At 41.3% G+C, this 144,179-nt stretch overlaps 2 protein-coding genes across 6 annotated transcripts; one reads left to right on the forward strand and one right to left on the reverse strand.

Annotated features, from left to right (window-relative positions):
• Window positions 1–203: 203 nt before the first annotated feature.
• LOC124124907 (sorting nexin-14-like) lies at window positions 204–105,328 on the reverse strand. 4 transcript variants are annotated; one of them, XM_046488195.2, is made up of 32 exons: window positions 105,152–105,328; window positions 94,421–94,541; window positions 94,041–94,120; window positions 82,540–82,618; window positions 72,249–72,292; window positions 71,798–71,885; window positions 70,874–70,958; window positions 69,864–70,020; window positions 69,331–69,406; window positions 69,100–69,144; window positions 68,646–68,726; window positions 65,416–65,536; window positions 63,465–63,620; window positions 63,208–63,265; window positions 59,871–59,937; window positions 56,360–56,415; window positions 51,355–51,387; window positions 37,083–37,156; window positions 36,829–36,887; window positions 34,376–34,556; window positions 32,541–32,574; window positions 31,725–31,872; window positions 26,121–26,226; window positions 25,922–25,962; window positions 17,663–17,733; window positions 6,652–6,706; window positions 6,105–6,228; window positions 5,649–5,813; window positions 4,779–4,809; window positions 3,735–3,799; window positions 2,391–2,482; window positions 204–2,181 (listed from the first exon to the last, which is right to left on the reverse strand). In XM_046488195.2, exons 1-32 carry the CDS (start codon window positions 105,247–105,249, stop codon window positions 2,104–2,106), a joined length of 2,769 nt encoding a protein of 922 aa, XP_046344151.1. In that variant the 5' UTR covers window positions 105,250–105,328; the 3' UTR covers window positions 204–2,103. The 4 variants fall into 4 exon arrangements, 3 of the variants coding, with proteins under 3 accessions (XP_046344151.1, XP_046344152.1, XP_046344153.1); XM_046488196.2 differs by lacking the exon at window positions 51,355–51,387 and adding an exon at window positions 55,709–55,741; XR_006859569.2 differs by lacking the exon at window positions 204–2,181 and adding an exon at window positions 4,009–4,123 and having other exon boundaries at window positions 2,399–2,482.
• An 11,317-nt stretch (window positions 105,329–116,645) lies between these two features.
• LOC124124908 (cyclin-F-like) lies at window positions 116,646–126,458 on the forward strand. 2 transcript variants are annotated; one of them, XM_046488198.2, is made up of 14 exons: window positions 116,646–116,801; window positions 118,578–118,750; window positions 119,123–119,229; window positions 119,652–119,719; window positions 119,895–120,085; window positions 120,532–120,690; window positions 120,835–121,064; window positions 121,177–121,341; window positions 121,822–122,129; window positions 122,624–122,711; window positions 122,926–123,025; window positions 123,170–123,306; window positions 124,192–124,331; window positions 124,493–126,458. In XM_046488198.2, exons 1-14 carry the CDS (start codon window positions 116,795–116,797, stop codon window positions 124,948–124,950), a joined length of 2,331 nt encoding a protein of 776 aa, XP_046344154.1. In that variant the 5' UTR covers window positions 116,646–116,794; the 3' UTR covers window positions 124,951–126,458. The 2 variants fall into 2 exon arrangements, with proteins under 2 accessions (XP_046344154.1, XP_048243089.1); XM_048387132.1 differs by lacking the exon at window positions 116,646–116,801 and adding an exon at window positions 118,009–118,124.
• Window positions 126,459–144,179: the final 17,721 nt, after the last annotated feature.

The following is a 144,179-nucleotide window of genomic DNA, read 5'->3' on the forward strand; positions in this document are numbered from 1 at the left end:
GAGCATTAGGCAATATTCAAACAACCAAGTCTGGTCTCAAGGTTATTTATATAATGTTGTCGAAACACACCAGTGATGAGAAATATAATAAACTTTGAATTCTAAAAATAATGTCATTCATTTATTTTGGAAACAGGGACTGGTTCCAGTCCAATGTTGTGGATGAGATTCCTAACCACGCAATCTGAGACAACAACCACACATTCACTGTTGATATTTTATTTTCACAATACCGGTACTTACATCATCTGCATATATGGGTACCCCAATCCCAAACAAAAAAACAGACAGCAATAAACAGCTGTGCACTGAAAGTGCATCCAAAACAACAATAAATATATATAGAAGAAGTTTGCAACCAACAAGGCTGCATCAACGTAACACTTTAGCTGGGATATTGACAGATAACACAGACTGCCATCTGACAAGAATTGTACAACCAAATTTCATGCAAGCATTATGAAACTAAAAAGAGATCATCTCGACTCTTCTTTTTATCCCCCTGGATGCCGAGTTATTTTTCTGATGCACATTGTCATAAGACCTGAACAGTGAATGTTTTTGGAAAATTGCAGATGCGCGACACTGGGTTTTCGTCTGACAGTGCTAAGTGTTTTTTTCATGCAAATTTTGCCACTGTTTATTATACACACTGTACTGTAAGTACTGTGCAACAAATCTTATTTTTACATCTATTTGTTCATTATTATGTGGTTATTTCTCTTCATATCATCTCAGAATTATCAGGATCATGGTACAATATTCCATATAATATCAACGGGGTACATGGCACGCTTTACATTTATTTTTTACAATTCTTATGGAAATTAAGTAAACAGAACGGAAACTTTCACAATTTCTTATGAATTTACCAAATATTGTAAGTATTTTGGTGATAGACCATTTGTCATTTGATCATGAAATGTATGAGGAATGCAGGGATGTATGTATCGCAGCTGAGAGTGAAATATATGTTGTGTAATAGGTGGCTCATAAACACCATAGGTGGAACAGGATTTTGTAAACACTATCCAATACGGCTGAAAATTTACTTCAGCATTTGTGTTCACATATTTTCTACAACGTGCAAAAACGATTCTTGGGTTATTGGCAACATTTAAGAATGATTATTAGTGATTTGCTACATGATTTTGTAAACACTATCCATTATAGCAGAAAATTTACTACATATTTTCCACAGCATGCTTTACGATTCTAGGGTTTCACAATCATCACTGGTGTATTGATACATTACAGATAAGGCTGATCACTATTTCACTAATGTTCTATTTTTGTTACTGACTTCAGATATTGAGTAAATATCTGATATCTAAATATTTCAAAACATACACGAAATAACACCATTAATGGTAATGTCAAAACAGATTTATGTTGTATCTAATTTTCAGAGGTCGTTTTCAGCAATTTCCCTTTGCCCAGATGACAGATTACAGCAATTTCACTTAGCCTAGATGACAGAGGATGGTATCACAGAATTCCTGTAGAATTCCAAACTGGGATGTGTATTTGTGTGTGTGATGTAGTTTGAACATTTTGGTTGAAGAGGAGGGGCATATATGTCCCTGTGGCATCCAGGGGGTAAAACTGCACAAAAATAGCATGCTAGTTGCAACAGTTTCTACTGATGCTAATGTAAATACATCTATTTTGAAACCGTTAGAGTTAGAGATATGTGCAGGGAATGAACGACATGATGGGCACTGTACACACTGTCCCTCTGCCATGTGATGGTGTGCAGACACAGTCGGGACATTCAGAAAGTGATGAATAAAGTTTCTTCAATTAGAAAAAACAATGTTGAGGATATTTCCTGTCAGTCAATTGGATAGAATTGTCACAGAGAAAAAAATTGGAAATAGCTGTGTGACATTGATTTCGGCATATTCAAATCCGTCTACTGCTTGTACATATAGACAGCCACACAAACTTGCACTGGGTGAATGTCCACAAGAAGGCAGTCTGTCTGTGTGTTGCATGAGTATTCCAGTGAGGCTGCACACAGCATCAGGTAATGTCAGGGACAGTGAGTGCGTCCAGCAGGCCGCTGCCGCAGACAACACAGAGGAGGCAGGACATGATGGCTCATGTCGGGCTGGGTGTGGTCTCCCGCAGTTCAGGAAACAATTCTTGTACTACGATGTCCAGAAACACAAAAGTCAGCTGAAATGCAATATTCTACAAATAAATATTCCGGAATAAACAGTGAAAAGTTAACACATATGATGAAACTCTAGTCTGAGACTAACTGTTTAATTTGGTCATGTAAATGTACATATTACATTACAGGATAATCTGCATGTATGAAAAATGACAAGTGTGTCAGATGTAACCACTTTGTGAATCTCTGAGACACTGTACAATGTTCTCACCTGCTTGTTGAGCTTGGGTTGTTGGAGACACTCCAGTATAAACTTGGTCCCTTCTACATGGCTCTTGGTGCCAATTACTGCAGCAAATGCTTCTGCAAGTGCATGGAAGAAACACCATTATCATGAATAAAACACAGTAACATAAAGTGACCACCTGGTATACATTCTTCTCAGAACAAACACCTCAACAAACTTCTGTCACTGCTCCAACCCATTGGTAGGGCACCACATTACACTAAGTAAAAGACCACCCATTGGTAGGGCACCACATTACACTAAGTGAAAGACCACCCATTGGTAGGGCACCACAATACACTAAGTGAAAGACCACCCATTGGTAGGGCACCACATTACACTAAGTGAAAGACCACCCATTGGTAGGGCACCACAATACACTAAGTGAAAGACCATCCATTGGTAGGGCACCACAATACACTAAGTGAAAGACCACCCATTGGTAGGGCACCACAATACACTAAGTGAAAGACCACCCATTGGTAGGGCACCACAATACACTAAGTGACAGACCACCCATTGATAGGGCACCACAATACACTAAGTGACAGACCACCCATTGGTAGGGCTCCATGTCACACTTAGTGAAAGACCACCTATTGGTAGGGCACCACTATACACAAAGTGAAAGACCACCCATTGATATGGCACCACAATACACTAAGTGAAAGACCACCCATTGGTAGGGCACCATGTCACTCTAAGTGAAAGACTACCCATTGGTAGGGCACCATGTCACACTAAGTGAAAGACCACCTATTGGTAGGGCACCACTATACACTAAGTGAAAGACCACCTATTGGTAGGGCACCACTATACACTAAGTGAAAGACCACCCATTGGTAGGGCACCATGTCACACTAAGTAAAAGACCACCCATTGGTAGGGCACCATGTCACACTGAGTGAAAGACCACCCATTGGTAGGGCACCACTATACACTAAGTGAAAGACCACCTATTGGTAGGGCACCACTATACACTAAGTGAAAGACCACCTATTGGTAGGGCACCACTATACACTAAGTGAAAGACCACCCATTGGTAGGGCACCACTATACACTAAGTGAAAGACCACCTATTGGTTTGGCACCATTATACACAAAGTGAAAGACCACCCATTGGTAGGGCACCATGTCACACTAAGTGAAAGACCACCCATTGGTAGGGCACCACAATACACTAAGTGAAAGACCACCTATTGGTAGGGCACCACTATACACAAAGTGAAAGACCACCCACTGGTAGGGCACCATGTCACACTAAGTGAAAGACCGCTCATTGGTAGGGCACCACTATACACTCTCTAGCCTGGTTAATGCTCTACTTACTTGGAATGTAGTCAATACTCCCAGCCACTACCTCCTTGTACCGAGCTCGCTTCTGGGCCTCAGTCCTGTACAAACAGTTGAATCATAGGTTTAGCAAGGGACACATCACAGATAAATTAAACAGTAAGCCTTTCTGTAAAGAAATAAAAGATGAATGGGAGTTTATTGTATGATAAACAATGACCATTAGTCATTTATTTCTTATATGAGATATCAACAAAATGTCCAGTCTCTTAGGATGATGATAAAATGTACAACCTTTAAAAATATTTACCTGCATTTTAACAATGATGATTCCCTGAATAGAATCCGACCTTGGCAATGTCAGACAAGTCCAAATCATGAACAAGTGGGTTTGGTATTGGTACTTCCTGCATATGCTCACAATCCTCCAAAAAAACAATTGTTATATCTCTACCACTTTGAGATGTGATCATTTGGCCACTGCGTTTATATGCGTACCCCCGTTAAATCTATGGGGAACAACTCACTGGAAACTAAAGCAAGAAAGAAGTGAGCAAAGCTCACATACCCACGTTATCCCCGCTGGTCAACAACAAATAGTAAATAGTTTGTTAATTAATGAAATATTACATATTTCTAACTGATTTTAACTTCAATGTTTTAAAAACTAAGATTGAGTTCCAGTTACAATTGAAATTAAAAAGTTCAGAATCTTCAAACTAGCAAAAGGCACAAGTACTTATTGTGGTAAATGTGTGTAGCAGGTTTGATGAAGCTAGGGTGCATGGTTAAAAAGTTATGGGCCGTACAAAAGGACGGAATGACGGACGAACGGAACGCTATATATCCTCGATTTACTTCGTAAACGGGGGTATAATAACATCGTCCAATATATGACGTTATCAGGTTGCGAGCGCATATCCAAATCTCCAGAAATGACCAGTCAATCTCCAGTCATGATAGAACAATGTTTTTACGTGAAATAAACCATGCTTCATTCTTCATTGTTCTTTGCGATTTATCGCGTAGCTATCTTATATTACTTGTTACAGCATCTGTCAGACAGTAGGAGTTACGTACCTTGGAGGATCTGTGTCATAGAATAAGGTGTCTGAAAACAAAAGACAAATGAGTCAACACGTTGTACTGAGATAGAACTAAACTGCTTTCATACCAGCATGCACTCCATCAACATCCCACTGGTAATTGGTTGTCAGTCCAACTGATACTATTGTGGGAAGATGTAGTGAAGCCTGCTCATTCACTGCCACTATAGTTCAAATGTATAGAATTATCATAAAACTACAAGAAAGTTATCAGACAAAGTGCAGGCTGAGCAGCGTCCAAATGATGGACCACTATCAATCACATTGCCATGAGGTGTCACAGTTCAGTTATATTATTTGTACACTAATGTAAACAAACACAGCGTCTGACTATATTGGCACAGCTCTGGTGATGATATATATGGGTCTATGATGCACCATGCATACACATTTTGGGGAAACAATACCAACTTAAACGGATAAAAACTTGAAAGATTGCAGATTGAGGTTAAAATGAACACTACAGTGAAGTGCAATGATAAGACAGTATAAGGATACTCTGACTTTTGTTGCAGACTCCCAATCAATTTATTGCACTGCCCATCATTGCAATATCAATTACAATGTCAATGTGCTTTATAATTTGTGCTCAGAAAGCTCACTTGGGAAGACATCGAGTCAATGTAAAACTTGTATTCATAAAAAATGTATGTAAATTTTGGGAGCTATGGGCTTCCACATGCTATAACTGAGTTTGTGCTACATTGAAGGGCGCAATAGTGAGGGAACACTGGATTATCATTTGCAGAAGCAGTTGGTCTCCTCCGTCAGGCAATTACTAGCAGTTATCATGGTCCCGCAAAGGACCAGCCAAGTAGTGTTCCCCCTATAATATCGTTGTTACCTCTGAGCAGGTGTATGAGGCTCACAACGCGATGTTCTTGCTTCAGCTTCTCGATCTTGTTGTCCAGGTACCACTCCATGTAAGACTCAATGGTGTTCTTGCCCACAATTTTTATGGTCATCAAAATATGGTGGAACCATGCTGGCACCTTGTACACATGACGTGCTGAAACTCAGGGGATATATCCTCACTATGACAATAATACTTTTAGAAAGTAATTCTTGTAAAATCCTACATATTTTTTATATTTGTATTCTTATCCTACATTACTCCTTAAAGCATTTACTGCTTGTTTTTGACAGGGAGAAAGAGCTTGAGAGAGGTCTTGCTGAAGAAGAAGTTGTTCCAACTGGTTGTGTGGCTAATGAGACTTCTAGTAAGTCTGATGATATGTATCTAAAAAGTGAAGCAATCAAGACCCAAGCATAGAGAATGTGCACAAAAAGTGAAACTGACCCACATAGATGAGGGAATCAAATACACCCTCCACCTCCCTGGTGACAATGGGTGGTGCTGCGGTGGAGGGTGTCATCCCGCTGAAGCCACACCCTGCGTTGTTCTCGTACAGGGAGGAGTACATCTGTAAAGAGACAGCCACATAACTCCATGCTCCATTTTCTTGTACATCTGCTCTGGAGAAGTCCACCTCATGCACACAACATGAGCTTGTTTCATTTGTTTGTTGTTTCATGCTGTACTCAAGCATATTCCACTGACATAAAGATGGTATGTAAACAGCCGAGTGCATGCACAGGAAACCAATAGCTTAACACCATGGAAACCAAGTAACTAAGCCTGACCTACTCACCTCTTCCAACAAATAATAGACCTAGAGTCCTGGGAACCTATTACATCCCATCCATCACGAGGTAAGCTAATGTTATTGGGTAACTTTTGGCAGGAAAGTTTTACACATCTGATATCCAACACAATCAACATTGATTGTCACAACCACCATAGTTTTCTGCAGATTTGTTACAGTTTCATACACCCACACACTCACCTTCTCACTGGATGTGGACCTCTGTGAAGCATCAGATCCTCTCCTTTCCAGTTTACTGAAAGACACAATAGTCACACTCATTCATTACTTACAATAGCAAGAACACAAGCAGTGTGCTACCTACAGGGCTCAAATAACCCTGTAGACTGGAGAAATAAAGGACAACTCAATTATTGAGAGGTGGTGGAAGTGTGAGAGTCTTGTATATAGAGGTATTGGAAGTGTGTGAGTTTTGTACAGACAGGTGGTGGAAGAGTGACAGTCCTGTATAGACAGGTGGTGGAAGAGAGAGAGCCCTGTATTGAGAGGTGGTGGAAGAGTGAGAGTCCTGTATAGACAGTTGGTGGAAGAGTGACAGTCCTGTATAGACAGGTGGTGGAAGAGAGAGAGCCCTGTATAGAGAGGTGGTGGAAGAGTGAGAGTCCTGTATAGACAAGTGGGGGAAGAGTGAGAGTCTTGTATAGAGAGGTGGTGGAAGAGTGAGAGTCCTGTATAGACAGGTGGGGGAAGAGTGAGAGTCTTGTATAGAGAGGTGGTGGAAGAGTGAGAGTCTTGTATAGACAGGTGGTGGAAGAGTGACAGTCCTGTATAGACAGGTGGTGGAAGAGTGAAAGCCCTGTATAGAGAGGTGGTGGAAGAGTGAGAGTCCTGTATAGACAGGTGGGGGAAGAGTGAGAGTCCTGTACATAGAGGTGGTGGAAGAGTGAGAGTCCTGTATAGACAGGTGGGGGAAGAGTGAGAGTCCTGTATAGAGAGGTGGTGGAAGAGTGAGAGTCCTGTATAGACAGGTGGTGGAAGTGTGAGAGTCTTGTATATAGAGGTGGTGGAAGAGTGAGAGTCCTGTATAGACAGGTGGGGGGAGAGTGAGAGTCCTGTATAGAGAGGTGGTGGAAGAGTGACAGTCCTGTATTGAGAGGTGATGGAAGAGTGAGAGTCCTGTATTGAGAGGTGGTGGAAGTGTGAGAGTCTTGTATATAGAGGTGGTGGAAAAGTGATAGTGATGTATAGAGGGGTGGGGGAAGAGTGAGAGTCCTGTATAGAGAGGTGGTGGAAGAGTGACAGTCCTGTATTGAGAGGTGGTAGCAGAGTGACAGTCCTGTATAGAGAGGTGGTGGAAGAGTGAGAGTCCTGTATAGACAGGTGGGGGAAGAGTGAGAGTCCTGTATAGAGAGGTGATGGAAGAGTTAGAGTCCTGTAAAGACAGGTGGTAGCAGAGTGAGAGTCCTGTATTGAGAGGTGGTGGAAGAGTGACAGTCATGTATAGACAGGTGGTAGCAGAGTGAGAGTCCTGTATTCAGAGGTGGTAGAAGAGTGAGAGTCCTGTATTGAGAGGTGGTGGCAGAGTGAGAGTCCTGTATAGACAGGGGGTGGAAGAGTGACAGTCCTGTATAGACAGGTGGTAGCAGAGTGAGAGTCCTGTATTGAGAGGTGGTGGAAGAGTGACAGTCCTGTATAGACAGGTGGTAGCAGAGTGAGAGTCCTGTATAGAGAGGTGGTGGAAAAGTGAGATTCCTGTATAGAGAGGTGGTGGAAGAGTGAGAGTCCTGTATAGACAGGTGGGGGGAGAGTGAGAGTCCTGTATAGAGAGGTGGTGGAAGAGTGACTGTCCTGTATTGAGAGGTGATGGAAGAGTGAGAGTCCTGTATTGAGAGGTGGTGGAAGTGTGAGAGTCTTGTATATAGAGGTGGTGGAAAAGTGATAGTGATGTATAGAGGGGTGGGGGAAGAGTGAGAGTCCTGTATAGAGAGGTGGTGGAAGAGTGACAGTCCTGTATTGAGAGGTGGTAGCAGAGTGACAGTCCTGTATAGAGAGGTGGTGGAAGAGTGAGAGTCCTGTATAGACAGGTGGGGGAAGAGTGAGAGTCCTGTATAGAGAGGTGGTGGAAGAGTGACAGTCATGTATAGACAGGTGGTAGCAGAGTGAGAGTCCTGTATTCAGAGGTGGTAGAAGAGTGAGAGTCCTGTATTGAGAGGTGGTGGCAGAGTGAGAGTCCTGTATAGACAGGGGGTGGAAGAGTGACAGTCCTGTATAGACAGGTGGTAGCAGAGTGAGAGTCCTGTATTGAGAGGTGGTGGAAGAGTGACAGTCCTGTATAGACAGGTGGTAGCAGAGTGGGAGTCCTGTATAGAGAGGTGGTGGAAAAGTGAGATTCCTGTATAGAGAGGTGGTGGAAGAGTGAGAGTCCTGTATAGACAGGGGGTGGAAGAGTGACAGTCCTGTATAGACAGGTGGTAGAAAAGTGAGAGTCCTGTATACAGAGGTGGTGGAAAAGTGAGAGTCCCGTATAGAGAGGTTGTGGAAGAGTGAGAGTCCTGTATTGAGAGGTGGTAGAAGAGTGAGAGTCCTGTATTGAGAGGTGGTGGCAGAGTGAGAGTCCTGTATAGACAGGGGGTGGAAGAGTGACAGTCCTGTATAGACAGGTGGTAGAAAAGTGAGAGTCCTGTATAGAGAGGTGGTGGAAAAGTGAGAGTCCTGTATAGAGAGGTTGTGGAAGAGTGAGAGTCCTGTATAGACAGGTGGTGGAAGAGTGAGAGTCCTGTATACAGAGGTGGTGGAAGAGTGAGAGTCCTGTATACAGAGGTGGTGGAAGAGTGAGAGTCCTGTATAGACAGGTGGTGGAAGAGTGAGAGTCCTGTATAGACATGTGGTGGAAGTGTGAGAGTCCTGTATAGACAGGTGGGGGAAGAGTGACAGTCCTGTATAGACAGGTGGTATAAGAGTGAGAGTCCTGTATAGACAGGGGGTAGAAGAGTGAGAGCCCTGTATAGAGAGGTGGTGGAAGAGTGACAGTCATGTATAGAGAGGTGGTGGAAGAGTGACAGTCCTGTATAGAGAGGTGGTGGAAGAGTGAGAGTCCTGTATTGAGAAGTGCTGGCAGAGTGAGAGTCCTGTATAGAGAGGTGGGGAAAGAGTGAGAGCCCTGTATAGACAGGTGGGGGAAGAATGAGAGCCCTGTATTGAGAGGTGGTGGAAGAGTGAGAGTCCTGTAAAGTAAGTGAGTAAGTATGGTTTTACACCGCTTTTAGCAATATTCCAGCAATATCACGGCGGGGGGACACCAGAAATGGGCTTCACACATTGTACCCATGTCGGGAATCGAACCCGGGTCTTCAGCGTCACGAGCAAACACTTTAACCACTAGGCTACCCGACCGCCCTGAGTCCTGTAAAGAGAGGTGGTGGAAGAGTGAGAGTCCTGTATACAGAGGTGGTGGAAGAGTGAGAGTCCTGTATAGACAGGTGGTGGAAGAGTGAGAGTCCTGTATAGACATGTGGTGGAAGTGTGAGAGTCCTGTATAGACAGGTGGGGGAAGAGTGACAGTCCTGTATAGACAGGTGGTATAAGAGTGAGAGTCCTGTATAGACAGGGGGTAGAAGAGTGAGAGTCCTGTATAGAGAGGTGGTGGAAGAGTGACAGTCATGTATAGAGAGGTGGTGGAAGAGTGACAGTCCTGTATAGAGAGGTGGTGGAAGAGTGAGAGTCCTGTATTGAGAAGTGCTGGCAGAGTGAGAGTCCTGTATAGAGAGGTGGGGAAAGAGTGAGAGCCCTGTATAGACAGGTGGGGGAAGAATGAGAGCCCTGTATTGAGAGGTGGTGGAAGAGTGAGAGTCCTGTAAAGTAAGTGAGTAAGTATGGTTTTACACCGCTTTTAGCAATATTCCAGCAATATCACGGCGGGGGGACACCAGAAATGGGCTTCACACATTGTACCCATGTCGGGAATCGAACCCGGGTCTTCAGCGTCACGAGCAAACACTTTAACCACTAGGCTACCCGACCGCCCTGAGTCCTGTAAAGAGAGGTGGTGGAAGTGTTAGAGTCTTGTATATAGAGGTGATGGAAGTGTCAGGGTCCTGTATTGAGAGGTGGTAGCAGAGTGAGAGTCCTGTATTGACAGGTGGGGGAAGAATGAGAGTCCTGTATTGAGAGGTGGTGGCAGAGTGAGAGTCCGGTATAGGCATGTGGTGGAAGAGTGAGAATCTTGTATAGACAGGGGGTAGAAGAGTGAGAGTCCTGTATAGACAGGTGGTAGAAAAGTGAGAGTCCTGTATAGACATGTGGTGGAAGAGTAAGAGTCCTGTATTGAGAGGTGGTGGCAGAGTGAGAGTCCTGTATAGACAGGGGGTAGAAGAGAGAGAGTCCTGTATTGAGAGGTAGTGGCAGAGTGAGAGTCCTGTATAGAGAGGTGGTGGAAGAGTGAGAGTCCTGTATAGAGAGGTGGTGGAAGAGTGAGAGTCCTGTATTGAGAAGTGCTGGCAGAGTGAGAGTCCTGTATAGAAAGGTGGTGGAAGAGTGAGAGTCCTGTATTGAGAGGTGGTGGCAGAGTGAGAGTCTTGTATATAGGGGTGGTGGAAGAGTAAGAGTCCTGTATAGAGAGGTGGTGGAAGAGTGAGAGTCCTGCATTGAGAAGTGGTGGCAGAGTGGGAGTCCTGTATTGAGAGGTGGTGGAAGAGTGAGAGTCCGGTATAGACAGGTGGGGGAAGGAAGAGTGAGAGTCCTGTATTGAGAGGTGGTGGCAGAGTGAGAGTCCTGTATAGGGAGATGGTGGAAGAGTGACAGTCATGTATAGAGAGGTTGTGGAAGAATGAGAGCCCTGTATTGAGAGGTGGTGGCAGAGTGAGAGTCCTGTATAGACAGGGGGTAGAAGAGAGAGAGTCCTGTATTGAGAGGTAGTGGCAGAGTGAGAGTCCTGTATAGAGAGGTGGTGGAAGAGTGAGAGTCCTGTATAGAGAGGTGGTGGAAGAGTGAGAGTCCTGTATTGAGAAGTGCTGGCAGAGTGAGAGTCCTGTATAGAAAGGTGGTGGAAGAGTGAGAGTCCTGTATTGAGAGGTGGTGGCAGAGTGAGAGTCTTGTATATAGGGGTGGTGGAAAAGGAAGAGTCCTGTATAGAGAGGTGGTGGAAGAGTGAGAGTCCTGCATTGAGAAGTGGTGGCAGAGTGGGAGTCCTGTATTGAGAGGTGGTGGAAGAGTGAGAGTCCGGTATAGACAGGTGGGGGAAGGAAGAGTGAGAGTCCTGTATTGAGAGGTGGTGGCAGAGTGAGAGTCCTGCATAGAAAGGTTGTGGAAGAGTGAGAGTCCTGTATTGAGAGGTGGTGGCAGAGTGAGAGTCCTGTATAGAGAGATGGTGGAAGAGTGACAGTCATGTATAGAGAGGTTGTGGAAGAATGAGAGCCCTGTATTGAGAGGTGGTGGCAGAGTGAGAGTCCTGTATCGAGAGGTGGTGGAAGAGTGAGAGTCCTGTAAAGAAAGGTGGTGGAAGAGTGAGAGTCCTGTATAGAAAGGTGGTGGAAGAGTGAGAGTCCTGTATTGAGAGGTGGTGGCAGAGTGAGAGTCCTGTATTGACAAGTGGTGACAGAGTGAGAGTCTTGTATATAGGGGTGGTGGAAGAGTAAGAGTCCTGTATAGAGAGGTGGTGGAAGAGTGAGAGTCCTGTATTGAGAAGTGCTGGCAGAGTGAGAGTCCTGTATTGAGAGGTGGTGGAAGTGTGAGAGTCATGTATAGAAAGGTGGTGGAAGAGTGAGAGTCCTGTATTGAAAGGTGGTGGCAGAGTGAGAGTCCTGTATTGAGAAGTGGTGACAGAGTGAGAGTCTTGTATATAGGGGTGGTGGAAGAGTAAGAGTCCTGTATAGAGAGGTGGTGGAAGAGTGAGAGTCCTGTATTGAGAAGTGCTGGCAGAGTGAGAGTCCTGTATTGAGAGGTGGTGGAAGAGTGAGAGTCCTGTATAGACAGGTGGTGGAAGAGTGAGAGTCCTGTACAGACAGGTGGTGGAAGAGTGAGAGTCCTGTATTGAGAGGTGGTGGACAAGTGAGAGTCCTGTATTGAGAGGTGGTGGCAGAGTGAGAGTCCTGTATAGACAGGTGGTGGAACGGTGAGAGTCATGTATAGACAGGTGGTGGAAGAGTGAGAGTCCTGTATGGAGAAGTGGTGGCAGAGTGAGAGTCCTGTATAGACAGGTGGTGGAAGAGTGACAGTCCTATATTGAGAGGTGGTGGACAAGTGAGAGTCCTGTATTGAGAGGTGGTGGCAGAGTGAGAGTCCTGTATAGACAGGTGGTGGAAGGGTGAGAGTCATGTATAGACAGGTGGTGGAAGAGTGAGAGTCCTGTATTGAGAAGTGGTGGCAGAGTGAGAGGCCTGTATTGAGAGGTGGTGGAAGTGTGAGAGTCTTGTACAGTGATCCCTCGCTATTGTGCTCTTCGATAAAGCGCTACCTCGGTTACTACGCGCGGTAACGCATGGCTTCCAAAATTTATGTACACTTTTATTACTGAGAGTTTTACACAGACATAATTGTATTGTTGTTCGTTGTTCATTTGCACATAACGCTTCTCATTGCATAATCAACCGTTTATCGCTGATGGAGTTCTAATAATCTGTTTGAAAACATCCGCGGCAAGTCCCGGAAATACGATTGTTTAACTAGTTAACTTTTCACACTATACATCCTTTGATCTTAGAAGCGCATGCATGCAATAAAAGAGAACAACAAGCGAAGTTTATATTCTTAATTAGTTGGCAATCCAATTTGAGGCGACACTGTCACACACATGTAGTTGCTGTCACAACACGGCGGTCATTCATTTCGTAATCGCGCTTTCGTAACATCGCCTGGTTTTTTTCCGTAGTTATAACAAGCGATTTCATTGGATTAAAATTTGTTTCTAATGACGCTTTCTTGCCGAAATCTGCTACAAGTTTCGTGATTGGTCAATTTTCAGCACGTGACCTCAGGCAGCCAATCAAATTATAGCTGTGATACCAAGCTCGTGTTTGATAAATTTCAGAAGTTGGCGAATTTTTTTGTGTTAAATCGTGTTATTCTGAACGTTTTAAGCAGGAAATCACGATATATATTAAAAATATGGAACTTCGCGAATGTATCGTGCTAGGTTACGAGCTGTGACAAAGATTTTTCATGCATATATTTTTGCATTAAACGTTGTGTCCGAGCCGATGATTCAAGGCGACGAAAGCCGAGATGTCATTTGACTTTAATTACACACGATCACACGAAACGATGGAAATAATAACTTAGGTGTAAGTTTGATTACTTTTAGATATATTTTTGTTGATTTTATTTATCACTTTGTATAATATATTTAAAGATTTGCTTAAAAGTCTTTATTTTGCTCTTTGACATGTTCGATGCGGACCCGTTGTCGAAATGTGTGTCCGAGAATTTTATTTTCAATAACATCGCGGGAAATAGTGAATAATTTTTTAATTTATCGATAAAAAATTATAAATTGAAATGGAATACGTATTTCAGACATTGTGAAATGTGACAGATTTAATAAATGAATGATATTCCAGGTAGATCTAGGTCCATAAAAATATATACTATTTTGACGTGACGTGAGATAAACACATATTGATGATTTGAGATTTGCCGAAAGCGCTCCCCCGCCTTGGCCTCGGTTAAACGGCTCATCGTCTATAACGCCCACCAATTATTTGGACCCCATTGGTAGCGTTGTAGCGAGGGACCACTGTATATAGAGGAAGAGGAAGAGTCCTGTATAGAGAGGTGGGGAAAGAGTGAGAGCCCTGTATAGACAGGTGGAGCCAGAGTGAGAGTCCTGTATCGAGAGGTGGTGGAAGAGTGAGAGTCCTGTATTGAGAGGTGTTGGAAGTGTTAGAGTCTTGTATATAGAGGTGGTGGAAGAGTGAGAGTCATGTATAGACAGGTGGTGGAAGAGTGAGAGTCCTGTATAGACAGGTCGGGAAGAGTGACAGTCCTGTAATAGACAGGTGGTGGAAGAGTGAGAGTCCTGTATAGACAGGGGGTAGAAGAGTGACAGTCCTGGATAGACAGGTGGTATAAGAGTGAGAGTCCTGTATAGACAGGGGGTAGAAGAGTGAGAGCCCTGTATAGAGAGGTGGTGGAAGAGTGACAGTCATTTATAGAGAGGTGGTGGAAGAGTGTCAGTCCTGTATAGAGAGGTGGTGGAAGAGTGATAGTCCTGTATTGAGAAGTGCTGGCAGAGTGAGAGTCCTGTATAGAGAGGTGGGGAAAGAGTGAGAGCCCTGTATAGACAGGTGGGGGAAGAATGAGAGCCCTGTATTGAGAGGTGGTGGAAGAGTGAGAGTCCTGTAAAGTAAGTGAGTGAGTATGGTTTTACACCGCTTTTAGCAATATTCCAGCAATATCACGGCGGGGGGACACCAGAAATGGGCTTCAGACATTGTACCCATGTCGGGAATCGAACCCGGGTCTTCAGCGTCACGAGCAAACGCTTTAACCACTAGGCTACCCGACCGCCCTGAGTCCTGTAAAGAGAGGTGGTGGAAGTGTTAGAGTCTTGTGTATAGAGGTGATGGAAGTGTCAGGGTCCTGTATTGAGAGGTGGTAGCAGAGTGAGAGTCCTGTATTGACAGGTGGGGGAAGAATGAGAGTCCTGTATTGAGAGGTGGTGGCAGAGTGAGAGTCCTGTATAGGCATGTGGTGGAAGAGTGAGAATCTTGTATAGACAGGGGGTAGAAGAGTGAGAGTCCTGTATAGACAGGTGGTAGAAAAGTGAGAGTCCTGTATAGACATGTGGTGGAAGAGTAAGAGTCCTGTATTGAGAGGTGGTGGCAGAGTGAGAGTCCTGTATAGAGAGGTGGTGGAAGAGTGAGAGTCCTGTATTGAGAAGTGCTGGAAGAGTGAGAGTCCTGTATAGAGAGGTGGTGGAAGAGTGAGAGTCCTGTATAGAGAGGTGGTGGAAGAGTGAGAGTCCTGTATTGAGAAGTGCTGGCAGAGTGAGAGTCCTGCATAGACAGGTTGGGAAAGAGTGAGAGCCCTGTATAGACAGGTGGGGGAAGAATGAGAGCCCTGTATTGAGAGGTGGTGGCAGAGTGAGAGTCCTGTATTGAGAGGTGGTGGAAGAGTGAGAGTCCTGTAAAGTGAGTGAGTGAGTATGGTTTTAAACCGCTTTTAGCAAAGAGTGACAGTTCTGTATAGAGAGGTGGTGGAAGAGTGACAGTCCTGTATAGAGAGGTGGTGGAAGAATGAGAGCCCTGTATTGAGAAGTGGTGGCAGAGTGAGAGTCCTGTATTGAGAGGTGGTGGAAGTGTGAGAGTCTTGTATATAGAGTTGGTGGAAGAGTGAGAGTCCTGTGTTGAGAAGTACTGGCAGAGTGAGAGTCCTGTATAGAGAGGTGGTGGAAGAGTGACAGTCCTGTATTGACAGGTGGGGGAAGAATGAGAGTCCTGTATTGAGAGGTGGTGGCAGAGTTAGAGTCCTGTATAGGCAGGTGGTGGAAGAGTGAGAATCCTGTATAGACAGGGGGTAGAAGAGTGAGAGTCCTGTATAGACAGGTGGTAGAAAAGTGAGAGTCCTGTATAGACATGTGGTGGAAGAGTAAGAGTCCTGTATTGAGAGGTGGTGGCAGAGTGAGAGTCCTGTATAGAGAGGTGGTGGAAGAGTGACAGTTCTGTATAGAGAGGTGGTGGAAGAGTGAGAGTCCTGTGTTGAGAAGTACTGGCAGAGTGAGAGTCCTGTATAGAGAGGTGGTGGAAGAGTGACAGTCCTGTATAGAGAGGTGGTGGAAGAATGAGAGCCCTGTATTGAGAAGTGGTGGCAGAGTGAGAGTCCTGTATTGAGAGGTGGTGGAAGTGTGAGAGTCTTGTATATAGAGTTGGTGGAAGAGTGAGAGTCCTGTGTTGAGAAGTACTGGCAGAGTGAGAGTCCTGTATAGAGAGGTGGTGGAAGAGTGACAGTCCTGTATTGACAGGTGGGGGAAGAATGAGAGTCCTGTATTGAGAGGTGGTGGCAGAGTGAGAGTCCTGTATAGGCAGGTGGTGGAAGAGTGAGAATCCTGTATAGACAGGGGGTAGAAGAGTGAGAGTCCTGTATAGACAGGTGGTAGAAAAGTGAGAGTCCTGTATAGACATGTGGTGGAAGAGTAAGAGTCCTGTATTGAGAGGTGGTGGCAGAGTGAGAATCCTGTATAGAGAGGTGGTGGAAGAGTGACAGTCCTGTATAGAGAGGTGGTGGAAGAGTGAGAGTCCTGTGTTGAGGAGTACTGGCAGAGTGAGAGTCCTGTATAAACAGGTTGGGAAAGAGTGAGAGTCCTGTATTGAGAGGTGGTGGAAGAGTGAGAGTCCTGTAAAGTGAGTGAGTGAGTATGGTTTTACACCGCTTTTAGCAATATTCAAGCAATATCACGGCGGGGGGACACCAGAAATGGGCTTCAGACATTGTACCCATGTCGGGAATCGAACCCGGGTCTTCAGCGTCACGAGCAAACGCTTTAACCACTAGGCTACCCGACCGCCCCGAGTCCTGTAAAGAGAGGTGGTGGAAGTGTTAGAGTCTTGTATATAGAGGTAATGAAAGTGTCAGAGTCCTGTATTGAGAGGTGGTGGAAGTGTGAGAGTCCTGTATAGACAGGTGGTGGAAGAGTGAGAATCCTGTATAGACAGGGGGTAGAAGAGTGAGAGTCCTGTATAGACAGGTGGTAGAAAAGTGAGAGTCCTGTATAGACATGTGGTGGAAGAGTAAGAGTCCTGTATAGACAGGTAGGGAAAGAGTGAGAGCCCTGTATAGACAGGTGGGGGAAGAATGAGAGCCCTGTATTTAGAGGTGGTGGCAGAGTGAGAGTCCTGCATCGAGAGGTGGTGGAAGAATGAGAGCCCTGTATTGAGAAGTGGTGGCAGAGTGAGAGTCCTGTATTGAGAGGTGGTGGAAGAGTGAGAGTCCTGTATTGAGAGGTGGTGGAAGTGTGAGAGTCTTGTATATTGAGGTGGTGGAAGAGTGAGAGTCCTGTATAGACAGGTGGTGGAAGAGTGAGAGTCCTGTATAGACAGGTAGGGGAAGAGTGACAGTCCTGTATAGACAGGTGGGGGAAGAGTGAGAGTCTTGTATGAGAAGTGGAGGAAGAGTGAGAGTCCTGTATAGACAGGTAGTGGAAGAATGAGAGTCCTGTACAGACAGGTGGTGGAAGAGTGAGAGTCCTGTATAGACAGGTGGTGGAAGAGTGAGAGTCCTGTATAGACAGGTGGTGGAAGGGTGAGAGTCCTGTACCTACCTGGGCCGAGGACGAGGTGCCTCAGTTGACTGGAAAAATGCCTGGAGGAAAGGGTCAAGGTGCTGACCTCTCTGAAAAATTTACAGATAACTGACATAAATACAAACAGTCCACAATCTTCTCCCAGACCCGCAAGCTGACTTTAACCCTGCTTTTGGTACTGCAGTGATATGGTGGTATGTCAATTAAATAGGAGAAAAGACCATTGTGATGGGAAGACTATTATGATTCCCTGTAGAATCCTTCTGTCTATGACCGTAGATAAGCCAATCACACAAGTCAAGCCAAAGTATTAACTTGGTCCTTAAAATCTGTATCAAAATGTTATGTGTGGTAGATAAGCCGGACCCCCAATCTAAAACTATGTCTCATCATTACCGGTACCCTTCATTGGAAATAGAATATCAACAAATCTGTACTGAATTATGCAAGTTAATCCTGTCGATACACTATCAGTTATAAAAAGTATTCATTGTATATCTGGACACATGTTTGTAATCTATTATATTATTTTGATAAAAAATAATTCAATAATATTTGCATTAAGTTCGGCAAAATCATGTGTCCCTCCGAGACTTTCAACTTCTGTTTTCCCCGTTCCATAAGGTCCACTTTACCACATACCGTGACAGCACCAACTCACCGTAATTTACAGCAACCACGATCATATTACCGCTTTTGACAGCTTGAAACAAACCTTAGTTGACAGAGAATGGATGCATATATCATAACTGCCATACACAAAAGTGCTACAGCATAACCCTGGTTATGGTTATCATTTTTTTAAAGATATATGTAGGTTATCACGCGAGTGTGTTTGGGGATGGTAAATATCCTGTATTAGGAATAAACATTGTATTTAGCGAGCCTTGGTGAGCTAAATACATGTGTTTATTCCTTACTTCTTTATAATATAATGTCATTCTTCAATTCTGTGCTTGAAATCTCTTCCCATCTCTCACAAACATTGTCTAAACATTGCAAGTTTCCTGGAATGTACGCATTAATCAGAAGGAAAGTGATGCGTCAGTTGCACAGTGACAACAGTCAACTGAAACCTGTTTCTTAAATTGCCTTAAATTGTTTCCACTTACCTTTTGAGCAATCTATCGGTCTGTCCGCTAGAGTGAGTGAGTGAGTACGTTTTTACACCGCTTTTAGCAATATTCCAGCAATATCACGGTGGGGGACACCAGAAATGGGCTTCACACATTGTACCCATGTCGGGAATAGAACCCGGGTCTTCGGCGTGACGAGCAAACGCTTTAACCACAAGGCTACCCGACCGCCCCCTGTCCGCTAGAGTAACTGCCCTTTATCAAAGGGAAGCTACTCTCACCCTAGTCTATGAGACGTCATGTTTGTTTAGCTACGTCACAGTTAGTCACTGATTTTCAGTATATTATACTTTTCTTTTGATAATCCCAGTAGTTTCTCCATTGCCGAATGACAAGGGTGACGCCATGTTTGTTTGCAAACACTGAAAGTAGTCCCTACTTGACCTTTGATATTTGCATCTCTATCCAACACCAATGGATATCATATTTATCCGTTTGCTTTATCCTGCCAAGAAACCTATTCATTACATGATAAATAGTACAACCTGCAATTAAAATAACATGATATCAGAATATTGTAAAGAGTAATATAGTAAATAAGCAGTGTTAGATACTATTTTTTTCAATCACTGGATCAAAATTCTTTACCGTTATATATTATTGGGTCATTTTTAACCTAATCACTGGAAGAATGGGAGAAAACGTGTGCAGAGCCGATTGCTATTTCCTCCTTAGTTTACATGACAATACACATGGTAATATCTATTCCTGCATATAAAACAATGCCTAGCATAACAAGAAATACAATCAATTTGGTAAATCATCATGTCTAGTGATGTTTAATCGTAAATTTCACATTTTCATTGACAAAGTTTGTTATAGAGTTGTTCATTCACCTGAAACTATATGATGTAGTTTTTTTACCAACAGAAAAAGAGTTTGATGAAAGTGTACCGTAACCTTCACATAAGCTGACCCTTTTCTACAGAATCTTTTTTCTGGTTCTCAAAATTTGGCTTGTCTACGGTCATATACGGTAACATGCTTGCTTTTTGAGAGAATTTAAGGCCGTAAAGATTGAATTAAGTTAAAATGAGTAAAATCTAAATATTTTGTACATTTGTAAACTTATCCTGCATTTCTCCTTAATGCATCTACTGCTTACCTTACGACAAAGAAAATAGCACCTAGTGATGGTCCTTGATGAAGAAAACATTTTGTTTTCTCTTTCAGTCTGCTTTTGCAAGGACCCATCGCCGCTGTCATGTGACCGTCTGCCATGACGTCACATCTGGTCACATTGCTGCTTGTCACTCGTGCTAAAGAAATTCTGAAGCTATAGTGGGGAGGCAGGTCTGCCATGGGCGGGCGCTCAGATGAAGTTATGCAGGATAAGAATACAAATGTAAAGATTATATAGATTTGACTAAATTTGTTACTTATCCTTCATTACTCCCTAAAGCATCTGTATCAGTCGGTATGGTGGAGGGTATACCTTCAGATGTAAAGCTCAATATAAATACGCTCTTTAAGCGACATGCTTGTCAAATGAACTATATGGCAAGTCAAACGGTTATAATCGTTCATTCTTATCCATCTGAAAGTAACAAGAATTGAGGAAAAGTCCACGTAAACAAACAGTAAAAAGAAATTAGCAAAAGCTAAAATCTAACAAACTTTGTTACCGAGCCAAAGCTAAAAAGCCTGATAATTCCCCCTAACATGCATCTACAAAAAACACTCCTCGAGTTGGGCAAGACTCCGGACTGGAAGAGTTCATTATTTGCGTTGGGGGTGCCAAAGTGCCAAAGCTACAAACACCTTCAACTTCTTCAAGTGTCACATCTCAAAGATTATGGCTGGCGAAGACAGTGTCGGACCTCCAAAAACATCCTTCCATGATTGCTCTAATAGAACAGTTGCTATGTAGAACCATGGTTGAGGTGACCACTCTGATCTCGTAAGGATTATTCGCTCTCAAAGGATCAAGGTTAGCGATGTCATGAGCCTGCAGGACACCATACGACATGGTGTTGTGACCAACTTCGGTTGTGGACATCTGGAATACGGGAATAAACAACTGTGTCCTCTAGCCACACCTAGTTTTGAAGCGGTGGATGAAAACTCGTAGTGCGCATATAGGACACAAGAGGAGTTCACCCTCATCTTCGACCCCCACAATCATAGAGATTGGTGAAGGGCCGGTCAGGTTGTCCTGGAGGCTGATTCTTTGCAATGAAATCCCAGCACAGCCCGAGGTGAACTGCTCACTGCGTACCATGCTCAAATCAGTAATGTTGAGTGCGTGTAACTCACTAACCCACGCCGCAGTGGCTAAGGCCAAGTGAAAATTTGTCTTCTTAGTGAGGTCGAAAAAGGATGATGCGTTGAGGGGCTCAAAGGGGGCCCTCACAATGCTCGAAGTACCACATTCAAATCCCAAGCGACGGCACAGAATTTAGCCTTCTGATCCTCAAGCCTGAAAGAGTGTAGGGGCCTGTAGTTCTGGAACTTTGATCATTTTGCAATTCTCCAGAATGGGCTACACTGAATTAAGTGCTACCAAATATGTTGTAATGGTGCTGCCTTTCAAGTGTTGTTTGGTACACATGTGTAGGAGGTACTCGGCTAAGAATTGAGGGGACGCTGTAGTGAGATCTTGATTCTTTGCCTTACAAAAGGTTTCAAACATTTGCCACATGTCATTGTACGTCAAGTCTCATTAATCGGACACTTGTTAATCCGACAGTCTGCTTTATACAACACTAACAATGGGAACCAATTAAATCAGTGCTATTTAGACCCGTTAATCAAACAGTTCCGCACTCCGACTCCAACACACCTAATTTGCAACGAATTACCGAGATCACTCATTAATCAGTCTTGTTAATCCGACACAGTGATCAGCATACTCCGTGGTCATCTGCCCGCGAGTACACAGCCTGTGTTTTGATGTGAGACGAATCGGCTGGTAGCTGCATATTACAACGGCTGCAGAGATAAACTTGCTTAACAATAAACAATTAATGCTTTAAATAAAGAAAACAGGATAAATCACATGCTTAGATTACCTCAATCTTATTAAAATCAGATACAAGTTCTCGCTATCGATGAGGACATCCCATTACAGGTCACGTCAGAACAACCTTTCGCGAACTATTCATTATCAATGAAATGACCAACAGGAAGTCGACGTCAGCCACTTAGAAAGCAGCTTTCTTAAGCTTTGCAGAACCAGTTTCAAAGTTGCGACTTCCATTCCAGACTATGCTTTTTAAAGTATTTTGAACAAGTATTTGTCACAGAAGTGACGAAATGTCCCCCGCCTGTATATACACCATAGTACCAAATATGAAGACAATCCAGCGATTACTTCTTGAGATATCGCGGCAACACCGTTTTCTAACTGCAAAAGCAGATTTACCTGCTGTGACCTTGAAAATGGGGTCAAGGTCACCAAAACCAACTGGTGTCTGGGGTGTCTGTATATACACCATAGTTCCAAATATGAAGACAATCCAGCGATTACTTCTTGAGATATCGCGGCAACACCGTTTTCCAACTCCAAAAGCAGATTTACCTGCTGTGACCTTGAAAATGGGGTCAAGGTCACCAAAACCGACTGGTGTCTGCGGAGTCTGTATATACACCATAGTTCCAAATATGAAAACAATCCAGTGTTTAGTTCTTGAGATATCGCGGCAACACCGTTTTCAAACTCAAAAAGCAGATTTGCCTGCTGTGACCTTGAAAATGGGGTCAAGGTCACCAAAACCGACTGGTGTCTGCGGTGTCTGTATATACACCATAGTTCCAAACATGAAGACAATCCAGTGTTTAGTTCTTGAGATATCGCGGCAACAAACAGGTGGGACGTACGGACGGACAGACGGACGGACGGTCGTGAATACTATATCCCCCGCTTCGCGCTTTCGCGCGGCGGGGGATAATAAGTCATAAACTTAAACTTTAGAGGTTGCATGATTAGAAAACATATTCCACAACAATGTAACATAACAATATGAATATTTATTTTATATTTTTTATTATGTGTTTGAATCCTTATCTATCGTGTAGTTGTCCGATTTTCGATCACGAACGTTGATACAACTTAATTTCGTTTATCCGACATACTCGTTAATCCGACATAATCAAATGCAACCATTATCGGATTAACGGGACTTGACTGTATAAGCCCCAGGTAGAAGGACGATGTGCCAAAGCAATGGCCTTAGCGGCCCATGCTGAATAGCCTTTAGCGCCCTTTTAAGAAGAACCAAGCATGCAGATGAAATCTGCCCAGGCGTTGGGGGGTTCTGATGTGTTGAGAAGAGGTCGATGTTGGTTTGACTGAAGCGTTAATGCACCACTTGAAATGTGGAGTTTTTCCATAGAACTTGTGAACTTGCCAGCATGAGCACCTCCAACTCGAGGGTGTTGATGTTCCAGGTACATTGGACCACCGCCCTGAGGCTATCTGGTTCTGTTGGTGTGCACCCCACCCCTGAAAGGAGGCATCTACTAACAGGTGTAGTTCTGTGGCTAGGTGAGATGGTAGAGTTATGACTGTTGTATTGGGTGTAGGTGTAATCGACCTCTGCTTGTCAAGTCCTGGGCTGATGTGAGATATCCCAGCAACACTTGCCACTGGCAAATGTATAAGTGGCTGTCGAAGAGCGGGTAGCAGATTGTTGTCCACTACTACAGGAGGGCTTCTGGTCAAGTCTGGATAAGACGTGGAAAATGGTGTTTGTAAGCGAACCAAATGCCAGTTCCCATGTAGACTAAATAAGTGCACTCCTCAACCAATTGCCAAGAAACGACGCTGCATAGGTGCTCCCATTCTTATAACGAGTTTGACAATGAAGGGAGGTGCCTTGTTACTTCATGTGTGCTCCGATTCTGTGCATGTTCACATCAGCGGTCTACGGAAGTTAGTGACTCAGTCACATTGATGTACAGCGATAGGCCTCTGAACAAAAGGTTGCAGGATTTCATACCAGTAAGCATTAGTGGTGGGACAATACACCAAAGCATTTTTTACTTCTCAATACAAGTATCGATCACAGTCAAACAATAAGTAAAAATATCAATTCTGACCTTAAATGTTTGATTTAATAACTGTTCCACTAAACACTAATCCATGGTGCAAGCTAATTGTGAAAACATAAATATTTTAATTTGTTGTGCCATACTTCACACTGCCAACTGTAAATGATCAGTGTGCCAGGTATTTGGCTTTGCTGTCAGTGAAAAAGATGGCTTACGCACCACAGATAGAGCACATGCAAGTATTGTGATACATATCAGATTGTGAGTAAGGTATCGTGATATGTATTTGATCGCACAGTTGGTGTATCGTCCCAGCCCTAGTAAGCATGCAAACCAATCTGGTACAATGATCCTGCACGGCTTAGCTGACCGTAGTCGGGATGTCACAGTCAGAGTTCTTGATCCATGATATTTAAATCACCCTCTGCAGTAGCCTCGAATCTCACAGTATGCCAGAGGTGAGATCCAAGCTCCACACACTGACAGTGCATTGTGAACTGTGTGGTGTTTCCGAGTTCTGTGTAGGATGTGTGACTTGGCCGGTAAGCCGCAAATTGATCTCTATGATATTTTTTACGCCTGGCGCTGTCCTGTCACCTGTGTACCCACCTGTTGGGATCATCGTACACAGGACTCCTGTGTACGATGATCCCAACAGGTGGGTACCCAGTAGCATATGATCATTCTGTCAAATGTCTAACCAATTTTGTGTGAAAGTGTGAAGCTTTTTAAGTTTGGTACCAGACATCACATGAATCAAATTCAACAAAAGTACTAACGTCTCTCCGTGGAATCGTTTGGCAAATGCTGAGCGTACACCGCTAGATGGGAGAATTGAACTTTCACAGATCCCTTAGCATGAGGCCAGGCACTGCCAAAGGTTAAGGAAAATCAGACCTCAAGGCCTGGAATGAGGCGAACCTAACATCTTGGATGAGCCAGTCATCTTCTGGGGGTCCTCTTCCAAGATAAGGGTCTGGTCAGCCACTTCAAACTCATGAATAGGAGAGTCATCTTTCCTAAACTCCTGGGAACCTGACATCTTCCTCTCGAAACAAGAGGACTGCTGTAGAATATGATTGTGCATGACCTGTATACTCCTGTAACTTGTGAAACTTGATGGGGCAAAGAGGTGAACAAAAATTACATCTTACATTTGGAGTGCACACCTAAGTGTAAACCAAACAACTTTGATGAGAATCTTTAGATGATTTTGTGCCACGACAATTAATGCACCGCACAAGCATAAGTAACGAAAAACTTGAAGTTGTAGTGAAAGTAGACTTGTGCATACCGATAAATAAACCAATGTTTATATCGGAAAAATTTTGAATTTAATTTGTATTAAAATACAAACGTGAAATCTTTAGATAATGCCAAAAAGGCAAAAGGTATTTCCACATACACCTTGTAATACCTAGCCAAGAATTGTAAACAATAATGACTGCCCTGAATATAGGAGACAAACGTGTAACCCAATTACAAAATGGCGGGAAAATGACAGTCTTTTCACATGGAAAACATACATATTAATACACAAAAAGCGAACATAATATGATAAGGTATATTTCACACGTTGCAGACAAATTTAACGTGGCAGCAGAGCGCTAACCACAAAATTAAGCCAAATGCACATGTCTGTTTGGCATGTGAGGAATGTGATCAGATGTGATGTCGTAACAGACAGTCACATGACAGCGGAGATACGTCCTTGCAAAAGTAGACTGAAAACGGAAACAACATTTTTTCTTCATCAAGGACCATCGCTAGGTGATGTGTTCTTTGTCGTATGGTAAGCAGTAGAGGAGTAATGCAGGATAAGTATATCATATTATAACAAAAAAGGAAACATATAATGTAAGGCCCAACTACTAACTCCACCAAATTTCATTACCTTCTGTTAAATAGTGACCAAGTGGTGGCCATTAACAGCTTGTTATAAAATGTTGGCCATTTTGAAAATTGGAATTAAATCTCTAAAACAAACTCATATGCCATTATTGGCAGGAACAAGTACATGAAGTTTCAGCGTCACTCTCGTGGTTTCTGGGGAGAATATGTTTACAGGTGCCAGACCCTGGACAAGCAGGCTAAAACATAAGTTCATTTCTCCTGCAGTCAGGTGAATTAAAAATTGTTGAATCCATACCTCTTTGACAAGTTTCATTGGCATTGCCTTGACAAGTTTGCCTGCAACAACAAAATAGAGGAGATGCAGCAGTATGTATCTGATGTGCCTGCAGTACATCAATGTAACATGGCCAGCAAGTGAAGGCTCATTTTCACTGAATGGGTTACAAGGAATCCATGATTCCTCCATGAGATCTCAGGTTTCAGTCCATGCTTACCTAAGTTAATGTCAGTGAAGAGGCCTGTGGTAAACTCCTCCTTGTCTGAAGACAGAAATCTCTTCAACAGTTCACTCCCCTTAAGGTGCGGTTTTGTCAGTAGCTTCTGCAAACATATTCAGTTGAACATTTGAGAATACAGCATAAATCTTAACAACTCATTATTACGAACTGTTTGATTGGCATTCTAGAAGATGGCGCACATACAATTAAACCTCCCATCTCACCTGAATATATAATATACCTTTCCATCTCACCTGCTCATACAATATACCTCCCATCTCACCTGAACATAAAATATACCTCCATTCTCAACTGAACATACAATATACCTCCAATCCCACCTGAATATACAATATACCTTTCCATCTCACCTGCACATACAATATACCTCCCATCTCACCTTAACATACAATATACCTCCCATCTCACCTGCACATACAATATACCTCTCATCTCACCTGAACACACAATATACCAACCATCTCACCTGCACATACAATATACCTCCCATCTCACCTGCACATACAATATACTCCCCATCTCACCTGACCATACAATATACCTCCCATCTCACCTGAACACACAATATACCAACCATTTCACCTGCACATACAATATACCTCCAATCTCAACTGCACATACAATATACCTCCCATCTCACCTGCACATACAATATACCTCCAATCTCACCTGAACGTACAATATACCTCCCATCTTCTCCCATCTCACCTGAACATACAATATACTACCCATCTGCTCCCATATCACCTGAACATACAATATACTTCCCATCTGCTCCCATATCACCTGCACATACAATATACTTCCCATCTGCTCCCATATCACCTGAACATACAATATACTTCCCATCTCCTCCCATCTCACCTGCACATACAATATACTTCCCATCTGCTCTCATCTCACCTGAACGAACAATATACCTCCCATCTCACCTGAACATAAAATATACCTCCCATCTCAACTGAACATACAATATACCTCCAATCCCACCTGAATATACAATATACCTTTCCATCTCACCTGAACATACAATATACCTCCCATCTCACCTTAACATAAAATATACCTCCCATCTCAACTGAACATACAATATACCTCCCATCTCACCTGAACACACAATATACCATCTCACCTGCACATACAATATACCTCCCATCTCACCTGCACATACAATATACTCCCCATCTCACCTGACCATACAATATACCTCCCATCTCACCTGAACACACAATATACCAACCATCTCACCTGCACATACAATATACCTCCAATCTCACCTGCACATACAATATACCTCCCATCTCACCTGAACATACAATATACCTCCCGTCTGCTCTCATCTCACCTGAACATACAATATACTACCCATCTGCTCCAATATCACCTGAACATACAATATACTTCCCATCTCCTCCCATCTCACCTGAACATACAATATACTTCCCATCTCCTCCCATCTCACCTGAACATACAAAATACTTCCCATCTCCTCCCATCTCACCTGAACATACAATATACTTCCCATCTGCTCCCATCTCACCTGAACATACAATATATACTTCCCATCTGCTCCAATCTCACCTGAACATACAATATACTTCCCATCTGCTCCCATCTCACCTGAACATACAATATACTTCCCATCTCCTCCCATCTCACCTGAACATACAATATACTTCCCATCTCCTCCCATCTCACCTGAACATACAATATATACTTCACATCTGCTCCCATCTCACCTGAACATACAATATATACTTCCCATCTGCTCCCATTTCACCTGAAAATACAATACACTTTCCATCTGCTCCCATCTCACCTGAACATACAATATATACTTCCCATCTGCTCCCATCTAACCTGAAAATACAATACACTTTCCATCTGCTCCCATCTCACCTGAACATACAATATACTTCCCATCTCCTCCCATCTCACCTGCACATACAATATACCTCCCATCTCACCTGAACATACAATATACTTCCCATATCCTCCCATCTCACCTGAACATACAATATATACTTCCCATCTCCTCCCATCTCACCTGCACATACAATATACTTCCCATCTGCTCCCATCTCACCTGCACATACAATATACCTCCCATCTCACCTGAACATACAATATACTTCCCATCTCCTCCCATCTCACCTGAACATACAATATATACTTCTCATCTCCTCCCATCTCACCTGAACATACAATATACTTCCCATCTGCTCCCATCTCACCTGAACATACAATATACTTCCCATCTCCTCCCATCTCAGCTGAACATACAATATACTTCCCATCTCCTCCCATCTAACCTGAACATACAATATACTTCCCATCTCACCTGCACATACAATATACCTCCCATCTCACCTGAACATACAATATACCTCCCATCTGCTCCCATCTCACCTGAACATACAACATACTTCCCATATCCTCCCATCTCACCTGAACATACAATATACTTCCCATCTCACCTGCACATACAATATACCTCCCATCTCACCTGAACATACAATATACTACCCATCTGCTCCCATCTCACCTGCACATACAATATACCTCCCATCTCACCTGAACATACAATATACTTCCCATCTCCTCCCATCTCACCTGAACATACAATATACTTCCCATCTCCTCCGATATCACCTGAACATACAAAATACTTCCCATCTCCTCCCATCTCACCTGAACATACAATATACTTCCCATCTGCTCCCATCTCACCTGAACATACAATATACTTCCCATCTCCTCCCATCTCACCTGAACATACAATATACTTCCCATCTCCTCCCATCTCACCTGAACATACAATATACTTCCCATCTCCTCCCATCTCACCTAAACATACAATATATATACCCCATCTGCTCCCATCTCACCTGAACATACACTATATACTTCCCATCTCCTCCCATCTCACCTGAACATACAATATACTTCCCATCTGCTCCCATCTCACCTGAACATACAATATATATACTTCCCATCTGCTCCCATCTCACCTGAACATACAATATACTTCCCATCTGCTCCCATCTCACCTGAAAAAACAATACACTTTCCATCTGCTCCCATCTAACCTAAACATACAATATACTTCCCTTCTCCTCCCATCCACCTGAACATACAATATACCTCCCATCTCCTCCCATCTCACCTGAACATACAATATACTTCCCTTCTCCTCCCATCTCACCTGAACATACAATATACTTCCCATCTCCTCCCATCTCACCTGAATATACAATATACCTCCTACATCACCTGAACATACAATATATACTTCCCATCTGCTCCCATCTCACCTGAACATACAATATACTTTCCATCTCCTCCCATCTCACCTGAACATACAATATACTTCCCATCTGCTCCCATCTCACCTGCACATATAATATATACTTCCCATCTGCTCCCATCTCACCTGAACATACAATATACCTCCCATCTCCTCCCATCTCACCTGAACATACAAAATACTTTCCTTCTGCTCCCATCTCACCTGCACATACAATATACTTCCCATCTCACCTGCACATACAAAATACTTCCCTTCTGCTCCCATCTCACCTGCACATACAATATACTTCCCATCTCCTCCCATCTCACCTGAACATACAATATACTTCCCTTCTCCTCCCATCTCACCTGAACATACAATATACTTCCCATCTCCTCCCATCTCACCTGCACATACAATATACTTCCCATCTGCTCCCATCTCACCTGCACATACAATATATACTTCCCTTCTGCTGCCATCTCACCTGAACATACAATATACTTCCCATCTCACCTGAACATACAAAATACTTCCCTTCTGCTCCCATCTCACCTGAACATAGAAAATACTTTCTCTTCTGCTCCCATCTCACCTGAACATACAATATACTTCCCATCTGCTCCCATCTCACCTGAACATACAATATATACTTCCCATCTCCTACCATCTCACCTGCACATACAATATACTTCCCATCTGCTTCCATTTCACCTGAACATACAATATATACTTCCCATCTCACCTGAACATACAATATACCTCCCATCTGCTCCCATCTCACCTGCACATACAAAATACTTTCCTTCTGCTCCCATCTCACCTGCACATACAATATACTTCCCATCTGCTCCCATCTCACCTGCACATGCAATATACTGCCCATCTCCTCTCATCTCACCTGAAAATACAATATATATACTCGGACCCCATGGTACCGCGGCATTCATCGTATCGCGGCATTTGTGATTTCCGATAGTTCACGCGGGACACGCCTCTTAGCGGCTGTCTATTAATGCAAATCAGTAACCAGGAAGTGCTCACCTTGTAAACAATTTCAATTTCCTCGGAATGTTCCGTCTGCTTTAAGTTAGGAGTTATTAATGCGTTGATACATATTTCTGGCATCTTTTGTAATATTGCCTTACCCCCATCTATCAATGGCCAACGATATAACCCGTAGTTCCCCAAGTAAACTTTTTCGATCGACCTGAACTAGATCATCTGCATATTCATGGCGACTAATGAGGTAACGGAAGTTACGTAGTCCGCACATTTTTCCCCGCTCTGTGCCCAGAATCTATTGGGATATCATAAGGGCCATAATGCCAAACTTAGAAATACGTTCTTCACTAGTAACCAAAAGATAAATACATACTTTGGGCATACTAGGAGTGCTTTTTATATATTTATTGTTGACTTTTAACATTTTTCAATTTTTTGACAAATTATTGTCATCCAATTTTTTTTAAACAATCTTAAAATATCATTTCTGATATATTGATGTTGACTTATAAAAATATTTTTCTCTTACTTTTCGGTAAATATGCATTGAATACCTCTTGCTGATAACACATTTAGAATTTTACTTGTGCTGTCTTTGCACTTGTCTGGACAAATCACTGATGTCTGGCATGATCATACCAAGTGGTTGGTAGAATTATGTCCTTTTTTTTGTCCAATTCGGACCTCCATACACAACTTTTCTCTGTACCGCGATACGATGGAGTTCTCTCCCTTGTCAAACAGAGCGCGAGGCCGGCTTTTACTTGGAGCTACTAATGTAAATAATGAACTTTTATCAGTAAAATATGCATTGTTTGATAACATGAATGATATCTGATACAGAGAACACGAATAAACATAAAGGTCAGTGAGTGCATTTTGTTCCGTTTAGCGTACATGACAAGTACCGCGATACCCTGAGGTTGCAGGCTACTTCCCATCTCACCTGAACATACAAAATACTTCCCTTCTGCTCCCATCTCACCTGAACATACAAAATACTTCCCTTCTGCTCCCATCTCACCTGAACATACAATATACTTCCCATCTGCTCCAATCTCACCTGAACATACAATATACTTCCCTTCTCCTCCCATCTCACCTGAACATACAATATACCTCCCATCTCCTCCCATCTCACCTGCACATACAATATACTTCCCTTTTGCTACCATCTCACCTGAACATACAATATACTTTCCATCTGCTCCCATCAACATGAACATACAATATACTTTCCATTTGCTACCATCTCACCTGTACATACAATATACCTCCCATCTCACCTGCACATACAGCTCAAAGACTTCTCTCCTTCCCTCAATGAATTCCTGGTTTTTAGTACCAAATGTCTTTTTGGGAGGCAGCTGGCAGTCAAATTCTCCATGGAATTCTACCAGCTTTTGCTCCAGCACATAGAACTCTGTGTAGCGTCTGCAAATTAGGCAAGCAAGCCTTGTTTATTTCAGGTGTTAATTAAACTTGAATATATCTTTTAAGACCAAGACTGCTTATTCTCTGAGGTACTTCAAAACATACGCTCTGTTCCTCATATGTCTTCTTACCTAAAAAGCCCTCACTTTACATTATGGGAATCTGTGATTATTATTATATCTCCATTCTATGATAAATACCCTATCCCCACCAAACCTTCATTTCTCAAGTGTCATCTTACTCCCACTGACTTAGTACAGGATTCTCCTTACCATGAGGTTGAATTCAACATGGAATGAAAAGGACTCCTCTGAATGAGATTTGAGCATGGAACTACAATTAACGTTGAGGTCTTATTCAATGTTAAAAATGAATAGAAAGACTGTTATCAAAGAATGTGTAAGAGTGTTGGTATGAAGAGGGGCGTGTGTTCTCATGCTACCACAGGGCACCCAGTTGTGAATGTCAGCAACAAGGCAACGAGTACTGGGGACACGGCTTCTTGTTTCGCTAATGCAAGAACAGAGAAATTTGACTGGCTAGCTGTGTTTAGCATCATGTCATTAAACCAGACTCAACACAAAGCCATAGTTCAGGGTATTTATCCTAATAGAATGAAGTTATAATACACTGGACAAAAGGGATGGAGTTTGGGAAATACACCTTACCTTGCTACAATCCAGTTGGACCTCTCAGACACACCTGAACAGAAAATCATATTTGTCTGTCAATAACATGAAATAGTTACTGTTCTTCCTTTACATCAAACAGACTAAGACACACGTGAAATAATGATGTATAATGTCTTGGTTAGAGCAGAGGGACTTGGGGTCTAATTGTTGAAATGGTTTGTTATAAGTCCGAGGCATGGAGCTTGGGTTATGCAATGCCTGTTCACACTTCCAACATTACACAGGCTGGAACACATTTACCAATCACATAACTTGTCCATGTTGATGGGCCCCCGGAGGGTCAATGTATAGAAGACCATACAAAATAAAACACAAAAACATCCATTCATCAACAGATTAACAAGTAGTTTTGATGTTAGGAAATATTTTATTGTTCATGAGACAGAATTTCTTCCATGTCGCTGTCAGTGACGTAAAAAGAAGAGTGAGAGAGTTGGGTTTCACTCTACTTTTTACAGTATTCCAGTTTTTCCTAGGTGGAAAGCTCACAGTGATCAAAAAGGTCTCAAACTTTGACCTTTTTGGTAAAACACAGAAGCACTGGTATGATGCTGACAAACCTAGAAACATAATCAGGGTGAACTGGGATTCGAACTGATGAGGTTTTTGGTGTGCTCATGGGACTCAACTCTGCACAGTAAATTGTGACGACTGGGCCACCAATGAACCCAGAAATAGAAGAAGGTCCATCATCGCCTTGTGGTGTTTTACTAACAATCAAGATAGTGACTGTTTTTTCTTGTGTAAAGTGTTCACTGCTTTAAAAAGGAAAGTAAATGGGGGAGCACAATACATGCAAAGAATGAGTTTTGATTATTGTTCCAAATGTACATTAACATGAACATGTAACACAGGAAAGAGCATTCAACAATTTGGCTATGAAGTACACAAGTTAGTCCTGTTATTAAACTGTTATATGGCCTTATTTCTTTAATTTATTATATTAATTTTCATTTAAAATTTTATTCACTATTGTTCACATTCATTTCAGCCAAACCGTGTTAGCCAAATCGCACAAACCCACCATTATTTATTATTTACTGCAACCACTATCACATTATAACTATTGACTCCTCGATACATATCTTATTTGTCAGAGAATGGATACATATATCATAAATGCCACATTTTGAATTGTAAAAGTCTTTTGTTGTTTGGCTATTGTTTGTGAATATATAGATTTCGCGGTCAAAACAGCAAGGCGACAGGAACCCCCAAATGGTGACTCGTCAAACTGTTCATATAAAACATTTCCGGCACATATCAAAGAGTTACACTTATGGTTGTTTTTATTTGAACAACATAGAGTAAATGTAACAACTATTCCTGCTACAATAACAGTTTCGGAAACAATTTCACATCATTGCATTGACATTGTTTTCATTTCAAATAGTGGGTATCTTTGAATCACTGATAGATCTGGGAGAAAATGTGGGTCGAGCTAACTGCTTTTCTGGATTCTTTAAAGAGACAATTACTCACAATAACCCTAATCTCTGCACATAAAACAATATTTAGGAAAACACAACTGAAATTGTAGAACTTTATGTCTAGTGATGTTTTATTGTAATATCTACATTTTCATTTATCAAGTTTATTATCTCCCGCTTGTTCACCTAAAACAGTATGTTAAAGATGTACCTAATAATGGGGTGGGTGTGTTCTACGTAGTGCACACTACACACAAGATGGTACTGCCCAGACAAAAGCAGCAGTGTTTAAGGCTGTGTTGACAATACTGTTTCCATGGTTGCCTTGCTGCTGGAATTAATGTTTCTGAAATTAACTATGTTTTATGTCAGCAGTCCTACCTTCCGGTACATCAACACGTCTGACATCAATGATGAATACAAAGAACTGTTTCTTAGGGTTGTCTGGGTCTGGGCGAGCACCGATCCGAGGGACAGTGACCCGCCAGGTGCTCAGGTCATGTTTGGGAGGGTCTGGTAGGTCCAGTGGGTCATCCATCTCCTCATCCACATTGGTGGCTGACTGAAACATAATGTGGTACAGCTGGAGATATCTGTATACACCTGTCATACAGGTAAGTACATTGCAAACCATGCATGCCCTGCCTGGGGTACAGCTGGAGACATCTGTATACACCTGTCATACAGGTAAGTACATCGCAGACCTTGCATGCCCTGCCTGGGGTACAGCTGGAGACATCTGTATACACCTGTCATACAGGTAAATACATCACTGACCATGCATGCAATGCCTGGGGTACAGCTGGAGACATCTGTATACACCTGTCATACAGGTAAGTACATCGCAGACCATGCATGCCCTGCCTGGGGTACAGCTGAAGACATCTGTATACACCTGTCATACAGTTAAATACATCACTGACCATGCATGCCCTGCCTGGGGTACAGCTGGAGACATCTGTATACACCTGTCATACAGGTAAATACATCACTGACCATGCATGCCCTGCCTGGGGTACAGCTGGAGACATCTGTATACACCTGTCATACAGGTAAATACATCACTGACCATGCATGCCCTGCCTGGGGTACAGCTGGAGACATCTGTATACACCTGTCATACAGGTAAATACATCACTGACCATGCATGCCCTGCCTGGGGTACAGCTGGAGACATCTGTATACACCTGTCATACAGGTAAATACATCACTGACCATGCATGCCCTGCCTGGGGTACAGCTGGAGACATCTGTATACACCTGTCATACAGGTAAATACATCACTGACCATGCATGCCCTGCCTGGGGTACAGCTGGAGACATCTGTATACACCTGTCATACAGGTAAATACATCAATGACCATGCATGCCCTGCCTGGGGTACAGCTGGAGACATCTGTATACACCTGTCATACAGGTAAATACATCGCTGACCATGCATGCCCTACCTGGGGTACAGCTGGAGACATCTGTATACACCTGTGGTACGGTATTCAATTTACTCTAAACATTTGTTATTTAAAGCTACCAGTGTATTTCTAAAGGGTTATACTTCATTAATTAGTGACCCAGTTTATTCTTAACAACAAGGATGCATCTGTGTGTAAAAGACACATGGACCTTCATCTACAGTCCTTTGATGGCATTAGCAGATCAGTCAAGTAACACATTCCTCTCATGCTAACTCAAACTTAACTTCAGTCAAACACCATCAAATGTTGATGTGTCTAACTTACAGCTGTCTCGAAGTAAAAATTGGTCCCTGTGTATACTTTCTTTATTCATCATTTGTGGTTGTGTCGAACCTCGAAGAATAACTCAACATACTTTCAAAAGTCCCTTCAAAATGGACACAACGGAGTTTGACTGTTTTGAGATCAATCTGTCTTTCATTGGTTTCCCCACCCTCAACCATTCCAACTGCTGTAGCCTCTCCTACAAGGAACTGATTATAATACTGAGCCCTCCACAAGCAGACAGTTTCCCCACCCTCAACCATTCCAACTGCTGTAGCCTCTCCTACAAGGAACTGATTATAATACTGAGCCCTCCACAAGCAGACAGTTTCCCCACCCTCAACCATTCAAACTGCTGTAGCCTCTCCTACAAGGAACTGATTATAATACTGAGCCCTCCGAAAGCAGACAGTTTCCCCACCCTCAACCATTCCAACTGCTGTAGCCTCTCCTACAAGGAAATGATTATAATACTGAGCCCTCCACAAGCAGACAGTTTCCCCACCCTCAACCATTCCAACTGCTGTAGCCTCTCCTACAAGAAACTGATTATAATACTGAGCCCTCCACAAGCAGACAGTTTCCCCACCCTAAACCATTCCAACTGCTGTAGCCTCTCCTACAAGGAACTGATTATAATACTGAGCCCTCCACAAGCAGACAGTTTCCCCACCCTCAACCATTCCAACTGCTGTAGCCTCTCCTACAAGGAACTGATTATAATACTGAGCCCTCCACAAGCAGACAGCTTCCCCACCCTCAACCATTCCAACTGCTGTAGCCTCTCCTACAAGGAACTGATTACAATACTGAGCCCTCCACAAGCAGACAGTTTCCCCACCCTCAACCATTCCAACTGCTGTAGCCTCTCCTACATGGAACTGATTATAATACTGAGCCCTCCACAAGCAGACAGTTTCCCCACCCTCAACCATTCCAACTGCTGTAGCCTCTCCTACAAGGAACTGACTAAATACTGAGCCCTCCACAAGCAGACAGTTTCCCCACCCTCAACCATTCCAACTGCTGTAGCCTCTCCTACAAGGAACTGATTATAATACTGAGCCCTCCACAAGCAGACAGGTCTGTATCACTTACAGTCATAGCTGGTGGAAGGTCAAGGTCGTCGAGGCTGTCCATGCTTCCCGTCTTGTCCTCTGCAAGTAGAAGGCCCGAGTATGTACAATGTTGCTCACACTGTCTTACAACTGCCTGTAGTTTGTCAGCATGTAACAGTTCCACTTACAGTAAGAAAACCAAGTTGGAATTATGAGTAAAAAACTGATGCATTCGTGCTAGTGACATGTTGTCCTAGCCAATCTAAATGCATGTTGTGAATCATGCTGACATACCTGATGAGGTTTTGAAGACCTCCTTCAGTTTATTGCCAAAGTGTGAGAGTCCAAATTCTTTCTTTTTTGCCTGTCTGAAATGACACAGCACAATCCCATCAGTTCTTGCATGTACACATAATCCAATTGTACTATTATCAGTTCTCTACTACAGGCTACCAGTAACAGTTACATGTGACTACATTATCTGATACTATATCCATTATGAACATGACTTCCTTACTGACTGTGACTTAAACTAAAAAAATGCTCACTCCATGAAAGGGCAACAATTTAGACACACTGAGGTTTACATGTAAGTAGCTACTGTGTAGGTACAGAAGCTCCCCTTCACTAGATGACATAAAACTTGTGTGATTGGAATGGGTTAAACTAGTTAAGTTGTCTTTGAATCACATCACCCAACACTTAGATACCATAAACAATTCTAACAAACACCTTTAAATTACCTCATCATGTTCACACTTTCCAGGGGACATTGATGAATAAAAATGTTTTCAACATTCTTTGTACCACTCAAATACAACAGTGGCATGGTACTGCATGTAGCTCACCTGGATATGTAGCCAAGGGTTTAGAATATTAACAAATTGACAGGCATATAACAAAAGTTACTGTCAACATTGATATTCAAATATTTTCTGCATACTGACTACACGTTATAATCCTTCTGATTTTAGCACAATGTGTCATCATACAGAGATACATACCTGCAGTCCAGTTTCCTCGTCTGGCAATTCAGAGGAATAAAGGATTACAGAGCCAAATGTGCACCTCAAGAGATTTTAGGAGAATGCTTGAAACAAGTTCAAAATTTGAAAAAAATGCCTAAAACAGAAATATGTGTTGAATCTGATGTAAAAATAAATTCAAAAAGACTGCCATATTGAAAAAGTGGCTTGGAAACGAATTGGGTTGTCATCATTGGTGGGAACAAACCTCTGAAATTGCAGCCTCACTGTATCAGTGGTTTCTAAGGAGACAATGGGTGATCTTTTTGTTCCAAAGGGCAATAACTCTCCTTTTGCAATGATATAAGCAACAGTCCAGCCTGTCGCTTTCGGTCTGGTTCCTGGGTCAATGCGCACTACGACAACTAGTACAACTGGTAACATGTAGAGACGGAGCCAAGCTAAAGTGTTACCCTGTTGCACCTTCATTCAAAAACGGTCGTTTACAACTGAATATTTTTAACTAGCACACATTTAGTTATGATTTTTAGCTTAGAATACCAGCATTTGCTGAGTCATCAACTGAAAGACGAACTGTCAAGATGGAAGATAGCAGGAAAAATGCCATGAACAACAGTATATTGCCATGATATTTACTACGTCAGAAAACAGCGAGACATTCTGTCAATCTGGGCTAGCATGTCGCATTGATGAAATAATGCAAACTCATTTATTCATCAGCCTTTGTGTTACTTTCAGCTGCAGTTTCCAAGCATTCAAATCTTAACAAATAGTTCTCATACGACCATTGACTTCAATGTAATAAAATTGGAGACTTGTCTACATTTGCAGCACACAGACATCTTTGACAGGCCTTGTAAGCCACTGACCTGTAGTTAGTACATCCTTGCCTTTACAAATAGTTTAAGAAAAGTGAGTGAGTGAGTTGGGTTTAACGCCGCTTTTAACAGTATTACAGTTATATCGCGGAGTGTCAGCTTAATGTGGGAGGAAAGCCCGAAGTGATGCAGGTCTCAGACGTTAACCACTTCGGTAAAACCCACGAGCATGGGTATGGTGCTGAGAAACCTAGAAACATAATCGGGGCGAAGCGGGATTCGAACCCACAATCATAGGTTTCTGGCATGCGACTCGCTTCAAACCGCTATCTATACTATACAATATAAGCAGTCGTGGTCATCCCTGATGTATCATTGAATCCCGGAATATCTATTTCCGGACATGACAATAGATAAATCATTGTTTAGGCGAAAAGATATACTGTCCATACACCAGTGTGACCATGAAGGCTATACTGGTTAACTGTCCATAGGTGTGATAGTAACCTGTACTACTCGTTACACGCATACCACATGCGCTGTCAGTTTAAGGTTGGATCATCCAGGTCAGCACAACTAGCGGGTTAGTAAAGGGTAGATAGACTGAAAAAGATCTCTAATTGTATTTTGAGAGATCCCGCTACTAACTTTCATGAGTCCCTGTTTTTGAGCTGATATTAGTAAAATCTGGCTAAAGACAAAAGTTGTATCTACCAAGTTGTGTGGCTAGCACCCTCACAGCTGACCCCACGTGACGTCCCATAGTATCACATCACTGCTTGTATGGACATCTGAACTCTACGGGGAGGTAACAAAGCGATTGGAGGACACTTTAGATGAAGTCATGCAGGATAAGTGTCCAAACATAAAAAATATTTAAATTTTACTAATTTTTTAATCTTATCCTGCATTACTACTTAATGCATTTTTACTAGACAGAACGGAGGGGGTACTTTCAGATGTTGTAGACCAAAACTACCCACCAGTCAGGTTAACCAGATAGCATCCTGAGCGGAGGAAAACCGGAGACCACAGACCTTCCTGTCCGATGATGCCACATAAGGTCGAGTAGGAGTGATATGCAGTCATGGAACGGTAAAAGTAGAAAAAGGCTGACAGCTAAGTTCTCGATTCCGACACAAGTAACTGGAAGATGAATACTGGGCCCCCTAGTGGAGGTTGCAGGGACAGTTCCGAGGTGTGGTAATCAGGTTTGCCTTGGGTTGGTGATTTGTTGCGCAACCACCAGGAGACCGAAACTGTGAACCCCTTGCACATCCTCAAGAGCCACGTCTCAGAGATAATGGCTGTCGAAGACAGTGTCCAAGAGCCAGAAACAACCCTCCATAATAGACTGAATGGAACAATTGCTGTGAAGGGCCATAGTCAAAGCGATGGTTCGATTCTCATGAATGAATAGTTGTTTCCGAGATCCACGTTGTGTCTTGGATCGACGAAGGAAAACTTTTAGGGCGCACACAGGGCACAAAAGTAGTTCATAGTCATCTTTGGATCCCTCTATCATAAAGAGGAACCGGTGAAAGATCTGTCTGGCTGCCCTTGGAGTTGATTCTAAGCAATGAAATCCCAGCATAGACCGAGGTTGAAAGCAGTGTGCGCTCCGCATGAAACTCGCTGACTTGAGCCGCTGTAGCCAAGGCAAGTAGAAATACCGTCTTTTTGGTAAGATTAAGAAAGACACTGAGTCAAGTGGTTCAAAGGGGGTGGTACCTTGTGACTTGAGTACTATGTTCAAATCCCAGACAAGGGGATGAAACTTGGCACGTTAATCCTCAAGTTGACCTTTGCGGTGATTTCAACTGGAGGATTGAGTAATTGAAGTTCTCGGATCTTGGTTATTTTGCGATATGTGGGCACTGCCAGCGCCGAATTGAGGGCTACCATTGACTTCCCAGTATATGGAACTGAGGATATGTAGGTCCGTAGTTGGTAATTCTGACTGGTGGCAAATAGGTTGATAATAGGCAAGGCCAAATTGTTAGCAAACCAGGGTGAAGGCATCCACCAAGATATTTTGACAACCGGGGATGTGGTGAATGATGAACCTCTTGTTTAGTTGGTCCAATAGCTGGAAAAACAGAAGGTTTGTGACAGCAGGGTCTGGGACAATGAGTCCCCTGGTTGCACAGACACCAAGCATCTGTAATGTTGTCAGTGGATATGGAAAGCACTTGACGTTGAAACCGGTACTTCCAATGGGAGATGGCCCGGAGGAGTGCTTCTAACTCCAAACTGTTTATGTGCCATTGGAGTTGCTCGTTTGACCACTGCCCAGAGGCAGTCTGATCCTCCAGATGTGCCCCCCAACCCTGTCGTGATGTTTCAATAAACAGGTGGAGAGAGAGCTTGTGCACTGCCAATCTCACTGTCCATCATCGAAGGTACGGGTAGAGGTGAGTTGGGAGTACTATTTAAATCCACGGGTTCTGCAGACAAATAAACGGGGCTAAAACTGTTGTAGTGGATGTAGTCGGCCTCTGGGTGTTAGATCCTGAACCGACTTGAGAAGGTCCAACAACACCTGCCACTGCCGTAGAGTGCAAGCTTGGGGAAGGGCCGGTAGTAAATGGTGTTGAATTTTTTGCCACCTGTTGTCCGGTACTAGGAGGAGATCCTGGTCCATGCAAAACAGGCCGCCTATGAATTGGAGCTCGCAAGATGGGGTGAGTTCTGACTTTGGCTCGTTGATGATCCATCCCAGCTGTGTGAGCAGATGACGCATGAAATCCCTTGACGTAGAAGGGTTTCCGTGTCTTGGTGGTAAGACTCGAACTGAACGTTCCTCAGGTGTAGGTATGTGGTAATTGGCTTGATGATGCGGGTATATAACCATGAGGCCATAAAAATGCTAAATGGGCAGACCTCCCACTTGTAGTGGATACCCTGGAAGTAGAACCTGAGGAACTTCCTGCAGCTGGTTTCGATGACATAAGCCAGTGACACAGGTAACTGTAGCTGCAGTCAGGCGTGAAAGCATTAGACAATGGGGGTGAGTAAGGATAAGAATTTATGGATGAACAACTTCTTTATTACAATAAAGAGCGATGTTTCGGTGTAGGTTGTAACACCGTTATCAAGCAAGTGATATACAGAGTGTGGTTGACAAGTATCGGTATATATACAAGTATGATCTTAATTGTAATAAAGAAGTTGTTCATCCATAAATTCTAATCCTTACTTATTACTCCAACTTCTGAATGCAAATCAAAGAAATTGGGGTGAGGAGAGGCACTGTTCCATCAGTGAAGATTCCGGCATCGTTGCAGATAAAACCTCTGTGTTGTCGTGAACGGCCATCGCCAAAGTCAGAGAAGTGTCCCTCTGGTCAGTCATTTGGTGTCGTCTGGGGACATGTAGGGTGTATCTCTTTCCCAAGACTTTACTAAGTGAGAGATTGTGACAAAAATCACACCTAGACGACAAGGAACAAGGCAAAGTACAATTGGCGCAATGGGGGTGCAGATACTTGGCTGATTTGGGATCGAGAACAACGCGATCTATAAATATCACACAACCAAACCTCAAGAGCCAAAAGGTGCAGTTTATACAATTGACTGCAACTGTGGCCATGCAACGTAGGTGAAACATCCCGCCCCATCAACACCAGAATCAATGAGCACAAAACTTTAACCATCAAATCAGACAGTAAATCAGCTATCTCAGACCATATCAGCAACTGCCCCAATCACAACATCAACTGGGAAAACATCTAAATCCTCTCCAACAACCTCCATGACTTCGCTAAAAGAAAACTAACAGAAGCAGTCCACATTCACCACTACAAGCCATCAATGAGCAGAGATCAAGGCTATTTCATCCCATCCGCCTACTATGAACTCATTAAGCAATAATCACCACACCTATGCTAACTTATTTAATTGGCTTCATGTCTCATTGGCTTCCACCTGTGTTGTCTGTCTATCATGTTGTGACAGCATTATCCTTCTGTTGTCATTACTAACTCATGTTATCCCACTCATGTACGCAATTGTTCTGACTGTTAATCCTCCACCTGCTATATATATTCTGTACCATGTTCCTCATTCAGTTGCCGCTGCTGAAAAATCAATTCCCCAAAAAGACCACAAAACTGGCAAAACTCCGGTACCGTGGTGGAACAGGGAAATAGCAAAAGCTAGGAGAGAGAGAAAGAAGCCCTAAATAGGTCAAAAAGGATTTAATCAGCCTTCGCCCAAGTCTGAGCAGACAAGACAAAAGTAAGACAGCTCATAGATGATTCTAAAAAAGAGTCTGGCAGACCCTCTGCAAATCTCTAAATGAGAAAACAAATGCTAAAACAGTCTGGAGCAAAATACACGCAATCAGGGGTAAGCGTAAACCCAAAAATATTTCCGGGTTAGCCAACGTCCACACAGTCAAAGAAAAGGCCAACATTCTAGCCAAGCACCTCATCTGTCATCAGCAACACAAATTGCAGCAAAGAATTCAAACAGGAAAAAATGCTTATGCTTAAGATATCAAAGCCACAAAGCAAGCATCTGGTATACAATATAGCAATTACTGTGACTGAGTTTGATGATGTGATACAACATAGAAAAGGCACAGCTCCTGGTCTTGACAACCAGTTACGAGATATTGAAAAACCTACCTGATCAAACCAAAAGCTTACTCACTGAGTTGTATAACACGATAAGGTCCAAAGGAGAAGTCCCAAAAGCATGGAAACATACTGCAGCTCATCTGCTTCTAAAGCAAGGTAAAGACGAAGCCCTACCAAACTCTTATTGACCTATCTTACTCACTTCAGACATGTGCAAAGCTATGGAAGCCATGGTTACAAAAAGGCTCATGCATCACCTTGAAAGTGGCAACCAAATCAAACCTGACCAAAGCAGCTTCAGGAAGGGACACTTGTGTCTAGATCATATTCTAAGACTTGAAAATGAAATAAAGAAAGCTCAATTAAACAGACAATACCTAGCTGCAGTATTTCTGGACTTCACCAAAGCCGTCGACATGGTATGGCATGACAAAACCAGCACAAAATGGAGTAGAAGGAAACATGGCAAACTTCATAGACAGCTTCCTGCAAGACAGGTCGCTATCAGTTAAAATAGGGAACAATCGATCTGATCCTATGGCACTGGACAATGGCCCGCCACAAGGCATTATAAGCCCAACCCTGTTTAACATCATGATCAATGATCTTTTTGATCAAGTCAACTCTCCTACCCAAACTTCTAAATTTGCTGATGACGGAGGAATATGGGTAAAGCACAGAGATATTTCATAAATCAGAAAAAAATCCAGTCAGCCCTGGACGGAGTACATCAATAATGCAATAAATGGGGATTCACCCTTTCAAGTGAAAAAACTGTTCTATTCAAACACCGGAGGAAAGATGCTATGACACCCTGTGTCTCCATAAAAGGCAAAACCAATCAAATTAGAAAAATCCACATATTTCTTGGGGTGATCCTTGATCAATACCTCACATGGCGCAAACATATAGAATATGTGGAAAACAGATGTCAAAAAGACCTGAACGTATCACGGGCAATTTCAGACACATCTTGGGGCACATCGAGGGACACTCAGCTGGACACTCAGCTGGACACTCAGCTGGACCTCTACAAATCACTTATCAGATCAAAAATGGACTATGGTTGTGAGGCCTTTCACTCAGCATCAAATACTGTCTTGAGCCGCATGCACAGTATACAATAAAAAGCCCTACTGCTGGTCACAGGCACCTCACTAGAAGCACTACAAGTAGAAACGGGAGAACTCCCATTGAAACTAAGAAGAGAGCAGGCAATATTATTGTTCTGGGGACAAACATCAAACCCTTTGGTTAAAAGATATGACAAGATAAAAACACTCGAGATGAAGCCCAAGCTCGGAAAATTCCCTCACTAAAGGCATCTGGGATGTTAGTATGTGAACTCATTCGAAGTCAGCCTACAGAAAGTCACTACAAAGGTTTACACCCTCCCTGGACTTTAAAAAACTTGCTCTAGACAAAGCAGATATACAGCCTATTCCCTTTAGTAAACTAGAGATAAAAAGCAAAATCAAAGCCCCTATAACAGAAAGATGGCGAGCCCAATGGGAAGTAAGATCGGCAGAAGGCTATACAAAATTCAACCCAAGATCCAACAAAAGCCAAACTCATACTCAGATGAAAGGAAAGTTGAAATTGCCATCTCATGCCTCAGACTCGGTCACATAAAGCACTATGACAAGGTTTGTTCATCTTGCAATCAGGCTGAATCAATTGCTCACGTGATACTGGAATGTCAAGACCACGCCCCAGCCTGGGCTCTGTTAAAACAAGAATTGCAGTTAGATCTGCTGTCATAGATCTCCTAAAGCCAAGAGATGCAATAGCCAAGGCCAAACTAACTCTATTTCTGAGAGACGGACAGCTTCTCGAACGTATATAAACAGAGCAGCCAAGGATAACAATGAAATTATATCAATATAAGAAAATAGAAATCATATCAATACAAAAACAGAAATTATGTGAATACCAAACTCACAATAGATATGTGTACCCTACTCACACACGAGTCCCAAAGAGGGACAGGTCAGCCAAAATTGCTTAGGCAGAAGGCGACCTCTTAAACACTTAATGCAACAACTGCAACAACAACAACAACAACAACAACAACAACAACAACAACAACTCATTCAGTCTTGCTTGACAACGGTATAAGGATCTATACCGAAACGTCACCTTTACAGTAATTAAAGAAGTTGTTATCCATAAATTGTGTCTTCTTTGTCATCCATCATGTAATGCCTATCAAACAATTCACAAGGATATATAAACATTGTAATTAGAATAGACACACTATATACAAGGAGATAAATGGCGTGGCATTGTAACTCAAAACTTTAGAAAAAGTAACGAGATCAATGACAAGGTTAAGAGTATAAATAAACACTTATAAGAGGCCCCTGATAGTAAGGTATTTAGTACATGAAACTAAGATAGACTCTGAATTATCAAAGCACAAGACATGTAAACACGATAGCGTGGCCAAACAAGATGGTGGGAAGTACAACACACATGCTTGTGAAAAGCAAGGGAAAATATAAAGTAGGCAAAAATATGCTATCAAAAATATGCTATCGTATGCCTAAATGGACCACCCTGGCAGTAGCAGTGACAAGCAAGTGATGTGATATTACGTGACGTCACTCCCAGTCACATGGGGTCAGTCTTAAGGGTGCAAATCACACAACTTGTTAGATACAACATTTTCTGTAGCCAGGACCTCTCAGAGCTCTGTAACGTGGGCCAAGAAAATAGCTGTAGAACCATTAAGTAGTAATGCAGGATAAGATAAAAAATTCAAAGCTTGATGTGCAGCAGTGGTTATTTTTATCTTAAATCAAATATGGCTACATGGTGTCCACACTGAGATTCCAATCTAGTACTAACACACAACCATACACAATTTGAGCAGAAGAATATCAAACTACAAGTAGGCTCGGATTCAAGTATGAATATTTTGGCTGTTACAGTGAGCATCTGGTAGACTTACATCCCAAAATGTTCACCAGGTGGAATTAAGTATTAACCATTTGGCAATCCTATCACCACAGGGCCATTTGAAGTTTCAGTTATTAGCATAAGTCAACAACCAAAAATATTGTTCTGAAGTGTATTATTATTTCTCAAAGAACTTACCTTGATTCTTTTTAAATGACTAACAAGGAACTAAATGTGATTCTTTTAGATATTAATTTAACAAGTATTTGTCACAGAGTGACGAAATATCCCCCGCCTGTACACCATAGTACCAAATATCAAGACAATCCAGCGATTAGTTCTTGAGATATTGTGGCAACACCGTTTTCCAACTCCAAAAACAGATTTGCCTGCTGTGACCTTGAAAATGGGGTCAAGGTCACCAAATCTGACAGGTGTATGCGGTGTCTGTATATACACCATAGTTCCAAATATGAAGACAATCCAGCGATTAGTTCTTGAGATATCGCGGCAACACCGTTTTCTAACTCCAAAAGCAGATTTGCCTGCTGTGACCTTGACAATGGGGTCAAGGTCACCAAAACCGACTGGTGTATGCGGTGTCTGTATATACACCATAGTTCCAAATATGAAGACAATCCAGTGTTTAGTTCTTGAGATATCGCGGCAACACCGTTTTCTAACTCCAAAAGCAGATTTGCCTGCTGTGACCTTGACAATGGGGTCAAGGTCACCAAAACCGACTGGTGTCTGCGGTGTCTGTATATACACCATAGTTCCAAATATGAAGACAATCCAGTGTTTAGTTCTTGAGATATCGCGGCAACACCGTTTTCCAACTCTAAAAGCAGATTTGTCTGCTGTGACCTTGAAAATGGGATCAAGGTCACCAAAACCGACTGGTGTCTGCGGAGTCTGTATATACACCATAGTTCCAAATATGAAGACAATCCAGTGTTTAGTTCTTGAGATATCGCGGCAACACCGTTTTCTAACTCCAAAAGCAGATTTGCCTGCTGTGACCTTGACAATGGGGTCAAGGTCACCAAAACCGACTGGTGTCTGCGGTGTCTGTATATACACCATAGTTCCAAATATGAAGACAATCCAGTGTTTAGTTCTTGAGATATCGCGGCAACACCGTTTTCCAACTCTAAAAGCAGATTTGTCTGCTGTGACCTTGAAAATGGGATCAAGGTCACCAAAACCGACTGGTGTCTGCGGAGTCTGTATATACACCATAGTTCCAAATATGAAGACAATCCAGTGTTTAGTTCTTGAGATATCGCGGCAACACCGTTTTCCAACTCTAAAAGCAGATTTGTCTGCTGTGACCTTGAAAATGGGATCAAGGTCACCAAAACCGACTGGTGTCTGCGGAGTCTGTATATACACCATAGTTCCAAATATGAAGACAATCCAGTGTTTAGTTCTTGAGATATCGCGGCAACACCGTCTTCCAACTCCAAAAGCAGATATGCCTGCTGTGACCTTGAAAATGGGGTCAAGGTCACCAAAACCGACTGGTGTCTGCGGAGTCTGTATATACACCATAGTTCCAAATATGAAGACAATCCAGTGTTTAGTTCTTGAGATATCGCGGCAACAAACAGGTGGGACGTACGGACGGTCGTGAATACTATATCCCCCGCTTCGCGCTTTCGCGCAGCGGGGGATAACAAGCAACTAAAAGTCATAAGTTATGAATTGAAATAAAAGACAAAAAAGAAATATACCAAATAATTAACGTAAAAAAATGAACTATTAGTTCCAGCAAGAAAGTGCGACTTTCAAACTGATAGTTTTGCACAATACTGGCAATATATCAAACTCTAGGACTACCTAATAATTACCTTGACAACCTGCTAGTCCAACTTCTAACTGACTTCGTTTTCCCTAACTATCCTAAAGTTTCAATGAATGATATGTTTGTCTACAGACCAAATGCTTTTCCCAATTTGGTTGCCCTGGAAACCAATCTTCATTTTGGAAAAGGACAATTTTATTTTTTTAAATAAGAGATCACTGGTGACCACATTTTATTATATGAAGAGAACAGGAAAATCTTCACATCTACATGTTAGGCCAAAGTCAACTGAATCACCTCATGACGGGTCAGCTGTCTGAAGCATCGACATTTACCTTCTTGATGTGAATATATAGACATGCATCTTGCCATGACATGAGCTCACCTGACCCCCAGGTCCCAGGAGCCAAACAGTACTACCCAAGTGAAGACAGGAAGATGGCAGCTCACCTGACCCCCAGGTCCCAGGAGCCAAACAGTACTACCCAAGTGAAGACAGGAAGATGGCAGCTCACCTGACCCCCAGGGCCCAGGAGCCAAACAGTACTACCCAAGTGAAGACAGGAAGATGGCAGCTCACCTGACGCCAAGGGCCCAGGAGTCAAACAGTACTACCCAAGTAAAGACAGGAAGATGGCAGCTCACCTGACCCCCAGGGCCAAGGAGCCAAACAGTACTACCTAAGTGAAGACAGGAAGATGGCAGCTCACCTGACCCCCAGGTCCCAGGAGCCAAACAGTACTACCCAAGTAAAGACAGGAAGATGGCAGCTCACCTGACCCCCAGGGCCCAGGAGCCAAACAGTACAACCCAAGTAAAGACAGGAAGATGGCAGCTCACCCGACCCCCAGGTCCCAGGAGCCAAACAGTACTACCCTAGTGAAGACAGGAAGATGGCAGCTCACCTGACCCCCAGGTCCCAGGAGCCAAACAGTACTACCCAAGTAAAGACAGGAAGATGGCAGCTCACCTGACCCCCAGGGCCAAGGAGCCAAACAGTACTACCCAAGTGAAGACAGGAAGATGGCAGCTCACCTGACCCCCAGGGCCCAGGAGCCAAACAGTACTACCCAAGTGAAGACAGGAAGATGGCAGCTCACCTGACCCCCAGGGCCCAGGAGCCAAACAGTACTACCCAAGTGAAGACAGGAAGATGGCAGCTCACCTGACCCCTAGGGCCCAGGAGCCAAACAGTACTACCCAAGTGAAGACAGGAAGATGGCAGCTCACCTGACCCCCAGGTCCCAGGAGCCAAACAGTACTACCCAAGTGAAGACAGGAAGATGGCAGCTCCAATACCACAAACAGTTGTGTTGGAGCAGAAACCAAGGAGAAGGGGTGATAAGGGCCCTTTGTGGCTACATTTTAAAATTGGAGAAAAACTTTTAAATGTTCTTTTGACAAATATCAGATAAGTTCATATGACAAAAAACTAGTTTTTTTTGTCTGTTTTCATGTTTTGGACTTGCGCAATAATAGTCAAATAAAGAATGAATGTTACAAATGAAGGTCATTATTAACATACGAATAATGAACTCAAAATAAAAAATGTTACCAAAGAACAACTTGCTAACAAAAGACGTCATATGTAAAGAAAGAAGTACTAAAGAACGTCATCTGTCTAATTAGTACATGTATTTAGTACAAAACCTTAAATGAACACTCATTTGACGCTTAATTTATATTTATGTCGTTCAAATCGTTCAAGTCGTATCTGTGTGTCGAAATTTGCTGTTTTAACGCACAACAAAATCTTGGACAGTATTTAGTAGCGACTTTTTTAAATCAGGTTAATATTTGCAGCTACATTTACACCATCAGTCAGGAAATATCACTTTTCTCAACTACATTATAGTCATGGTCGTCTGAGGTAGACTAAGTGCCTCAATATTCTTGCACAACGTTCACTTTTAGATCTTATGAAAATGTGCATCACGAAAAATAACTCAGCATCATATAAGACTTTTGTTTGACGTTTCACACCGATTAAACTTGGAATGTTTTATAAATTGCAGCGGTATCTGGAGTTCTTTATTGCCAACGTTGTCTGTTAGCATTTTAGTGTCCTTTTTTGTGCACTGACATTTTTCAGTACATTGTTCTTTCTTCATATTTGACGTCTTTTGTTTTATATAGTTAAATCGAGCTCTGCATGCCATTCTTACGTTCAAGTATGTTTATTCTTATTATTGATTATTACATCTATCAAAAATCTTTTTAGCAGTAATTGTCTCATGCACATTAAATGCTACAATTGTGATGAATACTGTATATTTACACGTCTGTGTTCAGATACGACACAATGTGATACATTAGGCATGCATTATATAATAGTCTGCTCAATACAGTGTTGTATAGGTTACCGTGTCAATATATGACATGACATTACGTGATACATCCAGCATGCACTATATATATAATAGTCTGCTCAATACAGTGTTGCATAGGTTACTGTGTCAATATATGACATGACATTACGTGATACATCAAGCATGCATTACATATATAATAGAATATAATAGTCTGCTCAATACAGTGTTGCATAGGTTACTGTGTCAATATATGACATGACATTACGTGATACATCAAGCATGCACTATATATATATATTAGTCTGCTCAATACAGTGTTGCATAGGTTACTGTGTCAATATGACATGACATTATGTGATACATCAAGCATGCACTATATATATATATTAGTCTGCTCAATGCAGTGTTGCATAGGTTACTGTGTCAATATGACATGACATTATGTGATACATCAAGCATGCACTATATATATATATATTAGTCTGCTCAATACAGTGTTGTATAGGTTACTGCAGGCCTGTTTCCCCCTTAACTTGTCCTACCAGTTACAGTTCATTAAGAACCTTTCAGTAGTTTCAGCTATTTGTCAGCATTTTACAAGCATGCGAGCAGGTGAAGTCACCAACACAATCATCTGTTCGATAATTATTACACCTTTTATTTTAGTCATGCAAACCTGGTTCAAAGAGGGTGGCGCCCATGGAAAAACAGACAACAATCGATACCAATTTCAAAATTCTTTTCGATACAGCTTTGTATGCATTTGTGCACTGGTATTTAATGTATTTTGTTCTAATTTAGAAGTAATATGATTTCATCAGTTAGCATGGTTAGGAAATTGATTTATATGACATTCTTAAAAGCCATATATTTTTCACCTGATTTCGTAGTCTGCTTTTTATTCAAAACCATGGGAGTAAACAGGTCTGTTACTGTGTTTAGATATAGTATGTAATACATCCAGCATGCATAGTATATACAATAGTCTTCATAGAAATGTGTTGCTGCTGTCCAACCCAGGCTAGTGTGTGACATATGTTACATGCAGTGGCAAGATTAGGAGGTCAAGTATACATTAGTTGCATATCCCAACAGCCGGTGCCAATAGGCCATGCAGTTCCCCCATTCCCACATGAACTGGTAATGATGGTATGGTTTACCTTGGGGCTGGGGCACAGCTGGGGGGTAACATACTGAAGCACAACGTCCATAACAACATTACTACCATAGACAACAGAGGTGACTGGTGGGCATACAAGAATAAACAGTACAATGAGCATAAAGGACAGCTGGTGTAGTGTGTAAGGTCACTCCTAGGAAGACAGCACAGGATCTCGATGTACTGGTGTATGAGGTCTCTCCTAGGAACACAGCACAGGATCTCCATGTACTGGAGTGTGAGGTCAATCCTAGAAACACAGCACAGAATCTCCATGTACTGGAGTGTGAGGTCACTCCTAGGAAGACAGTACAGGATCTCCATGTACTGGAGTGTGAGGTCAATCCCAGGAACACAGCAAAGGATCTCCATGTACTGGTGTGTGAGGTCAATCCTAGAAACACAGCACAGGATCTTCATGTACTGGAGTGTGAGGTCAATCCCAGGAAGACAGCACAGGATCTCCATGTACTGGAGTGTGAGGTCAATCATAGAAACACAGCACAGGATCTCCATGTACTGGAGTGTGAGGTCAATCCCAGGAACACAGCACAGAATCTCCATGTACTGGAGTGTGAGGTCACTCCTAGGAACACAGCACAGAATCTCCATGTACTGGAGTGTGAGGTCAATCCCAGGAACACAGCACAGGATCTCCATGTACTGGAGTGTGAGGTCACTCCAAGGAATACAGCACAGGATCTCCATGTACTGGTGTGTGAGGTCACTCCTCGGAAAACACAGCACAGGATCTCCATGTACTGGAGTGTGAGGTCAATCCCAGGAACACAGCACAGGATCTCCATGTACTGGTGTGTGAGGTCAATCCTCGGAACACAGCACAGGATCTTCATGTAGTTGAGTGTGAGGTCACTCCTAGGAAGACAGCACCGGATCTCCATGTACTTGAGTGTGAGGTCAATCCTAGAAACAGCACAGGATCTCCATGTACTGAGTGTGAGGTCACTCCTAGGAAGACAGCACAGGATCTCCATGTACTGGTGTGTGAGGTCACTCCCAGGAACACAGCACAGGATCTCCATGTACTGGTGTGTGAGGTCACTCCTTGGAAGACAGCACAGGATCTCCACGTACTGGTGTGTGAGGTCAATCCCAGGATCAAAGCCCAGGACCCCCATGTATTGGAGCGTGAGGTCACTCCTAGAAACACAGCACAGGATCTCCATGTACTGTTCTGTGAGGTCAATCCTAGAAACACAGCACAGGATCTCCATGTACTGGTGTGTGAGGTCACTCCTAGGAAAACAGCACAGGATCTCACTGTACTGGTGTGTGAGGTCAATCCTAGGAACACAGCACAGGATCTCCATGTACTGGAGTGTGAGGTCACTTCCAGGAACACAGCACAGGATCTCCATGTACTGGAGTGTGAGGTCAATCCCAGGAACACAGCACAGGATCTCCATGTACTGGTGTGTGAGGTCAATCCTAGAAACACAGCACAGGATCTCCATGTACTGGAGTGTGAGGTCACTCCAAGGAACACAGCACAGGATCTCCATGTGCTGGTGTGTGAGGTCACTCCTCGGAAAACACAGCACAGGATCTCCATGTACTGGAGTGTGAGGTCAATCCCAGGAACACAGCACAGGATCTCCATGTACTGGTGTGTGAGGTCAATCCTCGGAACACAGCACAGGATCTTCATGTACTTGAGTATGAGGTCACTCCTAGGAAGACAGCACAGGATCTCCATGTACTTGAGTGTGAGGTCAATCCTAGAAACAGCACAGGATCTCCATGTACTGGAGTGTGAGGTCACTCCTAGGAAGACATCACAGGATCTCCATGTACTGGTGTGTGAGGTCACACCTTGGAACACAGCACAGGATCTCCATGTACTGGTGTGTGAGGTCAATCCCAGGAACACAGCACAGGATCTCCATGTACTGGTGTATGAGGTCTCTCCTAGGAACACAGCACAGGATCTCCATGTACTGGAGTGTGAGGTCAATCCTAGAAACACAGCACAGAATCTCCATGTACTGGAGTGTGAGGTCACTCCTAGGAAGACAGTACAGGATCTCCATGTACTGGAGTGTGAGGTCAATCCCAGGAAGACAGCACAGGATCTCCATGTACTGGCGTTTAAGGGTCAATCCTCGGAACACAGAACTGGATCTCCATGTACTGGTGTTTGAGAACACTCCTCAGAACACAGCCGGGATCTCCATGTACTGGAGTGTGAGGTCACTCCTAGGAACACAGCACAGGATCTCCATGTACTGGTGTGTGAGGTCACTCCCAGGAACACAGCACAGGATCTCCATGTACTGGAGTGTGAGGTCAATCCTAGAAACACAGCACAGGATCTCCATGTACTGGAGTGTGAGGTCACTCCCAGGAACACAGCACAGAATCTCCATGTACTGGCGTTTAAGGGTCAATCCTCGGAACACAGAACTGGATCTCCATGTACTGGTGTGTGAGGTCACTCCTAGGAAGACAGCACAGGATCTCCATGTACTGATGTGCGAGGTCACTCCAAGAAACACAGCACAGGACCCCCATGTACTGGTGTGTGAGGTCACTTCCAGGAACACAGCACAGGATCTACATGTACCTTTGTGTGGACCTGCCTCAGTTGGTGACTGTTTAGAAACTGTACTGCTTACTAAGATCACAAAATCATTCCATTTCACATAAGTATTGTCAGGCTTCCAAAACTCGTATTATCTACCGATACATGTCAAATGACTCATATTTGTACCTCTCATTCGACATATAGCACGTGGTGACTAAGGGACAACTGTCTGTGAATGCTGAATACTCGTCCCATGTCTCAGTCAAATTAAATTTTCTAGGTCAAGTTTCCTGATACACATTATAGTTCAAAGGTTAAAAAACTGACCAGAAGACAAATTTGCTCCTTTGAACTCAAAGTTAGGTCGAGACTCCTATTTCTATAAAGAATCAAGTGGGAGTACCAGTTTTGAAAGCCTTGTGTACCTAGCTACTTTGTCCTCATATGGTGTGCCCAAACAGCTACAGAGTGCCCACACAGCTAGGTGAGGGATGACAACATGTAAGCTAGAACCGTCTAGAACCACAGTGCACACACACAGCTAGGTGAGTGATGACAACATGTAAGCTAGAACCGTCTAGAACCACAGTGCACACACACAGCTAGGTGAGTGATGACAACATGTAAGCTAGAACCGTCTAGAACCACAGTGCACACACACAGCTAGGTGAGTGATGACAACATGTAAGCTAGAACCGTCTAGAACCACAGAGTGCCCACACAGCTAGGTGAGTGATAACAACATGTAAGCTAGAACCGTCTAGAACCACAGAGTGCCCACACAGCTAGGTGAGTGATGACAACATGTAAGCTAGAACCGTCTAGAACTACAGTGCACACACACAGCTAGGTGAGGGATGACAGCATGTAAGCTAGAACCGTCTAGAACTACAGTGCACACACACACAAATAGGTGAGTGATGACAACATGTAAGCTAGAACCGTCTAGAACCACAGAGTGCCCACACAGCTAGGTGAGTGATGACAACATGTAAGCTAGAACCGTCTAGAACTACAGTGCACACACACAGGTAGGTGAGTGATGACAACATGTAAGCTAGAACCGTCTAGAACTACAGTGCACACACACAGCTAGGTGAGTGATGACAACATGTAAGCTAGAACCGTCTAGAACTACAGTGTGCACACACAGCTAGGTGAGTGATGACAGCATGTAAGCTAGAACCGTCTAGAACCACAGTGCACACACACAGCTAGGTGAGTGATGACAACATGTAAGCTAGAACCGTCTAGAACCACAGTGCACACACACAGCTAGGTGAGTGATGACAACATGTAAGCTAGAACCATCTAGAACCACAGTGCACACACACAGCTAGGTGAGTGATGACAACATGTAAGCTAGAACCGTCTAGAACCACAGTGCACACACACAGCTAGGTGAGTGATGACAACATGTAAGCTAGAACCGTCTAGAACCACAGAGTGCCCACACAGCTAGGTGAGTGATGACAACATGTAAGCTAGAACCGTCTAGAACTACAGTGCACACACACAGCTAGGTGAGTGATGACAACATGTAAGCTAGAACCGTCTAGAACCACAGAGTGCCCACACAGCTAGGTGAGTGATGACAACATGTAAGCTAGAACCGTCTAGAACCACAGTGCACACACAGCTAGGTGAGTGATGACAACATGTAAGCTAGAACCGTCTAGAACCACAGTGCACACACACAGCTAGGTGAGGGATGACAGCATGTAAGCTAGAACCCTCTAGAACCACAGTGCACACACACAGCTAGCCGAGTGATAAACAGTACACCACACACAATATACAGCAAGCATACCTATGGCTGTTGTTATTTCTTGAGTTTGTCAAACTACTCCATGTAAAGAAATAAACTATGTGTCAATTATTCATATCATTATCATCATATAAACCAGTAAAGTTCATGGTTCATGCAGTGCAAAGTTTGAATTGTTCAGACTGAATATTGGCACAAATCAGAGCTCACATGGCACTGCACAAAGTGTGCTAAATCGTCAAGAGGAAAACTTATATCAATACTCACATTTTTTATCAAATATTAAACATGCATATGATTCAGGGCAGGGAACTTCTAATGAGTGAGTGAGTGAGTTGGGTTTAACGCCGCTTTTAACAGTATTCCAGTTATATCGCGGCGTGTCAGCTTAATGTGGGAGGAAAGCTCGAAGTGATGCAAGTCTCAGACGTTTACCACTTCGGTGAAACCCACGAGCACGGGTATGGTGCTGACAAACCTAGAAACATAATCGGGGCGAACCGGGATTCGAACCCACAATCATAGGTTTCTGGCGTGCCCAAGGGACGCAACTCTGCACAGCGAATTGCGGCGCCTTAGACGACTGGGCCACCCGTGCCCCCTCTAATGAGAGAAGACATAATTGTTATTCATAATTGAAGATAGTTGACAAATTGTTAAAACTGAAAGAACTTGTACAATAGAGCAGTTTACCTTGACTGGTTCCTGCTGAGAGCTCCAGGCCGACCTCCACACACCATGCGGTAATACTACACAACACAGGGAGGCACATACATTACACATGTTCCAGTACTTCCATCTTTGTCAGAGGAGGCCAATGTGTCAGCTGTGACTAGGAGGAAACTGTGTGGGTTCTAGGACTGGATACTGAGTGGGGAAGCAAGACTGCAGCAAGTTGAAACTGTTAATTTATTCTTAAAGAGGGATGAGTTACCTTCCCTGAAATGTCTGTACATGTCAATAGCTGGCAAACCCTAACTGATTGAATGCTTGACATTGGGTATGAGCCAGGGCCATGGCTCGGGATATACTCAGGTCCAGGGAAAAGTCATCACACTTTTGGAATTGTATTTGGAGCCTCCTGGTTCAAGGTTTTGAACAAATTGTTTACACAAACAAATTGGTTAACATACGCTAACCAACCAAACAGACTCAAAGAGAGATAGGTTACAAGTGTATTTTCTTGCACTGTGCAGCGACAAAAAGAATAAATATTATATAAAGAAGACATAATCTATAAATGTGCATGCTTGGGTGTGGAAACATCAAATTTGTGACAAGTAAACAGTAATAAAACAATTGTTATCACATAACAGTCTCTCATTGTTCCCTTCACTGTGGGCAATGGGCAATAGTTGTGAATGAAAAATAATTCTCAAAATATTTCACTGCATTGGCAACTAGCTTGCGCATTTCACGCAATGGGCCGGTAACTGTTCTGCCCACAGCATGCAATCGAAATTGGTATTGTTTTACATGTTTTGTTTTTAATAAAGTAAACTCTATCATTAAGTGAATAAACTGTATTACAACCAAACAAATATATGACCTTAAGAAACTTTATTTTCTAAATAAAAAAAACAATCAAGAAGTGTTATTTGCATATAAAGAGTATGTGAATCACATCAGCGCTCAGTTGAGTCACAGTTTGCACAGGAGTTGTGGCTATGGCATGCACTACCGGGGGTAATAAAAATGTTTGGGAGCATGTTGGTTGTTTATTTTCATTTGACCTTTTCCGTATTTTTACGACATAGGATCATTTCAACTTGTCAAACTATCAGCGCTAAAAAAAACCCACAAACTGCAGAATTGTACCTCCAGTGCTTTATGGGCTGATGACGAGTATTGGTTTGATATAGGTTTATAGTTTGAGTGATTCTCACCCCTTCATTTTCATGTTTTACCTCTTAATCTTATTTCCGTCATGGAGAAATCTTTAGGATCAACATATTCCTCTGGCTTTAACCATGTTATGGTTCATATATAATTTCGCTAAAACTTTGAATAATGACCTATAGCTGTTTATTTGTAGTTTGGAGTACATTTTGTGCTGTCCTCTCTTTATTCTGGTTGTAAGAGAGTATGGCGTGTGTCATTCTCCAGCATCTTCTACACATTGAAATGAAGATTTACTTTATGCAATGTTCAGATAATACCTCAATAAGGACATGTCAAGGTAGAAAGACAAACAAATTACTGTTATTATCTAGAACCATTATACTATCCATACCAATCATGTTTATTATTAAATTATGCATGTTTTAGGGCATATCCCAACTACCTTGTAAAGATCTTCACATCCCACTCCACATTTTATCACTTGTCTTTGAGAAGTTATAAATACCACTGTTACAATGACATCCATTTGGAATCGAGCCATGAGACAGAAATGAACATCATCAGTAGCCCCTGCAGTGACACTGTATGTGTAAATATGTGTAAATATGTGTACATGAACTCTCCTCACCAGAGACACTTGAATCTGTATGTGAGGGTAAATATGTTCCACCTGAACATTGGTTCTGGAGAAATCAATATTCCACAAGTATTGGTTCTGTGGAACAATATACCCAATTATATACCTGGATGAGGACCAAATGTTCCAAATGCTGAAGGTGAAACTTCATTAGATGTTTGGCACTATGAGGTTGAAAGGTTTGTTTGCAGTAAGACTCATTCTGAGGATGAGATCTTACAAGCGTTCAGGATGGCCATCAGGAGTGAAGCTGCCTGTGTCATAATGAATTTAGGACACACTGCTTCAATCACGTCAGTTCTCAATAGACTTGAAACATGTATTTTGTCCATCAGTCATGGAGCAAGGTGAAGTCCTTATGGCCCAGTTTTATGGTGCACGCCAAGGGAAAAGGAGGATGCTCCAGCATGGGGTTGCAGACTCAAGGACATGTTAGACAGACTTGTCTTACAAGGTTTAATCCAGCAGGATAGGTCAAGCTAGGTGTTAGGACAGTCTTCTGGTCAGGACTCAGACAGGAACTGAAGGACTCAACACTGAAGATTGACACCATACAGGATTTTAACCTGCTTTGATTCGCTGGTCAAGGAAGATTGAGTATGACCAGGAACAGAGGAAACATCTGAAGTATCAATGTTGATGGGGGTCACTGACAAACTACCTTCCAAGATTGATAATATGGAGGCATGGATTGATCAGTTCACTTCTACCTCATCCCAGACACAAGACAAAGGACCATATTTCCCTGATAACCCAGCACATTTACCTCATGTTACTGTCTGGCGTCCAGTGCTATAGGTGTGTACAGAATGGTCTCCTTATTAGGGGCAGCTGTGTCAACATAGACCATATGAGGAGTGGACCTTAAAAAGGGAGAGAATCAATGTCGAGGGGCAGGCATTAGGCTCTTTCAGACAGCCCCACTGAAGACGTCCATTCCAAGAAACCAGCTGAATTGACTGAAACAGCTTAGAAGATGGTCATCATTAATGTTGTGTCAACAGAAGGCATGTCCCAGACCCGTATAGCAGGTACTGAGACTTATTTTGCTCAAACTTTAAATGAATGATGGAGCTTCTGATGCGAGATCACGCCTTGTCAACATGACATAAGGGGTAAACCCAAGTTGACAAGGGAAGGATGTCATCTGTAGAATGACTCCACGCCCTGTTACATATACTGCGGGGGGGGGGGGGGGGTATTTTCTAAATTTGTGGGTCATGATTTTTTGCAAGTAGTGTATATTGCTGTAAATTGTATATTGTACAGTGTACAACTGTCCCCAGTAATGTGTCTGTATGAAGGTGGGTGTGCATAATTAACACGGACAATGAGTTTTGAATATTTACCAAATGCCCAAACATTTCCATAAGCATGAAAAACCGGAAATAGCATGTCAACACGCAATACGCAAGTACATACAGTTGTTACAAATTACAAGCTTGTCCACTGACAACAAATGAAGCTGGGTTTTTGGCTGGTCCTGCAAACTCATGTAACAAGTCATGCATTGATTTTCCACACCCCTGGCACAATTTCTCATAGAGATCGTGTGAGATGATCTGTGACAAAAAAAATGAGTCTCACACCAAATATAAGAGAGTTGATATGTATAGATCATTAGAAAGTAACATGTGTCTAATATACATTCAGTTAGGCTTAAAAACCACAAGAAGGTTTCATTGCTACGTAATAATTGTGAATCAGTGACAGTCTCAGACTTACGTCATCACTCTGGTGGAACAAGGGAAGGAAGTTGTTTTCCAGCAGGTTGTAAGCATGCTCATACGCCCTGAAACAGAAGTTGAAATCTAACTGTTACCTGGTACCCGTGAACCGTGCTCAACACAGTTGGCCTGTATACTGCCACACATACGGAATGACAAGGGACGAGGTCCTGTATACTGCCACACATACGGAATGACAAGGGACGAGGTCCTGTATACTGCCACATGTACGAAATGACAAGGGAGGGAGTAGGTCCTGTATACTGCCACACATACGGAATGACAAGGGACGAGGTCCTGTATACTGCCACACATACGGAATGACAAGGGACAAGGGACAAGGTCATGCATACTGCCACACATACGGAATGACAAGAGAGTTGGACATGTATACTGCCACACATATGGAATGACAAGGGAGTAGGTCAAGTTTGCTGCTGCACTAAAGGAAGGACGAGGGAGTAGGTCATGTTTGCTGCTGCACTAAAGGAAGGACGAGGGAGTAGGTCCTGTATGCTGCTGCACTAAAGGAAGGACAAGGGAGTACGTCATGTATGCTGCTGCACTAAAGGAAGGACGAGGGAGTAGGTCATGTATGCTGCTGCACTAAAGGAAGGACAAGGGAGTAGGTCATGTATACTGCCACACATACGGAACGACAAGAGACGAGGTCCTGTATACTGCTACACATATGGAATGACAAGGGACGAGGTCCTGTATACTGCCACATGTACGGAATGACAAGGGAGTAGGTCCTGTATACTGCCACACATACGGAATGACAAGCGAGTTGGACATGTATACTGCCACACATATGGAATGACAAGGGAGTAGGTCATGTATGCTGCTGCACTAAAGGAAGGACAAGGGAGTAGGTCATGTATGCTGTTGCACTAAAGGAAGGACAAGGGACGAGGTCATGTATGCTGCTGCACTAAAGGAAGGACAAGGGAGTAGGTCATGTATGCTGCTGCACTAAAGGAAGGACAAGGGAGTAGGTCATGTATCCTGCTGCACTAAAGGAAGGACAAGGGAGTAGGTCATGTATCCTGCTGCACTATAGGAAGGACAAGGGAGTAGGTCATGTATACTGCTGCACTAAAGGAAGGACAAGGGAGTACGTCATGTATGCTGCTGCACTAAAGGAAGGACAAGGGAGTAGGTCATGTATCCTGCTGCACTATAGGAAGGACAAGGGAGTATGTCATGTATGCTGCTGCACTAAAGAAAAACAAGGGAGTAGGTCATGTATGCTGTTGTACTAAAGGAAGGACAAGGGAGTAGGTCATGTATGCTGTTGTACTAAAGGAAGGACAAGGGAGTAGGTCATGTATGCTGTTGCACTAAAGGAAGGACAAGGGAGTAGGTCATGGATGCTGCTGCACTAAAGGAAGGACAAGGGAGTAGGTCATGTATGCTGCTGCACTAAAGGAAGGACGAGGGAGTAGGTCATGTATGCTGCTGCACTACAGGAAGGACAAGGGAGTAGGTCATGTATCCTGCTGCACTATAGGAAGGACAAGGGAGTAGGTCCTGTATGCTGCTGCACTAAAGGAAGGACAAGGGAGTAGGTCATGTATGCTGTTGTACTAAAGGAAGGACAAGGGAGTAGGTCATGTATGCTGTTGTACTAAAGGAAGGACGAGGGAGTAGGTCATGTATGCTGTTGCACTAAAGGGAGGACGAGGGAAAAGGTCATGTATGCTGCTGCACTCAAGAAAAACAAGGGACAAGGTCATGTATGCTGTTGTACTAAAGGAAGGACAAGGGAGTAGGTCATGTATGCTGTTGTACTAAAGGAAGGACGAGGGAGTAGGTCATGTATGCTGTTGCACTAAAGGGAGGACGAGGGAAAAGGTCATGTATGCTGCTGCACTAAAGGAAGGACAAGGGAGTAGGTCATGTATACTGCTGCACTAAAGGAAGGACAAGGGAGTAGGTCATGTATGCTGCTGCACTAAAGGAAGGACAAGGGAGTAGGTCATGTATACTGCTGCACTAAAGGAAGGACAAGGGAGTAGATCATGTATGCTGTTGCACTAAAGGAAGGACAAGGGAGTAGGTCATGTATGCTGTTCCACATAAGGAAGGACAAGGGAGTAGGTCATGGATGCTGTTGCACATATGGAAGGACAAATGAGTAGGTCATGTATGCTGTTGTACTAAAGGAAGGACAAGGGAGTAGGTCATGTATGCTGTTGCACTAAAGGAAGGACAAGGGAGTAGGTCATGTATGCTGTTGCACATAAGGAAGGACAAGGGAGTAGGTCATGGATGCTGTTGCACATATGGAAGGACAAGGGAGTAGGTCATGTATGCTGTTGCACTAAAGGAAGGACAAGGGAGTAGGTCATGTTTGCTGCTGCACTAAAGGAAGGACAAGGGACAAGGTCATGTATGCTGTTGCACTAAAGGAAGGACAAGGGAGTAGGTCATGTATGCTGTTGCACTAAAGGAAGGACAAGGGAGTAGGTCATGTATGCTGTTGCACATAAGGAAGGACAAGGGAGTAGGTGATGTATGCTGTTGCACTAAAGGAAGGACGAGGGAGTAGGTCACATATGCTGTTGTACTAAAGGAAGGACAAGGGAAAAGGTCATGTATGCTGCTGCACTAAAGGAAGGACAAGGGAGTAGGTCATGTATACTGCTGCACTAAAGGAAGGACAAGGGAGTAGGTCATGTATGCTGTTGCACTAAAGGAAGGACAAGGGAGTAGGTCATGTATACTGCTGCACTAAAGGAAGGACAAGGGAGTAGATCATGTATGCTGTTGCACTAAAGGAAGGACAAGGGAGTAGGTCATGTATGCTGTTCCACATAAGGAAGGACAAGGGAGTAGGTCATGGATGCTGTTGCACATATGGAAGGACAAACGAGTAGGTCTTGTATGCTGCTGCACTAAAGGAAGGACAAGGGACAAGGTCATGTATGCTGTTGCACTAAAGGAAGGACAAGGGAGTAGGTCATGTATACTGTTGCACTAAAGGAAGGACAAGAGAGTAGGTCATGTATGCTGCTGCACTAAAGGAAGGACAAGGGAGTAGGTCATGTATGCTGTTGTACTAAAGGAAGGACAAGGGAGTAGGTCATGTATGCTGCTGCACTAAAGGAAGGACAAGTGACTGAAGAGTGAGATAACTAGGAGCAAGTTTGCCTTGAACTCAAATCAAAAGGAACACGAAGCGAAATTACTTCCTGAGTTCATCTGATTCATAAAAAGTAAATTATCTGGAAACAAACACTTATTTAACCATTCTTATGTGGAAGTGATACCAGCTTGAAAATGGTAGGGTGCAGTTTCTGTGGCAACAAAGAGATAGTCACGTGACTTACTTGAAGAGTGGTGTGGATGTCCGCAGTTTGACCACCCCATCAGGAGGACCTTTAATGACTGTACAACAAATAAAAAATACAAAGCTTGGACAGAAATACATGTCATTTTGATTCATGAAGTTGGCTCATTATTCATGTTATAAGTGCCAAGTTGTGCCTGGTTTGACATACAAATCCCAATGCTAATTCAGAATTGTAGTTTATGATGGTTTGGGCCAAAGTATGACATCAGTGTTCCTCATGAAAACATCACCAACCTCCTTCAAGTTCTTTGACAATTTGTTCATCAAACTTGATCCTATCCAAGGCAGTGGGAGCACAGTAGCTGTTGTAGAGATCCTTGGCCATGTTGTGCAGCTCTACTAACTCACTCTGGGAAACACTGGGACTCAGGATACGCTCATTGAAGTCATCTGCAGGCACATGTAGATTTGTACAGTTGTAGTAATTAATCTACAATACATACAAATTAATTCACCACATTGAGTGAAAATTGTTTTACTATATATCAGCAATTTCAGAGCTATTCACCACACTTCACTTTTATTAATCAGTTATCACTGGTAATGATGCAGCCATTCATCACTGCTATTCATATAGTCATTCATCAGTGGTAATCATGTCACGCGCTGTAGATGATGCGTTCCCAATCTGAGCACAAATACTGCGTAGAGAGCTTATGTATTACTGTGGATAATGAAAATCAACAATACAAATGGTTCAGTGATTTGACAACCTTTCACTGCATGGAGGAACTGCATGGTCCACGTGCAGTGTTTCGGGTATGTTGGAATGTTTTGGTTCCGAAATCCTTTTATCTCTGGCATTTATTTTTAAAAGGTAATCTTTCTTCTGATGACTAATTATTGCATGATCTCCTACTGTTTGGGGAGAGTATATTATCATTTCACATGAACAGTATATTACAACATGAATATATGTGCATGGAGCCCCAACTAGACACATGGAATCCCATGGGCCTTCCATGTTAGAGTACGTCCCTAGCAACCTAGCTGTGTTTGTTGCACAAGTTAAATACAGGAATCAGGTGGTAAAGGCTTATTGACTTGGTCACTCAATTCCTGACAGACCGTGGGCTTTACACGGAAAGTCTTTATGGTAGAAAATCACCCAGAATGAATGTGATTTTTATGAGAGTAATGCCATTTCTAGAGATAATATTTTTTTCACACTTTTGTGAAATAAGATTAATATTATCATTTGTCCATAAATATCAATGTTCAGGATTATTATACCGGTAATCTAATAATAATTTTGCTACCAGTATATATACTTCTAAGTAATAACTAACATGCACATGTGCTACATTTTCATATATCAATTGATATGAATCACAATCTCACAAGATTAATAATACATGTACTGTTATGAGTTTTGTACATGCATAAAGCATGTAAAGCCGCTTTAATAACATACATGCAGTCAACACCGCAGAAGTGAAATCTTTGTAAAACCTGTAGGTGGACTCTCCAAGCACTACTTACTTACTATGTATATCTTGTATGACATTCAGGGCAATCAAACCTATTACATTCTCCCACTTGATGGGAGATGCTGCTTTCTCATTGGCTGGTAAATGTATACAAATTAGGAGGTTTCAATTTTCACCACACCGAGTTGCTGACTACATGACTACATTCAGTCTCTCTTCCCAGGAGCATCAGATATTCATTTAGTTAGTTCACAAGATTTGTTCTGACTCATAGAATCTCCCATTTTTTCTTGCAACGCGATTTTACATATCTTTGTTTCCAGATATGGAGATGAGACTCAGAAATAATAGGGATTGTAAATACTTGTTTAGTAGCACAAACAATTGTCAAATATTGATGCTAAAGGTGTCTACACAACTGAAAGATGTTTGGCCATCATACATGATCATATGTTGTTTAGTCATATTACCACACAAAGAACCGACCACACAAGGGATCTATTTGACTGATATGATATGAGAGACTGTCAAATACCTAAGGTGAATATCCCCTTTTGATAAATGGACAGTTCATATTGTAGCACTGATCTGCCGATAGTTATATACCATGTACACTAATAACCAAAAGCCATTCTTCAAAACAATCAGTTAAAGCTTAATAACAAATCACACATGAACAGGAAATCTGAATTCCTTGTCAGGTGACACAAGCCATTATATTCTGTAAATGACCAAGGCACAGCACAGTGACTCACCACAAGCTAGACAGAACTGTAGAACATTGACTGCTGCCTCGCTTTTGAGGAACTGCATGAACGGGTACAGCAACTCGGGGGTGTCCTTGTTGATAACCTCCTTCAGCTCCAGGCGCAGACACTGCACAAACAGGCAATACTTCACACACTGCACTAACAGGCAATACTTCACACACTGCACAAACAGACGATACTTCACACACTGCACAAACAGGCAATACTTCACAAACAGACAATACTTCACACACTGCACAAACAGACGATACTTCACACACTGCACAAACAGACAATACTTCACAAACAGGCAATCCTGTACACACTGCACAAACAGGCAATACATCACAATAAGACAATACTTCACACACTGCACAAACAGACAATACTTCACAAACAGACAATCCTTCACAAACTGCACAAACAGACAATACTTCACACACTGCACAAACAGGCAATACTTCACAAACAGACAATACTTCACACCCTGCAGAAACAGACAATACTTCACAAACAGACAATACTTCACACACAGCACAAACAGACAATACTTCACAAAGAGACAATACTTCACACACTGCACAAACAGACAATTCTTCACACACTGCACAAACAGGCAATACTTCACAAACAGACAATACTTTACAAACAGGCAATACTTCACAGACAATACTTCACACACTGCACAAACAGGCAATACTTCACACACTGCACAAACAAGCAATACTTCACAAACAGACAATACTTCACACACTGCACAAACAGGCAATACTTCACACACTGCACAAACAGGCAATACTTCACAAACAGGCAATACTTCACATACAAGCAATACTTCACACACAGCACAAACAGGCAATACTTCACAAACAGGCAATACTTCACACACTGCACAAACAGACAATACTTCACACGCTGCACAAACAGGCAATACTTCACATACATACAATACTTCACACACTGCACAAACAGGCAATAATTCACAAACAGACAATACTTCACACACAGCACAAACAGACAATACTTCACACACTGCACAAACAGGCAATACTTCACACACTGCACAAACAGACAATACTTCACACACTGCACAAACAGACAATACTTCAGACACTGCACAAACAGACAATACTTCAGACACTGCAAAAACAGACAATACTTCACACACTGGACAAACAGGCAATACTTCACACACTGGACAAACAGACAATACTTCACACACAGCACAAGCAGACAATACTTCAGACACTGCACAAACAGACAATTCTTCACACACTGCACAAACAGACAGTTCTTCACACACTGCACAAACAGACAATACTTCACAAACAGACAATACTTCACACACTGCACAAACAGACAATACTTCACACACTGGACAAACAGACAATACTTCACACACAGCACAAACAGACAATTCTTCACACACTGCACAAACAGACCATTCTTCACAAACAGACAATTCTTCACACACTGAACAAACAGGCAATACTTCACACAACACAGCTGCTCACATCACAAGCTGCCTTAGGCCACAATAAATTAGTACAATTTCATCTGCCATGGCACTGTAGCTCACCTGGATAAGGAGTCAACAGTATAAAAGTCAACATTTACAGTAACTTAACAAAATTTGCCATCAGCAATGCTGTGTAATTATTTCTGCATAATATTGAGGATAAACAAAATGGAATATTGTTTCATGGAATAAACACAAAAATTACATATATGTTCAGGCATGTGAGCAGGTTTTCCCGAAAAAAGAGGAAAAGTCTAGGGGGGTCTGGGGGCATGCCCCCCCAGAAATTTTTAAAACATTTGATTGCATTTTAAGCAATTTCGTGCAGTTTGGACAACATTCACACCAAGAAATATAATAAGTCAATGGCCAAAGTCAATAAGTCAAATAAACAAGATGGCAGATGCAGTAAAATTTCGAAGTTAAGTCAGTACTTTTATAAAATTGGGCATAGCTTTCGCGCACCTGGCTACCCACCAGGTCTGGGAGCAATACTGCCATAAACTTCAACCCCCATCCCCCAGACACAAGGACAACTGTCACAAGCGTGCAATGTCTGACCCTTTCCCCATGTTGAAGCATATTGAAAAAAACTTACCTTGTACTTACCTTTTGATGAAAAAAACAAACGTCCATAGCAAACATAAGACATTAATACAACATATATCCCCATGACATGGGGTTTTGGACGCTGAAGAAACATTCATAGTTTTCTCGCTTATTACATGAACAACTGTAAAACATCTCATTCACTTACAGGATTAAAAGACAACTTTATCTTAAAAACAAGCCATCAGCTGACTCTGAGTATTTACAATTTCTCTGTGACGCCACACCCCACGTTATAGTGCAAGTATTCGTGACAGAAAACGTATGATGTCCGAAAACCTAAGCTGTGAAAGCTCTGATCGAAAACAGGACAATCCGCGCCAATTGTCCGGTTTTCGATCATATTTTTCGGAGTGTTTTTTTTTAAAATTGTATTAAATTTTTACGCGGAAGATGTTTTTTTCCCGAGGACTACTGTTTTAAAAAACGCGATTTTCCGCGTTTCCGCGGAGATTTCACATCCCTGTATGTTACACATAGTTTCAACTCTCATCAATGCTTCTTAAAGCATGATGTTTTTTCTTATGTGATGCAAGTAACAGAATATCCAGTCTGCTGTTTATATGACAAATCAAAATAGAAAAGTGCTGGAGACACACAATCACCACTCTTTCACAAATTGTGTAATTTTCTGATAAAAACATAAATACCTTAATAAATAAAATATGAATACATATATATTGCTTCACAGCCTCAGGCAGTGCACAAACATACAAGTTTCGATTATTATCAGAGCTTACATCTCAAATATTGCCACCACAACACTATTTCTTCATCTTAGAAATCCCTAGCAGATGCACTTAACAACAGACAAGACATGTTGTACCACAAGATCACATACATAAGCCAACTCAGTCCCTAACTCTCACGCTATAACATAGTCTTAGGATAGGTACAGCTCCATGAATACTTCGTGACCAGAGGGCCCTCTTTTCCAGAGTTATGATATTCCTACGGCTTTCCTAACTCCCACAACCTGACACAGACTTACTAAAGTTGGATCTCAGACAGTTTGTGAAAGGGGGCCCCAGGCCTGGTGTTTGCCAGGGGTATGTGCACAACTGGATCGATAATGAGTACAGCTGCAGTATTAGGAAACAACACTTACAGATTTGTTCTGGTTGAGGGGCTGAGCAAAAGCCTCAAGATAAGGCACCATGGGAGATGGAGGCTCCTTGGCTACAGGGGGCTGAAAGTACAGCAGTGACAGTCAGTCAATGAAATATAACAGAACAAACAATCCGATAGTTTACAACTTTCCATCTTACAACAAAGAAGATGGCAGCTTTTAAATCAGAATGTAACATGTTCCATCAGGACTATTTATAGGGGTAAGATAAGATTTGTATTTCTTTATGGCAAGTGTATTGTTTGCATATTCTGACAGAGAAATACCATGTCCAGTCAATCACTCATTTTGAGATATTTTGAACAACCACATACCGGTAGTATGTTTAACAAGAACTAAGGCTGACCCAGAATGTAAGATATAACATGGACATTTGGTATTGCACCTTCCATCAACACACATGTGTGAAGTATGAGTCGTGGTGGCTACTCACAGGAGTATTATCCAGGAAGATGAGAATCAAGTTGTTTACCAGGTCCTGCAAGGAGGAAGGAAGTATCCTAAACATGAACACCCAAATCTATTCAGTTGTAACTTTAATACTCAAATCCATGTTATAGTATATACGTATTTTCAGAAAATCAGTATCACTCATGATGAATGTACATCTGTCACAGATAATTATAGTACTTGAACAGAATCACAATACAGTCATCATACGAACTGGGTTAGCAACAGCATCTACTGCAGGCAACAGCACTGAGCCTGCCAGCATCTCCCTCAACAGCGCACAGGTACTTCTGGAAACAAACAAAATATACAGATTACCTTGCCTTTAAGCCATAAACACAATGACATGCACACTCAAGGATGGACATTTCTGTGAAATGATCTACCAGTGTTAACTGGAAGTCTGAAAAGGGGAAAAAGACACTCTATCAATGTTACTTACTTAAAGTGCAGGGTCTGAGGTCTGAGGACATAGTGGAAGAGATTTTATCAATGTTATCTACTTAGAGTGCAGGGCCTGAGGTCTGAGAATATAGGGAAAGAGATTCTATCAATGTTACTTACTTAGAGTGCAGGGTCTGAGGTCTGAGGATATAGGGAAAGAGATTCTATCGATGTTACTTACTTAGAGTGCAGGGCCTGGGGTCTGAGGATATAGGGAAAGAGATTTTATCAATGTTACTTACTTAGAGTGCAGGGTCTGAGGTCTGAGGACATAGTGGAAGAGATTTTATCAATGTTACTTACTTAGAGTGCAGGGCCTGGGGTCTGAGGATATAGGGGAAGAGACTCTCTGCCATTCTTCTGAGATACTCGAGTTCTGCTTTACGACTCCACATTGCTACGTGAGTGTCTTGCCCCAGGTAGTCAATCACACACTGCTGAAAGTCAGTGGAACCTTCAGCTGAAACACAGCACATGAATACTGTACAAATTCCAGTGTTGCCCCACTGAACAGTATCCAGAAGTATCATGAGTGGTGTAGTTACCTCAACTGATAAAACACCATTAGGTGAACACCACACAATCACATTGCATTTAAACAGTGTGTGAACTAGTCGAGACTAGTGATGCCAACCCACTGAGATTCCAAGACGTGGATTGAACATGGAATCCCCTCTCAGACACAGTATCATGACTCCAAGCTGACCAGTCCTTGTTTTATCCCCTTAATGCTGAGTGGCAGGCAGAGTAACAAGTAGCTCTGATCTTCCGATCACATTAACCCACAATGTATCCTGGTCTGTATACAACAGTAAACTCACCATGTACCTTGGTCTGTATACAACAGTAAACTCACCATGTACCTTGGTCTGTATACAACAGTAAACTCACCATGTACTTTGGTCTGTATAAAAACAGTAAACTCACCATGTACCTTGGTCTATATACAACAGTAAACTCACCATGTACCTTGGTCTGTATACAACAGTAAACTCACCATGTACCTTGGTCTGTATACAACAGTAAACTCACCATGTACCTTGGTCTGTATACAACAGTAAACTCACCATGTACCTTGGTCTGTATACAACAGTAAACTCACCATGTACTTTGGTCTGTATAAAAACAGTAAACTCACCATGTACCTTGGTCTATATACAACAGTAAACTCACCATGTACCTTGGTCTGTATACAACAGTAAACTCACCATGTACCTTGGTCTGTATACAACAGTAAACTCACCATGTACCTTGGTCTGTATACAACAGTAAACTCACCATGTACCTTGGTCTGTATACAACAGTAAACTCACCATGTACCTTGGCCCGTATACAGCAGTCTAGGTGTTCTATCGCTGCCTTCACCAGTTTATGGATTACAAGGTTAGGAATATCAATCTGAAAGTATATGAAACAACATGGTTCATACAGTCAAGTCTTGTTTATACAACATGGTTGGTTGCCTATGATTATGTCGGATTAACAAGTATGTCAGATAAACGAAACAAAGTAGTATCAATGTTCATGATTGAAAATCGGAAAACTACACGATAGATAACGATACAAACACGTAATAAAAGAATTAAATTAGTTAGCGGAAAATGTTTTCTAATCATGCAGCCTCTAAAGGCACAAAACTACTGTTACAGGGTATATGACTGATTCAAAATACTTGTCTGGAATGGAAGTTGCCAATTTGAAACCAGTGCCGCAAAGCTCAAGAAAGTTGCTTTCTTAGTGGCTATGTCGACTTCCTGTTAGTCATTTCATTGGTTGGTCAATGTTCACGAAGGTTGTGCTGATGTGACTGTTCTGATGTGATTGGATGTTCTCAGCAGGAGCGAGAACTTGTATCTGATTTTAATGAGATTGAGGTAATCTAAGCATGTGATTAATCCTGTTTTGTTTATTTAAAGAATTAATTTATTGTTAAGCAAGCTTATCTCTACAGCCGTTGAAATATGCAGCTACTCGCCGACTCGTCTCGCATCAAAACACGGGCTGTGTACTTGCGGGCAGGTGACCATGGAGTAAAGTGATCACTGTGTCAGATTAACGAGACTCATTAATGAGTGATTTCGTAATTTGTTGCAAATTAGATGTGTGAGACTGTTGGATTTAACGGGTCCAAATTACACTGACATAATCGGTTCCCATCATTAGAGTTGTAGAAAGCCGATTGTCGGATTAACGAGTGTCAGATTTCAGAAAAGTAATACAAACTGAGAGGGAGTTACCTTCTTAGCTCTGCGTAGAAACACAGCTGCAATAAATCTGATGTTGCTCCGCAGTTCATCTGCAAACTCCTCATCTGTGCTGAGGTCCCTACAACACACCAGGAGACCCACACCTGATTCACCTACAATCTTTCATGTAAACGGACAAGAAATGAACAAGTCTGAAGCATGATTATCTTTCAAATGAAGACCTATTCCAGCAATACTAGAGGTGTACTTCATACCAGTTTCACCAACATAATGATGTTAGTGATGGGTCGCTGCTGCAAAAGTTATTCCTGGTGAAACCCTGTTTCTAGTCATCTTAACATTACAAATAGATGGACCCCAGTAATGACAATTAAGTATTTGATTCCAATATTGAATACATTGTGGGATATATTTATTACAGAGTTTTACTACATTGTCAGTTAGTTATAACATGTTGACGGAGGACAAAACAACAACTTACTTATACCATGTGTAGACAAACTCCTTGAAAATAATACTGAAAAACTGAAAGTCAAAGATATACAATTATTACAATGATTCAAAGACACATAGGGCTGAAAACCTCCCCATCCAATATCATCTCTCCCATATACCTCCCCATCCAACACATCTCTCCCATATACCTCCCCATCCAACACATCTCTCCCATATACCTCCCCATCCAATATCATCTCTCCCATATACCTCCCCATCAAATATAGTCTCTCTCATATACCTCCCCATCCAATATCATCTCTCCCATATACCTCCCAATCCAATATCAGCTCTCCCACATATACCTCCCCATCCAATATCAGCTCTCCCATATACCTCCCCATCCAATATCATCTCTCCCATATACCTCCCCATCCAATATCATCACCCCCATATACCTCCCCATCCAATATCATCTCCCATATACCTCCCCATCCAATATCATCACCCCCATATACCTCCCCATCCAATATCATCTCTCCCATATACCTCCCCATCCAATATCATCACCCCCATATACCTCCCCATCCAATATAGTCTTTCCCATATACCTCCCCATCCAATATCATCTCTCCCATATACCTCCCTATCCAATATCATCTCTCCTATTTACATCCCCACCCAATATTATCTCTCCCACATATACCTCCCCATCCAATATCATCTCCCATATACCTCCCCATCCAATATCATCTCCCATATACCTCCCAATCCAATATCATCTCTCCCATATACATCCCCACCCAATATCATCTCTCCAACATATACCTCCCCATCCAATATCATCTCTCCCATATACATCCCCACCCAATATTATCTCTCCCACATATACCTCACCATCCAATATCATCTACCCATATACATCCCCATCCAATATCATCCCATATACCTCACCATCCAATATCATCTCTCCTATATACATCCCCATCCAATATTATCTCTCTCATATACCTCCCCATCCAATATCATCTCTCCCACATATACCTCACCATCCAATATCATCTTCTCCATATACCTCCCTATCCAATATCATCTCTCCCATATACATCCCCATCCAATATCAGCTCTCCCATATACCTCCCCATCCAATATCATCACTCCCATATACCTCCCAATCCAATATCAGCTCTCCCACATATACCTCCCCATCCAATATCATCACCCCCATATACCTCCCCATCCAACATCAGCTCTCCCACATATACCTCCCCATCCAATATCATCACCCCCATATACCTACCCATCCAATATCAGCTCTCCCACATATACCTCCTCATCCAATATCATCTCCGCCATATAGCTCCCCATCCAATATCATCTACCCATATACATCCCCACCCAATATTATCTCTCCCACATATACCTCACCATCCAATATCATCTACCCATATACATCCCCATCCAATATCATCCCATATACCTCCCTCCCCATATACCATATCCCCACATACCTCTCTCATCTATTACATCCCCACATACTTCTCTTCCCATATACCTCCCTCATGTACTATATCCCCATATACCTCCCTTCCCATATCCTGCAACCTCGTGGTATCGGTAAACGGAAAAAAAATGTACTCACTAACTTTTATGATTATTCGTGTTCTCTATTTCAGGTGTCATTAATTTTATCTTAATATGCATATTTTACTGATTAAAATTCATTATTTACATAAGTCGCGCCGAGTAAAAGCCGGGCCTCGTGCTCAGTTTGACATGGGAGAGAACTCCATCGTATCGTGGTACAGGGAAAAGTTGTGTATGAAGGTCCGAATTGGTATATGACCGCGTATAAGCCGGATTTTGAGGACCAGAAAAAAGATTCTGTAGAAAGGGGTCGGCTTATCCACGGGATACACTTTCATGATAGTATTTTTCAGATCGTGATCTGTCAGAAACATCGCCTAAATGACGGTCCGATAGATTACAACTTCCCGAAAGTTTGTAAGTTGCCACGACTAGAGCCATTATTGGTATAAATTATCAATAAAGTTATTATTATACACCAATGTTGTCATTATTATAAAAATGTTATGCATGTTACTACTTCCGATAATAAGTTTTCAATTGAATGTTCAAAGTTTATCGTTCTTCATAAACTCCACAATCTTTACATTTAGATATCTAACAATATATGTAATTCACAGCTATAATATATAATCCCCAGATGAAAGTGCCAATAGCTATATACGCACGTTTTGCAAAGTTCATAAATTGATAGTGAACAAGTGTCTACCTTTATTGAAAGAGGCAAATAAACAACTGTATCGGCGAGTTATTTCGTTCACCATTTGCAAAAACATGTGATCAGCTGTTTCAATATAATTACGTTTTTCATCTTATATTTTTGAATATCTGCTAGTACTGGCACATGTCTTGCAGTCCGACTTCGCAGTGTTTTTTGCCTTTCACTTCCTGGTTTGGCTTATCTGCGGGTCACATCATTTTCTTTCTTATTTCAATGGTCAAGTTAACACCTCAGCTTATCTACTGTGTCGGCTTATCCGACACTAATGATGGGAACCGATTAAATCAGTGGTATTTAGTCCAGTTAATCCGACAGTCTCCCACTCCGACTCCGACACACATAATTTGCAACGAATTACCGACATCACTCATTAATCAGTCTCGTTAATCCGACACAGTGATCAGCGTACTCCGTGGTCATCTGCCTGTGAGTACACAGTCCTGTGTTTTGATGCAAGACGAGTCGGCGAGTAGCTGCATATTTCAACGGCTGCAGAGATAAATTTGCTTAACAATAAACAATTACTGCTTTAATTAAACAAAACAGGAATAATCACATGCCTTGATTACCTCAATATCATTAAATCGGATACAAGTTCTCGCTACCACTGAGGACATCCCATTATAGATCACGTCGGATCGACCTTTCGCAAACTTTGACCGACCAATGAAATTACAAACAGGAAATCAACATTAGCCACTAAGAAAGCAGCTTTCTTAAGCATTGCGGCACTAGTTTCAAATTGACGACTTCCATTCCATATGCTTTAAAAAGTATGTTGAATCAGTAATACATTAGAAACATATGATTGGAAAACATATACCGCTAACAATGTAACATAACAATATGAATATTGCCTTTTCCCTCTATATTTATTATAACGTATTTGAATCGTTATCTATCGTGTTGTCCAATTTTCGATCAAGAATGTTGTTAATTTCGTTTATCCGACATACTCTTTAATCCGACATAATCATATGCAACCAACAATGTCGGATTAACGGGACTTGACTGTAAATGGGGAGGGAGGTATGTGGGGATATAGAACATGAGGGAGGTATATGGGGAGGGAGGTATTTGGGTATATAGTACATGAGGGAGGTATATGGGGAGGAGGTATGTGGGGATATAGAACATGAGGGAGGTATATGGGCAGGGAGGTATGTGGGGATATAGTACATGAGGGAGGTATATGGGGGAGGGAGGTATGTTGAGATGTAGTACATGAGGGAGGTATGTGGGGAGGGAGGTATGTGGGGATATAATACATGAGGGAGGTATATGGGGATATAGTACATGAGGGAGGTATATGGGGATATAGTACATGAGGGAGGTATATGGGGGAGGGAGGTATGTGGGGATATAGTACATGAGGGAGGTATGTGGGGAGGGAGGTATGTGGGGATATAGTACATGAGGGAGGTATATGGGGATATAGTACATGAGGGAGGTATATGGGGAGGGAGGTATGTGGGGATATAGTACATGAGGGAGGTATATGGGGAGGGAGGTATGTTGGGATGTAGTACATGAGGGAGGTATATGGGGAGGGAGGTATGTGGGTATATAGTACATGAGGGAGGTATATGGGGAGGAGGTATGTGGGGATATAGTACATGAGGGAGGTATATGGGGAGGGAGGTATGTGGGTATATAGTACACGAGGGAGGTATATGGGGAGGAGGTATGTGGGGTTATAGAACATGAGGGAGGTATATGGGGATATAGTACATGAGGGAGGTATATGGGGAGGGAGGTATTTGGGGATATAGTACATTAGGGAGGTATATGGGGAGGGAGGTATGTGGGGATATAGAACATGAGGGAGGTATATGGGGAGGGAGGTATGTGGGTATATAGTACATGAGGGACGTATATGGGAGGAGGTATGTGGGGATATAGTACATGAGGGAGGTATATGGGGAGGGAGGTATGTGGGTATATAGTACATGAGGGAGGTATATGGGGAGGAGGTATGTGGGGTTATAGAACATGAGGGAGGTATATGGGGAGGGAGGTATATGGGGATATAGTACATGAGGGAGGTATATGGGGAGGGAGGTATTTGGGGATATAGTACATGAGGGAGGTATATGGGGAGGGAGGTATGTTGGGATGTAGTACATGAGAGAGGTATATGGGGAGGGAGGTATGTGGGGATATAGTACATGAGGGAGGTATATTGGGAGGGAGGTATGTGGGGATATAGAACATGAGGGAGGTATATGGGGAGGGAGGTATGTGGGTATATAGTACATGAGGGAGGTATATGGGGGAGGAGGTATGTGGGGATATAGTACATGAGGGAGGTATATGGGGAGGGAGGTATGTGGGGATATAGAACATGAGGGAGGTATATGGGGAGGGTGGTATATGGGTATATAGTACATGAGGGAGGTATATGGGGAGGGAGGTATGTTGGGATGTAGTACATGAGGGAGGTATGTGGGGAGGGAGGTATGTGGGGATATAGTACATGAGGGAGGTATGTGGGCAGGGAGGTATATGGGGATATAGTACATGAGGGAGGTATATGGGCAGGGAGGTATGTGGGGATATAGTACATGAGGTAGGTATATTGGGAGGGAGGGATGTGGGGATGTAGTACATGAGGGAGGTATATGGGGAGAGAGGTATGTGGGGATATAGTACATGAGGCAGGTATGTGGGGATATAGTACATGTGGGAGGTATATGGGGAGGGAGGTATGTTGGGATATAGTACATGTGGGAGGTATATGGGGAGTGAGGTATGTGGGGATATAATACATGAGGGAGGAATATGTGGAGGGAGGTACGAGGGGTGTTCATTTCTCCTAAACCACTTAGGGTTATCATATTTGGTTGAAATTTCACATGTGTAATGATACATGTATCTATGGGTTATGTCTCAATTTGCAGCACCGAACTATTAATCTTACCACTTTTACAGGTGTTATGATCGAGTAGGGTGTGACAATGGAGCCAGTAGAATACCGAGCAGTGATTAGGTTTTTATATTTGAAAGGTCGCACACCAAAAGAAACTTTCGAAATAAGTTGAAATGAAAGCAACTTATGGGGAAGATGCCCCATCATATGACGTTGTTAAACACTGGCATGGCCAGTTCAAGTGTGGTCGGACATCTGTGGAAACAGCTGCCGTTCCTGGTCGCCCCCATTCAGCCATTGATGAGGACACTATCCATCAAGTGGAGACCGCCATTTTGGCAGACCGACGTATAACTGTTCGCCAGTTAGCACAAGATGTCAAGATCAGTGTAGGGTCTGTGGAAAAAATCATCCATGACAATTTGAACATGCATAAGGTGTCTGCACGATGGATTCCCAGGTTGCTCACACCTTTCCAAAAGCAGGAACGAGTCAGTTGCTCAAAGGATCTTTTGGACATGTGCCAAATAAACCAGGCAAACTTTTTTGACAGACTTATCACACAGGATGAAACATGGGTCCATCACTATGATCCTGAGACTAAAGTTCAGTCGATGCAATGGAAGCATGTGGAGTCACCACCCCCAAAGAAGGCACGTGTCCAACCCTCTGCAGGCAAGGTCATGCTCACGGTGTTTTGGGACCAGCACGGAGTAGTGATGATGGATTTCTTGGCAAAGGGTACCACAATTACAGGAGCTTATTATGCTTCACTGCTGCGGAAATTGCGGGGCGCTATCAAGCTTAAGAGGCGTGACATGCTGACCAAGGGTGTCCGTCTCCTGCAAGACAATGCTCCAGTACACAACTCTCATGTTGCTCAGACAGAAGCGCGGTCCTGTGGCTATGAAATCCTTCCACATCCTCCTTACTCTCCTGACCTTGCACCATCTGACTTCCACCTCTTTCCAACCATGAAGTCATTTTTGAAGGGAAAACGTTTCACAGATGATGAAACACTGATTTCTGAAGTCAAGTCCTGGTTTGAGGGCTTTTACAAGCAAGGTCTCCATAGTTGCATAAAGTGATGGGAGAAGTGTGTAAATCTTGGTGGTTCCTATGTGGAGAAAGACTAATACCTATGCCAAGTTTCATTCCACTAGGTCCATCGGAAGTGGGTCAGGGGAAATCTTTAATGAACACCCCTTGTATGTGGGGATATTGTAGATGAGAGAGGTATACTAGGACCCCGTAGTACTGCAGCATTCATGGTATTGCAGCATTTGTGATTTCCGGTAGTTCACGGGGGACTCGCCTCTTTGCGGCTGTCTATTAATGCAAATCAGTAACCAGGAAGTGCTCACTTCGTAAACAATTACAATTTCCTGGGAATGTTCCGTTTGCTGTAAGTAAGGTGTTGTTAACGCGATGATACTTACTTCTGGCATTTTTTTTAATATTGCCTGACCCCCATCTATCAATGGATAATGATATAACCCGCAGTTCCCCAAGGAAACTCTCTCTATCAACCTGAACAAGATCATCTGCATATTCATGGCGACAACGGAAGTTACGTAGTCCTCACATATTTTCCGCTCTGTGGCTCTGTGTCTCTGTTAGGAGAACATAAGGGCCATAATGCCATACTAAGAAATACGTTCTTCTCTAGTAGCCAAAAGAATACTTTAATACTTTTGACATATGAGATGCTTTTTTATATATTTATTGTGAACTTTTTACATTTTTTCATTTTTTGGACAAATTAATGTCATCCAATTTTTAAACAAAAATCTTAACTATCAATTCTGATATACTGAACAACAAAAGTTCCTGTGACACTGAATAAGATTTAATGAAAAGTTATGTTTTTTACCAAATCTGAAACAATTTCGGTTTGCAACAGATAAAAGACTCCTGTAAGTGTTCAAATGGTTTAATTTGCCATACTGACTTCAGAAAATGCGAGAAAAAAACATGAACATGCCAAAATGTCAATTTGCAAATCAGTAGCGTGTGTGTCCACCTCTGGTTGCGATGCAAACAACACATCTTCGTCTCATGGAATGGACCAGGCGTTGCACAAAGCCCTGTGGGATATCTGCTGGAGCATGTTTCGAAGTTCCTGGAGTGTCTGTGGTTGACGTCGAAGGGGCCGATCCATCTCATACCACATGTGATCAATTGGTGAGAGATCAGGGGAGCGAGCCAGCCAGGGGATGACATTCATGTTGTTTTGTTGAAGAGAATCCTGAACAAGTCGAGTAATATGAGGCCGGGCGTTGCCATGTTGAAAGGTAATGCCTGGGCCATGACGACCCAAAAACGGTAGAACAGGGCCGGAGATCTCATCGCAGTAGCGCTGTCCATTGAGATTTCCCTCTACCACTATCAAACGGTCCTCTGTCTTGCTGTAATTCCACCCCATACCATAACGCTGCCGCTTCCATGATACAATGATTGACGTAACGTTCACCTCGACGTCGGTACACTCGAATCCGTCCATCGCTGTGGCTGAGGTGAAAACGAGACTCGTCAGTGAATAGAACTTGTCCCCACTGTATGGCCGTCCAGCGTAGATGCTGTCTGCACCACCGTAGACGTGCTTGACGGTGGTTTCCTGTCAAAATGGGACGTCTGACGGGTCTTCTGGCGACAATCCCTGCACATCTGAGGCGACGACGTACGGTTTGTTAAGATATTCGTCAAAGGCCAGGGATGCTTCTTGCAGTCACTGTTGCTGGCTGGAATCGATTTCGTAGGTGTATTGTCGAGTATTGGTTACGCGTGGCCTGCCACTCCGAGGATGGCCTCTGACTGCATTCGTCTGTTGCGAACGTTGCCTAATAAACACCAAATGGTGTTTCTGTGGACGTTAAATTGTCTTGAAACATCAAGTTGACTCGATCCTTCTTCTAGCTTCCCAATGGCTGGCAGACGCTCATTTTCTGACAGGCGTGGCATTTCGTAATGTTGAATAATTGCGTAATTTTGTTGTTTTTCTGAGTGGTTGTTGTTAGCACGATGCTAAACAATGCATATGGAATCCCGTTAACGCACATGTTTTTGTAGTGAAATGCAGTAGTGAAATGCATGGGGCTTGCATAAAAGTCAACTTTTGCATGGAATGCATGCTTTTCTGTAGCAGTTCCGTTTTTGTGACTTGATTCCATACATGTACTACAATATTGTAAAAACAAACTTTACTTGTTTGAAAAATACACTAAAATATTAGTGTCACAGGAACTTTTGTTGTTGAGTATATTTTGATAATTTTTAAAAATATTTTTTTCTTACTTTTTGGTAAATATGCCTTGGATCCCATTTACTGATAACACATTCAGAATTTTACTTGTGCTGTCTTTGCACTTGTCTGGAAAAATCACAGAAGTCTGGCATCATCATATTTAGTGGTTGGTATGACCGCGGATAAGCCGACACAGTAGATAAGCTGAGGTGTTAACTTGACCATTGAAATAAGAAAGAAAATGATGTGACCCGCAGATAAGCCAAACCAGGAAGTGAAAGACAAAAAACACTGCGAAGTCGGACTGCAAGACATGTGCCAGTACTAGCAGATATTCAAAAACATAAGATGAAAAACGTAATTATATTGAAAAAGTCATTATTATTGCTAATAAAGATTTAACAATCCACTTTCATAATGTGGGAAGCTCTTTCTCTTGGTTTTTTTAAATCTCATAATAACTGTTATATGTTGCAATCAACAACGAAGCACCATTTTGTGAATCGGTGTATATAGAACTATGAACCCGTGAGAAAATATATCAGCTAGAGCGAAGACTCGCAGATTGAATTCAGCATCCTAAGCATGGGGTTTGATCTCATGATGAGAATGTCAGTCGGTAAAAATATACCAACTTTTATACCCCCTTTATATCACTATTGTATGTTAATCCAATTGAATTAAATAAACTATGAACACATTGAATGACCATCACTTACTCACAGGCTTCTCCAGTTTATTAAACTAATCTCTCGAAATCAAAGGAATTAAGCCCCTACTCCCTACACCCATAACTTGAAAATGTTTGTGTAAACAACATGACAATACCAATCGGCCCGTTATTATCAGTGCTCATTTCCTTGTGTACCGTGTTGCTTTTTAAACAACAGGAAGCAATCACAGTGGTCACCGTTTGTGACGTCACAGGAAACAGCTGATCACATGTTTTTGCAAATGGTGAACGAAATAACTCGCCGATACAGTTGTTTATTTGCCTCTTTCAATAAAGGTAGACACTTGTTCACTATCAATTTATGAACTTTGCAAAACGTACGTATATAGTTATTGGCACTTTCATCTGGGGATTATATATTATAGCTGTGAATTACATATATTGTTAGATATCTAAATGTAAAGATTGTGGAGTTTATGAAGACGATAAACTTTGAACATTCAATTGAAAACTTATTATCGGAAGTAGTAACATGCATAACATTTTTATAATAATGACAACATTGGTGTATAATAATAACTTTATTGATAATTTATACCAATAATGGCTCTAGTCGTGGCAACTTACAAACTTTCGGGAAGTTGTAATCTATCGGACCGTCATTTAGGCGATGTTTCTGACAGATCACGATCTGAAAAATACTATCATGAAAGTGTATCCCGTGGATAAGCCGACCCCTTTCTACAGAATCTTTTTTCTGGTCCTCAAAATCCGGCTTATACGCGGTCATATACGGTACCATATCCACATATACCTCCCTCCCATATATTTTCTCCCCCATATACTATATCTTCATATACCTCTCTCCCCATGTACCATCTCCCCATATACCGTACTGTGTCTGTTTTTGCCCAATTCGGACCTTCATACACAACTTTTCCCTGTACCACGATACGATGGAGTTCTCTCCCATGTCAAACTGAGCGCGAGGCCCGGCTTTTACTCGGCGCGACTTATGTAAATAATGAATTTTAATCAGTAAAATATGCATATTAAGATAAAATTAATGACACCTGAAATAGAGAACACGAATAATCATAAAAGTTAGTGAGTACATTTTGTCCCGTTTAGAGTACATGATAAGTGGAAATATAAAGCCATAAAAACATCATTGAAACATAACATAACAATGTAGCAAGCTCAAAATTGCATGTGTTGGTTCATTTTACAAAAACCTGCTTACCTCTTCCAAGGACTGATCAATTTTCTGTCGTATCTCAAGGTTGGTCCATGGTTGAAAAGCCAGAATATTCAGCTCAGGTCTGCAGATCAATTAACAACATGTTATCATGAACAGAAACATTTGTGTCCCCTCATGCATTGCTTGGTTGCAGCCCACACGTGTAGGTGTGTAGCTCAGCAAATTAAAATTGAATGACAAAAACACAGGCATTTTGTTGGCTGGTTTATTTGTAAATCATGCTAAAGTTCATGCAAACTCTATGATTATTGGGTACCTATATCTTTCATTGCTAATGTGAACGATCTTGGAGTGTACATTGCTTCAAGACTTTCAATGGAAGTCCATGTAACTGACATATGAGCAACATCGGTAATGTGCGCCATCTCTTGACATCTGATGCAACACATCACTCTGAAATATCAATGATGTATTAAAGGGTCTACTCCATCACACCAATCAAATGTGGTGAGAGGGTATGTGCCTTCTAGATGCCTCAGATGAGCCAGCAGCTCAATGCTATTCACACCAGCAACAGATTAAAAACGATTATTGTGGTAAAAATGTACATCTCTTTCATATTGATATAGTAAACTTAAATCAATTAATGTTAACTGCAAAAAATGTGGACAGTGGATTTTGGACAATGTTCAACATATTCCAAATAAGTTACATTCTAACGACTTAAACTCAAATGAACTGGGAACTCCATTTATTTATTTCATTTTTTAAATTTAGCATACTTTAAATAAAACCCAGAAGATTCCATGCTGTTTATCTCAGCAGTTTCTTCTTTTTAAACATTTAATCACTTGGTATCAAATAATTATCTTTTAATAATTTAGATACTCCTGGTGGTTTTTTTAAAACAAAATATAATTTCTTTTGCCAGAAAAAAACCCATAAAGACATTGCAAAGTTCTATAATGTGTAGATCTATTTCCTTCATAAATTACTCAAAATGTATGTTTAAAAGACAAATGTTAAAACCCTTTGTCCCACATGATTCTAGTAAAATCCTAGATATTTTTTTATATTTGTATACTTATTTTCTCAATGCATTTACTGCTTGTTCTTGGACAGAGAAAAAGAGCTTGTGAGAGGTCTTGCTGAAGAAGAGGTTGTTCCAACTGGTTGTGTGGCTAACCCTATCACACAGCTCTCATGTGACCCCGGAAGTAGTGCCATCACTGAACAGCACATTACTGCTAAAACAGTGCATCTGAAGGCACTGAGGGGTGTCAGCTTTCAGCAATGGGTGGGCCACTCCAGATGAAGTAATGCAGGATAAGTATACAAACATAAAAAATATCTAGGATTTTACAAGATTTTTTAACTTATCCTGCATTACACCTTAATGCATCTTAATCAGACGGTATGGCTGAGGGCTGGTATTCATGATGTCCAGGTATCATTGCAGTAAAAGAATTAAACAGGATTAAAATCTAATACTGACTTCAGCCGCTATCGGACATAGCAGGAGCTCCTGTTCGTCCTTAGCCAAACTATCGATAATAGAGACAGGATAATGAAGGATCAGGCTGTCCTGGGAGCTGATTTTTGGCAATGAAGTCCCAGCACAGCCTAAGATGAACAGCTCCATGTGCTCTTTGCTCAAATCTGACACAAGTGATGTCGAGTGCATATAGCTGTTGCTAGAGCCAAAATGAAAATGGTCTTTTTGATGAGGTTGTAGTATGAAGCTGAGTGAAGCTGTTCAAACGGTGCACCCCTCAGCAAAGTCAGGACCACGCTCAGATCCCAGGAAGGAGGTCTGAACTTGGCCTTCTGATCTTCCAGACGGAAAGAGCGTAATAGCGCTGTAGCTTCGGAACCTTGGTCATTTTCCGATCTTCTGGAACTGCCAAGATGGAGTTAAGGGCCACAAGGTAGGTACAAACCTTCAGATGGTGTTTGTGTGATGAACCTGGTGTTATTCCTTGTAGAAACTCTCGAGGAAACGCCACTTGTTGTCTTAGAGGCCCTGGTAGAGGGTCTGATTTCTCTGAGCTCTGATAAGAAGCCTCTCGCCAGCCACCAAGGCGCTATCAAAGTCAGATCCAGGATCTGCATCCAGTGAGACACCCAGGATGAGCGCCTCCAGTTGTAGGTTGTTGATGTGCCACTGTTGTTGAGTGGCAGACGACAGCCCCGAGGTGACTTGACCCTCCAGAGGTGCTCCCCATCCTTGGAGTGAGGTGTAATGAAATTGTGAGCTCGGTCAAGGAGACGCAGTCTGAGACCGTCCGCCAATGGAGATGTGGCTTTAGGTGGTCCAGGAGGACACAGGAGACTGACTGGTACTGGCTCCTGATGTAAGGGGTGAGAAACACTTGTATAGGGCGGAGGTCCAGCGCTGATGTGAGGAGATGCTGGAGCTGCCGGTCATTAGTGGAGAGTTGTTGTATCACAGCGAGGAGATGGCATTGGATTCAGCGCCTCATGACCCTGGGTACAGTGAGGTCACGGCCGGTCTGAAAGTGGCTCTGATAAATTGGAGATAGTATGCAGGGGTGAGCTCCAATTTCTGGAAATTGATAATCCAGTCCAACTAATGAAGGAGGCTGTTTAGGAGGCAATCATTGAAGTACATCTTAAATTGGGCACCCCTCAAATGAAGGTAGGTGGCTATTGGCTTCGTAATGCATGTGAATAGCCACAGGGCCGAAGAAATTCCAAATCTTAGACTGCTCATTGGTAGTAGACTCCCTCGAAGAAAAAGCGGAGGAATTTCATGTCAGTGGGTCGGATTGGTACATGCAGGTAAACGTCTTGGATGTCTAGGCTGATCAGGACTTCTTAGTAGCCTGAGAGTGGTCATCCGAAAGTATGAATCATACGATATTTGTCTTTGTCCTTCTTAGGGACCAGGAATATCAGTGAGTAGAAGCCTGGCGTTATTGTCGGCGTGTATGTAATCTCTGTGGCCATTTAGTCTAGCAGCATATAAATGTAGCCGCTGTTTGTGATGTATGGGTCCCCCAGGATGTGCCAGTTCTGCCCATTCTAGCCAAGTTCTGCCAAGTTCTCTCTCCTACAGGGGTTTCTACGACTTGAACGGCTGGGGGTGGGAGTTCCCAGTCGTAAGTGTTCATATTTGGGCTTGCAGTCACCCCCTCAGCCACTGGGGTGGTCACAGCATGGTGGGTACGTGCTGACAGAGGAAAACTCTTAAGGCTCAAACTGTGCATGGAGAAGTCGTTCATCCTCGTCTTCGGATCCCACTATTGTTGATAAACGGGGAAGGATGAATGATCTATCCGGCTATCCTGGGAGTTGATGTTTAGCAGACTTCAATACCACATTCAAATCCCAAGCTGAGGGATGAAACTTGGCACGTTGATCTTCCAGATGAAAAGGCCGCAAGAGAGATTGAAATTCTGGGATCGCAGTCATTTTGCGATCCTTTGGAACTGCCAACACCAAGTTGAGGGCTACCAGATATGTAGTTATTGAACTAACCTTGAGGTGATGCTTATTGCGGAGGTGGAGAAGTAATTCAGACATAAACTTTGGTGACACAGACATAGGATCCTGTTTTTTATCCTTACTAAAAGATTCAAATGAAACACATTTATCATCATCAAGGAAGCGTGTCAATGGTCTATGGGCTAAAGCAATAGCCTTCGCCGCTCTAGTAACGAGTAACCGCCTGAGTAACCTTTAGCACTTAAGGCCCAGTGTGCATGCGAGGCTTGTCTTGAGCTGGGAGTGGCAACAGCCTTTTGGGATGAACCGGTAGGTGTGGCCACCCTGGGAGTTCAAGAGGGTTGCAACTGGCAAGATCTCGAAAGATCCATAAACCATTTCTGAGCCAGCCACCAAGGCGCGATCAAAAGCAGTGATTGATTCGGTGTGTTTTTGATCTGATGCAGAACGCTAGTAAGTAGTACAGGTGGCGGAAAAGCATACACGTTTAGGCCTGTCCAGGGATCGCTGAATGCATCGACCGCCCATGCCAGAGGGTCGGGAGATGTAGGTCCGCAGTTGATAATTCTCGCTGGTGGCGAATAGGTCGATAAATGGCAGGCTGAATCGCTGGCACACCAGAGTGAAGGCTTTGGGGTGGAACATCCACTCCATGGGAGCCATTTTGTCTGGTTTGTAAAGTGTGTCCACCAGGATGTTGGTACAACCGGAGATGTGCTGGATGATGAACCTCATGTGTAGTCGATCCACTAACTGGAAGAAATGAAAGGTCTGAGACAGCAGGAATGCCTGTGGGCATGTTGGGTGTGTCATTTTCTCAAAACTCTGATATATACAGCGAAGTCATGAGGGGGGGGGGGGGGGGGGGGGGGGTCACTGTGATGACAAGGAAGCAACGGGAGTGTGGATCTTTAACCGAATTATTGCCCAAGCATTGTGAGCAATGCAACATATATACTCACATGCAAAAGAAAAGCAAGTCGAGTATGCAGTATACATGTTATTTATTTTCAACAGTAAAGACAAGAAATACTAATAGGGTAAGATTGACAAAAATTTGACTGAAGACAGTTTAATGGATTAAAAGGCAGATGACATAATTGTTTTTTCAAATGTTAAGGGCTTACACAGTTTCGGGTCAATACCCAAAATGTCAGTCAATACCTGGTGTGACCACCATTAGCATTGATCACTGACACACATCTCCTGTACATTGAGTGGATCAGATGATTTGTGAAGGCCCTAGGGATCCTCCTGCACACATCCAGCGCAGCTGTGCGTAGTTCATCGGCAGTTGTAGGGACTGGGCGCAGATTGTGCAGACGCCTTTGAACCTCATCCCACAAGTGTTCGATGGAGTTCAGATCAGGGCTGAGGACTGGCCACAGTAGAACACGGATGTTGTGTTGTTGCAGAAAGGCCATGGTAGCTCTGGCAACATAGGGGACGAGCGTTGTCCTGCTGGAAAATGTGTTGTTGATGTTGTGCAAAAAATGGAACAACGTGGGGTCTGATCACTTGCTCGATATACCACTGAGCAGTGACGCCATGCTCCCTTGACCAACATTCAGAAAGCACATGGGTCCAAGTCTCGCATTAAGTCCAATCCCTGCCCATATCATGACGCTAGGTCCATCCCATGGATCCCTTTCAACAACGTTTCTGTCAGCGAAACGATCACCTCGACGACGCCAAATTCTGACTCTTCCGTCTGCATGGGAGACACAAAAGCGACCTTCATCAGAGAAGATGACACGCCTCCACTCATGATGACGCAAATTGCAATGACCCTGTGCCCACTGAAGTCGTGCTAGTCGATGCCGTGGTTGGAGAACAGGACGACGTGCTGGTTGGCGACATCCGAGGTTGTTGGAACAGAGACGTCGGATCACAATGTCCCGGCTAATGTGTCGATTATGAGTTCCTATGGTCTGTCGAGCACTTTCACTTGCAGTTAGGAACAGATGTCGCTGGTGTTGACGGGTGATCTGCCGATCTTGCCGAGGTGTCGTGACCCTAGGACGACCGCTCCGAAGAAGGTCATCTGTGGTCTGTGTAGCATTGTATCGATACAGGAGACGGTAAATTGTGGTTATGTTAACGTTGAAATGATGGGCAACATCTTGGACAGACTCTCCAGCTTCCAAACGTCCGATAGCCTGATTTCTCTGAATTTGAGTTAGGCGTGGCATTGTTGACCAAGGAGTGGTAGGTCCAAGAATCGGCCACAGTTTTATACCCACTACAGTTTGTGACAGTTCGTGCAATTTCGATTTTGCGAGAAATGGGTGCATGATACCCACATATTCATTGAAATGGTGCGTTTTGGCGATTCGTTTTTTATTTTGCGTTTTTACTCGGGGCTTCCAAAATGCAACCATAAATATTGATAACACCATCAGGCTTCACTACATGCTAAAACTCGTATCAATTATTTACCTATTTGCTTACAACCACTTGCATTTCTTTTGCGTGTGAGTATAAATTCAAAGGATTAGACAAGTATTGTAATCAGAATAGACACACATGTCAAAGAAATATAGGCATGTAATTGTAACTCTAAATCTTTAGAAAGGTTTATGAGAAAAAATATGATACAAAGAGTATAATCACTCAGTTAGAAAGCACAGAAAGAAAGGTATTTAGCACATTAAACAAGAGTTAAGATAGACATATTGAATTATCAAAGACATGTGAAGATGACAAAGTGGCAAAAACAAGATGGTGACAGGTACAACACACGCAAAGTAAGCGCCGGGAAAGAGCCAGAGTCAGGTAATAATTACACTAACCTAAGCCTGAAAGGGCCACCCTAGTACACCAGACTATAAACTACATCATTGAGAACATATTGGCAATCAAAGGATAAACAAAAGGATAGGCAGAGGATGCTATCTGGTTCTTCAAGCTGGGGAGCTTAGTTCTCATTCGTCTATAGGCCGATGACTAGCTGAGAGGCCAACCCTATCAAGCAGCTCCCACGTGACCAAAGGAAGTGGCGTCACGCATCCTCACATTACTCTGGAGTCCAGACATCAGAAGGCATTTAGGGGAGGCAGCTCTGCGATGTGTGGGTCCCTTTAGACGCAGTAATGCAGGATAAATATACAAATATAAAAAATATCTTGGATTTTACAAGAATTTTTGCTTATCCTGCATTACTCCTTAAAGCATCTTTATCCCACGGAATCGGTAATGGGCATACCTTCAGATGTGGACTTTCATCTTTTTTTCCAGACTCTGTTCCCTCAGCCTGTCTTTGGCTGTATGGTCGGCATCAATGACCATAACATGGAAGGGAAGAGTCAGGTATGCGTTGTGTCCTGGTACTACGCAGCCATCGACGATAACCCTCAAGTTAAGGCCTTAGACTGGAGTACCGAGTCGCATGCAAGTGGGGCATGAACCTTCTAGTCCAGGGCATTACGCCAGGGGAGGTCGAAATGCCGGATCTGGACTGGAGGCGAGGGTAGTGACGTGTAGTCATGGTGACCTGTTGGGCCACTACTAATGGACCAAGCTGTGTGTGCCTTGCACATCCTAAAATGCGACGTCTCGCATATGGTGACTGGCGACGATTGTGTTTGGTCGCCAGAAACACCCCTCCAAGATGGCACGTAGAGAGCAGTTGCTGTGTAGCGCGATCATGGAGGCAACCGCCTGGGTCTCATGCGGGTTGATGGAGCTTGGGTGGTCCAATCCCACAGGCTCGTAGGCCTGGAGAATGATGGCTCGAAGCCAGAGGGCGATCGTGTTGCGTCTGTCTTCCGCTCGCGAGGTCGCAGGTACCGGTATGAAGAGGCGTCGTCGTTGTCTATGGCGTTCCTTGGATAGTCTGACGTAGCAACTGAGTGCTCTAACCTGATATAGATGGAGCTCTTGTTCATCTTCCGCGCCCACAATCGAGGATAGGGGCCAGATGAGGAACGATCTATCTGGCTGTCATGGGAATCGATTCTTGGCAAAGCAGTCCCAGCACAGTCCAGGATGCACGGCTCCGTGTGCTCCCTGCTTGGAGTTCTGAGATTTTCATCATGCACCGATCTTCCGGAACTGCCAGGACGGAGTTGAACGCCACAAGGTAGGTCGTGATGGTACTACCCTTGAGCTTACGCTTGTAGCGAAGATAGTGCATGAACTCGGACAGGAATTGAGGTGATGCAGATGTGGGGTCTTGTTGTTTGCCCCTGCAAAAGCTCTCGAAGGATTGCCACTAGTCATCATAGAGGCTCCTGGTGGTCGGACGATGCGCCATCATGATGGCCCTAGCCGCTCTGGCCGAGTAGCCTTTGGCGTTCAGTGCTCTCTGTAAATTGACCAGACGTGAAAATATAACTTGTCTGGTCCTGAGTGTGGCGGTCTGCTGTGAGGGTGGATCAGCAGGTTTGGCCAATCTGGGAGTGGGTTGGTATCGGATAGCTCTCTGAGGTCGACGAACCAAGCCCTCGCCAGCCACCAGGGCATGACCAAAGTCAGATCAAGGTTCTGTGTCGATCTGATCTTCTGGACGACTTTGGGAAGGAGTACAGGTGGCGGAAAAGCGTACGCTCTGAATCCTTCCCAGGGGACGCTGAAAGCCCAAGCCTGGGGATCCGGGACCGGCGATATGTAGGTCGGCATCTGGTAGTTCTGGCTCTTGGGGAGACCATGGTCTCGACAAACAAGAGCGAAGGCTTCTTGGTGAAGTTTCCACTCTGTGGGAGTGACCTTGCCTGTCTGAGATAGTGCATCAGCTAGGATGTTTCGGCAGCCCGGAATGTGTTGAACCTGGAACTGGACCCCCAGATGTTCCACCAGGTGAAACAATTGGAACGTCTGTTGAAGGAGCGAGGTCGAGTGAGTCGTTCCCTGGTTCTGTAGGCACCATATGACGGTTATGTTGTCCGTCAAGATGGAGAGCCGGGCATGTCTGAGGGCCTGCTTTGAATGAGCGATGGTCAGGATAAGTGCCTCCAGTTCGAGGTTGTTGATATGCCTTAGGCGCTGATCGGCGGACCACAGCCCCGAGGCGACCTGTTCCTCCAGGTGTGTACCCCATCCCTGCAGGGAAGCGTCTACGAATAGGCGCAGACAGGTCATAAACCCTGTCAAGGAGACGCCGCCTAAGACATTCGATTCCACCGTCAACCACCGGAGATGCTGCTTGAGGTGATCTGGGAGGATGATGGATACCGAGGGGTCCTGGCGCCTGATGTAGGGAGCCATGAATATCTGAACTGGGCGCAGTTGGAGCCTTCCTCTGTAGGTCAAGTCCTTCGTGGTAGGTGGAGGGCTGGAGTCGGGTGCAACTGCATGCGCTCCCACCAGTCTCTGGGTACAGAGAGGAGGTGCGTCTATGTATGCCTCGAACTGAATGTCCCGGAGATGGAGGTAAGAGGCTATTGGCTTGGTAAGCCGTGTGAATAGCCACTGGTCCGAAGAAATTCCAAATGGGAAGACCGCCCATTGATAATGGACTCCCATGAAGATGAAGCGAAGGAAATTCTGGTCGTCGAGATGTATAGGGACATGTAGGTAGGCATCCTCGATATCCAGGCTGATGAGTACATCCTGTGCCTGGATCCGGGATCACAGTAGCCTGAGGGTGGTCATCCTTTTCTTTTGAAAAAAGGTGGACGTGCCAGGTAGCGTTTGTTGAAAGCGGCGAGGTTGTGGAACATCCTGTGTTTGTCTGAGTCCTTCTTGGGGACTAGGAAGACAGGTGAATAGAAGCCTGATGTTATGGCTGGGGCGTGTATGACCTCTATTGCTTCCTTGTCTAGCAGCGCCGTGATGTTCTGGCTTAGTAGCTAATGTGGGGTAGGGGGGTAGGTGTCCGCTATGGGGGACGACGTAAGTGACGGGTCGTCTATAAGCGTCAGCTTGTACCCGTGTTGGATGATGTTGGTGACATAAGGGTCCCCCAGGATCTCCCAATTCTGCCAGAACTGACCCAGTCTTCCACCTACTGGAGTGTCAACAACTTGGGTGGGAGGTCCTAGTCGTGCCTGTCTGGCGATTCACTTGAAGTCCCTGTGGTCAGCGTTACCTCCCTTGGGGTGGCCGTGGCGGGACTGGTATGCGACCAAGGACTTGCCTTTTCCTCTGCCTCTGCCCTGAGAGGTTGAGGTGGCACCCTGTCCCTGGGGCTGGAGGGTGTTGCGTCGAGGCTGGTATGAGCCAGACTGGGACGCCTTAGTGAAGGCTGGCTGTGACACCCTAGCCAGGACCTTGAGAGCTGTCTCGTCTCAGGAAAAGACTGAGACTCGGGAGTGTGTCTTTGAGATCTGTCCGTTAAATTGGTCAGAGGAGGACCATGGTTGACGCAGGAGGTCTCTCTTGAACTCTGGGTCCCCGTCCGACAGAGCAAGGTAGCCCAGGCGCCTCATGGTAGTGAGCTCAATCAGGGCGACGCACATGTGGGAGTGCATATGTTCTACTTGTTGCTGGAGGTAGGATACGACGGCTGTCAGGTGGTCGATCCTATGAGGGTTATCCTCCGACAAGTCCTGAAGATTGGCTCTGGAGGACAAAGCCATCAGTGAGAGAGGCTTGAGAGTGTGGCGAATCTCGGTCTCCATGTAGGTGAGTTTATTGTCAGAAACTCGTACTGACGTGGAGCGGTTAGACCCAGTGATGCGGTGCATCTAAGGTATGAGCGTGGTCCGCGACCTGGAGAGAGTGGACTGGGTACTTGCCTCGAATATAGCGTGGAGGCCTGAAGGACGGGGTGAGCAAAAGCTTACTGAAGTCATCCAGGGCGGAGATCATGTCCCTGGTCAGCGGGTTCAGTGGGATCAAGGTAGGATCCAAACAGATGGCTGTCTTGCTATCGACCTCTTGGCCAGGAGAGGGATTGACTGTCTCCAATCTATCAGCCAACCAGTGTGCATCCTGGTCTAGGCCAAGTCTGAGGGGGTGTCATCATAACAAGGGATGAAGGCGCCCTCCAAGGAGTCAGAATGATAGCCACTGTAGTGTCTTTGAACAGGCAAGCGGCTCCTTGGTGGCGGACCCCGACGAGATGATCGACTGTCACTCCGACCTGAAGCCGTACTTGGGGAAGCAAAGTCCACAGAGTAATGAAAGGTAGAGGGGACATTCCATCTTCCCGAGGCAAGTGAGTTAACTGACTAAAAAAGTCCAGTTTCCACCCTTGCCGAACTAGGCTGGTATTATGGAGTTACATTTTGGCTGGACTAACGAGTCTATGCATAGTCCAATCAAAATCGCGCACCGAAATCGAAATCCGGTTCGTAAACTATCAAGCAGATTTCGGTCGATTGCAGGATTTGCAAAGCATGTGCACTTGTGCAACTCGTTGTCAACAGATTTTTTCTAAATCTTTTCATGTTTTTAATCAAAGTGCTTACGCGATTTGATGCATTTCGCGATGTAAGACAAGTTTTATCACAATATAGATCTTGATTATCGATCAGATCATCTTGACTTGGGCGCCGCCGTTTTGTTTGAAACAAATGCAAGTGATACGAGAGGTGGAATCTGATTGGTTCATATGAGAGGCACAGAAGCCACATAACTCGTAATAGCCACTATGTATGCTATAATTTGTTTATCCCACTGTGTGGGTTTATGAAACAATTATAACAACAAACATAAGACAACATACAAACGAAGACAAAATACTTGCGAGGGTACGCCAATGGAAAATATTCAAGATGGCTACTTGAAACAACAAGACTCCTGGCATTATCCATTGTTTTCTTTTGAGAAAGTAAGTATCAAAAAATGTTATGCACATGTTTATAAAACATAGAATGTACAATACAAACTGTAGGCACAACGCAAAGACAATAAACATTATCTCCAATAGCAAACACATGAGGGTTTGAACAAGTTTATGCTACAGCAAAAAACAGGTCTTGACTCAGCAAGTGACAAGAGTAATGTGAGGATCCGTGACGTCACTTCCTTTGGTCACGTGGGAGCTGCGTGATGGGCTGGCCTCTCAGCTTGTTGGAACAACTTCTTCAAGCAAAGACCTTCACACAGCTCTTTGTCAGGAACAAGCAGTAATATGCATTAAGGAGTAATGCAGGATAAGTACAAAATATGAGATGTAACTAGAGTGTTACCTGTGTCTGGGGCACTTCCTCTGACCGCAGACAGTACACACTGTCTTCATGAGAGTCAGCTCGTCAGACTGGGAGGACAGCTGTAAATATGACTTGGATAAATGTTTCACATCAAACTGATTTGGTAGCATTGGAAATTCTACTCATACTTCAATTTCTCATATGGGATTATTTACTGGAGACAATGGTTAACAGAGTTCCTCTTACATCACAATCTTAGGCCCGTGCATTTTTATATATCTTCATAATGTCATCATGATGCCATAGTATATACAAAAATGGTACCTGTGTATGCACAATCTTTAACATGTGTATGCTCATGGAATAATATTCATGAACATGAATTCATCCTATCGAAATGTCAAAATAATAACCCTCACCTTTTTCTTCCTGCTGTACATAGGCAACAGGTTTGGCAGCAGTGTGTTGGGACTGACACACACATAGGTCACTGCCATGCCAACCACAAATGACCATACTGCCAGGAACCATTTCAGATAGCTGCAATGACAAAGTGCACATTTGTTTTAATGACAAACATAAACAACATGAACATTCCTGATATCAACAGCTAAGTAAAGACTGGTGATGTTTAATTAGCTGATTCCATCCATGTCTTGTCAGTAGGCTTCCTAAACCAAATATTCATACATTCTACATATTTCTTGGTGATAAAACAGAAGAAAAATTTATCTCTATGATCGCTCAGTTCTCACACATTCGTTATTTGTACCAATGATAGATCATCATGTCTGACTAAACTAAAATAAAAAACAAAATATCATTTATCATACTATCATGTATATCTGAACATCATATGCGAAGTTCTCACTCATTGAAAGTTGAAATATCAGTCTCGAGAATTAGTTAAATTTTAAAACTATCTAAATTCTTAAATAATATTTTCCTATTTTCTGCATTCAATAATAGAGAGATCTCCTGTGAAACACTGAAACAGCCTCAAGACCATGTATGCTATCACACTGACATGTAGGTTGTTATCAACATTAATCTGGAAAATATCCCCAAAACATTCTGTGAAATAATTGGGAAATCATTGATCACAAAGTTCTACAGAGAAAAAAAGAGGTATCCACTAGCAACAGTACTATTTGGAAGTTGAAATCATTATTTATATTATTTTCATACACCTACATTGAGAAGGACATATTTCTACTTGTCCTTATGATACCTTAACTATTAGACAGTTTGGCAAGGACTACACAGGACTAATGCCAATTTCTAACGGAACCTAGGAAATCTAACATCAAAACTACTGTAAGTATGTATGTATGTATGTATGTATGTATGTATGTATGTATGTATGTAAGTATGTATGTATGTAAGTATGTATGTATGTATGTATGTATGTATGTATGTATGTATGTATGTATGTATGTATGTATGTATGTATGTATGTATGTATGTATGTATGTATGTAGGTACTATTATCTGCTCAAATGTGTTTTTATTTGTGCCCCGACCAGTTGATACTTTGGCATTCCAATTACCATGGTCAACTCCCTGTGGAGTATACAACCCAAGCTGCCCAAGGGCGCTAGAAGGTTTTTACATCCACCTCACATATGTTTTTGTACTGTGAGAGTTTTTACAACATTCACATTGCCAATAGTGTTTACTCATCAAACAGCCTTGCGAGCAAATAAATCTGGTATCTTCATGAGAGTGAGTGAGTGAGTTAGTTTGGTTTAATGCCGCTTTTAACAGTATTCCAGTTATATCATGGCGTGTCAGCTTAATGTGGGAGGAAAGCCCGAAGTGATGCAGGTCTCAGACGTTAACCACTTCGGTGAAACCCACGAGCACGGGTATGGTGCTGACAAACCTAGAAACATAATCGGGGCGAACCAGGATTCGAACACACAATCATAGGTTTCTCAAGGGACGCAACTCTGCACAGCGCATCGAGGTGCCTTAGACGACTGGGCCACCCGTGCCCCCATCTTCATGACAGAAATAAGACTTTGAGACTTTTCCAACAAAATAAAAATAAAAAGTGGATCTAACCAAGAGCCGCAATGGGATTCTGCAGTCAATTAGACATGTCATGTCTTGACTATAGGACCCATCGCCGCTCTCGGCTAAAGTGGATCATGCTGCTGGGTTACATGTCTAGATACACACCACCCCATGAGCATTCATTCTGTTTCCATATTCACGAGACTGCTTAGCCCAGGGTTAGAAAGTGGCACTAGTCCTAATTTTATAGTCCTTGCCAATCTGCCAAATAGTTAAAGGGGCACTGATCTAAAGCAATTCCCCAGGACTGCATGGTTGTTGCCTTTGTTATTGTTTTTTCCCTGTGAGTACCTGGATGATACGCAACGCAACTCAGCGTGACAAGAGACTGGGCTACCATCTGCAAGGACAGCAAAATAAACTTGGAGGCAATGTTTGTTTTACTCATGTTTGAACACTGATTGGTTAACCCTGATCCATAAAGATTTTAACAAAGGGCGCATGTTAATTAATTTCTTCAGCCTAAACAAACAGACAAAAAGAACGGCGGAGCTCATTTGGAAATACCCCTTTTTGTTATATAGCTTTATAATATTAAAAAAGTATCCATGCAGTGAAAGCATCCTCGGATTTCGGTTTGCGTCAATACGATTACTACTCCCTTGTTGTCATCCACGTTTTCTGGTATAACCCTACACTTGTGTATTTGTCGTCATTCACTTGATGCTCTGTTAATGAATTTATTACAGGTATAATTAGTGGTAGCACCACTCAAAATACCTGACAAAGGTTCCAATGTGGCATTTATTGTGTATGGGGTAATTATTCAATCTAAATCCAGGTCTGAAGTGAGGTAAAATGTGTGTTATGTAATATGCACATGGCAGCCCAGCAAGAGATGATTGATCAGTTGATTTACTTTTTTGTAAATCAACGGATCGTTCCTAGTCATCAAAGGATTAACAGAATATACATTGATTGATTAATCACTGTTATCTTGCACAGTGAATATGTCAAAAGTAAGTGTTTACATGTATAAGTTTACTAAAACAAAGGGAATACACTCATATCATGGCGTGAAGTGCCGATGTAAACACAACATACTTTGTTCAAAGGGTTAACCAATAATACGTTGATTGGTTGCTCATAGTTATCTAACTCAATGGATTTTATTTAGGAACCGTGGACGTTATGAAAATAATTGTCACATGGGTTTTCTCAGCCGACCTTTGAGACTTGACACCTATGTGAAACACCTGAAACAATCTAAGTGATCAGTTCAGAAACCAACGCGGGTTATAATATCCCGAAACGATATATAAATTTTAAAATATTTGATTGTTACAGAGAAACGTGACATCGAATAAGTTTCTATATTCAGTTCCGGTGGCGCTGCGCTTGGAGTAACACACTCTCTCAAGAGCTCCGCGTGAATCCAAACAATCTGAACTGAAAATGGCCAGTACTAGAAAAAGTAATCGTAACAAAAGTGAAACGAATACTCCTTCTTCACTGCAGCCAGGAAATTTGGACTCTTTTTTCACCAATAATGAAAAAAATCCAAAAACAAATCCCACCCCTGAAAACGGAAATGACGACACGGCAGCGGCCATTTCGATTCCCTATTTGCAGCAACTTTCAAATCTTGAGACAACTATAAAGGTCCATTTTACGGATTTACTTCAATCACAAACTCAGCAAATCCATGCTACGCTGAAAAACAAACTTGCTCCTATTTGTCAAACACTGAATGAATTAGTTAAAACTGTCGACTTCAACTCATCCAATATTCAAAAGAATAAGGACGAATTACAAGCTCAGCGTGAAGAATTACAAGATTTAAGAAAGGCCATCGAACAGAAATTACTCTTACAAGAAGTTTACAACAGGAAAAGCAATCTTCTTGTATACAGCGTCCCAGACAACGAAGACCCGGAAAAAGCGCGCAGAGAGCTTTTTCACGATCTGGGCGTCCCAGAGGCAAGTGTAATGAATTTCGTCGCAATTCACAGACTCCCCCGTATCAACCCGTCATACTCGCCTCCGGATAAACCACAAACTATCATGGTAAGATTCGTCAGCATAAGCGACCGTCAACGAATTTACGACTCCAGCTACAAAAACTCAAAGCTACTGAGACAGAGGAAAATTTCCATTCGCACAGACCTTCCAGATGTGCTGAAAAAGTACAGAACAAAGCTCGCTAACAGGGCTTATGAAATTCGCAGGAAGTACAACTACCACACTAAGATCCAGGAGAAAGGTACTCAAGTCTCCCTGCTCTATCGTAGGGGAAAAGATAATCCATAGTGTGCTATTACGGTGGACGAGGACATAGAGTGAAGAAATCACTGACCTTCTCATTCAATCAACTCTCAGGATGATTTTATGAGGCTTCGTTTTCTTTCCCACAAGATATGTGAAAATTCGTGGTGTTTCAAGTGTGCTTTGTATCTCCCTACGTGTAAGTACGGTGTATACAAGTTATAGACATTTGTTTATTCATCAATATCCAAATAGTCTAGGACTAACTTTCTGATTTTGGTCTCCATATCCTGATTGGATATACCGAAAACACTTGAGGATTTTATGACGCTTCCTTTTTTTTTCCTCACAGGATCTATGTGGACATCATCTAAATGTTTGCTATTGTGTTCAAAACGCTGTGCACACACTAGTGTGAAAATACCCTCTAGTGTTTGTGTATTATCTTCTATTACGCCTGTGTTTATCAGCTGGATTATTCATGGATTAACCCATATGAGTATAAGTTACTTTAGTTTTCTTTGTATGTCTGCAATTGAGATGCTATATACATGAATGCTTTGTATCTCCCTACGTGTAAGTACGGTGTATACAAGTTATAGACAACTGTTTATTCATCAATATCCAAATAGTCTAGGACTAACTTTTTGATTTTGGTCTCCATGTCCTGATTGGATATACCTAAAACACTTGAGGATTCTATGACGCTTCCTTTTTCTCCTCATATGACACTTGAGGATTTTATGATGCTTCCTTTTTTTCCTCATAGGATCTATGTGGGTTTCTATACCCTGATTGGATATTTGGAAAAACACTTGAGGATTTTATGACGCTTCCTTTTTTTTTCCTCACAGGATCTATGTGGACATCATCTAAATGTTTGCTATTGTGTTCAAAACGCTGTGCGCACACTAGTGTGAAAATACCCTCTAGTGTTTGTGTATTATCTTCTATTACGCCTGTGTTTATCAGCTGGATTATTCATGGATTAACCCATATGAGTGTAAGTTACTTTAGTTTTCTTTGTATGTCGGCAATTGAGATGCTATTTACATGAATGTTTATATGACCTCATATGTTTACTTACTGATATAAATCAATAATATTATGGCCTTGTTACCAAACTATGCGGGGAAATATAGGAATTTCCAAAATCCTTGAGCCGCAAACATCGGTCTTTCTTTGTTTTTATTCTTTACTTTTCTTTTATTTTCATATAAAACCAAAGAAATCAGTCATTACACGGACAAGATATGTATCCCTTGTATATTCTGTTGTCAAAACTATAACTCCAATATGCAATGTCTATACAATCTAAACTATCCTTGCTATCTGCAAACTGCAGAGGCTTAGCTGATAAGCTAAAAAGAAAAGAGGTTTTTAATATTTGGCGCAAACGAAATTTTGATGTCATCTGCCTTCAAGATATTCATATAGATAAAAATCAAGTGAACATTTTTAGGAATGACTGGGGCCTTGAGTGTATTTTCGCTCCCTTCAAGTCTCATGCCCATGGGGTGGCTATTCTCTTTAATTCCATCGAAATGTCTATTCATAAGGTTATGATAGATGATGGTGGAAATTTTATAATTGCTGATATAACCATTAAAGGAATAAGATTGACCTTAGCTACTATATATGGGCCTAATTCTGATCTCCCAAAATTTTATCATGATATCTTTAATGCCATTGATGGACTTGATAGTGAAGCGATTATAATTTGTGGGGATTGGAATCTCATTCTTGATCAATCTCTAGATCTGGAAAATTATAAAAATATTAACAACCCAAATGCTAGAAAAACGGTTCTAGACTATTTATCTCAGTTTAACCTATATGATGTTTGGCGTGAACAAAATGCAGCTGTTAGAAAATTTACATGGTGGAAACATAAACCCAGACAGCAAGCTAGGCTAGACTTTTTTCTGGTTAGTGAAGATATTTTAAACCTATCCCCTGCTGCTGACATTCTCCCAGGTTATAAATCTGACCATTCGGCTATTTCTTTATGCCTAAATGATTCTCTGATAAATAATAGGGGCCGTGGATATTTTAAATTTAACACTTCCTTTTTAAGAAATAAACAATATGTGGATATGGTTACGACTGTTTTAGATGAAACAAAACAACAATATGTGCATCCATCTTATAGATCAGACCATTCTGCTCCTTTTGATGATTTGGATTTAAAACTGAGTATACCTGATTCCCTATTTTTGGAAACCTTTTTAATGAATTTGCGAGGTAAAACAATTTCTTTTTCCTCATATTTGAAAAAGAAAAGAGGAAAGAAATTGGGCGATTTAGAAAAAGAAATAAACCAATATGAAAATAAAATTAGAGAGGATTTTCAAAATATTTCTGAAGAAGCTTTAAGTAAATTATCTGAATCAAAAAAGGATTATGAAAAAATTAAAGAAGAAAGCAAGATAAATGCTTTTAATAAGAGATTACAATGGTATGAGGAGGGAGAGAAACCAACTAAATACTTTTGTCGTCTTGAAAATAGAATTTTTACAAATAATATCATCTCCTCTTTGATTAATAGTGAAGGTGAGGAACTGAATGATACAACTCTCATCATTAAAGAACAAGAATCATTTTATAGAAACTTGTACCAAAAAAATAGTTCAGTAGATACTGACCCAAGCCTGATGTTAAACAATATTCCAATTCGAAAACTAGAGAATGATATGCAACAGGCCTTTGAACAGCCGTTATCCTTAAACGAAATTGGTAAGGCTACACTTGCAATGAAAAATAATAAGAGCCCAGGTCTTGATGGCTTCCCAATTGACTTCTTTAAATTTTTCTGGAAAGATTTAAGAGTCTGGATATGGAGATACTTTAATCACGCTTACCATTCTAACTCTTTGACTTCTACTATGAACTGGGGCGTGATTACTTGCATTCCAAAAGCAAATAAAGATAGAAAAAGATTAAAAAATTGGCGTCCCATTACTTTATTAAATGCTGTATTTATATAAGATTTTAAGCTCTTGTATTACTAATAGAATCAAGCAATCTTTAAACAAATTAATTCATTGTAATCAATCAGGATTTATCCCTGGGAGATGTTTAAGTGAAAATACTAGATTACTTTACGATATCATATTTGAAACTAAGAGACTTGACAAAAAAGGTACGTTGATGCTCATTGATTTTGAGAAAGCGTTTGACACCATGAATAAAGATTTAATTTTCCTCGTTCTGGAAAAATTTGGCTTTGGGCCAAATATGATTAAATGGATTCATATACTCATATTTAATGCCTCTTCTTGTATTGTCCAAAATGGCTACCTCTCTAAATTTTTCATGAATGAAAGAGGTTGTAGACAGGGTGACCCAATTTCCCCCTATTTGTTTCTTTTCGTAGCTGAAATTCTCGGCATTATGATTCGTACTAATGAAGATATAAAAGGTATACCTCTACACGATATTGAACACACATTGGGCCAATATGCTGACGACACCCAACTTTTTTTAGATGGCTCAGAAAAATCATTAAAATCAGCCATGGATACACTTGAAACTTTTTACAAAATCTCAGGATTAAAAATGAACTTTGAAAAAACCAAAACAATATGGATAGGCAGTATGGCTGGTAGTAAAGTCCGATTTTGTCCTAACTTAAAGCTAGATTGGCATTATGGCAACTTTGAAGTTTTGGGCATATGTTTTAATGTTGACTTAAAAGACCTTTGGGTAATCAACACTAAAAAACGCCTTGATAACATCTATGGTATTATAAGCAAATGGAAAAAACGTAATTTGACTTTGATGGGTAAAATAACTGTTGTTAAGACTTTAATTCTCTCTACCCTTGTACATATTTTTTCCAAATCCATCAAAAGCTTTTATTGATCAATTGAATAGAATTCTTTTTAACTTTATTTGGAGTGGCAAAAGAGATAAGATTAAGAGGGATTATTTGAAAAGGAATTACAGTCAAGGTGGATTGAAAATGACTGATATACCCAAATTTATATCATCTTTAAAAATTTCATGTTTAAAAAGATATTGTGAAAAAAACATTAATTATGACCTTGCTAGTTTTCAGCTGGCTAATATCTACACTTTAGGTGCCAGTTTGCACAAGAATTGGGAAATTGTAAATCCTTTCTGGAAAGGTACCCTTATAGCCTGGAGTGACTTTATGCATTCATATGACTTTGAAGACTTAGAAAAAGCAGAAATTGCTTCCCAACCCATATGGTTAAACCATTATTTTAGAGAACCAGTATTAATTTTTAATGACTGGTTTAAAAAAGGTATAGTTACGATAAAAGACTTGTATGATGAAAACTGATGGATCCCTTCCCACGTTTACAATAACTTTATGATCTTAACGGAACTTTTCTCGACTATAACCGTATGTTTTTTAATATTCCAAGAAGTTGGAGACAAAATATTGATAAAAATCTACATTCCTCTTCTAATTTCACAGTATCTCCTTGGATTTATGATCTTACACGTTCTATTAAAGGAACAAAAGTGTTTTATAATATACTGATAGGGAATTCCCTCCCTTTCCCTAAATCTTGTTTGAAATGGGAAAATCAGCTGGGATGTTCTTTTCCATGGAATCAAATATTCAGTGTATATTGCCATGGGTTAAGGGACACAAAACTCAGGGATTTCCAATTTAGATTTATTCATAAAGTAATATTTACTAAACGTGAGTTATTAAGAATGAAACTTATTGATAACGATGAGTGTTCTATGTGTCATACTCACAAAGAAAATGTTTTTCATGTTTATATCGGATGTCATGTTGTTAAGAATTTCTGGTCAGATTTCTGTATTTACTTGACTCATATCTTGCATAGAAAAATCCTCATAACTGACAACGAGCTCCTCTTTGGTACCTTTGATGTATTAATTAACCATTTGATTGTAGCTGCTAAAAGATTTATCTTTGTCCAGTGTATTAAGAATGAAAATGTTGACTTTGTTGCTTTTAAGAACACAATAAGAAGTATCTATGACGTTGAATATCATATTGCACGTAGAAATAACGACTTCTCTGCCTTTAATAGAAAATGGGCTTTGTTTACTCAAACTGCAAAATAACTTATTCACTTGATGTTTGCAACATAATTTGATGTACCATAAATACCGCATCTTCTTAATTGTATACATAAATATGCCTTCATCTGTACCATGATGTGGATTATGCCTTAGGCCTCCTCTGTACCATATCCTTTTGAGAAGTACCTGTATTCATAAAGCTGTATTGCTTTCCGAGTGCATATGTATCCTGTGTATATGACTGAATAAAAATCTATAAAAAAAAAAAAAAAAGTTTCTATATACAGCAGCTGACATGTGGGATATTGTTCCTTTGTGTGGATATTCACGGATACAATCCTCGAACAAGGAAGCTGCCTAAAAATATACACATAAATTTGGTAGGTTGTTATTATGATATTTGCATTTTGTTTTCCTTCATTTGCTGTAGCATTGGACAGATTCTTGTTCATCTACGTCTTGGTTGGGAAATTCTTCGATGCGTAATAGACGTTGTTTTCACAAGACTTTCCTTTGAAAGCGTGTATATATTAGAGTCAATTTGTAAAATGTGATTCTCTCAGGCAATTTATAAAATGTGTAAATATTTTTCAGTCATTTTGACTGAAAAATGTGTCCATTTCTTTAACAGATTGATTAAGATTGATTAAGACGATCAAAAGGGCCTAAAACATCACAATAGATTATTATGTAGGATTAGAAGCCAAACAATATAGAAATGTACTTTTCATCGCAACATTTTTTCAGCCTCATGGGGATGATATTAAACATAAAAATGTTTGGAATTTGTTATCATAATGATACAGATGGACATATTTTTCAGTCAGTTTGTAAAATAACTGAATATTGCGGCGTTTAATAAATTTCCTACGTGAAAATTTTGCACATTTTGACTGTAAAAATATAAACACGATAAAATAAGCAATGCTCAGGAGAAATGATTACTTTGTGTTGCAAGTCAAAACAGTGTAAACGAAAATCACACAATTACCAAGCAAGTGACTTATCAAAACTTCGTCACCATTACCGATGTTACCCACAAAGATACCTACATTTCCTTATAATTTCCCAAACTGTATTTCATTTTGTTGATCAATGTGACCATACGCCCATACTATCAATAAAAGTGACAAATGTGCTTACGAATTGCGCAGCACAGGTCGCGAACTAGTCTAGGTTTCTGCTATATCATCTGGGTACTCATGGGAAAAAAACAATAACAAAGGCAACAAGCAGTCCCAGGGAATTGCTTTAGATCAGTGCCCCTTTAAGGTATCATAAGGCCTAGTAGATATTTGCCATTTTTAAGGGGTTTGCTATGTTATAATATTATAAGGACTAGTGGACCAAAAATGTTAGTTTCTACCCCTGTTAGCCTTGTATCCCTGGCAGATCCAGTGGCGGGGTTCTGGGGGTGGCGACATCTGATGACATTTTGTATGCACATTTCCTACAATGATGTTGATTGAGTTGTTACAGTAACATTATGAATAATAGTTTACATATAGTTTTTGTGATTTGGGGGGTAGGCCTTGGGGTAGGTCCCCACCTCAACCCTGAAGTTACAAATGACACTAGTGGATGCCCCCCTTATGTAAAATCTTGGCTCCGCCCCTGAGTATGATCTAGTTTGGAAATTGGTGAGTTTGTGCCAGGTTGTTTGACACATTCAAGAAGACATGTGAATGATTATCTCATTCTGTGTCACAATGTTTTATCACAACGAAATAGCAGCATGAACCAACCTCTTTGCGTCATGTAAATCTCTACATCACCTGTCTCAGTGTCTGACAGGTGCGTGCTGCTGCCCAACACATTTCAAAACCACGACATACCTGTAGAAGATCAGTGTGAGAATAAGCAACACAACTGTTCCAGAAGTGAACTTGACATGCTTCTGGGCGTAAAATTTTAAAATATACCATGGTATCATATTTAAGAAGGAAATAAGTTTCACATAATATGTTTCACAACTGATCGATCTGCCCCCTCCTCCTCCAGATGTTGACGGAAGAGCTATGTCAGGGAGACAACTCTATCTCTTAATCGCGAACAACCGCAAAAAGGATCAACACACGGTGCCATGTTCGCTTGTACCTTTTGAGTGTTGTGCAATGACGGCCACTGCTCAGTCTGAGTAGGATTTGTGGGAACATGCCAGTGTATTGTTCATTCCAGTTGCATGTTGCCTCCTCAAGATATGCTATAATATATATTTTATGTTTGCATTATTATAAACTTATCCAGTATCAGAGACCATATATGGTCTCTGCCAGTATTAACTTTGAGGTAACACTCACGATTACGTGATTGATATCAACCCATAAAAAATACCCCGTTGACATGCAAATTTACACACTTAAGTAATTTTGCACACGTGTAACTATACATACGTGTGTATATGTAACTGTACTATGCGTTCACATGAACATTAAAGTAGGTGTGTAAATAAGGTTTGCCAACGGTTAAAGTGGTGCCTGTTCACGACTTGAAACATGAAACAGGTTGTTTTCCAATCCAAGTCGAATGAGAAGAGAGTTACCTTTAAGAAATTTTCGCATGAAGCAACATGTGTTTGATTTTTATCTGTTCACAAATTTTCTAGTAATTTAATCCAAAGAAAACACTGTCCGCCCAGCTCTGAATGTCCGAATTATAGTTGCTATTGCTGTATCCTGAACAGCGTCAACTTCAGAATACAGAGCTGTTGCCAATTTGTTCATGAGTAAATGTGTTCACATGACAAGTATACTCACGTACTCAAATATACATGCTTATATATAGAAGTGCATGGATACGGTGCATTAGTGAACATCAGTTTCTCTGCGTTTTACATGTTCCATGACAAAATTGTGTTTATCGTCGCGTCCAAAATTACTGTATATAGTGACGTGTGTATGTATGTTTGTGCATATATTCGTCTAGGCTGAAGCCAGTTTTATAATGCCATCTTTCCGAAGCAAGGGCGTTAACTGACTATAAAATGCTACACAGACCACATATGACCTTCCTCGGAGCGGTCGTCCTAGGGTCACCACAACTCGACAAGATCGGCAGATTACCCGTCAACACCAGCGACATCTGTTCCTAACTGCAAGTGAAAGTGCTCGACAGACCATAGGAACACATAATCGACACATTAGCCGGGACATTGTGATCCGACGTCTCCGTTCCAACAACCTCAGATGTCGCCAACCAGCACGTCGTCCTGTTCTACAACCACGGCATCGACAAGCACGACTTCAGTGGGCACAGGGTCATCGCATTTGGCGCCATCGTGAGTGGAGGCGTGTCATCTTCTCTGATGAAAGTCGCTTTTGTGTCTCCCATGCAGACGGAAGAGTCAGAATTTGGCGGCGTCGAGGTGATCTTTTCGCTGACAGAAACGTCGTGGAAAGGGATCCATGGGGTGGACCTAGCGTCATGATATGGGCAGGGATTGGACTTAATGCGAGACTTGGACCCATGTGCTTTCTGAATGTTGGTCAAGGTCGGGGACACGGCGTCTTTGCTCAGCGGTATATCGAGCAAGTGATCAGACCCCACGTTGTTCCATTTTTTGCACAACATCAACAACATATTTTCCAGCAGGACAACGCTCGTCCCCATGTTGCCAGAGCTACCATGGCCTTTCTGCAACAACACAACATCCGTGTTCTACTGTGGCCAGCCCTCAGTCCTGATCTGAACTCCATCGAACACTTGTGGGATGAGGTTCAAAGGCGTCTGCACAATGTGCGCCCAGTCCCTACAACTGCCGATGAACTACGCACAGCTGCTCTGGGTGTGTGCAGGAGGATCCCTAGGGCCTTCACAAATCGTCTGATCCACTCAAAGTACAGGAGATGTGTGGCAGTGATCAATGCTAATGGTGGTCACACCAGGTATTGACTGACATTTTGGGTATTGACCCGAAACTGTGTAAGCCCTTAACATTTGAAAAAAACAATTATGTCATCTGCCTTTTAATCCATTAAACTGTCTTCAGTCAAACTTTTGTCAATCTTGCCCTATTAGTATTTCTTGTCTTTACTGTTGAAAATAAATAACATGTATACTGCATACTCGGCTTGCGTTTCTTTTGCGTGTGAGTATACATCGACAACAGAATGATTACATCATTTCAAGAAGTTATTCTCAAAACGTTATTCTATATATTTGGTAGACAATGAGTTCTTTGAACATGATAACGATGAGGTCAGTGAGTCATTTTAGTGATGTTGAAATGCTTCCGCTGGAATCGCCTATCACGGAAATGGAAATATTTCATTCTATATATCGCCTTTTAAAACAGGTAAATCTGTTGGTGCATGTTGATTGTGTTATAGCTAAAAAGCTTAAATACTTATTTTCCGATATCATGCCTTTTCTGGTTTAAATGTTTCAATCGAATTTTTGATACATGTGTTTTTCCTTCTATTATTATCATTATTATTATTATTATTATTATTATTATTACGTTATTCAAGAATGGAAACGTAAACAATCCTGGCAATTACCGGGGTATATCTCTCTCTGGTATTTTGGTAAAGCATTTACTTCTATCATCAATAACAGATTAACACAGTGGTCAAACCTGAGAGATTTGATTCCTGAAACTCAGGCGGGATTTATAAAAAGGACTATTCGACTATTGACCACATATTTACTTTGTATGCAGTCATTCAGAAATATTCATCCTTCAGCAAACGCGAGTTGTATGTGGATTTTTTAATTTTAAAATTGCATGTGGTTATGTAAATAGAGCTAAATTGTGGAGTTGTTTGAAAACAAAGGGTTTAGGAGGCAAAATGTTCGCTATATATGCAGATGTAAAATCATGTGGTCGCTGTGGTGATACTAAAAGTGACTTTTTTATTGCCCGATTGGCTTACGCCAATGATGTGTCCTATACTTTTCTCTTTTTTTATAAATGATTTATATGTTGATATCATGCAGTCTGGTAGACATGGCATCCAGCTCTTCCCTGACATAATACAACTTTTCATGCTACTTGTTGGCGATTATATGATTTTGATGTCTAGTACTATTATTGGTCAACAGAAGCAGCTTGACATACTTTCGGAATATTCAGATGATTGGAAACTTAGTGTTAATCTTGATCAAACAAATACTGTTATATTTCATAGAGGTGGTCGAGTGGCTGCAAGACAGAAACTGTTTTTTAATTGTGAATTTATTAATGTTGTGAATGAATACAAATACTTTGGCATATTATACATGTATATATATTTACGAAAGTTCAAGCTACGATACTTATCGTCAGTTCAAGTCATTGCTTGAACCAGAATCTTATTTATCAAACTTACGGTACCAGAATTTTCTTAATCATTATTCGTTTTAGACTTGGTCTGAATGATGTAAAAATTACCCCAGGAAGATTTTCATCTGTTGAGAAATCCCTTAGGTTATGCCCATTCTGTGACATTGTTGTCGAAGATGAATACCATTTTATTTTATTTTGTTTTGCCCTATATTCGAAAATCTAAGAAACAAGTACTTACCGCAGTGGTCTTTATCCCATGTTAATGCTATAAGATTGTGTTCATTACTATCATGTAAGGATCCTCTAATACAACATCAACTGGCTTTGTACATACATCATGCGTTTTTGTTACGAAGTGAATTGTTACCTTGACTTTGTATCTTATAAAATATGTTATGTACTTCCGTTGTATATGGGCCTGTGGCCTTTCATACAATGAAGAATTGAATTGAACAAAAATTGTGTCATGTATTACAGCATTTACAAAGCATAGTTCACCGCCAGGAAATGTGAAAGCAAGACATATTTACATAGATGTCAGATCAGTCTCTGTCTATCGATCTCTTTCATTTGTGTTTATTTTCCTACGTGTATATCATTTAGAAATGCAATGAACACATTGTAATGCTGGTACAAGTGACATAAAATATATGCTAATAGGTCTTTACATTTTGTACACAGGCGAATTTGGGGAATAACGTATATCCCTCCGACTGTATACGGACGGTCGGCGCCGGCATACAAGTATTGTCGGTATAGTCACACGGCGAAGTTGAGATTTTCAAAGGAAACAGTTGAAACTCTCTCTCAATACATAATTATCTACTTGTTATCAATCAGTGAACAGACTGTTTTCGAGACGAGCTTATTTATAGCCTAATTATGGCGTTTAAGTCAATCTTTAATCCAAATATCACATATGATATGAACAGTGTATCTCATTAGTGATGCAAGTCTCGCTGCTTCGTTAAACTCATTGTGGTCCAGTCATGCACGTGGATTATAGTTTTAAGAGAACACATCAACGTCTACCATCCATTTTAATTAACGTGAAAAGAATAGTAATGTGGTATTCCCTTAAAACAACAAATAAATATGTGATATAGATACAAAGTGATATACCTGCTTCTAGCGTTTCTTGTACATAGTACCCTCACAACGTAACTCCGTAACCATGCACCTGCTGTGGAAACGAAATTAAGCATACATGACTGCTGTATGATTTACTGCACATGCAACTGCGTGCATATTTGTTTATTCAATGGTTAGCCAATGGAATCACTACTCATATACTAATATACATTTCATATTTAATTTTACGCCCCTTCACATCGAAGGAGGCCCGTGAACATCCGGGTTATAATTGGTCTTCAGCTGCCCATGCTTGTGGTTGGGGTGACTGTTCTTGTAAGAGGCGACTAACGGGATCGGGTGGTCAGGCTCGCAGACTTAGCTGATGCATGTCTTCGTTTCCTTATTGCGTGGATCAATGCTCATGATGTCAATCACTGGAGTGTCTGGTCCAGACTCAATTATTTGCCATGTACATTAACGATCTGGTTGATGATATAAACAAACTTTACTGCGGTATTCAAATGGATGCTGTGAGTTTGTCAATGGTGTTATATGCCGAGGATATTGCTCTAACTGCACCTGATGAAGCGTCGCTACAATCCATGCTGAAAATGTTTTAAGTGAATGGTGTAACTACATTGGCATCTGTCAATAAACAATAGAAAGACCAATATGGTGCATTTAGATGCCTATCTGTAACGACATACGATTTTGATTTTATTTGTGGTGTTTTAAATGTCCGATTTAGAGACCAGCGCCCACACTCTAAATGAACGCTGGACGCGTCCATACGTTCTGCCACAGAATACGAATGTTCTAATTCGTGCAGCACGTGTTCTATTGCTGAACGCCTGTGATCTGTTGTAGAACGCGTGTGTTCTCTCCTGGGAGAAGTCCATGCACATTTGCAGAGATTATGTACTGAATGTTGTTAGACAAATTTAAATTCGACCATCATATTTGTGTTTTCGGAATATTTATTTTTGAGAAGAAGAGAGGCTGGTAGATTGGTATGTCAAACAGAAAATGTGTATAAGAAGGGTTATATTTTGAGTTTGATGAATAATAAATAGTTTATAAACATGGTATACTTTGTGTTAATAATAACTCATATGTAGCCTGAATAAATACAACAAGAAACATTACTGAAATACAGCTCATTGCTAATACATGGAAATAACTTGCTTGCATTGGGGACATTTACGTGTATCAGAACATTGGCATTCTGATGGCTAATTTTAGCTGGATCTTTAATGGGTGCTCTGGAACATATACGGTTTATTTGCTGAACGCCTACGTTCTCTCCTAGAACGCGTGTGTTCTGCTGTGTTCTATAATGTTATATGCGAGAACACGTGTTTCATTAATAGAACATCGGTGTTCTGCGATATATTCATATGCTGATCGCAAGCGAAGTAAAACCGGCCCCTTACGAAACGCTTAGCAGACGACATATTACTCGCCATTTTGACCGTCATTTCTGCCATTGTTCCACAAGCTTTATTTACAAATTATGAGATGAAATTCCAACGCAAATTGCAATTGTCACTATTTGAACGTTTCCGTTTATTTGAATGATGTTCAAATAAAATGAATATATATTTCAGGTTCTATATGAATCGCCTGAAAGTGCGAAGCGGGCTACATGCAACAAATCTCTTAACATCTAAATTTGGGATCCGAGGGCATGATCAGCAAGCATCGACAATGCATCGAAATCAGCAGAGAGTAGGGTAAGTATGTAATGAACAAAAAGAACTAAACCTTCACAGGACATGCTTTTGGCTATTTTATGTGAAATATTTTAGAGAATCAGTCTTGTTGTTTCTATTTCAGGGTGCATTGCAGATAATCAGTACCATCCATGGAAATTATTGCACAGGGCACACGTCTACACAAAGGAGGAAAAGAAACAATGTTTTGCAGATCAAATAAGAAGGTACTTGGGTATATTTTGCTCTAACCTTTATCCAAGTAAGTGGTAACTTTGTTAGTCAAATGACATTTTTGGCAAAACATTTTGCAACCTATAAATAATGAAACAAATGTCACGGTAATCTTGGGTTTACTAACGAACATTTGTTAGAATATCCTATGTAATATGTACGAGTTTGATAAATATATGACTATGACCAAATAAATGTTTTGTGTTGAAGGATGTTGGGGAGTCATATTTGACATGAAGTTTCCTGAAGCCAGCGATGGCCATGTCGCTGTTACGAACATCGTCCTTTGGAGATATTTACCCACAAGAAACATCTGCGAAGTATATGCGCTTCGTGAAAGACTTGAAACTTAAGTTATCTTAGTATGGAAGTATGCTTCAATTTGCTACACGACAGTTTGTAATGTTTCATGAAGAACTCTGACTCATAAGTGACTTGAATATCCATGATCATCCCAAACAAATATAATACAGAATTCATGGTTGCAGTTCAGAATTTCGTCCGTGTGATTTCATGCCAGAGAATATGCATGGGTGTATGGTTCAAATTCTTACACCTTTAAAAACATCGGGTAAATTGTATTCGACACACACGATGAGTTGTCGTTTCAGTAATGTGGAAGTACGTGTCCGAGAACGTGTAGTGTTCTGAATCTCGGTCCAGAACACTTTACAGGCGTTCTAAAAGTGTTACATCGTCAGAACACGTTGAAGCGTTCTAAATATGTTTGTAGAACACTCCTGTTCTTGGTCGAGAACATCAACGTTCAGAATATTTTCAGAACACATGGACGCGTTCTAAAAGTGTTACATCCATGTGTTCTGTCTAGTGTTCAGAAGTGGAACACTTGGGTTTAGAGTGCAGTTTTGGCCATGTTTAGATGTGGTTCCCTTCCCACTGCAGTAGAAACTGGTCGTTATACTTGACCACTAACCCTTTTAAATGATAGCATTTGTCCAAATTCTTTTAGTATTTATAATATCCGCTTTGTTGAAGATGAGAGGCACTTTTTAATTCCATTTCCTTTTTATTCTGACTGAAGAGATGAACTTTTAATATTTGCACGTAATGGTGTACCCAATCTTAACGGCCTTAACGAGACAGAATTGTTAATACATATTTTACAGAATGATAATTCAGTAAACATTTTATCTTGAACGTTGTTTAAATATCCATGTATAAAAGAAAACTTTCTTTTATGTCATAATTATATATCGCAACTACTGATATTTTATTCTGTATACACTGATCGTGTGGTTGCATTTATATATAAAATATGTAACACTATTTTATTCATTAAGATACCGAAATAGTACATATTACATATACTATGTCATTTTGTATTAATGTTGTAACCGTGTCTTTTTGCTGGGCGTTACTTTAATACTTTAATATGTAACCAACCCATTGTTTAAGTAACCATGACAGCTGTAACGCGTGACAGCTAAATAAACCCTCTCTCTCCCTTGTTGCGGGGGAGACTCATGTTAATATATATATAGATATTGACCTCCATGTATTGGTTACACGAGCAATTCTAATTAGGACATGGATGTTGGAAATAAAAATACGTATATAATGCAACTTGTAAAACTGTTAACTAGATGTAGTTACAAGACATATCTTATAACTGAAACGATATATATATATATGCAAATATGTTTTACATATATGTGTATGTGTGTGTGTGTGAGTTTGTGTTTATTCAAATTTGTAACAACTTAAACTCGTTGCATGGAGAGCAGAGTTGTAAGTGTCATGACGAAAAATGCAATACGCCCGCGATAGACTCTTCCTGTGCCGAAACACACAACATCTTGACATCTTAGAGGCACAAGGTATCTACCACGTTCATAAATATTACGTGGGAACTGGCATATCAAAAGTGGTGTAACGCCTCGTAGATGAGGCCATATCACCAGCCCTGTATAAAATACGTTACTACCATACTGGTATGACATGCAGCTCAGGTTGGTCTTTACAAGGCTCTGCCAACACATATACATCAATGTTTTTATGAGGACTTTGTTACATATGAACAGGCCATGCATGGCATATGCGGTATTGATGGATTTTCAGAACTAAAATGAAACTAGAGTACAAAAGCGTGAAAGTCAAGCAAACTGCCATCTGCATGGGACAGTGTTGTACACGGCTGTGATTGCTGCGTGTATATCACACGTTTGCTGGGCCTCACACCTCATCAAGTATATATCCAGGTGTACTCGTGCCTTCTATTATACATAGTCCACTGTTTGTCACGTACGACATCTGTCTGGTGTGTAAAGTATAACCATGTTGATTTCAGGTTCTTGGTAAAGTTGACATAAACTTGAGTCCACAAACAAATTCATTTCAGTCTTGTGAAAACATGCGCTCTGAGGTTCACGCAGTAACAGAAGTATTTGTATTCCTATTGTATTATCGCAATCTATGCATAAAAAGATGTTATGTTAGAACCATCATCCATCAATCCATCTCGGTGCACATGTTCTTGGTGTTGACTCATGAAGAAATTGTAGATTCAGTGTATAAACCTATTATAGTCACGTCTGCAATTATTGACTCTACTCCCTATGTATATTCTACATCAATTTTCAGACGTATTGCATCGCGGAACTGATATCTTGAAATATTAGAATGAATGATATTTTAATAAAGTGTCACATGTTGTACATAAGCAGATAAATTACATTTTATTCATATTAAAAAAACATCCGTCCAAAGAGGCCCACGAGACACTCGTGTCACTAAGATAACAATAAAAATGCACAAAGTGCTTGTAGTTAAATAATTGATAAAAATATCTAACATTTTAAAACCTCTTATTAAGTATTAATGTTAACACAGAATTAGACATCACCATACAGTGTCTGTTATTGGATGATTCGATTGGCCATTGTGTCAGTACTGACATTTTGTTTTCATAACCTCGATGTATCATGAGGTAATCCAATCGTACGCCCGTACTGACGCAAGCTGAGTTGAGTACGAATACAATATACTGTATTGGCAGATGGGATGTTGTCATCAACCCACATTTTAGGAAATAACATAATCCACTGTTGTGTGAAAGGCATTGTCTTGTCAGATTGGCATTAACAAGCTGGACACTTTGCGATGCCTTGTTTGTTATCCATCCACCCTCCCATCCATCCATCCATCCAAGTGTATTTGGCGTTACATCATGAAGAAATTGTAGATTCAGTATATATACCTATTAGTCATGTCTGCAATGATTGACTTTACGCTCGATGTATATTCTACGTCAATGTACAGACCAGTATATGAAGGAATCATTAATCACTTTAGGACATGCTAATTTGAGTAACATAGACAAATTTATTTAACAAATGACCATCAGAGACCTGATGATGACCGACATAAGTCCCCCGCCGATTGTTGAGGGTCATTACGTCAGTCTCCACCTGGTGGAGGTCCAAGCACGGACATGTAGCGGTCAGTTGCGTCACCCTTTGATCTCGGCTGGCCCCTAACGGTCAGTATTTGGCTTAACCTGTTATCGAGATAATTAGAGGGTGGGGGTAGACATGGCGCGCGCGGTTACGGTTGGGGAAAGAGTTCTCAAAAGAGCAAGAGAGGTCAATGCCTCAGTCCCTGGTTCATTAGAGGCCATGCAGTCAAAACAAATGATAGAAACTGTATGCAGTAATTTCATTGTTTCAGACAAATTGTCCATCCAAATTAAAGCAATTAGTAATTTCACGTCTCATTGGCATATTTTAAATTCCATATGTGTTTTTTTAGAGTTATTCAGAATAGCTGAGTCGTGAACAACCAAAGGCATCATTAACTTCTGAAAAACTGTGTTGTGGACACAGTATTTTATAGTTGTATTTAGGGGGATAGTATTGTCCTTGGTAAGTGCAAACGTGTTTTTAACAATATGTCGATACCCGCCAAGAATAATGCACAAAATTACACAGAACACAAATGAGTCAAATGACTAGAAAATAACTACTGAAGGTTATATATTCGGAACAACATAGTTTTTCGCAACTCTAATTTCTAACGATGAGCAGTTTCAATGGAGATAGAACCGGTCCATATTGTTACACACATCTATCTACCAAAGTGTATACTTCAAATTGTTAAACAGTCCCCGAAAAGCTTGTTTTTTGAACGACTCTGACATTATACATTAATGCAGCATGCATCTGAGCATTAGCAGCCACCCGTGTTCTTACAGCGAGTTAATGATTTATTTAGAAACATGTCTTTTGTCTATACACATGCACATATATAGCCTTCCATGTGTTGATGCACTGCCAGTTCATCACCCCGAGGCAATGGTGGTGTCAAATATAAAAACATAGAACAAAAAGTAATGATAGAAGGGTACCGGCAGTGATTGGTGTGTCGGGCATACCCCTATGGCTATATACTCTATAGGGATCTGTACTGTCTTGTGGCATAAATTATAACACAGATACATGCACAATACACACCTGTCATTTAAGTGTTAATTCGTGGACATCTAATATAGTTCCTTTAAAAATCCTTACATATCTTGACACCTTTATATGTAGTTTGATCGTTCTGTATTTATTGATAACATGTACACTGTGAATAAACAATAAAAGAATATTGCATATTTTAAAAATATATGAAATATATAAACGAAATATGTTATTTCGTCATCATTATTTTGCGAATGCTGCATCATTCTGACACAATACCAAAATACATATGATGAAAGTAATGTGTAATCTCCCAGGAGGGTAAATATACTGCTCACGAAATATATAGGTACATCTTATACACAAGGTCTATGTATATCTGCCGTTTTATCCTCTGCGTCACATGGATTTCTACCATATGAGATTGGGTGGTACAAAAAGTCTAAAGTCAGTTATTACCAAATTATTTCATTAATGTCACTGAGTTATGGATTTGAAATAAAAAGAGATGTCAGTCCGTTAAAATGTCAAATTTTCAAAAACATAAACACACGCTCAGCCGCGTGCCCCTCACACAACAAAACGCTATGCATTGTGGGAATGATTGGGAAGAACCCTCAATCGTTTAGAAACGTCACAACTCTCAACCAATCAGGGCCGCGGACCGTTGGTTCGTAGCGATTTAGTGGCGATAGACTAGACCTGACGATCAGAGTCAACTATCTTGTCTGTTTGCATGAATCTGGATTCATCTTTGGCAAATTTTACGATATGAAAGGTAAGTTAATTATATATTCTACATGTGAACAATGCAGCTCAAGTCTAATTAATCTATACAGTTAATAAGCCGTATTGTTTTGATCGAGGGGGCGGGATCTCCCAACCGCTAAGCCGGAGCCTGTTTTGATAGAGGCGGACTCGCCAGGTTCATTTTCAATCATGTGTAATAATTTGTAATATGTGTACATTTTAGTAAAGTAGACAGGTAGTTTAAACTCATCAATGTTAGCATTATGTCCAGTGTCACCAGTTCTCCTTTTCACGGCTATATTCGCCATTTTCTCATTCGTTTTGGCGCAATGGTCAGCGAACGAGACCGATTCAACTGTTCGAGTGTCCGCCAATTTCTTGTAGAAACTATCCGAATTTTTAAGGGACGTGTATTATACAGCGCTTTCCTGCAAACATATCTGATTATGTTGCGCCAGTAACATATCATTAACGAAAGGTGCAGTCTATTTACATCACGATGTTGATATAATACCGAAGGAAAAACGTGGCAAAATATTCAGCAGGCCAAGGCTAATAGGCCGAGGGCTGTAGATATTATGAAGCATTATGCAATTGCGAATCTGACACATGCAGTCAGTTGTAAGCTGACCTGAATAATTGGTTTCTGTAGGCAGTTACTTGTACATTAAGAGAGTACTTAATAAATATACAAAATATATAATATTTTGCTTCATAATCGTGCGTGAAACACTAGCTATATAGATCAACAGTTTGGCTACTAGATGTCATCAGGCTAATGTCGGCCAATTTGTATAATACTGCAATGTAATGACAAATACAATAGAAATATCAACGTGCACAGTGAAGAAATAAACAAGTGTTATCGCAATTGTTTAATCATTGTACAGGCCTATGGGTAAATGTGTTATCAAATTCAAATATCAACCTGAAGAAAGTATGTGGCGAGGTCCTTATTTTGACATAATATCTTCCCATTGGCAGCATATTTTTCATTAACTACTTAATCTCTTTAATTAACAACCCATTAATTAACGTAACAAAAGCTTAAAGAACCATTGAAGGTGTACTGCTGGAATGTTTTGACAAGTATATCAATCTACTTGTTACTGTTGTTAACAAGTTCTAAATATTTGCGCTCTGATTGGCTAATATGAAATTCAACGTGTCTTGATTGGTTGCTAGGCTTTGTTGCCCCCACGCGGTGCTAATTTTAGCTACGCACATGGCAAGTGCGATCGGGTCGTGTCTCGACTTGAAATAGGACCGTGAAGCACTGTTAGCGTCAGTTCCATCCACAGTGTCTTACCAATCGGTCATATGTCTATTGTAGATATGTTTTGGCAAAACTGTAAGTAGATATTCATAATCCGCAGCTATTTATGTAATGGTTTACATAGTTCCGATCAAACAAGAAACGGGTCATTTCCTTGTGTTAAGGCCTACAAGACTGCAATTTGTAAATCAGCCATGGCGACCACCATCATCCTTCTTATGCGTCGAGTCGTCTCCTATGTTTATAAATACATTTTTGTTTCATTGGAATTTCAATTTTGTAAAAACTCTGATTTGGACAGGTGCTTACGTATTACTTAAAAAAATACTGATGGATATCTTGAACAATTATATATTTGCTTTCAACCGAGCTTGGTAATTATTATTTTATTGTACACACTAATAGTTTCTTCTTCTTATTTTTTAGAAAGGATAACTGGGATATTACTGACCAAGGCACTGTAACAGTTCATATATAATAACTATACTACATGTATCTATAAACTTGTACTTGCTTTCTTGGTTTCAGTGATACAGAGTATAAGTAGGCTGCAGCGATCACCTGAAAATGTCTTCATCCCTGTGCACACACACCTGCGTCCCCGTACGCGCAGCAGTGTCACTATATGGCATCTTCCGGAGGAAATACTCCTACATTTTCTCAAAGGTCTTCAGATAAAAGATTTGTTGAACATGAGGGTGGTAAGTCCACAGTTTTAATTTTGTCTAATGTACGGTGAATAACATACTTGATTTGGTTTTCATATTATGATGCTTTCAAATGTGTTATGATGTAATCACCAGTTGCTTATAATATAAGAGTATTTTCATTATCAATTGTATTGCGATGGTTTCTAATGCACACATATACAGTGGCTGTATAGGTTGATAGGTTGGTCTGTATTCCTTAACAGGGGTGCTGCTTAATTCTGCTCATTCAAAGAAAATACTTTTGATCATTTCAGTGGAAATATATGCAAAGTACTTACTATGTTTCTTTTACCTGATTTTGCTGGGATGCAATTGTATTCCTTTTTAGTAGCATGTTTGAATGATGAATATGTTGCTTGCCAGGTTCATCCCTACTTCCTGCAACTGATTGACACACACACCTCTGTCTGGACAGCAGTTACATTCCACAACTGCTGGCCCTCCCCGGCCAATCTACAACATTTCCAAAGGTGAGTGTAGTGTTCACAGAGAAACTGTTCCATACAGTTTACAGCAGTAAATTCCACGTGATTGAGAGTTAATTTAAATTACTTCTACAATATTGACAATATACCAAATACATGGTTTGAATATGAATGTGTCAACTGTGTAGATCCAACTTGGAATAGGTCTTCAGCAACCCATGCTTGCCATAAAAGGCGACTATGCTTGTCGTAAGAGTCAATTAACAGGATCGGGTGATGAGGCTCGCTGCCTTGGTTGATGCATGTCATCGCATCCCAATTGCATAGTCTGGTCCAGACTCGATTATTTACAGACTGCTGTCATATAGCTGAAATATTGCTGAGTGCGGCGTTTAACAACAAACAAACGAATATCAGTATGTTACGTCTGTGGGCTATTAATGACAATGTTTCTTTCCACTGTACAGAGCTCAAGAAAATGGTAACCTGGAAGCCTTAATCAAACTTGCTGTTGCATACCTCTACAGTGAGGGCTGTAAGTATCTCTTCAATCTGTATTCATGTTCAATGTCAGATAACATTGGAGGTTATGTTTTCCACAGAAAAATTTAATGTAGTCAGTCAAATAGTTGCTCTGTAATGATGAAGACAGTGACAAAATTTTTCCATTTCTGTTAGTCAAGATTTATTTATATAGCTGTTTACTTCAGTGCCAAGTCCTGCTACCCCTGAATTGTGTCCATCCAATGGTAATCGTGCAGCAGAGCTGTTCTGCAAGACTGAGGCTCTCACTCCCAACACAGTCCCTTTCACATGGCTCTTTATTCGCCCTCCATGGTCCATGAGCGGTGCCTGCTGTAAGGAGGGCGTCTTTCAGTTCATGAAACAATACCTAGAGAAGGTAATTATGCTTTGCTATTCTTTGCAACACCATATAACTTGCAGGATGCACTCTTATGTAGTCAGTGTCAACAATATCAAAGTATTTGAATATTTTAAGAAAATGTTAGAAGAAAATATAGGAATCAAACAATGTTATGCTGTTGGACAGATGGGTCTTCAGCAACCCATGCTTTTTGTAAGAGGCGACTTATGGGATCGGGTGGTCAGGCTTGCTGACTTTGATGCATGTCATATATCAATTGCGTGGATTGATGCTCATGATACCAATCACTGGATTGTCTGGCCCAGACTAGATTATTTACAGACCACTGTCATATAGCTGGAATATTGCTGAGTGCGGATTTAAACAACAAACAAACAAATTGAGAATGCAGTAGTACTTATTATGAAGAAATTACTGTAAGTGGAGTTGTATGAGCTGTATGTAGTATTGTGTTGTTGCAGGAAGTGAATCGAGATATCAGTGTTTGTGTGGGGAAGATGCTGCAGCTCCTGGATGGGGAAGGTACCGAGACGGCCGCCATCCACTACCTGCAGTTAGCTGCCAAACATGGCTCAGCTGATGCTGCACTTGCATTGTGGGAGTTGCAGTATTCGGAGAGGGTAAGATGTTTTCTCACATACCAGGTATTGAAAGTGCTATGTGTAAACAATTTGTTTCTTAAATGTATATTTTCACAGGTTATATCTGAAAAAGAGTTCCTTTTCAAAACAATAACCTCCAAATGTTCTGTTCTTCTTGTGCAGGTATTAGATAAAGCCTCTGAACTAGCAAGTATGCGCCAGTTGCGAGATGTGGCCAGTATGGGGTGTCTGAACGCCCGACTCTATTTGTGCAAGTATTATGCATCAGGGAAATATGGTGGCATATCTCGCTCTCAAGTGGCAGCATTCCTGAGAGAAGTCTTTCAAACTACCTCACCCACGGGCACTCACAAGACATTCCAGAACCATAGAGACCTCACCCCGTCCATGAGGTAAGCATGAAGGACAAGATCAGTGGAATTAATGAAGCCACCTGTTGTGCTTTATAACACTTTGCAGGTCCATGTTGGTAGCACATGTATAATGTTTGGATGTCCTCTTCAGATACATCCTTGTTGACTGGCTGGTAGAAGTAGCGGGCATGAAGGACTTCTCCACCCTCACCCTCCACGCTGCCGTCAACCTGGTGGATCGATTCCTGCAGGTGCACACTGTCCCCCGCTCTCAGCTACAGCTCCTGGGAGTTGCAGCTATGGTCATTTGCTCAAGGTCAGTTCCTTCAGTCGTCATCACAATCTGTACTTATTAATTCAAAGACCCTGTGGCGATTCCAGGATTAAAATGGTCCCCAGTAACCAATGCTTGTATAATGGGCAACTAAAATGGATTGGTGGTCATGTGACTTGATTGATTGCATGTCATTGTACCCCACACTATGAGGTGTTGCTCAGGACAGCAACCACTGGTTTGTCTTGCCCAGACACAACTGGAATACTGCTGACTGCGGCATTAAATACATTCACTCACTACTCACAAAACATGCCCAAAAGAAATTTTTTAATGAAAACTGCTCTGTTGCCTTGGTTATTCTGTCATCCACTTGTAAGCATGTCTCACTGCCTCCATGTTGTGGATTGAAGACACATGTGAGCAGACTGTTATCAAATCTTTCACATTTTGGTATGACAATGTTTTTGCTACTTCTTTACATGCCAGCATCTTCATCTGATTGTGTGGTTGTATGTACAGATTCCTTGGTAAGGATATCATTACAATCCGTGAGGCAGCCTGGCTCACTGACAGCACCTACAGCTATGAGGATGTTGTGAGGATGATGGGAGAGATCACGGCGACGGTGCGGGGAAACATTCGCGTGGCCACCAGCCTGGACTACGTGAACATCTTGACAGTGTTGGCACCAGGCATGGACCGGCGCTGCATGAAGCTGGCGGAGTACATCTGTGAACTGAGCTTGCTGCAGGCCGAGATGGGACAGTACAGCACAGCTGAGATTGCCTCTAGCTGTGTTCTCCTAGCCCGTATTCTAGTCAAAATGGGTAGGTGGATGTTTTTGTTATAATAAGAGTGGTTCAAGAGAACAATACAAGCCATACATATACTTGCACATGCTGTTAAAACATGGGAGATTGTAACATGGCCACTGTAACACTACTATCTGTAAGTGCGTGTATCTGTTTAAAGATCTGGGTCTAGACTTTTGAAAGAATCTTGGGGCTAAGATTATCATGAAGCTAGCATAAGGACATCATACAGTCGTAGCCTATTTTTGAAACTATCATAGACCAAAGATAATGTATTCTTATCTTCATCAAAGATTGCAACTTAGATATATTTAATGATGATGAAAGATTGATAAGAAATCCATGAATACTCTGAGATTGAAGTTGTCGTTTTATCATAAACTTAAGATATCTTATCTTTGAACAAAAGTTGGTAAGATTAATCTTAAGAAAGACAATGTTGTTTGAAAATGTATAGCCTGGACCCTAGTTTTATGTACACAATCTGATGTTTTATCTTGTTGCTTCAGAAACTCCCTGGCCCTCCATGATGGAAGAGTTCACAGGATTTTCAGTTGATGACATCAGCAGGTGTGCCTTCCATGTCCATGAGAAATGGTGAGTGTTATCTCCCTGCTTTAGGTGGATCTCGCACATGCTAATCATTATGAAATTACCCTCAAGTAGGTAGTCCATTGATGGTGCAGATATTGTCTGTGAAAACCAGGGGTACTTAATTCTTAAATTACTAAATCCCTGAATTAATAGTTAACATGTTTACAAGTACCGTATATTGATGATATCACATAAAAATTGCTATGGTTGTCTTCAGCTTCATGGAGGGGTCAGTTGTCGACCATCGTGACATCACTCTACAAGCGGTCAAACAGCGATACTCAGACGAGAAATACCACTGTGTCAGCGACATTGATGTAAGTCATAGAATACTTAAAGCATAAATAATGTCCTTGCTTTGTTTGGGACATCTTTCTTGTAACATCTAAAACACAGAACAATAAAAACCCAAATAAAAGGTGTGAGAGCTTCGGTTTTAAGGAGATTGCTATTGATTACAGATAATGAGCTATGAAGAGCTCTGCTCCATCATGGGGGTGACAGAACACATCCTACATGGAACTGATGTGAAGCTCCGCTTCAAAAATGCAGATGAACTCATAGTCTCACCATCACGGGGCAAGAGTCGCAGTCACAGGTATGCACATTTTACATTGTTTAGTTCAATGCTACCCTGAGCAGGCTAATGATGTGAATAGCTTGAGCAGGTAAATGTTGTGACTGACTTGAGCAGGTAAATGTTGTGAATGACTTGGGCAGGCTAATGATGTGAATAGCTTGAGCAGGTAAATGTTGTGAATGACTTGGGCAGGCTAATGATGTGAATAGCTTGAGCAGGTAAATGTTGTGAATGACTTGGGCAGGCTAATGATGTGAATAGCTTGAGCAAGTAAATGTTGTGAATGACTTGGGCAGGCTAATGATGTGAGTAGCTTGAGCAGGTAAATGTTGTGAATGACTTGGGCAGGCTAATGATGTGAGTAGCTTGAGCAGGTAAATGTTGTGAATGACTTGAGCAGGCTAATGATGTGAATAGCTTGAGCAGGTAAATGTTGTGAATGACTTGGGCAGGCTAATGATGTGAGTAGCTTGAGCAGGTAAATGTTGTGAATGACTTGGGCAGGCTAATGATGTGAGTAGCTTGAGCAGGTAAATGTTGTGAATGACTTGAGCAGGCTAATGATGTGAATAGCTTGAGCAGGTAAATGTTGTGAATGACTTGAGCAGGCGATGATGTGAATGGCTTGAGCAGGTAAATGTAGTGAATGACTTGAGCAGGCTTATGATGTGAATAGCTTGAGCAGGTAAATGTTGTGAATGACTTGAGCAGGTAAATTTTGTGAATGACTTGAGCAGGTAAATGATGTGAATGACTTGAGCAGGTAAATGTTGTGAATGACTTGAGCAGGTAAATGCTGTGAATGACTTGAGAGGGTTAATTTTAAAATAAATGTGGATCTTTAGTTGATTATGAGTTTGGATTGAAGACATGTTGGTATATTGTCCTTGTTTATTGACTCAGAACTATCAAGCGCAGTATGGAACGTGAGAAGGCCTCAACTCCAACTGTTGAAAAGTGGGAGTTTCCAGAGAGTGCAGTGATGTCAGGCTATGATGGTGATCATGAAGATGATGATGAAGAATCATTCATGGAACTTAATGGTGAGGATATGAACGTAACTACTGGATCATTTGTCTCGGATGATGCTGTAAACATTTCATCTTTAAACATAATCACTAGCATCTATCGATCAAAACATATGCTTCTGCAGTACTCCTTGTAAGTTGATCTTGAGGTATTATTAGCTTCTTGTCCCTTTCAGACTCCATCAACAGTATGGTGACCTGTGACAGCTCTGACCTGACCATTGACTCTGACAGTGACACTTACACTGCATGTCTTTCAAGCTTCTGCAATGGAGAGTCTAGTTTTGGAGGAATCAAAGTGAAGCTGCTGGGTGCCTCCTCCTCCTCCTCCGCCTCTCCTGGCATCACCTTCCCCACCAGCTGCTGCTGTGCTCAGTCCTCCTCCTCTGGGGTATCCTCCTCCCCAAGCAGCCAGTCTAGTCCCTCGCCACAAACAAAACGCTCAAAGTGCAATTTCCGCAGTTTCTCTTCTTACTCCATGTCTCATAGTGACTATGACACAAAAAGTCCATTTGAGGATTCTTTCACCACAAGAAAGAGTCCCCGCACAGCAACACAGATGACCTCACCAAATGCTTTGAAAAAAAAGAGTCGTAAGAGATCAAGTAACACTGTGGGAAACAGCATGTCCTAGATGGCCTGCCAAGCTGCACGCATGTTACGTCAACCTGCAGATCCAACACTAGAAACAATATCCATGCCATATGTTGAACTAAACAGCCCAATGCATTGTGGAAAGAATACAGCATTACAGATAAATCACTGACAAAGTGTTTTCATTTTCAAGTAAGCTTGCTCACAAATCAATCATGACCAGGTTTTCCGAGTCAGTATCCTATATGTGATAAAATCCCATGTGGTATATGTCAAGGTCATAATCATTGATTGAACATATCCCATGTTCATAACTCAGGTGCTAACTCAATGAAATTGACAGGCTGCCACTTTCATTGATCATATGATCTCCTGGCCTGTGATATGTTATACTCTTGAGTGAATGGATGACATTTACATCTTCCTGAGGTATGCCTCAAGTTGACAGATGGACGGAATGTAATTACCATCCCAACTTGTGTTATTCCTCCATCGTGAGTGACTGGTTGTTACAAGTGCTATGTCTGTAAATTATAAAGAGCATATTGTTTATTTGTACATTAAGTTGTATTATTTATGAATCATCCATCAGTATTTAAAAAAATACTGTTTTGTTTATTTCTGTAAATAGTTGTTGTGTTGGAATTTCTGAGAGAAGTCCATATAAGCTTGGTTATCCTGAGCAGCACAGGTTACACAACCTCTGTTGTCAAGTTGCACATGTTGATTACCTTGTAAAATCATTGAGAAAATTATCAAAGGTTTCGCAAACTCTGCATACCATGATTTCTTGAACAAATTAGATTTTTCACATAGATGCCATAATCAAAATATCTTTTGGAAGAAGTATTTGTGCCCAATGTTTTATGTTCAGCACAGAGTGGAGTTGATGAGTTCCTGTACCGCAACATCCAGTACTGACAACACTATTTGACCAGGGCATTATTGTAGCGCCTTGCCATATTTTAAATGGCCTATTTTTTTAATAGATTTACAATATTTGACATTTTGTAAGTAAACTTTTACATAAAAATTATGTATGACTTATATGGTATGAAATTGATTGACGAAAGACAGGATCAAAATGTTTATGATGTGTTTGAAAAACTTGCCATAATGATGAAGAAAACAATGATTTGAGCATAATGTACTCTACAAACCTCACTGAACTGGCATAGGTTATAGAATGTTACAGTAAGGAACTGGCATAAGAGGAACTTATTTACATAACTATACCAAAACAAGAAATTTATTTATTGAGACCTGACAGTTGAGGGTAGACAGTTGGTGTGGAGTCAGTGTCAGTGACTGGGCTCACTCCACTCAACCAGCTTACAAGTTATAGTGTCAGCTGCATCGTCACTCAGGCCATGTTGCCAAGACTAGTTGGAAGTTGTGTTGCCAAGACCTACTATGTTGGAGGTTGTGTGTATGACGTTTGAGGAAGTTTGAATGCAATTGAGAGCTGATATGCAGGTCCGTGAATGTCACCAATGATATTGAGACATATTTATTATTACTTTGTAATAAACATAAATACAAAAATTACATCCTTGACTATGTTTTTATCCCACATTTATTCTGTGTATTTACTTTCTACCTGACAATGAGTGGTGCTGACATGCAGGATGTAGGTACCAGTTTTCATGACAGTGACCACTTCTTGACTTATCCTTCAATGTCGCACTCAGCAATATTCCAGCTATATGAAGGTTGTCTTTATATAATCAAGGCTTGAGCAGACAATCCGGTGATGGACATCACGCAATTGGTATACGATGACATGCATCAATGTAGTCTGACCACCCAATCTCGTTAGTCGCCTCTTACACCAAGCATGGTTTGCTGAAGATCCAACTGGATCTTCATGGGTCCAATTGCAAGAATTTCAAGAACATTCCAAAGGGCAGTGCATCATATAAACCAAATAGGATGTCCCGTGGTGGAATTCAACATAACAAAAACATGGCACATGCTTTCTTCATTGAAGGAAGGTCACTGGACCTGCCATCACTTGTCAATAGTCACACATGTATTCAAATAACTACAAGCACTCATCTTTCAAAAATATCTGCAGAAATTGGCATTTTAGTGAAAAGGCAAATACACTTAAGAATGACCTTCACTGTGACCACAACCTTAAAATTATGTAGGTCCCTCATGACCATTTCCAATTTTGGCCCCTGTCCTACAAAGCATACAAAGCTTCATTGACCTACAGTAAATCCTTCTTGACTTTGGTGGTAGACAAATGTTTTTCAGGCTATGGCAGGTAAAAATAACTTTTCCAAGGCTATAAAGAAGACATACATGCCACGATATTCTTGAGATGTCCAAGCACTGCATGGATTCAAAATAAAAGTGTCGGTGGCTGTCTAATTCAGGCAATACCTTTAAAGCATTTACATGGATCTGCTTGATTCAACATGATCAACATCAATGTGATATAGTGGGTTTGAATAGTCGGCGCATTCATATGGTGGGTTTGAATAGTCGGCGCGTTCATATGGTGGGTTTGAATAGTCGGTGCATTCATATGGTGGGTTTGAAAAGTCGGTGCATTCATATGGTGGGTTTGAATAGTCGGTGCATTCATATGGTGGGTTTGAATAGTCGGTGCATTCATATGGTGGGTTTGAATAGTCGGCGCAACTGTGTTCATGTAGTAGGTTTGAATAATCACTGTGTTCATATGGTAGTTCGAGTAATCAGTGTGTTCATGTAGTGGGTTCGAGTAATCAGTGTGTTCATATGGTGGTTCGAGTAATCAGTGTGTTCATATGGTAGTTTGAGTAATCAGTGTGTTCATATGGTGGTTTGAATAATCAGTGTTCATATGGTGGTTCGAGTAATCAGTGTGTTTATATGGTGGTTCGAGTAATCAGGTAAAAATAACTTTTCCAAGGCTATAAAGAAGACATACATGCCACGATATTCTTGAGATGTCCAAGCACTGCATGGATTCAAAATGAAAGTGTCGGTGGCTGTCTAATTCAGGCAATACCTTTAAAGCATTTACATGGATCTGCTTGATTCAACATGATCAACATCAATGTGATATAGTGGGTTTGAATAGTCGGCGCATTCATATGGTGGGTTTGAATAGTCTGTGCATTCATATGGTGGGTTTGAATAGTCTGTGCATTCATATGGTGGGTTTGAATAGTCGGTGCATTCATATGGTGGGTTTGAATAGTCGGTGCATTCATATGGTTGGTTTGAATAGTCGGCGCAACTGTGTTCATGTAGTGGGTTTGAATAATCAGTGTGTTCATATGGTAGTTCGAGTAATCAGTGTGTTCATGTAGTGGGTTCGAGTAATCAGTGTGTTCATATGGTAGTTTGAGTAATCAGTGTGTTCATATGGTGGTTCGAGTAATCAGTGTGTTCATATGGTAGTTTGAGTAATCAGTGTGTTCATATGGTGGTTTGGAGTAATCAGTGTGTTCATATGGTGGTTTGAATAATCAGTGTGTTCATATGGTGGTTCGAGTAATCAGTGTGTTCATATGGTGGTTCAAGTAATCAGTGTGTTCATGTAGTGGGTTCGAGTAATCAGTGTGTTCATATGGTGGATCGAGTAATCAGTGTGTTCATATGGTTGTTTGAAGAATCAGTGTGTTCATGTAGTGGGTTCGAGTAATCAGTGTGTTCATATGGTGGTTCTTGTAATCAGTGTGTTCATATGGTGGTTCGAGTAATCAGTGTGTTCATATGGTGGTTCAAGTAATCAGTGTGTTCATGTAGTGGGTTCGAGTAATCTGTGTTCATATGGTGGTTCGAGTAATCAGTGTGTTCATATGGTGGTTCGAGTAATCAGTGTGTTCATATGGTGGTTCGAGTAATCAGTGTGTTCATGTAGTGGGTTCGAGTAATCTGTGTTCCTGTAGTGGGTTCGAGTAATCAGTGTGTTCATATGGTAGTTTAAGTAATCAGTGTGTTCATATGGTGGTTCGAGTAATCAGTGTGTTCATATGGTAGTGTGTTCATATGGTGGTTTGAGTAATCAGTGTGTTCATATGGTGGTTCGAGTAATCAGTGTGTTCAAATAGTGGTTCGAGTCATCAGTGTGCTCATGTGGTGGTTCGAGTAATCAGTGTGTTCATATGGTGGTTCGAGTAATCAGTGTGTTCATATGGTTGTTTGAAGAATCAGTGTGTTCATGTAGTGGGTTCGAGTAATCAGTGTGTTCATATGGTGGTTCGAGTAATCAGTGTGTTCATATGGTGGTTCAAGAAATCAGTGTGTTCATGTAGTGGGTTCGAGTAATCTGTGTTCATATGGTGGTTCGAGTAATCAGTGTGTTCATATAGTGGTTCCAGTAATCAGTGTGTTCATATGGTGGTTCGAGTAATCAGTGTGTTCATATGGTGGTTCGAGTAATCAGTGTGTTCATATGGTGGTTCGAGTAATCAGTGTGTTCATGTAGTGGGTTCGAGTAATCAGTGTGTTCATATGGTGGTTCGAGTAATCAGTGTGTTCATATGGTGGTTCGAGTAATCAGTGTGTTCATGTGGTGGTTCAAGTAATCAGTGTGTTCATGTACTGGGTTCGAGTAATCAGTGTGTTCATATGGTGGTTCGAGTTATCAGTGTGTTCATATGGTTGTTTGAAGAATCAGTGTGTTCATGTAGTGGGTTCGAGTAATCAGTGTGTTCATATGGTGGTTCGTGTAATCAGTGTGTTCATATGGTGGTTCGAGTAATCAGTGTGTTCATATGGTGGTTCAAGTAATCAGTGTGTTCATGTAGTGGGTTCGAGTAATCTGTGTTCATATGGTGGTTCGAGTAATCAGTGTGTTCATATAGTGGTTCGAGTAATCAGTGTGTTCATATGGTGGTTCGAGTAATCAGTGTGTTCATATGGTGGTTCGAGTAATCAGTGTGTTCATGTAGTGGGTTCGAGTAATCTGTGTTCATGTAGTGGGTTCGAGTAATCAGTGTGTTCATATGGTAGTTTAAGTAATCAGTGTGTTCATATGGTGGTTCGAGTAATCAGTGTGTTCATATGGTAGTGTGTTCATATGGTGGTTTGAGTAATCAGTGTGTTCATATGGTGGTTCGAGTAATCAGTGTGTTCATATGGTGGTTTGAGTAATCAGTGTGTTCATATGGTAGTTTGAGTAGTCAGTGTGTTCATATGGACGTTCGAGTAATCAGTGTGTTCATATGGTTGTTCGAGTAATCAGTGTGTTCATGTGGTGGTTCGAGTAATCAGTGTGTTCATGTAGTGGGTTCGAGTAATCAGTGTGTTCATATGGTGGTTCGAGTAATCAGTGTGTTCATATGGTTGTTTGAAGAATCAGTGTGTTCATGTAGTGGGTTCGAGTAATCAGTGTGTTCATATGGTGGTTCGAGTAATCAGTGTATTCATATGGTGGTTCAAGAAATCAGTGTGTTCATGTAGTGGGTTCGAGTAATCTGTGTTCATATGGTGGTTCGAGTAATCAGTGTGTTCATATAGTGGTTCGAGTAATCAGTGTGTTCATATGGTGGTTCGAGTAATCAGTGTGTTCATATGGTGGTTCGAGTAATCAGTGTGTTCATATGGTGGTTCGAGTAATCAGTGTGTTCATGTAGTGGGTTCGAGTAATCAGTGTGTTCATATGGTGGTTCGAGTAATCAGTGTGTTCATGTAGTGGGTTCGAGTAATCTGTGTTCATATGGTGGTTCGAGTAATCAGTGTGTTCATATGGTGGTTTGAGTAATCAGTGTGTTCATATGGTGGTTCGAGTAATCAGTGTGTTCATGAAGTGGGTTTGAATAATCACTGTGTTCATATGGTAGTTCGAGTAATCAGTGTGTTCATGTGGTGGTTCGAGTAATCAGTGTGTTCATGTAGTGGGTTCGAGTAATCAGTGTGTTCATATGGTAGTTTGAGTAATCAGTGTGTTCATATGGTGGTTCGAGTAATCAGTGTGTTCATATGGTAGTTTGAGTAATCAGTGTGTTCATATGGTAGTTTGAATAATCAGTGTGTTCATATGGTGGTTCGAGTAATCAGTGTGATCATATGATGGTTAGAGTAATCAGTGTGTTCATGTAGTGGGTTCGAGTAATCAGTGTGTTCATATGGTGGTTTCGTGTAACCAGTGTGTTCATATGGTAGTTTGCGTAATCAGTGTGTTCATATGGTTGTTTGAATAATCAGTGTGTTCATATGGTGGTTCGAGTAATCAGTGTGTTCATGTAGTGGGTTCGAGTAATCAGTGTGTTCATGTAGTGGGTTCCGAGTAATCAGTGTGTTCATATGGTGGTTTGAATAATCAGTGTGTTCATATGGTGGTTCGAGTAATCAGTGTGTTCATATGATGGTTCGAGTAATCAGTGTGTTCATATGGTGGTTCGAGTAATCAGTGTGTTCATATGGTAGTTTGAGTAATCAGTGTGTTCATATGGTGGTTTGAGTAATCAGTGTGTTATATGGTAGTTTCAGTAATCAGTGTGTTCATATGGTGGTTCGCGTAATGAGTGTGTTCATTTGATGGTTCGAGTAATCAGTGTGTTCATATGGTAGTTTGAATAATCAGTGTGTTCATATGGTGGTTCGAGTAATCAGTGTTTTCATATGGTGGTTTGAGTAATTTCTGTGTTCATATGGTGGTTCGAATAATCAGTGTGTTCATATGGTGGTTTGAGTAATCTGTGTGTTCATATGGTTGTTTGAATAATCAGTGTGTTCATGTAGTGGGTTCGAGTAATAAGTGTGTTCATATGGTGGTTCGAGTAATCAGTGTGTTCATATGGTGGTTTGAGTAATCAGTGTGTTCATATGGTGGTTCGAGTAATCAGTGTGTTCATGTAGTGGGTTCGAGTAATCAGTGTGTTCATATGGTGGTTCGAGTAATCAGTGTGTTCATATGGTGGTTCGAGTAATCAGTGTGTTCATATGGTGGTTTGAATAATCAGTGTGTTCATATGGTGGTTCGAGTAATCAGTGTGTTCATATGGTAGTTTGAATAATCAGTGTGTTCATATGGTGGTTCGAATAATCAGTGTGTGCATATGGTGGTTTGAGTAATCTGTGTGTTCATGTGGTGGTTCAAGTAATCAGTGTGTTCATGTAGTGGGTTCGAGTAATCAGTGTGTTCGTATGGTGGTTCGAGTTATCAGTGTGTTCATATGGTTGTTTGAAGAATCAGTGTGTTCATGTAGTGGGTTCGAGTAATCAGTGTGTTCATATGGTGGTTCGTGTAATCAGTGTGTTCATATGGTTGTTCGAGTAATCAGTGTGTTCATATGGTGGTTCGAGTAATCAGTGTGTTCATGTAGTGGGTTCGAGTAATCTGTGTTCATATGGTGGTTCGAGTAATCAGTGTGTTCATATGGTGGTTTGAGTAATCAGTGTGTTCATATGGTGGTTCGAGTAATCAGTGTGTTCATGAAGTGGGTTTGAATAATCACTGTGTTCATATGGTAGTTCGAGTAATCAGTGTGTTCATGTAGTGGGTTCGAGTAATCAGTGTGTTCATATGGTAGTTTGAGTAATCAGTGTGTTCAGATGGTGGTTCGAGTAATCAGTGTGTTCATATGGTAGTTTGAGTAATCAGTGTGTTCATATGGTTGTTTGAATAATCAGTGTGTTCATATGGTGGTTCGAGTAATCAGTGTGATCATATGATGGTTAGAGTAATCAGTGTGTTCATGTAGTGGGTTCGAGTAATCAGTGTGTTCATATGGTGGTTCGTGTAACCAGTGTGTTCATATGGTAGTTTGCGTAATCAGTGTGTTCATATGGTTGTTTGAATAATCAGTGTGTTCATATGGTGGTTCGAGTAATCAGTGTGTTCATATGGTGGTTCGAGTAATCAGTGTGTTCATGTAGTGGGTTCGAGTAATCTGTGTTCATGTAGTGGGTTCGAGTAATCAGTGTGTTCATATGGTAGTTTAAGTAATCAGTGTGTTCATATGGTGGTTCGAGTAATCAGTGTGTTCATATGGTAGTGTGTTCATATGGTGGTTTGAGTAATCAGTGTGTTCATATGGTGGTTCGAGTAATCAGTGTGTTGATATGGTGGTTTGAGTAATCAGTGTGTTCATATGGTAGTTTGAGTAGTCAGTGTGTTCATATGGACGTTCGAGTAATCAGTGTGTTCGTATGGTTGTTCGAGTAATCAGTGTGTTCATGTGGTGGTTCGAGTAATCAGTGTGTTCATGTAGTGGGTTCGAGTAATCAGTGTGTTCATATGGTGGTTCGAGTAATCAGTGTGTTCATATGGTTGTTTGAAGAATCAGTGTGTTCATGTAGTGGGTTCGAGTAATCAGTGTGTTCATATGGTGGTTCGAGTAATCAGTGTATTCATATGGTGGTTCAAGAAATCAGTGTGTTCATGTAGTGGGTTCGAGTAATCTGTGTTCATATGGTGGTTCGAGTAATCAGTGTGTTCATATACTGGTTCGAGTAATCAGTGTGTTCATATGGTGGTTCGAGTAATCAGTGTGTTCATATGGTGGTTCGAGTAATCAGTGTGTTCATATGGTGGTTCGAGTAATCAGTGTGTTCATGTAGTGGGTTCGAGTAATCAGTGTGTTCATATGGTGGTTCGAGTAATCAGTGTGTTCATGTAGTGGGTTCGAGTAATCTGTGTTCATATGGTGGTTCGAGTAATCAGTGTGTTCATATGGTGGTTTGAGTAATCAGTGTGTTCATATGGTGGTTCGAGTAATCAGTGTGTTCATGAAGTGGGTTTGAATAATCACTGTGTTCATATGGTAGTTCGAGTAATCAGTGTGTTCATGTGGTGGTTCGAGTAATCAGTGTGTTCATGTAGTGGGTTCGAGTAATCAGTGTGTTCATATGGTAGTTTGAGTAATCAGTGTGTTCATATGGTGGTTCGAGTAATCAGTGTGTTCATATGGTAGTTTGAGTAATCAGTGTGTTCATATGGTTGTTTGAATAATCAGTGTGTTCATATGGTGGTTCGAGTAATCAGTGTGATCATATGATGGTTAGAGTAATCAGTGTGTTCATGTAGTGGGTTCGAGTAATCAGTGTGTTCATATGGTGGTTTCGTGTAACCAGTGTGTTCATATGGTAGTTTGCGTAATCAGTGTGTTCATATGGTTGTTTGAATAATCAGTGTGTTCATATGGTGGTTCGAGTAATCAGTGTGATCATATGATGGTTAGAGTAATCAGTGTGTTCATGTAGTGGGTTCGAGTAATCAGTGTGTTCATGTAGTGGGTTCCGAGTAATCAGTGTGTTCATATGGTGGTTTGAATAATCAGTGTGTTCATATGGTGGTTCGAGTAATCAGTGTGTTCATATGATGGTTCGAGTAATCAGTGTGTTCATATGGTGGTTCGAGTAATCAGTGTGTTCATATGGTAGTTTGAGTAATCAGTGTGTTCATATGGTGGTTTGACTAATCAGTGTGTTATATGGTAGTTTCAGTAATCAGTGTGTTCATATGGTGGTTCGCGTAATGAGTGTGTTCATTTGATGGTTCGAGTAATCAGTGTGTTCATATGGTAGTTTGAATAAGCAGTGTGTTCATATGGTGGTTCGAGTAATCAGTGTTTTCATATGGTGGTTTGAGTAATTTCTGTGTTCATATGGTGGTTCGAATAATCAGTGTGTTCATATGGTGGTTTGAGTAATCTGTGTGTTCATATGGTTGTTTGAATAATCAGTGTGTTCATGTAGTGGGTTCGAGTAATAAGTGTGTTCATATGGTGGTTCGAGTAATCAGTGTGTTCATATGGTGGTTTGAGTAATCAGTGTGTTCATATGGTGGTTCGAGTAATCAGTGTGTTCATGTAGTGGGTTCGAGTAATCAGTGTGTTCATATGGTGGTTCGAGTAATCAGTGTGTTCATATGGTGGTTCGAGTAATCAGTGTGTTCATATGGTGGTTTGAATAATCAGTGTGTTCATATGGTGGTTCGAGTAATCAGTGTGTTCATATGGTAGTTTGAATAATCAGTGTGTTCATATGGTGGTTCGAATAATCAGTGTGTGCATATGGTGGTTTGAGTAATCTGTGTGTTCATGTGGTGGTTTGAGTAATCAGTGTGTTCATGTAGTGGGTTCGAGTAATCAGTGTGTTCATATGGTGGTTCGAGTTATCAGTGTGTTCATATGGTTGTTTGAAGAATCAGTGTGTTCATGTAGTGGGTTCGAGTAATCAGTGTGTTCATATGGTGGTTCGTGTAATCAGTGTGTTCATATGGTTGTTCGAGTAATCAGTGTGTTCATATGGTGGTTCGAGTAATCAGTGTGTTCATGTAGTGGGTTCGAGTAATCTGTGTTCATATGGTGGTTCGAGTAATCAGTGTGTTCATATGGTGGTTTGAGTAATCAGTGTGTTCATATGGTGGTTCGAGTAATCAGTGTGTTCATGAATAGGGTTTGAATAATCACTGTGTTCATATGGTAGTTCGAGTAATCAGTGTGTTCATGTAGTGGGTTCGAGTAATCAGTGTGTTCATATGGTAGTTTGAGTAATCAGTGTGTTCATATGGTGGTTCGAGTAATCAGTGTGTTCATATGGTAGTTTGAGTAATCAGTGTGTTCATATGGTTGTTTGAATAATCAGTGTGTTCATATGGTGGTTCGAGTAATCAGTGTGATCATATGATGGTTAGAGTAATCAGTGTGTTCATGTAGTGGGTTCGAGTAATCAGTGTGTTCATATGGTGGTTCGTGTAACCAGTGTGTTCATATGGTAGTTTGCGTAATCAGTGTGTTCATATGGTTGTTTGAATAATCAGTGTGTTCATATGGTGGTTCGAGTAATCAGTGTGATCATATGATGGTTAGAGTAATCAGTGTGTTCATGTAGTGGGTTCGAGTAATCAGTGTGTTCATGTAGTGGGTTCGAGTAATCAGTGTGTTCATATGGTGGTTCGAGTAATCAGTGTGTTCATATGGTAGTTTGAGTAATCAGTGTGTTCATATGGTGGTTTGAGTAATCAGTGTGTTATATGGTAGTTTCAGTAATCAGTGTGTTCATATGGTGGTTCGCGTAATGAGTGTGTTCATATGATGGTTCGAGTAATCAGTGTGTTCATATGGTAGTTTGAATAATCAGTGTGTTCATATGGTGGTTCGAGTAATCAGTGTTTTCATATGGTGGTTTGAGTAATCACTCTGTTCATATGGTGGTTCGAATAATCAGTGTGTTCATATGGTGGTTTGAGTAATCTGTGTGTTCATATGGTTGTTTGAATAATCAGTGTGTTCATGTAGTGGGTTCGAGTAATAAGTGTGTTCATATGGTGGTTCGAGTAATCAGTGTGTTCATATGGTGGTTTGAGTAATCAGTGTGTTCATATGGTGGTTCGAGTAATCAGTGTGTTCATGTAGTGGGTTCGAGTAATCAGTGTGTTCATATGGTGGTTCGAGTAATCAGTGTGTTCATATGGTGGTTCGAGTAATCAGTGTGTTCATATGGTGGTTTGAATAATCAGTGTGTTCATATGGTGGTTCGAGTAATCAGTGTGTTCATATGGTAGTTTGAATAATCAGTGTGTTCATATGGTGGTTCGAATAATCAGTGTGTGCATATGGTGGTTTGAGTAATCTGTGTGTTCATATGGTTGTTTGAATAATCAGTGTGTTCATGTAGTGGGTTCGAGTAATAAGTGTGTTCATATGGTGGTTCGAGTAATCAGTGTGTTCATGAAGTGGGTTTGAATAATCACTGTGTTCATATGGTAGTTCGAGTAATCTGTGTTCATGTAGTGGGTTCGAGTAATCAGTGTGTTCATATGGTAGTTTAAGTAATCAGTGTGTTCATATGGTGGTTCGAGTAATCAGTGTGTTCATATGGTAGTGTGTTCATATGGTGGTTTGAGTAATCAGTGTGTTCATATGGTGGTTCGAGTAATCAGTGTGTTCATATGGTGGTTTGAGTAATCAGTGTGTTCATATGGTAGTTTGAGTAGTCAGTGTGTTCATATGGACGTTCGAGTAATCAGTGTGTTCATATGGTTGTTCGAGTAATCAGTGTGTTCATGTGGTGGTTCGAGTAATCAGTGTGTTCATGTAGTGGGTTCGAGTAATCAGTGTGTTCATATGGTGGTTCGAGTAATCAGTGTGTTCATATGGTTGTTTGAAGAATCAGTGTGTTCATGTAGTGGGTTCGAGTAATCAGTGTGTTCATATGGTGGTTCGAGTAATCAGTGTATTCATATGGTGGTTCAAGAAATCAGTGTGTTCATGTAGTGGGTTCGAGTAATCTGTGTTCATATGGTGGTTCGAGTAATCAGTGTGTTCATATAGTGGTTCGAGTAATCAGTGTGTTCATGTAGTGGGTTCGAGTAATCAGTGTGTTCATATGGTGGTTCGAGTAATCAGTGTGTTCATGTAGTGGGTTCGAGTAATCTGTGTTCATATGGTGGTTCGAGTAATCAGTGTGTTCATATGGTGGTTTGAGTAATCAGTGTGTTCATATGGTGGTTCGAGTAATCAGTGTGTTCATGAAGTGGGTTTGAATAATCACTGTGTTCATATGGTAGTTCGAGTAATCAGTGTGTTCATGTGGTGGTTCGAGTAATCAGTGTGTTCATGTAGTGGTTCGAGTAATCAGTGTGTTCATGTAGTGGGTTCGAGTAATCAGTGTGTTCATATGGTGGTTCGAGTAATCAGTGTGTTCATGTAGTGGGTTCGAGTAATCTGTGTTCATATGGTGGTTCGAGTAATCAGTGTGTTCATATGGTGGTTTGAGTAATCAGTGTGTTCATATGGTGGTTCGAGTAATCAGTGTGTTCATGAAGTGGGTTTGAATAATCACTGTGTTCATATGGTAGTTCGAGTAATCAGTGTGTTCATGTGGTGGTTCGAGTAATCAGTGTGTTCATGTAGTGGGTTCGAGTAATCAGTGTGTTCATATGGTAGTTTGAGTAATCAGTGTGTTCATATGGTGGTTCGAGTAATCAGTGTGTTCATATGGTAGTTTGAGTAATCAGTGTGTTCATATGGTTGTTTGAATAATCAGTGTGTTCATATGGTGGTTCGAGTAATCAGTGTGATCATATGATGGTTAGAGTAATCAGTGTGTTCATGTAGTGGGTTCGAGTAATCAGTGTGTTCATATGGTGGTTTCGTGTAACCAGTGTGTTCATATGGTAGTTTGCGTAATCAGTGTGTTCATATGGTTGTTTGAATAATCAGTGTGTTCATATGGTGGTTCGAGTAATCAGTGTGATCATATGATGGTTAGAGTAATCAGTGTGTTCATGTAGTGGGTTCGAGTAATCAGTGTGTTCATGTAGTGGGTTCCGAGTAATCAGTGTGTTCATATGGTGGTTTGAATAATCAGTGTGTTCATATGGTGGTTCGAGTAATCAGTGTGTTCATATGATGGTTCGAGTAATCAGTGTGTTCATATGGTGGTTCGAGTAATCAGTGTGTTCATATGGTAGTTTGAGTAATCAGTGTGTTCATATGGTGGTTTGAGTAATCAGTGTGTTATATGGTAGTTTCAGTAATCAGTGTGTTCATATGGTGGTTCACGTAATGAGTGTGTTCATTTGATGGTTCGAGTAATCAGTGTGTTCATATGGTAGTTTGAATAATCAGTGTGTTCATATGGTGGTTAGAGTAATCAGTGTTTTCATATGGTGGTTTGAGTAATTTCTGTGTTCATATGGTGGTTCGAATAATCAGTGTGTTCATATGGTGGTTTGAGTAATCTGTGTGTTCATATGGTTGTTTGAATAATCAGTGTGTTCATGTAGTGGGTTCGAGTAATAAGTGTGTTCATATGGTGGTTCGAGTAATCAGTGTGTTCATATGGTGGTTTGAGTAATCAGTGTGTTCATATGGTGGTTCGAGTAATCAGTGTGTTCATGTAGTGGGTTCGAGTAATCAGTGTGTTCATATGGTGGTTCGAGTAATCAGTGTGTTCATATGGTGGTTCGAGTAATCAGTGTGTTCATATGGTGGTTTGAATAATCAGTGTGTTCATATGGTGGTTCGAGTAATCAGTGTGTTCATATGGTAGTTTGAATAATCAGTGTGTTCATATGGTGGTTCGAATAATCAGTGTGTGCATATGGTGGTTTGAGTAATCTGTGTGTTCATGTGGTGGTTCAAGTAATCAGTGTGTTCATGTAGTGGGTTCGAGTAATCAGTGTGTTCATATGGTGGTTTGAGTAATCAGTGTGTTCATATGGTGGTTCGAGTAATCAGTGTGTTCATATGGTAGTTTGAGTAATCAGTGTGTTCATATGGTTGTTTGAATAATCAGTGTGTTCATATGGTGGTTCGAGTAATCAGTGTGATCATATGATGGTTAGAGTAATCAGTGTGTTCATGTAGTGGGTTCGAGTAATCAGTGTGTTCATATGGTGGTTTCGTGTAACCAGTGTGTTCATATGGTAGTTTGCGTAATCAGTGTGTTCATATGGTTGTTTGAATAATCAGTGTGTTCATATGGTGGTTCGAGTAATCAGTGTGATCATATGATGGTTAGAGTAATCAGTGTGTTCATGTAGTGGGTTCGAGTAATCAGTGTGTTCATGTAGTGGGTTCCGAGTAATCAGTGTGTTCGTATGGTGGTTTGAATAATCAGTGTGTTCATATGGTGGTTCGAGTAATCAGTGTGTTCATATGATGGTTCGAGTAATCAGTGTGTTCATATGGTGGTTCGAGTAATCAGTGTGTTCATATGGTAGTTTGAGTAATCAGTGTGTTCATATGGTGGTTTGAGTAATCAGTGTGTTATATGGTAGTTTCAGTAATCAGTGTGTTCATATGGTGGTTCACGTAATGAGTGTGTTCATTTGATGGTTCGAGTAATCAGTGTGTTCATATGGTAGTTTGAATAATCAGTGTGTTCATATGGTGGTTCGAGTAATCAGTGTTTTCATATGGTGGTTTGAGTAATTTCTGTGTTCATATGGTGGTTCGAATAATCAGTGTGTTCATATGGTGGTTTGAGTAATCTGTGTGTTCATATGGTTGTTTGAATAATCAGTGTGTTCATGTAGTGGGTTCGAGTAATAAGTGTGTTCATATGGTGGTTCGAGTAATCAGTGTGTTCATATGGTGGTTTGAGTAATCAGTGTGTTCATATGGTGGTTCGAGTAATCAGTGTGTTCATGTAGTGGGTTCGAGTAATCAGTGTGTTCATATGGTGGTTCGAGTAATCAGTGTGTTCATATGGTGGTTCGAGTAATCAGTGTGTTCATATGGTGGTTTGAATAATCAGTGTGTTCATATGGTGGTTCGAGTAATCAGTGTGTTCATATGGTAGTTTGAATAATCAGTGTGTTCATATGGTGGTTCGAATAATCAGTGTGTGCATATGGTGGTTTGAGTAATCTGTGTGTTCATGTGGTGGTTCAAGTAATCAGTGTGTTCATGTAGTGGGTTCGAGTAATCAGTGTGTTCATATGGTGGTTCGAGTTATCAGTGTGTTCATATGGTTGTTTGAAGAATCAGTGTGTTCATGTAGTGGGTTCGAGTAATCAGTGTGTTCATATGGTGGTTCGTGTAATCAGTGTGTTCATATGGTTGTTCGAGTAATCAGTGTGTTCATATGGTGGTTCGAGTAATCAGTGTGTTCATGTAGTGGGTTCGAGTAATCTGTGTTCATATGGTGGTTCGAGTAATCAGTGTGTTCATATGGTGGTTTGAGTAATCAGTGTGTTCATATGGTGGTTCGAGTAATCAGTGTGTTCATGAAGTGGGTTTGAATAATCACTGTGTTCATATGGTAGTTCGAGTAATCAGTGTGTTCATGTAGTGGGTTCGAGTAATCAGTGTGTTCATATGGTAGTTTGAGTAATCAGTGTGTTCATATGGTGGTTAGAGTAATCAGTGTGTTCATATGGTAGTTTGAGTAATCAGTGTGTTCATATGGTTGTTTGAATAATCAGTGTGTTCATATGGTGGTTCGAGTAATCAGTGTGATCATATGATGGTTAGAGTAATCAGTGTGTTCATGTAGTGGGTTCGAGTAATCAGTGTGTTCATATGGTGGTTCGTGTAACCAGTGTGTTCATATGGTAGTTTGCGTAATCAGTGTGTTCATATGGTGGTTCGAGTAATCAGTGTGTTCATATGGTGGTTCGAGTAATCAGTGTGTTCATGTAGTGGGTTCGAGTAATCAGTGTGTTCATATGGTGGTTCGAGTAATCAGTGTGTTCATGTAGTGGGTTCGAGTAATCTGTGTTCATATGGTGGTTCGAGTAATCAGTGTGTTCATATGGTGGTTTGAGTAATCAGTGTGTTCATATGGTGGTTCGAGTAATCAGTGTGTTCATGAAATGGGTTTGAATAATCACTGGGTTCATATGGTAGTTCGAGTAATCAGTGTGTTCATGTGGTGGTTCGAGTAATCAGTGTGTTCATGTAGTGGGTTCGAGTAATCAGTGTGTTCATATGGTAGTTTGAGTAATCAGTGTGTTCATATGGTGGTTCGAGTAATCAGTGTGTTCATATGGTAGTTTGAGTAATCAGTGTGTTCATATGGTTGTTTGAATAATCAGTGTGTTCATATGGTGGTTCGAGTAATCAGTGTGATCATATGATGGTTAGAGTAATCAGTGTGTTCATGTAGTGGGTTCGAGTAATCAGTGTGTTCATATGGTGGTTTCGTGTAACCAGTGTGTTCATATGGTAGTTTGCGTAATCAGTGTGTTCATATGGTTGTTTGAATAATCAGTGTGTTCATATGGTGGTTCGAGTAATCAGTGTGATCATATGATGGTTAGAGTAATCAGTGTGTTCATGTAGTGGGTTCGAGTAATCAGTGTGTTCATGTAGTGGGTTCCGAGTAATCAGTGTGTTCATATGGTGGTTTGAATAATCAGTGTGTTCATATGGTGGTTCGAGTAATCAGTGTGTTCATATGATGGTTCGAGTAATCAGTGTGTTCATATGGTGGTTCGAGTAATCAGTGTGTTCATATGGTAGTTTGAGTAATCAGTGTGTTCATATGGTGGTTTGAGTAATCAGTGTGTTATATGGTAGTTTCAGTAATCAGTGTGTTCATATGGTGGTTCACGTAATGAGTGTGTTCATTTGATGGTTCGAGTAATCAGTGTGTTCATATGGTAGTTTGAATAATCAGTGTGTTCATATGGTGGTTCGAGTAATCAGTGTTTTCATATGGTGGTTTGAGTAATTTCTGTGTTCATATGGTGGTTCGAATAATCAGTGTGTTCATATGGTGGTTTGAGTAATCTGTGTGTTCATATGGTTGTTTGAATAATCAGTGTGTTCATGTAGTGGGTTCGAGTAATAAGTGTGTTCATATGGTGGTTCGAGTAATCAGTGTGTTCATATGGTGGTTTGAGTAATCAGTGTGTTCATATGGTGGTTCGAGTAATCAGTGTGTTCATGTAGTGGGTTCGAGTAATCAGTGTGTTCATATGGTGGTTCGAGTAATCAGTGTGTTCATATGGTGGTTCGAGTAATCAGTGTGTTCATATGGTGGTTTGAATAATCAGTGTGTTCATATGGTGGTTCGAGTAATCAGTGTGTTCATATGGTAGTTTGAATAATCAGTGTGTTCATATGGTGGTTCGAATAATCAGTGTGTGCATATGGTGGTTTGAGTAATCTGTGTGTTCATGTGGTGGTTCAAGTAATCAGTGTGTTCATGTAGTGGGTCCGAGTAATCAGTGTGTTCATATGGTTGTTTGAAGAATCAGTGTGTTCATGTAGTGGGTTCGAGTAATCAGTGTGTTCATATGGTGGTTCGTGTAATCAGTGTGTTCATATGGTTGTTCGAGTAATCAGTGTGTTCATATGGTGGTTCGAGTAATCAGTGTGTTCATGTAGTGGGTTCGAGTAATCTGTGTTCATATGGTGGTTCGAGTAATCAGTGTGTTCATATGGTGGTTTGAGTAATCAGTGTGTTCATATGGTGGTTCGAGTAATCAGTGTGTTCATGAAGTGGGTTTGAATAAACACTGTGTTCATATGGTAGTTCGAGTAATCAGTGTGTTCATGTAGTGGGTTCGAGTAATCAGTGTGTTCATATGGTAGTTTGAGTAATCAGTGTGTTCATATGGTGGTTAGAGTAATCAGTGTGTTCATATGGTAGTTTGAGTAATCAGTGTGTTCATATGGTTGTTTGAATAATCAGTGTGTTCATATGGTGGTTCGAGTAATCAGTGTGATCATATGATGGTTAGAGTAATCAGTGTGTTCATGTAGTGGGTTCGAGTAATCAGTGTGTTCATATGGTGGTTCGTGTAACCAGTGTGTTCATATGGTAGTTTGCGTAATCAGTGTGTTCATATGGTTGTTTGAATAATCAGTGTGTTCATATGGTGGTTCGAGTAATCAGTGTGATCATATGATGGTTAGAGTAATCAGTGTGTTCATGTAGTGGGTTCGAGTAATCAGTGTGTTCATGTAGTGGGTTCGAGTAATCAGTGTGTTCATATGGTGGTTCGAGTAATCAGTGTGTTCATATGGTAGTTTGAGTAATCAGTGTGTTCATATGGTGGTTTGAGTAATCAGTGTGTTATATGGTAGTTTCAGTAATCAGTGTGTTCATATGGTGGTTCGCGTAATGAGTGTGTTCATATGATGGTTCGAGTAATCAGTGTGTTCATATGGTAGTTTGAATAATCAGTGTGTTCATATGGTGGTTCGAGTAATCAGTGTTTTCATATGGTGGTTTGAGTAATCACTCTGTTCATATGGTGGTTCGAATAATCAGTGTGTTCATATGGTGGTTTGAGTAATCTGTGTGTTCATATGGTTGTTTGAATAATCAGTGTGTTCATGTAGTGGGTTCGAGTAATAAGTGTGTTCATATGGTGGTTCGAGTAATCAGTGTGTTCATATGGTGGTTTGAGTAATCAGTGTGTTCATATGGTGGTTCGAGTAATCAGTGTGTTCATGTAGTGGGTTCGAGTAATCAGTGTGTTCATATGGTGGTTCGAGTAATCAGTGTTCATATGGTGGTTCGAGTAATCAGTGTGTTCATATGGTGGTTTGAATAATCAGTGTGTTCATATGGTGGTTCGAGTAATCAGTGTGTTCATATGGTAGTTTGAATAATCAGTGTGTTCATATGGTGGTTCGAATAATCAGTGTGTGCATATGGTGGTTTGAGTTATCTGTGTGTTCATATGGTTGTTTGAATAATCAGTGTGTTCATGTAGTGGGTTCGAGTAATAAGTGTGTTCATATGGTGGTTCGAGTAATCAGTGTGTTCATGAAGTGGGTTTGAATAATCACTGTGTTCATATGGTAGTTCGAGTAATCAGTGTGTTCATGTAGTGGGTTCGAGTAATCAGTGTGTTCATATGGTAGTTTGAGTAATCAGTGTGTTCATATGGTGGTTAGAGTAATCAGTGTG

This window comes from Haliotis rufescens, unplaced genomic scaffold (genome assembly GCF_023055435.1).
Source record: "Haliotis rufescens isolate VD_foot unplaced genomic scaffold, xgHalRufe1.0.p SCAF_66, whole genome shotgun sequence".
NCBI classification, from domain to species: domain Eukaryota; kingdom Metazoa; phylum Mollusca; class Gastropoda; order Lepetellida; family Haliotidae; genus Haliotis; species Haliotis rufescens.

What these genes read in the sequence shown, in the direction of transcription:
- LOC124124908 (XM_048387132.1), top strand. Translation starts at nt 118,094, where the DNA reads ATGTCTATTGTAGATATGTTTTGGCAAAACT. An exon ending in AATCTACAACATTTCCAAAG is followed by an intron (nt 119,230 to 119,651) that starts GTGAGTGTAGTG and finishes TCCACTGTACAG; the next exon opens with AGCTCAAGAAAATGGTAACC. An exon ending in CCGTATTCTAGTCAAAATGG is followed by an intron (nt 122,130 to 122,623) that starts GTAGGTGGATGT and finishes TTGTTGCTTCAG; the next exon opens with AAACTCCCTGGCCCTCCATG.
- LOC124124907 (XM_046488195.2), bottom strand. Translation starts at nt 105,249, where the DNA reads ATGATACCATGGTATATTTTAAAATTTTACGCCCAGAAGCATGTCAAG. An exon ending in CTCACACTGATCTTCTACAG is followed by an intron (nt 94,542 to 105,151) that starts GTATGTCGTGGT and finishes TTGTCATTGCAG; the next exon opens with CTATCTGAAATGGTTCCTGG. An exon ending in CCTCATACACCTGCTCAGAG is followed by an intron (nt 4,810 to 5,648) that starts GTAACAACGATA and finishes TTTTGTTTTCAG; the next exon opens with ACACCTTATTCTATGACACA.